At 42.5% G+C, this 129,201-nt stretch overlaps 2 protein-coding genes and 1 pseudogene across 5 annotated transcripts; all 3 read left to right on the top strand.

Annotated features, from left to right (window-relative positions):
* The first annotated feature begins 9,462 nt into the window (after positions 1-9,462).
* Positions 9,463-66,338, top strand: LOC129150729 (nuclear body protein SP140-like protein). The gene is made up of 13 exons (XM_054723310.1): positions 9,463-9,558; positions 26,995-27,127; positions 28,376-28,544; positions 33,849-33,932; positions 40,818-40,871; positions 49,706-49,810; positions 51,134-51,168; positions 53,413-53,454; positions 63,223-63,338; positions 64,018-64,126; positions 64,448-64,525; positions 64,741-64,872; positions 65,913-66,338. The coding sequence occupies exons 1-13, from the start codon at positions 9,527-9,529 to the stop codon at positions 65,979-65,981; spliced, it is 1,158 nt and encodes a 385-aa protein (XP_054579285.1). The 5' UTR covers positions 9,463-9,526; the 3' UTR covers positions 65,982-66,338.
* A 7,503-nt stretch (positions 66,339-73,841) lies between these two features.
* Positions 73,842-121,889, top strand: LOC114229209 (nuclear body protein SP140-like protein). Of its 4 annotated transcripts, none has more exons than XM_054723306.1 (13): positions 73,890-74,030; positions 85,531-85,663; positions 86,967-87,135; positions 94,706-94,789; positions 98,182-98,235; positions 103,769-103,873; positions 107,883-108,025; positions 109,143-109,184; positions 117,679-117,794; positions 118,475-118,583; positions 118,891-118,968; positions 120,279-120,410; positions 121,454-121,889. In XM_054723306.1, exons 1-13 carry the CDS (start codon positions 73,999-74,001, stop codon positions 121,520-121,522), a joined length of 1,266 nt encoding a protein of 421 aa, XP_054579281.1. In that variant the 5' UTR covers positions 73,890-73,998; the 3' UTR covers positions 121,523-121,889. The 4 variants fall into 4 exon arrangements, with proteins under 4 accessions (XP_054579284.1, XP_054579283.1, XP_054579281.1 ...); XM_054723307.1 differs by having other exon boundaries at positions 73,891-74,030; positions 85,515-85,663; XM_054723308.1 differs by lacking the exon at positions 98,182-98,235 and having other exon boundaries at positions 73,856-74,030.
* Positions 121,890-125,189: 3,300 nt separating this feature from the next.
* LOC103303197 (transcriptional coactivator YAP1-like) lies at positions 125,190-127,911 on the top strand (annotated as a pseudogene).
* Positions 127,912-129,201: the final 1,290 nt, after the last annotated feature.

Genomic DNA, 129,201 nt, shown 5'->3' with positions numbered 1-129,201 from the left:
GAGTACATGACAAGCCTATATATATCAATTACCACCTGCATCTGGAAGGTACACAATATGGAAGGCCTGGTGCAGGTCCTAAGTTTTTTGACAGACTTCTGCCAAGCCAGAGTGTCTTCGTTGGTTGAGCATCCTCCTGTGCAGAGAAAGATTTGCCTCATGGCACATACCTGGGTTAAGTGTTCGGTCCTGGGTCAGGACGTGTACGAGAGGCAAATGATAGATGTTTCTCTCTCATATCTATGTTTCTCTCTCTCCCCCTTCCTCTGTCTAAGTATGTGTTGGGTGAGGATTATATATTTTTAAAAAAATGATATAGCTTCAGAGAAGACTGAATTCTAAGCTCAAGTTGGCCTCATGTGCCCAATCCCTGATAAAGAAAACATTAAGCCCTGAAACTCAGAATGGGGCAATCTAAGTAGATGCATCTGAAAACTCTGAACTCTAGATCCTTCTGAACCAACTGTCCTGCAAAAGAGACCCCTGTCCCTGTTGGTAGACAGACCACCTCCTTACCTTCCCGCCCCCCCCCACCCCCGCCATTTGCCTGAACTAAGATTATGCAGAGTTCTCTCAGTATGACCAAGCTAGGGATAATCTAGATGAGCCTGCTAGCTGAATAGATAGTTTACTCCAACAGAACTTCAGGTCTGGCCAATATGTACTAACAGTCACAGCAAGATGAGTAATTTGTATAATGTGCAACAATATGTCATCAAAAGAGATTATAAATAGATGATCAGATGGTTGAAATAGGCATCCCCATCCCTATTTTATATTATAACATAGTTTTTCCAGGATTCACTCCCACAAACAACCACTGACCCATGCTGGCCAGCCAGTCCTGCTCCTTTAGAAAGCTCACCCAGAGAACCCAGATAGCCATGGTAACAAGCCTATAGTTCAGGTGATCCATGGAAACAGGTCTGTAACTCTATCTGTAGTGCCAACAGCCCTATCCAATTGACTAATACAGCCTATGCCCTCACCCATTCAGGCAGCCTAGCCAGTGAGCCCACACAATCATGAAGCATAGCCTGTAGCTTCACCCAATGAGGGAGCCTGGAGGTGACTCTGCCCAACATGGGACAGTCTCTATCCCCATCCAATGCAGTATGCCACTGGAGGCCCCTCTCAATCAGAAAATTTGGCCAATAACCATGTCCAACATCAGAGAACAGCCAGAAAGTTAACTTATTGTAAAGCCCACCCTGTAGCACAGCCAACTTCAGGGAACAACCATTGGCATCACCAGATCTCAGATCACAATCTAAGGCCTACTATGCATGTGAAGCCCTTACAGTATTCCCAACTGAGCATTAAGTATAGCCACAGACACCATCAGGCTAGGAAACACAACTTGAAACTCTACCTAACGAGAAGCTATTGCAGAGCCCAGCCTGTAACCCTGACTAATTACAGAGTCCAACCAGTGGCACCACCATACCACAAAACACAGCCTGAAACCTCACTCCACAAGAGGTGATTGCAAAGCTCAGCAAGTGCACCCATTAAGCCCCAGAGTACAGCCAGCAGTTGTGCCTGATCAGGGAGCCCAACCTGCAAGTCCACCAAACCACAGAGCTCAGCCATCATCCAAGCACCAACTTCAGAGCACAGTCACTAGACTTCCCAACTGAGACCCTGATGACATGCCCCATCTTCCATGGATACTACCAGCTGTCCTGTATGGTGTTCCAACCTTAGCTGACTGATGAAGGCATTTTCCTGGTGAAGTGAACCTGTACAGTCTGTGAGAGGGGATTGCTTACTTATATGCACTGATACCAACACAAGGAATCAAGGATCATGAATATTCGGGTAAACATTGCACTACAAAAAAAACCAAAAAACTAATAAACTCTAATAACTACCCTTAAAGAAATTGGGATATATGAGTTGTCTGACAAAAAATTTAGAATAATCCTCTTAAAGAAATTCAATAAAATATAAGGACCCATAGACAGACAACTAAAAAAATGAACCAAATTAGAAGTTTAACCAAAAAGAGAAACTATAAAAAGAAACCAGTCCAACCAACAATTCCTGGTCAGGTCACATGCCTGGGTTAGGGGCTCATTCTCTAGTGGGGAAAAAGGGGGTACAGTAGGCAGCCAATCAATGATTCTCTCTCATCATTGATGTTTCTATCTCTATCTCCCTTTCCCTTCCTCTCTGAAATCAATAAAAATATATATTTAAGTCTTAAAAATAAATAAATAAATAAATAAATAAATAAATAAATAAATAAATAAATAAATAAATAAAACATGTTAAGTGATAGGGAACAAATTTATTGAAATCCATAAGAATCGCTATTCTGGAATCATTAATTTAGGCAGAAGTCCTTTGTGCATCCTTCTCCCGAGTGTATCCTACTGAGTCTCTCTGTGCAGGGACAATTTAACTGATCCTTTTCCCATGGTGGAGCCTCCTTATGACATCCCACTCCTGTTTCACAACCACTGAGTCTTCACAAAGCTACAGGAGCCACCTCCACTGCTTCTGTTCTGTTCAGCAACTCTGAGATCCCATCCATGGATCCTCCACTCAACAGGAGCACCCACTTACAAGCCAAAAGAAGCCAAGGCCACTGCCCAATAGGCACCTCCTGTGTGCTGAGTGGAGATAATCAGAATGCGCTAAGTGCACGACTTTTCTTGTTACATATGCATCACTTGACCATCCTAAGATTCAGGACATTCACCAACCGGGCATCCGTGAACCACCGTTGGTCTGTGAGGTACAAAAGGTTGGGGACCGCTGGTTTAATGAAACCTTTGGAGCAGCAGTCATCAACCAGTGGTCCACAGACCACTCGTGGCCCATGAGGTGCGCAAGGGTCACCATGATTAGTAATGGATGACAAGGGAACTTGCAGAAATATTAGGAGTGGGGCTTCACTGTTCATTCAATGGCTTCCTTCACTGGTACATCCCAGCTTCTTGAGGTGCCCAGTCCAGCTAACACTCCGGGACACACTGGGAGACACCAGGTCAAGGTAACTCCCAAGAAATATTCTTTCCCCCTTCCTGAGGGCAGGACTGACACCTACAGCCTTCCTTTTTTTCTTATGAGGCAAGTCTGATGTGGAAATGCCTGGTCCCAGTGAAGGCAGCAAGATTCCACCAGGAGTCCCAGGATTAAATGTCATGAACCCTGTAAAAGGTCAACCTGATTTTTTAGTCAAGCCGTTGGGCATCTGAGTCAATAAGAGTTGGGTGAGGCTAAGGCATTGAGGTTCAGATCCTCCAGGAGGCAGAGAGCCCTAATGGTGGAGGAAGGTGAAGACAATCCCCCAGGGAGACAGGGGTTGGGGCGTGGCAGATATTAAACCCCAAAACTTCCTTGAAATCTCACATTTTCTTTTCATCATTCACTCTATGTCATTCATTTTTAAACTTGTTTAATAATTTTAACTGCTCCACATAGCTCACCATCTAGTAAAATCAACATGCCTGGGAGGGATGTCAGGGTGATTCTTTTGTGTGCACCATAGGAATGCCAGTCTCAAGCCAAGGAGGAGTAGGTTTGAGTAGTTTTGTCTCCAGGAAGGTGAAGAAGGCAAGGTCACTGTGGAGCTTCAGGACAGAATGAACCTCTCTGGGAAACAGAGGGGCTCTGAAAGGTGGGGGGGGGGCACAGTTTCAGGACCCCCCTCAATTTTAAACCCAGATTTATCTGTCCAGGTAATAAGCTGGATTTTGTGCTCATGAACTGTCAAATATCAAAATTATCTCAAAATCATATCCATACATCATCTCACCTTTATTAAGATAGAAATAATGGTGCTTCTATTGCTAATTTAGAGGATTTAGAACTTGAGAGAACAGGGATAACATGTTCCCCCTTCATCCATTACTAATCATGGTGACCCCTTTGGACCTCATGGACCACCAGTAGTCTAAAAATCTTGAGAGATAAGGGATTGTTAGTTTTGGTTTCTCTAAACAGGCAACCAGACCCAGTTCTAAGGAGACAGTAATACCATGCACGACCAATAGAGGCAAGTGCAGACGTGGCTGGAGTCAAGTCTGGGAGGAAAGGGCTACCCAACTGATGGTAATGGGGACTCTTAGATGATAAAATGAGAAATATGATGGCAGTAACAAGCTCCTTCCTTTCCAAACCATGTGTCTGAGGCTGGGTGGTCATGAGAGAGAGGCATTATGTGGTTTCAGGGGGTTTCAGGGAGTGTGCTGCTGTCCAGCAGTAACCAGAGTATCACAAAAATCAGTCCTTGATCCCTTCTGGATACAGGTCACTTACTTCCCCTGAGGTGGAGCCCAGGGCTCCAAATGATGGGCTCTGGTGATGTTGGCGACTTGGGTTGGGACAGGCCATATGGCCCTGAGCCAGCCTCCTTCCTCTTTGGCCTGCAGAGGGGTGATTCTCATGCATAGCCCCAGACCTTCTGAATGTGGCCTAGATAGGATTACTATGCTCCCCTATAGTCTCCTTCTATTCTTCTGCATGCCTTAACCTCACTCCTTAACCTCTTCTTCTCCTGCCCAGATGTCTCTTTCCAACCCCTTTTCCAAGGATTCACTACCTTCTCTGTAGAGATAATCACATTTCCCCTCCAACAACCCATCTGAATTCTTTATTTTCCTTGTTTTATTTTTATTTTTTTATTTTTTTTTATTTTTTATTTTTTTTTAAATATATTTTATTGATTTTTTACAGAGAGGAAGAGAGAGGGATAGAGAGCTAGAAACATCGATGAGAGAGAAACATCGATCAGCTGCCTCCTGCACACCCCCTACTGGGGATGTGCCCGCAACCAAGGTACATGCCCTTGACCGGAATCGAACCTGGGACCCTTGAGTCCACAGGCCGACGCTCTATCCACTGAGCCAAACCGGTTTCGGCTTTATTTTTTTTTTATTGATTAAGGTATTACATGTGTCCATATCCCTCTTTTGCCCCCCCCACCCCACTCCCATACATGCCCTCACCCACCAGAGTCTTTTGTCCATTTATTATGCTTATATGCATGCATATAGATCCTTTGCTTGATCTCTTCCTCCCTCCCCCCTCCCCAGCCTTCCCACTGTAATTTGACAGTCTGTTCGATGCTTCTCTGCCTCTGTACCAATCTTTTTGTTCACCGGGTTATAATGTTCTTTATTATCCATAAATGAGTACGATCATGTGGTGTTTCTCTTTCACTGATTAGCTTATTTCACTTAGCATAATGCTCTCCAGTTCCATCCATGCTGCTGCAAATGGTAAGAACTCCTTTTTTAAAGCACCGTAGTATTCCATTGTGTAGATGTACCATTGTTTTCTAATCCACTCATCTGCTGACGTGCACTTAGGCTGTTTCCAAATCTTAGCTATTATAAATTGTGATGCTATGAACATAGGGATGCATATGTCCTTTCTGATTGGTGTTTCTAGTTTCTTGGGATATATTCCTAGAAGTGGAATCACTGGGTCAAATGGGAGTTCCATTTTTAGTTTTTTGAGGAAAATCCATACTGTTCTCCACAGTGGCTGCACCAGTCTGCATTCCCACCAGCAGTGCACGAGGGTTCCTTTTTCTCCGAATCCTCACCAGCACTTGTCATTTGTTGATTTGTTGATGATAGCCATTCTGACAGATGTGAGATGTTACCTCATTATTGTTTTGATTTGCACCTCTTGGATGATTAGTGATTTAGAGCATGTTTTCATATGTCTCTTGGCCTTACTTATGTCCTCTTTAAAAAATATTTATTTAGGTCCGTTGCCCATTTTTAATTGGGTTTTTATCTTCCTTTTGTTAAGTTGTATGAGTTCCCTGTAAATGTTGGAGATTAAACCCTTATCAGAGATAACAATGGCAAATATGTTCTCCCATACAGTGGGCTTTCTTATTGTTTTGTTGATGATTTCTTTTGCTGTGCAGAAGCTTTTTACTTTGATGTAGTCCCATTCGTTTATTTTCTCTTTAGATTCAATTGCCCTAGGAGCAGTATCATTGAAGAAATTGCTTGGGCATATGTCCAAGATTTTGCTGTCTGTGGATTCCTCTAATATTTTTATGGTTTCCCGTCTTACATTGAAGTCCTTTATCCATTTTGAATTTATTTTTGTGTATGGTGTAAGTTGGTGGTCCAGTTTCATTTTTTGGCATGTATCTGTTCAATTTTCCCAACACCACTTATGTAAGACACTGTAGATTGCTTTGGGTAGAATGGACATTTTAATGATGTTGATTCTACCAATCCATGAACATAGTATGTTCTTCCATCTGTTTATGTCTTCCTCTATCTCTTTTTTCAGTGTGCTGTAGTTTTCTGAGTGGAGGTCTTTTACCTCCTTACTTAAGTTTATTCCTAGGTATCTTAATTTTTTTGGTGCGATGGTAAATGGGATTGTTTTCTTAGTCTCTCTTTCTGTAAGTTCACTATTGGTGTGCAGAAATGCCATAGATTTCTTGGCGTTAATTTTGTATCCTGCTACATTGCCAATTTCATTTGTTAAGTCTAATAATCTTTTGATGGAGTCTTTAGGGTTTTCTATGTACAGTATCATGTCATCTGCGAATAATGACAATTTTACTTCTTTTCCAATTTGGAAGCCCTTTATTTCTTCTTCTTATCTGATTGCTGTGGCTAGAACTTCCAGTATTATGTCAAAAAGGAGTGGTGAAAGCAGGCATCTCTGTCATGTTCCTTTTCTTAGTGGAAATGGTTTTAGTTTTTGCCCATTGAGTATGATGTTGGCTGTAGGTTTGTCCTATAAGGCTTTTATTATGTTGAGGTATGATCCCTCTATTCCCACTTTGCTGAACGTTTTTATCAGAAAAGGGTGTTGGATTTTGTCAAATGCCTTTTCTGCATCAATTGATATGATTATGTTATTTTTGTCTCTCAATTTGTTTATGTGATGTACCACATTTATTGATTTGTGGATTTTGTACCAGCCTTGCATTCCTGGAATAAATCCCACTTGGTCATGGTGTATGAACTTGCTAATGGAATGTTGCATCCGGTTTTCTAGAATTTTGATGAGGATTTTGGCATCTCTGTTCATCAGCGATATTGGCCTGTAATTCTTCTTCTTTGTGGTTTCTTTATCTGGTTTTGGGATTAGGGTAATGCTGGCTTCATAGAAAGAGTTTGGAAGTGTGCCTTCCTCTTGAATTTTTTGGAATAGTCTGAGAAAGATTGGTTTAAGTTCTTCTTTGAATGCTCGGTAAAACTCCCCTGTGAAGCCATCTGGTCCAGGGCTTTTGTTTGCTGGAAGCTTTTTGATTACTGTTTCAATTTCATCAGTAGTTATAAGCCTATTCAGGTTTTTTTTAATCTTCCTGATTCAGTTTTGGAAGCTTGTATTGTTCTAGGAATGTGTCCATTTCATCAAGGTTGTCCAGTTTGTTGGAGTAGATTTTTTCTTAGTATTTTTTCATAATCGTTTGTATTTCTGTGGGATCAGTTGTTACTTCACCTCTTTCATTTCTGATTTTGTTTATTTGGGCCCTCTTTGTTTCTTGGTGAGCCTGGCTAGAGGTTCATCAATCTTTTCTATCCTTTCAAAGAACCAGCTCTTGGTTTTATTGATCTTGTGTATTGTTTTGTTGTTTTTTGGTCTCTATGTCATTTATTTATGCTCTGATCTTTATTATCTCCTTTCTTCTGGTTACTGTGAGCTTTTCTTGTTGCTCTTTCTAGTTCTTTAAGTTGCAAGGTGAGATAATTTATTACCATTTTTTCATGTTTTTTGAGGTAGGCCTGTAGAGCTATGAACTTCCCTCTCAGGACTGATTTCCCGGTGTCCCATAGATTTTGGATTGTTGTGTTTTCATTGTCATTTGTTTTCAGGATGCTTTTAATTTCTTCTTTGATCTCTTTGTTAACCCAATCATTGCTTAATAGCATGCTATTTAGCCTCCAAGTGTTTGGGTTTTTTTCATTGTTTTTATTGTAGTTGATTTCTAGTTTTATGCCATTATGATCTGAGAAGATGCTTCTTATGATTTCTATCTTCTTGACTTTGAAGAGACTTTGCCTGTGTCCTAATATGTGGTCTATCTTTGAAAATGTTCCATGTGCACTGGGAAAGAATGTATATTCTGTAGTTTTGGGGTGAAATGTTCTGAAGATATCAATTAAGTCCATCTGATCTAGTGAGTCATTTAGGATTGCTGTTTCTTTGCTGATTTTTTGATTAGAGGATTTGTCCAGCGGTGTCAATGGGGTATTAAAGTCCCCTACTATGACTGTATTGTATTGATCTCTCCATTTGATATTTTTAGAAGTTGTTTTATATATTTGGCTGCTCCTGTATTGGGTGAATATATGTTTACCAGAGTTATATCTTGTTGTTGAATTGTTCCTTTTAGTATTATGTAGTGGTCTTCATTATTTCCTGTTATGGCCTTTACTATGAGGTCTATTTTATCAGATATAAGTATCACAACCCCAGCTTTTTTCTCCTTTCCATTTGCCTGTAAAATATTTTTCCATCCCTTCACGCTCAGTCTGTGTGAATCCTTTGGTCTGAGATGGGTCTCTTGCAGAGAGCAAATATATGGGTCATGCTTTCTTATCCATTCAGCTACCTTGTGTCTTTTGATTGGTGCATTTAATCCATTTATGTTTAATTTTATTATTGATAAGTACTTGTTTGTTGTCATTTTTGTTCTTATTGTTTATGTTTCTTCTTGCCTTTCTGTTTTTTTCTTTTTATAGCAGTCCCTTTAGCATATCTTGCATTGCTGGCTTAGTAGTAAAAAACTCTCAGCCTCAGAGTCTCCCCAGGAAGGAGGGAGGGAAGGGGGGCCAGGGGTCCTGCTGACTGATTGGCTACCTCCCAAAAAGGGACATTGGTGTGGAGCCTGAATGCTCCCACTTGGGTCCCAGGTGTCCCTCCTCTCCATTTCTGCATCCGCAGAGGTGCCACGTCTTCATCCTCTGGGCCAGTGGCTGCTGATGCTGTTCCCTCCGATTCCTCCTGCCCCTAAATTCTTGGGTCCAGGACTCTCTGCCTGCTCTTTGAAACAAACCCTGTCCCCACAGGGTCTCCCAGGCTGGAGACTCAGCCCACTAGTGTGGTCTGAATGGAAGCTCCTCCTGGTAAAGCTAAGGAAGCCAGTCCCCTGGGTGTTTTCTCTGCCCCCTATCCCTTTTCAGTCACTACCTTTCCTGCTCTCCAGGTTTCCAGGCACTGTAGCTAGGCTATTTTCCTGTTTTTGGAGTCAGTGCTCAATCAAAAAAACTCCTGGGGGCTGGCCCTGGCCCTGCCCCTCCCCTTCGGTTCTCCTCTCCTTGCCTCCTGGTCCTGACTGTCCCTTTTTGTACTCAATTCCTACTGCCACAATTCCTGATGGCTGAGAACTACTGTGGGGTTGCAGAAGGAGAGAGACATATCTGAAAACACTCAGAAAGTTAGTTTCACTTCTAATTTCCCTGTTTGGGAGGAGCTCTCCCTGGGTGATTGATTGTACACACTTCCTGCTCAGGGCTGGGCAGCCACACTAGACGCAGGCTGGGGACACAGGAGAGCTCCAGGCCCAGAAAGGGCCCAGGACAAGACGATGGCCAGTGAGGGCACAGACCTCAGCACCAGGTCAGTCTCTGTCTCCCTTCCTTTAACTTTCTGTCTGGCTGTGCTGCTGCTCTAGTGTGTGTCATTAGACACTCGTCTAAACCTTGACCTCATCCTGCTTTACAAGAACACTGGTGAGGATTTAATGAAATGCAGGAATACTAGTGAAGGAATCAGATCTTTAAACTGCAAAGGGACAGCTTCTGGTGTGAGTGCAACTGCCACAACTCACAGGACTCTTGTCTTATAGCTACTGCTCAGCTGTGGGCCATCTGGACTCGGCTGTCCTTTCTGATGCAATTTTTTATTTCCTGATGACCTCTGAACCCTCTCGTTTCCCTCGGGACACCTCTGCCTTCAGGTTTTTTCAAACAGGGTACTTTAGAAAATACAAAATTCTGGGTGCCTTGGTCTCATACCTGAGCTAAGGATGGGTCAGTGCCAGGCCTATTCCCATCTCTGGCTGGGACTCTGGACTCTCCCTCCAGGGATCTTGATCTAAGGAAGTAAAAGAAAAAGAAAGGGCCAAGACATGAAAGACTAGTGCAGGCTGAGTATTTTCATCTGTACTTTGAGTTTCTGCTCTATAATGCATTATACCTCTGACAAGGAAAAGGCCAGAAATCCTATCTTTTTCTTTTGTAATGTGTTAGAAATAACATTACTTAATATGTTTAACTTTTTTAATACCAAAGAATTACATTTTTCCTCTTGTTCATAAAGTTTCAGATAACATGCAAGTGTGTAGAGGGAAAAGTCCCTTCATTTCCACCCACCCACTCTCAGTCCTGGTCCTGTTGAGTGTTGTGGGGACATATCTCTTTCTCTGCATTTACACATATAACTAACTGATTTTCCTAAATACATAATTTGTGTCTTGTTTTAAACAAATGGGATTTTATTGCATTTTGCATTGTCAGATATTTTAGTTATTTTCAATTATTTTATTAGAGATCTTTTCACTTTAATAAATATACTGATCTTCCTCATTCTTTTTTTAAATATATTTTTACTAGTGGCCTGGTGCACAAAATTCGTGCACGGGGTGCAGGCGGTATCCCTCAGCCCGGCCTGCACCCTCTCCAATCTGGGACCCCTCAAAGGATGTCCTACTGCCCGTTTACAGGGATCAGGCCTAAACCAGCAATTGGACATTCCTCTCACAATCCATGACTGCTGGCTCCTAACCGCTCACCTGCCTGCCTGCCTGCCTGCCTGATTGCCCCTAATCACTCTGCCTGCCTGATTGCCCCTAATCATTCTGCCTGTCTGCCGCTCGCCCCCTACTGCCCCCTGCCACCAGCCTGCTCACCCCCAAATGCCCTCCCTGCCAGCCTAATCACCCCCAACAGCTCCCTGTGCCAGCATGCTCACCTGCAACGGCCCCTCATGCCAGCCTGCTCACCCCCAACTCCCTCCCATGCTGGCCTGCTCGCTTCCACCTTCCCTCCCCACTGGCCTGCTCACCCCAAACTTCCCCCCTGTTGGCCTGCTCACTCCAATCTGCCCCCTCCCCACTCTCCTGATCACCTCCAACTGACCTCCACTGATGGCCTGCTTGCCCCCAACTGGACCCCTGCTGGTCTGCTTATCCCCAACAGCCCCGCCCCCCACCAGCCTGATCACCCACAACTGCCTTCTTATCCTGGCCTGATTACTCACAATTGCCCTTCCTCTTGGCCTCTAACCGCCTCTACCTCAGCCTGCTACCATAGCTTTGTCCAGAAGAACATCTGGAAGGTCTCCTGGAAGGTCTCCCAGTGTAATTAGCATATTACCCTTTTATTAGTATAGATAGAGGCCTGGTGCATGGGTGGGGGCCGGCTGGTTTGCCCTGAAGGGTCAGGGTGGGGATTCCCTTCAGGCTTGGAGCAGCCTGGGCTAGGGGCCTGTGGTAGTTTTCAGGCTGGCCATGCCCCCATGGGGTGAGGGTTCCCGCTGGGGGTGCATTGCCAGCCTGGGTGAGGACCTGAGGGCTGTTTTTTGGTCCCTGCTGGGGTGGTCAAGCCCCTTTCAGAGTGGGGGTCCCCACTGAGTGCCTGGTCAGCCTGGGTGAGGAGCTGATGGCTGTGTGCAGGCTGGCCACAACCCCTTCAGGGTGGGGGGTCCTGCTGAGGTGCCTGGTCACCCTGGGTGAGGGGCTGATGGTTGTTTGCAGGCTGGCCAAACCCCTTTCAGGGTGGGGGTCCCTGCTGGGGTGCTTGGCCAGCCTGGGTGGCTTCAGGGTGGAGGGTCCTGCTGGGGTGCTTAGCCAGCCTGGGTGAGGGGCTGAAGGATGTTTGCAGGCTGGCCATGCCCCTCGATGCCCCAAGTTCCCAGCCCCTCCTTTTTTTCTTTTTTTCTTTTTATCTTTTTTTTCTTTTTTTCAGCACCTCCTTAAGCGGAGGCTAGGGCCGGCTGGAAGCAGGTATCTGAGATTTATTTATCTTCTATAATTAAAACATTGTAGCCTTGAGCAGAGGCCAGGGCCAGCCAGGGCGGACCGGAAACTTAGCTTCCTCCATCATCGGGGGCAGCCCAAACCTCCTGCTCGCTCCAGCTCCATGGCTGCTGCCATCTTAGTTGGGTTAATTTTCATACTCACTCTAATTGGCTGGTGGGCATAGCGGAGGTACGGTCAATTTACATATTTCTCTTTTATTAGATAGGATTGATATCAGAGCAGAAGGAAGAGGGAGAGAGAGATAGAAACATCAATGATGAGAGAGAAACATTGATCTACTGCCTCATGCATATGCCCCACACTGGGGATCGAGAACACAACCCAGATATGTGCCCTGACTGGCAATCAAATTGTGACCTCCTGGTACATAGGTCAATGCTCAACCACTGAGCCATACAAGATGGGCTCCTTTATTCATTTTTACAGCTGTATACTGCTCCATGAAATCAATATACCATAATTTTTAAACTATTCTCTTCCATTGACAGACACTTAGGTCATTTCAACAAGCTATGATAACAACAATTATATATTTCTCTCTTTTATGCATTTACATAAGTTTGTCTAATGTGAATAACCAAAAAATCAACTTGTTGAGACAAAGAGTACTAATACTTACTTGTTTACAGATTCTGCTAAGTTACCCTCTAAGTAACTGAACCAATATATTCTCCTAACAGTACTGAATGAGATGAATCATCTGTCAATGTGCATTTTCACATAGGTGCTAGATACAGAGATTTGTATTGCTACTTTTCATTTTTTGATTACATGAGAGGAGGAACAGTGTTTTGTGTTTATTGACCATTTAAATTGCCACTTGGGTGAGATGATGCATTATTTCTTGCCAATGCTATCAGTTGAGATGATTGTCATTTATTTGATAAGGGAGAATTTGCTAAATATTCTGAAAGTTACAAGTTTACTTGCCTTTTCTTTTTCTTTGTTTTTGGTGACTTCTATCTTATTAAAGCTTGAAATTTAAATTACAGATTTATTATACTACTAGAGACCTGGTGCACAAAATTTGTGCACTGGAGGTTTGTTCCTCAGCCCAGCCTGCACCATCTCCAATCTGGGACCCACCAGAATATGTCTGACTGCTGGTTTAGGCCAAATCCCTGTAGTTGGACATCCCTCTCACAATCCGGGACTGCTAGCTCCTAACCATTCGCCTGCCTGACTGCCTGATTGTCCCTAACCGCTTGGGCATACTAGCCTGATTGCCCCCTAACTGCTCCTCTGCCAGCCTGATTGACACCTAACGGCTCCCCTGCCACACAATCACCCTCAACTGCCCTCACCTGCCATCCCGATCACCCCCAACTGCCCTCCCGTGCCAGATTGGTCAACCCCAACTGCCCTCCTCTGCAGACCCGATCGCCCCAACTGCCCTCCCCTGACCAACCATGTGCCCCCAACTGACCTCTCCTGCTGGCCATCTTGTGGCAGCCATCTTGTGATGACATGGGGGTGGCCATCTTATAATGACGTGGGGGCAGCCTTCTTGTGATGGCATGAGGACACTGCGTGAGGGCACGACACCACCACCTAGGCTTTTATTATATAGGATTGATTTTATAAGATAGATATAACCTGGTTATTATCTATAACTAAGGGCCCAGTGCACAAAGTCATGCACTTTGAAAGGAACTATGGGCCGCAAGGCTTCAGGGGGCACAGGGCCGGGTCTCAGCCCATCCTCCTCACCCCCGCCTGGGCCCTCCCACCACGGTGCTGGGTCACCTGTCTGCCAGCAGCCCTGTTCTCACCACCACCACTCCCTCACACTGACGGCGCTGACCCCACTCACACCCGCAGACAGCAAAGAGTGATTGGGGCCTGCACAAGTAACTGGTGCAAGCAGGGCCAGCACTATCAGCAGGTGCAAGCGACGCTGCTGCCCCAATCACCCCTCAGGAGCAGGGTGAGTTGGAGAAGCCCTCAGGGGTGATGGGGGCTGGCAGCCACCACTCGCACCCACTGATGGCACCCAGAGATTGGGGCTGATGCCAGGTGCCAGCAGCAGGGGCAAGCGTGGCTCCAGTACCTGCAGCAAGTGCAAGTGCCCGGCTGGACTGTAGCACATGAGAGAAAAGAATTTTCAGTAACCACCAGAGGCTTATCCCAATGACAGCAACTGGTGCCCTGCCTTGGTCTGGAGTCCCGCTCACCTGCTCCACCATCCTGCCACCTCTACCAATGCCCACCATGTTCCATGCTCTGCATCCTACTGCCAATGTCTGCCATGTTCCACGTGCACCCCCTGGTGGTCAGCACAAGTCATAGTGACCTGTTCATCAGTTGTTTGGTTGTTCTGCCATTCGGTCTATTTGCATATTAGAGTTTTACATATATATAGGTAATAAAAGCATAATATGCTAATTAGACCAGATGACATAACGGACGAAGCCGGGGCTGTGAGGGAAGCCCACGTCCTGGGAGCCTGCCAGCTGGAGGGAAGCCTGGGTCCCAGGTGCCAGAGGGAAGCCTGTGCCAGCAGCAGGGGAAGAAAGGCCTACTCTTGCATGAATTTTGTGCATCAGGTATTTAGTGAATAAATAAGAGTGATGAGGAAAGTTACTGGTGAATGCCATATACACCATCTTTAACCACAGTTTTCATGTTCTTAAGGGGGCAGGTTCAGTTCTACCCTTACTTCAGGGGAATATTTTTCTCTATTATCTTCAAAAATATATTGGTTTCTTTTTGATCATGGGGGAAAACTATTCTTCCATTGGTGCGATATTAGCCTTCACAGTTTTATCTGTCCCTAATGAATCATCTCTAGCTTTTGAGTTTCTGTTCATTATGGTTGTCTCAAACCTGGTTCTTCTATGAAAATTGTTTTATTTTTAGTCGTTTTTCATGTTTTGTTAATCCCAATTAAAAGTTGATTGTGTTTATTTTTGAGGGAATGCTTTAATTTTCTCAACAGCTCTGCAAGTCTGACTATAAACCACGTGTAATTATATCAGCCCATCAGCACACTGTTGCTTTATTTTTTTAGGTGTTTGTGTGATGTTAAGTGTCTTGGGAACATTGTGCTCATTGGGTTATTCCTCCACATTGACCCTGTCTGCATATTGGTGTACACTTTCTTTCTCTCATGCCGGATTTGGTTTTAAACCCATTTCTCATGCTTATCCTGTGCAGCTCTCCTTGCTCCCCCAGTTTTCACTGACTTCACTGGAATGAAATGTTTCTTCACATTTCATGTCTGACTTTCTTGGCATCTGATGTACAGTTTGAAGGTGTCTTTTGTGTACGGGCAAATGGTGCAATAACACAAGTTTTTGTTTTCTCTCACCTGCACTGCTGGGATTTCCAGGACCTCGGGTCAGGGGGGAGGGGGTGCGGGGCGGGGGGCGGGCTGTGTAGCCTTGGCCATGGAAAAAGCCCCATATTTCCCAAAGAGGTGGGTGATGGGAGCCCAGGCCTGGGGGATCCCAGTGCTGCCTTCTGTAACCAAAAGCTGCCACCAGTGCTGTGCAATCTGAGGTGTCCCAGCTGCCTCCACCAGGTTCCACTGCAATGGGTGGGGGTGTGAGGGTAGGGTGGGTTTGTGTCTGTGTCTTTATTCTTTTCCTAGTAATGGTAACTGCCAGAACTTGGCTGCCACATCTCTGCATCTCTGCTCCTGTCACTGGGGTTAGCTATAGAGTGCTCTGGCCACTCAGGCCAGAAGGAGGGTTTTGCTTCTCAGACCATCCAAGCTGCTGAGCGTGTGCACTGTGTCTTGACACCCTGGTGCTGTTGCGAGCTCTGGGAGGGTGAGGGGAAGTGGGTATGCACATCTGTGGCTTTGTTATCTGGCTGGTAATGGCAGCTTGTGTACTGCAGCTGCCACACCTTTGTGTTTAATCTCCAGCACTATCAATGGCTAACCATGTGTATGCTGGCCACAGACAGGAAATGTTGCTTCTGCTCCTCAGACCCTGGGCTGCTGAGTACATGCACTGCAACTCCAGTCTTCATCTGTTACCATGTCTTCTGGGCCTTACCAAGTTCCTGGCTGCATCTGCTACTCCTTTCTGTCCTACTCCCAGTCCTGCCTGCTCTGCTGGTTCCAATACACCCTCCTTCACATGTCTCAAAGTGTGGGTCTCACAGATGTATTTGTGTGTTGATCAGGGAGTCCTTTGTGGAATTAGAGTTGTCCAACTTGTTGCAACTTTAAGGGGAGAAACCAAGTAGTTTACCTCATTCTGCCATGATGCTGACCCCATTCACATTTAGTGTTTTAAATAATATGACATTTATAATTTATTTCCTGTTTTAACTTTTAAAAATCCATACTATTTTCCTTAGATTTTTCTCTCTAAAAATTCAAGCTATGTTTTATTCTTTTGATTTTTGTACTGTTTTATAAGGTATTAAAAATTTCACTCAACCAGTGTTACTTTTAAATTCTGAAATTCATTTTCATCAATATTTCTGTAATTTTTAGCATTTAATTTAAAACTATATCATCCTAGGTTTTCATATCTCAAATATATCATTTAACTTGAGTTTTCCTTTATCACACAGTTCAACACTTTAAGTTGATTAATGGCCTTTGAATCTTTATGCCAAAGTAGTTACTCTTATTCTAAAAAATAAAATGCTTCTTTTTCTAGAATAATTTTCTGCATTAAAATCCTGTACATAGTTTCTTATGCACAAACCTAAGGTTTTCATTATATTGATGCTATTGTAAATGGTATTGTTTTATTTAATATCTAATCCCAATTTTTCAATGGTGGTGTATACAAAAAAAATCTAACATTTGAATATTACCTTGCATCCTGGCTATATTTACTTATTAGTCTTAGGAGATTTTTTTCAGTCAATCCTTTAAGATTTTCTACATAGGCAATCATGTCATCTGCAAGCATAGTTATTGATCCTTCCCAAACTTTACACTTTTAATTTCTTTTCTTTTTTTTTAACTTACTATGCCTCACTACAATGTTGAATATGATTTTTAAAAGGGGATACCTCTGATCTTAGGGGGAAAGTGCAGGTTCTTAACAGTAAGTATAGTATCAGCTATAGGTTATTGGTGGACGTTTTCTCTCAAGTTGAAAAAAGTTCCTCACTATTTCTAGTTTTTACATGAGTGGGTGTATGATTTTGTCTAATAAATTTTCTATACCAATTGATATCATCATTTTATTTTTCTTCTTTAGCCTCTGCATATAGTGGATTACATTGATTGATTTGGAATATTGAACCATCCTTACATGTCTGGAATAAATTCCACTTGGTCATGGGTATAATATTTTATACATTGATGGATGCAATTTACTAATATTTTGTTGAAGTTTTTTTGCATCAGTACTTATGATAATTATTGGTTTGTAGCTTGCCTTTATCTGCTATGGTGTTATTGTATTGCTGGATTATGTCTGAGGACATACTCTTCATGACTTAAGAAGTGTTCCCTCTGCTTGTATTTTCTGAACAAGATTTTGGAGAACTGGCATAATTTCTTCCTCAAATGCTTGTAGAAATCACCATTGAAAACACCAGGACCTGGTATTTTGTTCACAGTTATGAATTACTTATTCACGTGTTTTTCAAAGGAGTAGAAGCCTATTCAAATTATCTGTTTCTCCTTGTGTGAGTTTTGGTACTTTGTATATTTCAAAGATTTGGCCTATACTATTTGTTATCAAATTGGTTGGCATAGATTTGTTCATAGATTTCATTATCTTTTTAATGTCATGAGATTAGTTGTGATGATCCTACTTTCACTTCCAATATTGGTAATTGTGTCTTTTCTCTTTTTTTATTAGCCTGTATAAAAGCCTATGGATTTTATTAATCTTTTCCAAGAACCAGTTTTAGGTTTTGTGTGTTTGTCTCTATTGTTTTCCTAGTTTCCTTTTACTTGTTTCTTTCTAATTAACTTTTATTTCATTTCTTATATTTAATTTTAAATTGTTCTTTTTGTGATCTTGTATTTCTAGTTTTTTAAGTTGGAAACTTAGATTTTTATTTTAGATCTTCCTTCTTTTCTAATATATGCATACTAGAGGCCTGGCGCATGAGATTCATGCATGGGGGGAGGGGTGTCCCTCAGCCCGGCCTGCACCCTCTCCATCTGGGACCCTTCAAGGGATGTCCAACTGCCCTCTCACAATCTAGGACTGCTAGCTCTCAACCACTTGCCTGCCTGCCTGCCTGAGTGCCTCTAACTGCTTCTGCTCTCCAGACTGATCACTCCCTACCACTCCCCTGCCAGCCTGATCAATGCCTAACTGCTCCCCTAGCAGCCCAATTGCACCCAATTGCCCTACCCTGCAGGCCTGGTCACCCCAAACTGCCCTCCCCTGAAGGCCTGGTTCCCCCCCCCCCAACTGTCCTCCCTTGCAGGCCTGGTCCCTCACAACTGCCCATCCCACCTGGCCTGATCACCCACAACTGCCCTCCCCAGCCAGCCATCTTGTGGTGGCCATCTTGTGTCCACATGGGCGGTCATCTTTGAACACATAGAGGGGGCCATCTTGTGTGTTGGAGTGATCGTCAATTTGCATATTACTCTTTTATTAGATAGGATAAAGAATATATTTCTCACTAATCACTGCTTTTCCTGCATCACCAAATTTTGATGAAATGCATATTCATTTTAATTTAGTTCAAATAACTTTAAAAAGATCCTTGAGGTTTTTGTTTCACTCATCTTACTTAGAAATATATTTTTCACTCACTAAATATTTAAGAAGTTTCAATTATAGCTCTCTGTAATTAATTATTATTTTAATTTCCTTATTGTCTGAGGACATATTCTTCATGATTGCTATTCTTTTTTTGTTATTTCTTATTTTTTCTTTATTGATTAAAGTATTACAGCCCAAACCGGTTTGGCTCAGTGGATAGAGCGTCGGTCTGTGGACTGAAAGGTCCCAGGTTCGATTCCGGTCAAGGGCATGTACATTGGTTGCGGGCACATCCCCGGTGGGGGGTGTGCAGGAGGCAGCTGGTCGATGTATCTCTCTCATCGATGTTTCTAGCTCTCTATCCCTCTCCCTTTCTCTCTGTGAAAAATCAATAAAATATATTTTAAAAAAAAGTATTACATATGTGTTCTTATCCCCCCCATTGCCCCCCACCCCCCAATCATGCCATCACCCCCCCTGGTGTCTGTGTTCATTGGTTAGGCTTATAAGCATACATACAAGTCCTTTGGTTGATCTCTCCCCCTTACTCCCACCCTCTCCTACCTTCCCTGTGAGTTTTGACAATTTGATCAAAGCTTCTCTGTCTTGGATCTATTTTTTGTTTGTTTGTTTTTTCATCATTTTATGTTGTTCATTATATTCCACAAATGAGTGAGATCATGTGAAATTTATCTTTCTCAGACTGGCTTATTTCGCTTACCATAATGCTCTCCAGTTCCATCCATGCTGTTGCAAATGGTAAGGATTTTTTCTTTTTACTACAGCGTAGTATTCCATTGTGTGGATGTACCACAGTTTTGTAATCTGCTGGTGACGATATTGCTTCAGCATATGACATTTTGCTGCCTATTGATTCCTCTAATATTTTTATGGTTTCCCATCTTATGGTTATGTCCTTTATCCATTTTGAGTTTCTTTTTGTGTATGGTGTAAGTTGGTGGTCTAGTTTCTTTTCTTTTCTTTCTTTTTTTTTTTTTTTTGCATGTATCTGTCCAATTTTCCCAACACCATTTATTAAAGAGACTGTCTTGAGTCCATTGTATGCTCTTGCTCCTTTGTCAAATATTAGTTGAGCATAGTGCTTTGGGTAGATTTCTGGGTACTCTATTATATTCTATTGGTCTATATGTCTGTTCTTGAACCACTACCAGGCAGTTTTGAGAACAGTGGCTTTGTAATACAGCTTGATATTTGGTATTGAGATCCATCCTATTTTGTTCTTCTTTCTCAGGATTGCTGCAGCTATTTGTGGTCTTTTTTTATTCCAGAGGAATTTTTGGAGGGTTCTTTCTAGGTCTGTGAAATATGCTGTTGGTATTTTAATAGGGAGTGCATTGAATCTATAGATTGCTTGGGGTAGTATGGACATTTTAATGATGTTGATTCAACCAATCCATGAACACAGTAGGTTCTATCTGTTTATGTCTTCCTCTATCTCTTTTTTCAGTGTCTTGTAGTTTTTCAAGTTTGGATCTTTTACCTCCTTAGTTAAGTTTATTCCTAGGTATCATACTTTTTTTGGTGCTATGGCAAATGGGATTGTTTTTTAATCTCTCTTTCTGTAAATTCACTATTGGTGTATAAAAATGCCAGAGATTTCTTGGCATTAATTTTGTATCCTGCTACATTGCTGAATTCATTTATTAAGTCTAATAATTTTTGATGGAGTCTTTAGGGTTTTCTATGCATAGTATCATGTCATCTTTGAATAATGTCAGTTTTATGTCTTCCTTTCCAATTTGGATACCTTTTATTTCTTCTTCATGTCTAATTGCTATGGCTAGCACTTCCAGGACTATGTCGAACAGGAGTGGTGAAAGTGGGCATCGCTGTCTTGTTCCTGTTCTTAGATGAAATGGTTTTAGTTTTTGCCCAGTGAGTATGATGTTGGCTATAGGTTTGTCATATAAGGCTTTTCTTATGTTCAGGTATGATCCCTCTATTCCCATTTTGCTAAGGGTTTTTATCAAGAAATGTTATTGGATTTTGTCAAATGTTTTTCTGCATCAATTGATATGACTATGTGATTTTTATCTCTGTTTGTTTATGTGATGAATCACGTTTATTCATTTGCAGATATTGTGTCATCCTTGCATCTCTGGGATAAATCCTACTTGGTCATGGTGTATGATCTTTCTGATGTACCACTGGATCCGATTTGCTAGAATTTTGTTTAGGATTTTGGCATCTATGTTCATGAGGGATATTGGCCTATAATTCTCTTTCATTGTGTTGTCTTTATCTGGTTTTGGTATTAGGGTGATGCTGACTTCATAGAATGAGCTTGGAAGTGTTCCTTCCTCTAATTGGAATAGTCTGAGGAGGATACATTTAGTTCTTCTTTGAATGTTTGGTAAAACTTCCCTGTAAAGACGGCTGGCCCCAGGCTTTTGTTTGCCAGAAGCTTTTTGATGACTGCTTCAATTTCCTCCATAGTTATCGGCCTATTGAGATTTTTAAATTCTTCATAATTGAGTTTTGGAAGGTTGTATTTTTCTAGAATATGTCCATTTCCTCTAAGTTGTCTAGTCTGTTGGAATAGAGTTGTTCATAGTATTTTTTTAACAATCCTTTGTATTTCTGTGGGGTCTGCTGTTATTTTGTCTCTTTCATTTCTGATTTTGTTTATTTGGGTCCTCTCTCTTTGCTTCTTGCTGAGCCTGCTAGAGGTTCATCAATCTTGTTTATCCTCTCAAAGAACCAGTTCTTGATTTCATTGATCTTTTGTATTGTTTTGCTGCTGCTGCTGCTGCTGCTGCTGTTGTTGTTGTTGTTTTGGTCTCTATGTCATTTATTTCTTCTTGCATCTTTATTATCTCCTGCCTTCTGCTCATGCTTGGCTTTCTTGTTGCTCTCTTTATAATTCTTTAAGTTGTAGAGTTAGATGATTCATTACCATTTTTTTCTTGTTTTTTGAGGTAGGCCTGCAGAGATATAAACTTCCCTCTCAGGATTGCTTTCACTGTGTCCCATAGGTTTTGAATTGTTGTATTTTCATTGTCATTTATTTCCAGGATGTTTTTAATTTTTTCTTTGATTTCTTTTGGTAACCCAACCATTGTTTAATAGCATGCTCTTCAGCTTCCAAGCATTTGATTTTTTTTTACTGTTTTTATTGTAGTTTATGTCTAATATTATGCCATTGTGGTCTGAGAAGATGCTTGATATAATTTCAATCCTCTTGAATGTAGAGAGACTTTGCCTGTGACCCAATATGTTGTCTATCTTTGAAAATGTTCCATGTGCACTTGAGAAGAACATATATTCTGTGGCTTTGGGTGAAATGTTCTGACTATGTCAATAAGTCCATCTGATCCAGTGAGTCATTTAGAATTGCTGTTTCTTTGCTGATCTGATTTTTTTGTCTAGAGGTTTTATCCAATGGTGTCAGTAGGGTAATAAAGTACCCTACTATGATTGTATTATTGTCCATATCTCCCTTGATATCTTCCAGGAGTTGTTTTTGTTTGTTTGTTTTTAATGTATTTGGGTGTTCCTGCATTGGGTGCATATATGTTTACCAGGGTTATATCCTCTTGTTGTATTGATCCCTTTAGTATTTTGAAGTGTCCTTCCTTATCTCTTGTTATGGCCTTTACTTTGAGGCCTATTATTTTGTCATATATAAGTATTGCTACCCAGTGTTTTGTTTTGTTTTCATTTCCATTTGCCTGAATGATATTTTTCCATCCCTTCACTTTCAGTCTGTGTGAGTCCCTTGTTCTGAGGTGGATCTCTTGTGGACAGCATATATATGGATCATGTTTTGTTTTGTTTTTATCCATTAAGCCACTCAATGTATTTTGATTGGAGCATTTAGTCCATTTACATTTAAAGTTATTATTGATAGGTACTTATTTGTAGCCATTTTTATTTTTTTGTGCATGTGTGCCTTCTTCCCTTTTTATTTCTTCTTTTTACACCAGTCCCTTTAGCATTTCTTGCATTACTGGCTTGTGGCTTGGTAATAATTAAGCTCCCTTGACCTTTTTTTTTTTTTGTCTGTGAAGTTCCTTATTTTCCCTTCAAATTGAATGATAGCCTTGCTGGAAAGAGTATTACTGGATTTAGTCCCTTGCTTTGCATCACTTTGTAAATTTCCTTCCATTCCTTTCTGGCCTGATGTGTTTCTATTGAGAAATCATTTGATAATCAATGAGAGATCCCTCGTACATAACTTTCTGTCTCTCTCATGCAGCCTTTAAGAGTCTCTCTTTGTCCTAAACATTTGCCATTGTAATTATGATGTGTCTTGGTGTGGGTCTTTTCGGATTCAAAAAACTACTAGACTAATAAATGAATTTGACAATGTAGCAGGATACAAAATTAACACCCAGAAATCTATGGCCTTTTTATTTTATTTATTTTTTTACCTTTTATTTTATTTTTTATTTTTTAAATTTTATTGCTTAAGGTATTACAAATAGTAGTACATATGTCTCTTTTTTCTCCCATTTACCTCCCCCAGGCCTCCCCTACCCCCCAGCACTAGCCCTTGTCCGCCTTCCCCCAGTGTCTTGCGTCTGTTGGTTGTGCTTATATGCATGCATACAAGTCCTTTGATTGATCTCTTACCACCCCCCAAACCTCCCCTACCTTCCTGCTGAAGTTTGACAGTCTGTTCGATGTTTCTTTGCCTCTGACTATGTTTTTTCAACAGTTTGCAGTGTTCTTTATTATCCATATATGAGTGAGATCATGTGGTATTTATCTTTCACTGACTGTCTTATTTCACTTAGCATAATGCTCTCCAGATCAATCCATGCTGTTGCAAATGGTAAGAATTCCTTCTTTTTTATAGCAGCATAGTATTCCATTGTGTAGATGTACCACAGTTTTCTAATCCATTCATCTACTGATGGGCATTTAGGCTGTTTCCAAATACTAGCTATTGTAAATTGTGCAGCTATGAACATAGGGGTACATATATCCTTTCTTATTGGTGTTTCTGTTTTCTTGAGATATATTCCTAGACGTGGTATTACTGGGTCAAATGGGAGTTCCATTTTTAATATTTTGAGGAAACGCCATGCTGTTTTCCACAGTGGCTGCACCAGTCTGCATTCCCACCAGCAGTGCACAAGGGTTCCTTTTTCTCTGCATCCTCTCTAGCACTTGTCGTTTGTTGATTTGTTGATGATAGCTGTTTTGATAGGTGTGAGATGGTACCTCATTGTTGTTTTGATTTGCATCTCTCAGGTGATTAGTGACTTTGAGCATGTTTTCATATGTCTCTTGGCTTTCTGAATGTCCTCTTTCAAAAAGTGTCTATTTAGTTCCTTTGCCCATTTTTTTTATTGGATTGTTTATATTCCTTTTGTTAAGTTGTATGAGTTCCTTGTACATATTGAAAATTAAACCCTTATCAGAGATAACATTGGAAAATATGTTCTCTCATGCAGTGGACTTTCTTGTTGTTTTGTTGGTGGTTTCTTTTGCTGTGCAGAAGCTTTTTATTTTGATGCAGTCCCATTTGTTTATTTTCTCTTTAGTTTCCATTGTCCAAGGAGCTGTATAGGTAAAGATATTGCTACGAAAAATGTCTGTTATTTTGTTACCTATTGCTTCTTTTAAGATTTTTATGGTTTCCCAAGTTATGTTTAAGTCCCTTATCCATTTTGAGTTTATTTTTGTGTATGGTGTCACATGATCGTACTCATATGTGGAATCTAAGTAACAAAATAAGCTGATGAACAGAGTGGATCCAGAGACTTGAAGCATGGAACAGAGTGCAGAATCTCAGAGGGAATGCGGAGGAGGGTGGGTGGGTGGGAGATAATCAAACAAAGACCTTGTATGCATATATACATAACCCATGGACATAGACAATATGGTGATGAAGGCCTGGGGCAGGAGGGGGCGCAGGGGCTGGCTGGAGGAGGTCAATGGTGGGAAGGGAACACATGTAATCTTTTGGGGAAAAATGTTTGGGAAAAAAAGATGGTTAAGAAAATGAAAGGCAAGCCACAGACTGAAAAAAATATATTCACAATACATATATTAAACTAAATATTTCTATCTGCAAGATAAAACTAACTCCTACATATCAATAAGTAAAAGACAACCCAATAATATTAAAGGTTCAAAGACCTGAACAAGCACTTGACAAAAGGAGGAATATGAATTTCTAATAAGAATATGAAATTGTGTTCAATATCATAAGTCATTAAATAAATACAAATTAAAACTATAACAAATCTCAGAGGGAAGGTAGGGGAGGGTGGGAGGGGATGAGTAAGAGATCAACCAAAGGACTTGTATGCATGCATATAAGCATAACCAATGGACACAGAGTGCTGGGGGGCAGGAGCAGTTGTGGATAGGTCAATGGGGGAGTAAGGAGACATATATAATAATTTCAACCATAAAGAATGTAATATATATATATATATATATATATATATATATATATATACTGTATATCCTATATAATAAAAGGCTAATATGCAAATCCACTGGTCGCTATGATGTGCACTGACCACTAGGGGTGCAGGAGCTGCCCCTGGTGGTTAGTGCGCTCCCACAAGGGGAGCACTGCTCAGCCAGAAGCTGGGCTCATAGCTGGTGAGCACAGTGGCAGCAGTGGAAACCTCTTCAGCCTCTGCTGCAGCAATAAGGATGTCTGACTGCCAGCTTAGGCCCACTCTCTGAGGGCCTAAGCTGTCAGTTGAATATCCCCTGAGGGTTCCCGGACTGCGAGAGGACACAGGCCAGGCTGAGGGACACCCCCCACCCAGAGTGCATGAGTTTCGTGCACAAGGCCTCTCGTATATAGATATTGTATGAGATACCACATCACACACTAGAATGGTTACATTAGAACGGCTATTTCTAACAGATTTTTAAAAACAATTTGCTTCCAAAACTGTAAATCACACTCCTACACAATCAGCCAGCAATTACACTCCTGGTTATTTACTCAAAGGAAATGAAAACATGCTACAGAAATATTTATACCATTGTTTCATTTTCCTCTGTGGGTGGCCTGTTTAGTCCATCTCACTTTTGTACAAATTAAAATTGTTTCATAAAAATTCCAAATCTGTTAGGACACAATAATTTTACAATGGCTTTGATCATGACAGACTGGAATTTTTCAATATTACATACTAGAGGCCCAGTGCATGAAATTTGTGCACTGGAGGGAGGTGTGTCCCTCAGCCCAACCTGCACCTTCTCCAATCTGGGACCCGTCAGGGAATGTCCAACTGCCTGTTTAGGCCTGATCCCAAGACAGGCAGTCAGACATCCCTTTCACAATCCAGGACTCCTGGCTCCCAACTGCTTGCTTGCCTGCCTGATCACCCCGTAACCACTCCCCCCCTGCCACCCTGATCAACGCCTAACTACTCCCATGACAGGCTGATCATCCCCAACTGCCTTCCCCTGGCAACCAGGTCACCCCCAAATACCCTCCCCTGCATATTCCCTCTTTATTAGATAGGGTTTTTTTCTTTAACATATTGGACAGCCCTAACTGGTTTGGCTCAGTGGATGGAGCATTGGCCGGATCCCCTCCCAGCAGTGGCAGCATCAGCTGGGGTCTCAGATTCATCAAGAAACAAAGAGACCCAGCCAGTGCCTCAAGGGTCCCAGGTTTGATTCCAGTTGAGGGCATGTACCTTGATTGGGGCCACATACCCACTGGGTAGTGTGCAGGAGGCAGCTGATCGATGTCTCTCTCATAGATGTTTCTAGTTCTCTATCCCTTTCCCTCCCTCTCTATAAAAAATCAGTAAAATATATATATTTTTAAAAAAGAAACATTTAAGATTCCTCCATATCTGCCTGGCTGGTGTTACTCAGTGGTTGAGACCCCAGGCTGCCGTCACTAGGAGGGGATCACACTGTGGGGGGGGGGGTGCCCCTGCCAGGTTGAGACCCCAGCCCAGGCTGCCACCCCTGGGAGGGGATCCGGCCATGGGAAGTGAATTTTTTTTTGTTGTTTTTTATAAAGAGTCAGGAGGGCCTCTGGGCAGCATTCCACCAGGCTGCTTACACTGCAACCTCTCTGAGGCAGCCCTTCCTGAGACTGAGGGATGCAGGTGGGGCTGAGAGGACTGGGCGCTGCCATCTTGTGGTTATGGTTGCCACCATTTTGTCACAGAGTGATGGATAATTTATATATTACTCTTTTATTAGATAGGATGTTTTAATAACCCTTTATGCTTCATTTTATTACAGCTTTGTCTATTGCTTCAGTTCTATTTGTTCTAATCTCTACTAAGGGACACTTATTTTATATGTGTTGGTTCTTCACCACCTATCCTTCATTTATAAAATGTTACAGCTTCCATAAGCATATAAAAATCTTGATGACCATTTTCTCATAGTGTCCTTTCTCTCTAGGAAGTCTGCAGAAAACATTGCACTCTGCCACTTCAAAAGACAGAAAGTCGCAATTTCAAATATAATAATAACATCATTTCCTTTCCTTGAACTTCTCCGTGACTATGGATTCATCAACAATGAACTGTATGAAGTAGGTAAAGTTTATTATGTCACAATCTGGTAAACTAGTGCCAAACTAAATTATACTTTGATATCCTGGAATCAAACATCAGAACACAACTGGCAACTGAGGAGTTGCCTATGAGTGGGTACCCTCTCAAGTACTGCTGTAAGTGTTCTTATAAGGTCAGAAGGGAGAAGAGAAGCAGGCACTGCTGGAGACAGTTCTGCTCCTAACTGAAGGAACAGTGCTCCGTGGTGCCCCCTATAATGGGGTGAATAGCACTGGAGGTAAGTTGGATGTGAGGTGGGTGTGTACATAGATTTATAATGCCTTGTAGGAATTATATACACAATATAGTATAAACTGGAAATTAAAAGTAATTTTAATGAATGGATGAATAAGTTGAATGATTTCATTTAACAAAATAATAATTGACATAGCATTTCATTTCAATGAACACCAACTGAAATACTTAGATCTGAAAACATTAAAATCCATGGAGAATCAATGTATTATTAGGACAAATTTAAAAGTAGATTCTTGCTATTATTTTAACAACAGTTTTCAGTTTCCTTTCTATTTTTCTCTTTTCTTTTGGTATTTCTGGAGTCTTGGAATTTAGGTTAATTTTAACAAAAGTTCACAGGAGCTTCCAGGCCAAGTCAGTCCTGGGAAGGGGCTGTCCAGTCCACAGAATAGCAGATCATCGCCTGCTAAGTCTATTCCTAAAACACTTAGCCATGCTCTGAAAGGGCTATAAATCACTTAGCTTTAACCCAATTTGTTCTTCATAATTGCTTCTTATTCCATCTAATGGAAATGAGTGTGAGGAAATCAAATTCACATAAGGGAATTTTCAGGGAGATTGATTGAGTTGTTTAACTACTAGTCATAAAACTATAGAGAAATTCTAAAATTGTAAATGAGGCCCTAACTGGCTTGGCTCAGTGGATAGAGCATTGGCCTGTGAACCTAAGAGTCCCTGGTCTAATTCTGGTCAAGGGCACAAGTCCGGGTTGTGGTCTTGATCCCCAGCAGGTTGAGGGCAGGAGGCAGTCGATCAATGATTCTCTCCCATCATTGTTGTTTTATCTCTCTCTACTGCTCCATTCCTCTCTGAAATTAATAAAAATATATTAAAAAATAAAATAAAACTGTACATGAGAAGATAACTATGTTGGAACATTGTAATACATTAACAATAAAATCATTTCCTAAGGCTCTTTTGTAACTAGGAAATCTGTATTTATATTTTCCTAATTCATTATTTTTTAGAAGTCTAAGAAATCTTTTGAAACATCGGTTTCTCAAAAAGAAGTCATATACCATGTGCTCAGTGAGGTGGAGAAGACATTTAACCTGTCCCTTCTGAAAGCATTGTTCAGTAAGGACATCATGGAAACCTACCCTGGTTTAAAGGATATTTATGAAACCTTCAAAAAAGGTAATTAGGGCCCTGGCTGCTTTTTCCAAGTGGTTAGAGCTTTGGCCTGAAGACTTAAGCATCATGGGTTGATACCTGGTCAAGGGCACCTACTTTGATTGCTGGTTCGATCTCAGTAGGGTTCATGCGGGAAGAAACAAGTCAAAATGTCTCTTTTACATCTCTCTCACTCTTTCTTCACCTGATCTCTCCCACTTTCTCTCTCTCTCTCTCTCTCTAAAGATCAATGGAAAAAATATGCTCAGGTGAGGATTTTAAAAAGAAGGTAATTAGGTTTATTACCTACTTTTTTATGTCCAGGGCCAATTTTTCCCCACAGGAATATATTGAGTGTACCAGGTGTCAGACACAGTGCAGGGCAATGGCAATGTTGCAGTTAAGAAAACAAATATATCATGAGCTACTCAAAGCTTATGATATAATGGCTATAGTACAACCACCCACCTACAGATCTGTGTAACTAGGTATCTGGACTCTCAGGACAACCGAAGCCACGTGGATTCAGATTTTCTTAGAAGGACAAATGACAGGAAACACAACATCCCAAAAGGCCTGCATCAGTTGCCTTCTTCTTTGTGACACTTAGCAGGGGACCTGATAGTAGTCCACCAAGTTAACTATAACCCACCTCAAGTTACATCTTAGTTACAAGATCCACCCTGATTTAGCCACAACATGCCCAGGGGATTCAATATTTCATGTAACAATTCTGCAGTCATAACTTTCAGAGACCCCACCAGGGACCGCTGAATTACAAGTCAACACATTGGAGGAAGAAAAAAAATGGCTTATAGTTCACCTCTAGTCCCTCCCAGGCCACATGCAATTTATCTACCTACAGTCACTGGTCACTTTGAACACTAAGCTCAGTGTTGGCCTACTAACAGAGACAAGAGGCCACCTTCATCAGATTTTCAGAATAATGAGCAAGAAATTAACTCAGGGCAAATTTGTTCTTAAAGAAGGAGAAATGGTTTTATTAACTCATTCTCCACAACAGGTGTGATAAACAATCAAATAATCACAAAACCAATTGCTCTGCCAGAGAAATGTTTGGATACTCTACAACACTACTGGTTTGAGTCTCTACTTCTTTCCTGAAAAGGCATGAATTTATACTTTTATATGGATTCGTAGTACAGAAGATGTCTTCCAATAATTTTTGTTTGACTTGCCTGGAAAAATTTTTATTCTATATATTTTTGGTCTCAAAAAGATCTCCAAATAATGATGGAGAATTCAAAACAAAAAGGATATGAACTGAGAAATGCAGATGATAGTGGAACAAGCATAGAGAGGTAAATGATCCATGTGTCTGTTGAACAAGGACAAATTAAATTAATCTCAGAGTGAAAAGAAGACTATGCGAGTTGATTCAAAAAGGATAGGCATGTAGATCCAAGATAGCAGCATAGGTAAATGCTGGTACTCCTTGCCTGCCAACAACCACATCAAAATTACAACTAAAATACAGAACAACCATCATTCAGAACTGTCTGAAATCTAATGGAAGTCATACAATTACAGAATTAAAGAAGAAACCACATTGAGACTGGTAGGAGGGGCAGAGACACGGCAGGGTCTGGCCTGATACCCACATGTGGCGTTCTTTTAATCAGAGGGTATATCTCAGCTGTGGAGGCTTCCCATGAGGCACAAGAGGTCCCAGCCCCACACCATACCACCATTCCAGGGTTTCAGAACTGTGAAGAGAAGCCCCCATAACTTCTGGCAGTAAAAACCAGTGGGGATTATGGCTGAGTGACACAAAAGCTACTGGAGACCCCAGAAGTTCCTCTGAAAGGACCAGGACACAGACTTAGTTGGACACATTTCCTCTAAGCTCCAGCACTGGGGCAATATCTGAGGAGGCAGGGAGACAGGAACATATGGGGAGGAACTGGATTGTCTGGCATTGTAGCAAAAACTTGGGGACAGCTTTCTCCCAGACAGTGGTGTTTTAAAGGGTCATTGTTTCTATGCTGAGACCTCCCCTGTTGCAGAGCTCACTGGCAGCCATATCTGAGTTTACATCAGCTGGCTCCCACTGTTCACTCCACCCTAATGATTCCCTAAGACCCCCGCCCCCTCCCTATCCAATTTGCAGCCCCACTAAGCTGTTTGCAGTGGCTTTTTCATATGAATGGTCTCTCCTGTCTCAGGCATCAGACTTTCCTAAAATCTTTCAAATAATAGCAGCTGGGATCAGCATGCCCCATACCTATCATAAGAGTTCCTAGACAGGTGGGCCTCACCTGGACACAAGTAGCAGCCATCTGCAGATTTCTTTATAGTTCCTGATGAATGGCCCCAGGGAGTGGCTGACTTTTTACCTCCCAAGAGTCCCTAGAGTCAGTGCACCTGGTGGACACCTTCACACCATACCAGATTACAATGCTACCCATCCAAAAGCAACACACTTAACCCGTTGCACTCGCTTGCTTTTTTCTCGATTCCTTTATTCTAATGCTAACGGTGTGGAGTCACACTCGACATCCAAGTGCAAAAGGTTAAGGGGCAGACACAGTAAGCATCAAAGCCCCACTGAAGCAAGTCCTGCTCCATAGAGGTCCCTCCCTGCACAGTAGCTCTTCCACTGTAGTCACAGCAGGTCCTCACAAACAATTGGCATGGGAGTTAATTCCTCCCACTGACTCCAACTACAACAAGACTGTGCACATAGCCCACACAAGAACACACCTAGAATACCCAGATCAAGTAACTGGGGAGGGTAAGCCACTTGGCCTTATAGGATACCTACTACATAAGGCCATCTACCAATTCCCTGAAACATAGGAACTCTACCTAAATACATAGAAACAAACACAGGGAAGCAGCTAAAATGTGGAGACAAAGAAACATGTCACAAATGAAAGGACAGAATAAATCTCCAGAAAAAGAACTAAATGAAATGGAAGCAAGCAAACTACTAGATACAGAGTTCAAAACAATGGTTATAAGGTTTATCAAGGATCTTCATGAGAGCTTCAAGAAACTTAGTGAGATTTCCAAGGATTTTAGTGAGAATTTTAAGAACCTTAGTGAGAAAAATGACCAGTCAGAAATTAAACATACACTTACTGAAATAAATAATAATTTTGAAGGATTCAGCAGTAGAGTAGAGAATTCTGAGAATGAAATCAATAATTTGGAACATGAGGAAGCAAAAAACACCCAAACAGAAGAGCAAAAAGAAAAAAGAATCCAAAAATGTGAAGATAGTGTAAGGAGCTGCTGAGACAGCTTCAAGTGTACCAACATTCACATTATGGGGTTACCAGAAGGAGAAAAGAGAGAGCAAGATATTGAAAACCTATTTGAAGAATAATTACAGCAAATGTCTCCTACCTGGTGAAAGAAATCGCTTTACAAGTCAAGGAAGTGCAGAGAGTCCCAAACAAGAGGAATCCAGCCTGGCCAACAGGGCTCAGTGGTGGAGTGTTGACCTATGAACAGGAGGTCACAGTTCAATTCCCAGTTAGGCCACATGCCAGGGTTGCAGGCTTGATACCCAGTGTGGGTCATGCAGCAGGCAACCCATCAATGATTCTCTCTCATCATTAATGTTTCTACCTCTCTTTCCCACTCCCGTCTTCACTGAAATAAATTTTTAAAAATTTTAAAATATTTTAAATTTTAAAAAAGGAATCCAAAGAGGCCCACACCATATCATAATTAAAATGCCAAAGGTTAAAAACAAAGAGAGAATCTTAAAAGCAGCAAGAGAAATGGAGTAAGGAAGAAGAAGAAGAGGAAGAGGAAGAAGAAGAAGAAGAAAGAAAAAGAAGAAGAAGCAGAAGGAAGAGGAGGAGGAGGCGGAGGAGGAGGAGAAGGAGAAGGAGAAGGAGATCAACAATATGAACAATAAAATGGCAATAAATAGACATCTATCAACAATTGAATCTAAAAAATCAGAATAAATAAGCAAGGAATCTAATGAGAACAAAATAAACAGATGAATAAAATAGAACCAGAGGCATGGAAACATGAAACAGACTAATGAATCTCAGAGGGGAAGGAGATTAACTAAACAACACATGCATATATGCATTTCCTATGAATACAAACAATAGGGTGATGAAGGGCTTGGGTGGGGCAGGAATCAGGTGGAGGAGGCAATGGAGGAACATCTATACTACTCTCAACAATAATTTTTTTTAAAAGGATAAGTATGAAAAAAAAGATTTTGGAAGGTCTGGCTTCGAAAGCTAAGGAATTTGATGTTATTTATTACACAGTAAAAAGATAGTACAGACTTATAGCATTTGTAAGTAAAGTTTATTGCCTAGAACCGTGGTAGGCAAACTCTGGCTCATGAGCCACATGCAGCTCTTTGGCCCCTTGAGTGTGGCTCTTCCACAAAATACCACGGCCTGGGCGAGTCTATTTTGAAGAAGTGGTGTTAGAAGAAGTTTAAGTTTAAAAAATTTGGCTCTCAAAAGATATTTCAATCATTGTACTCTTGATATTTGGCTCTGTTGACTAATGAGTTTGCTGAACACTGGCCTAGGAGATACCCCTGCCATCAGCCCTGAGGCATACAGGCTCACTGCTTCCCTAGGTCTGTTCCCCCGACCTTCTGCAGAGACCTACCCTAAGGATTTTTGATGTATTAACTTCCTTCATATGTTTGCTGGGTTACCTACATGCAGGATCCCTTGTTCTCCCCTCTTTGGCAACCTCCCAGGTCCTTGGCCCAATGCCACAATATTCAGTCCCTGCTTACAGCTTCAGGGAGTATCTTTCCTTAGTCCTGGAATCTGGGTGCCCCTGGATCACCTGTATCCTCTGATTTGTCTCTTTGGGAAGCACTCATCCTCCCTGACTCAGTTAAGCCAAAACCTTCTCTTGTCCAGCCACATTTTTAAACTATTGTGTTTTTTCCGCTTTATACAAGTAAACCTATCTAGGATCTTTGTTTTCTTCCCAAGGAAATCCCTGTTTTTCCTTTCAGTTACAACAGTTCAGCAAACACATTTCAAAATAAATAGTACATTATTTATTTTTATATATGCTATCCTGGACAGCTGAAATTTTTTGCTTGAGTAACAAGCTAACAATGTTGCCACAACTCCTTTATCCTGAGATCTGAGTGGCTCCTTTATGTGTTAGAATCATAAGCAACCCCTCTGTTGAGTATTCTCTTTTCTGTCCCAGGGATGAAGTGTAAACTTTACCTACAGGATGGGGACCCACTGAGCACTGAGTGGAACAAGGGGTGGAAATTCCTAAACGTGTAATTTGAGATGATGACACCACTCCAAAGAGATCTCTAATTGTCTTCTTCTTATGCCCTCTCTTCAGTGATACCAAACATAGAACTGTTCCTAAGAAATGATGGAGAAGAAAATGAGAAGAGGCGTGATATCCAAGAGAGCCTTGAACAAGGTGATTGCAAACAGATAGAAACTGATTCTCCTCTGCTAAGAGGAAAGGAGAATGGGAAGTGGGCCTGAGTTCTGAGTGGAATTTGGGAATCAAGGAAGACCTGTTGAGGAGCATGGAGAAGGCAGGGAGGGGTGTTAGTATGAGAGTCTGACCAGAGACTGATCCTGGAGGAGGAGCTCTGACAAGATACCATTGACCCAATAACCAGACAGAGGAACAGAATTGAGCCTGCAACCCCGGCATGTAACCTGACTGAGAATTGAACTATTGATCTCCTAGTTCATAGGTCGATACTATACCACTGTTTTATCAGTGCAAATGTTTGAGGCATAAGATATGCACTGCAGTTTTTCTGGAATGGAAGCTCCAACTCCCATTTTAAAATGACTCCATCCTATATAATAAAAGGCTAATATGCAAATTGTCCCCTCAAACAGGAGTTCAACCAGGAGTTTGACTACGTGACAGGGCCAGCCAGCCAACCACCCATTGCTCCTCCCCACAACTGGCTTCACCCCTGATTGGCACCACCCCTGATTGGCCACTCCCACCCCAATCGTGGGCGAGGGTGGGGGCAGGGCTGGCCAGACCCTACCCATGCACTAATTCGTGCACCAGACCTCTAGCCTATATCATAAAAGGCCCGTTTTCATCACACCATAACATGGAACAACCAATGACCAGACACCAGGAGGTGCACACGGGTGGGCAGGGCTATGAGCACTGCGAGGTGGTGAGCGGGTGGGCAGGGTGCACACGGGTGGAAGGGGGCTGCGAGCTTGTGCATGTTTTTACTTTTCCTGTCAGATTTGCTGAGATATAATTTATATACAATAGATTTCATCACTTTAAGGGTTTAATTGAATATGTTTTAACACATGTGGATAGTCATGTAAACCAACATGATCATGACATAGAACATTTCTATCATCCACAAATATCCACTTATGTCACTCGTTGAACCCCCTGGTCTTGCAACAGTGGATCTGTTTTTATCACTGTATTTTTCTCCCTAGAATTTCATATAAATGAATTGATACAATATATAGTTTACTTATGTCTGTTCTTGTTTTACTAAGCATAATGCTGTTGAGACACACTGATATTGCTCTGTGTATCTGCAATTACTCCATTTCTATTGCTGAGAAATATCCCTTGTATGAATAAGCAGTTGATTTATCTATTCACCTGTTCATTGCCATTGAGCTATTGCCAGTTTGAACAAACAAAAAACTATGAGGAAAATGTTCATACAAATATTTGGGTGGACATATTTTTTAATTTTCTTGGATAAATACCTAAAAGAAGTACTACTAAGCCATATTAATTGAACATAAGTACATGTTTGATGCTGTGTGAATCTGTCAAAGTATTTTTCAAAGTGGTTGTACCCTTTTATATTTCCATTAGAAATGTTTGAAAGTTCCATTGCTCTGCATACTCACCAGTAGTTGGTATTGTTAGTTTTTGTTTTTTTAATTGTAGCTATTTTGTAGGCATGTAATGGCTTTCCTTATTATTCTAATTTGCATTTCCCTAATAATTAATGGTACTGAGCATCTTTTCATTTACTTGCCATTATCCACAGATCCCATTTGGTGAAGTATCTATTGAAATTGTTTACCATTATTTAAGTGAGCTATCTCTCTGAAAAAGCTGAACTTTTCATTTTGTTGGCACTATCTTTGGAAGAACAAAATTTTTAATATTTGATGAAGTCTAATTTAACAATTTTTTCCTTTTACAATCTGTGATTTGTGGTTCTATTTAAGAAATCTTTGCCTAATTTGAGATTCTGTGTTCTTCAAGAAATTTGAGCTAGTGGTCTCTCACCTGTTGGGTCTCTTACACAGGACCATGGATGCCATGTGCCTCCCAAGCCGACCCTCTCCCATCATCTCTGGGGCAGCAGGCCTAGAGATGCTCTAACAACACTATAGAAGTCATTATTATGTAGCTTGCAATGGAGTGTATTATTTAAGAAAGGATGTTCTAAATTAGTAATGCATTTTCAAAAAAGAAAAAAAATCTTTCAGAATGATTTTGAAAGCACCATTATACTTTTATCAAATCACAATTAGTAAAAAAAAAAAAGTTAGTATTTAAGAATATAAAATATCCAACATGCATCAATCTATATTCTTACCAGTTCATCTACCAGGGCAGCTGGTTGAAATAGGAAGAGTGAGAGGAAAAATGGTGATGAGTAATGAATAGAGAAGAGATTAAGAGTGTGTTTGTGTGTGCAGGCTGTGTGGGTGGGAGGAGGAAGAAATGATGTTATAACCCAAACTAGAGGCCAAGTGCATGAATTTGTACACTAAGGGCAGGGGCGGAGGGAGGGGGGGGTCCCTCAGCCTGGCCTGCACCCTCTGGCAGTCTCGGACCCCTCAGGGGATGGGGATTGGGCTTAGGCCAGCAGTCAGACATCCCTCCCACAGTCCAGGGTTCTCCCAGTCCAGGACCACTCAATCTTTACCACCTGCCTGCAGCGGACCCACCACTGGTGAACCTGGCTCCTGGCTGAGTGGCGATCTCCCCGTGGGAGTGCACTGACCACCAGCAGGCAGCTTCTGCATTGAACGTCTTCTCCCTGGTGGTCAGTGCACATCATAGCAACTGGTCATTCTGCCATTCCGTCAATTTTCATATTAGGGTTTTATTATATAGGATAATGCAAAATAAACCAATAATAAATGTGTTGAAAAGTCTGACTCAGCTGACCAGCACAGGCAAGGGAAAAGCTATGCCTCATGCCCTTTCCCCAAGAGGAAGCTTCAAGAAACGGTGGATGTGGCACAAAACATGCATCAGGGTCTATGTTAAAATTATGGGAATTAATATTTAAATCATCTTTACATAAAATACTTTGCTTAGAAAAATAGCACTAAATGAAAAATCCAAGCTGCACTGAAAAAATCTGTATCTATTCATATACTAGTGAGGTTGGTGGGAACAGAGTAGTATGAATAGATTAAATAAAAAATGAACAGAGGAGACTCACCATGGAGAAGGGGTACACTGGTCCTGGATGGTTTATTCAGGGATTTATTCCTTATGGGTAGGAATAATTCCCTGCCCTCTCCTCTGCCCTCTATCTCTGGCCACAGGCCCCTGCAGACTTTCTTGCCAGCTCCCTCGTTATTGCTTACTGCTAAGCTCCTAACCTGGGTGACACCAGCAAGAGAGTGGAGAGGGGCAGTAACACAGAAGCATGGTATTTCCCCATCACTGTCTTGAGCAGCAATTCTTGCAATAGCTACATCTCCCATAACTCTACATCCCACAAAGCAGGCTGGCCATGGTCCAGCTTCTACCTCCCCAGTGACTTGGCACATGAGCTCATCCTTGGTCTCTCCCTCCCATACCTTCTTGTTGACTATTCTTCTATTTGGAGTTGTCAGCTCTTCCACCAGCTGCATAACTAATCTCCTTGATTAAATTCCTTATGCCTCAACAGCGTAGAGAGCTTTGTATTTTCCTGTTAGACCCTTATTGATGCAAGGGGCAAACAAATTATCTATGAATCAAAACTTGGTCGAGGTACAGCCCTACCTGAACATGGACTCTCAGAGCACTGCTGTGAAACACAACGGATAAATGTGAATGAAGCAGGTACAACCACTGACAATAATGCACTAGAAAGTCGACAAGGAAGTGAACAATGTGCCCAAGAGTCTGAGCAGGAAGTTAAGATTGAGTGCCTGGGTTTGATGAGTGGTGAAGGGGAACTGGCAGATGGAGGGATTGGTGTGTATAAAGTCATTAGGGCAGAACTTTGATAATGATTGGAATGATTAAATGGAGAAACTGAAAAAAAATGACTAGAAGAAGCATTCACAGGTCACAGACATTATTAAGAAACAGAATAAAATAAAAGAAAGTAGGAAACAACAGAGAATGAATAAACTGAAAAATTAGGTGGAACAAAAAGGCCATGTCTTAGGGGGAGGCAGGGAGAAGTTGAGACATAAGAAAGGAGGAGCTCACTCTCCTGCCCTACACACAACTGAGAAACCATAAAAAGATGCTGTACATATAAAATTAGTTATGTAATAAGCACTCATACAAAGTAATAACCACCCTTTTTATCTTGCCATGTGTTCTTGGAGGTTTAGGTAGAAGTTCTTTCTGAAAGATAAAAAGATCTGTAGGAAGAAGAGTGGTTTTCTCTTTTCTTAGGAGACTTAGGTCACATTTGAGCAACAAGAGCATCAGAACAGAGGAAGGCTTTCCTGTCATGTTTCTTTAAGGGAAAATATCTGTAGTCCCTTGAGGTTTCTCAGATGAAGTCTCAAAGGCCTTAGTGATGATTTAAAAAACGTTGAGCAACCACTATTAGAGTAGCATCTTTATAACACTGAGCCACAGGCAGTCACATGAAAATATTAAACAACTATGTGGTATCAGTGGGCATTCTATGTAATTATTTTGCTTATATCTACATTTTATCTAGTTTAATTTTTATTTTATCAGAAATGTTTTATCCAAGTATAATAGGAGGTATTAGCAATAGAGCAAATCCCACCTTGTTCAGGAAAGATTTGGTCAAGAGCAATTCTGTTGTCCAATGTAACGCATGCAAGGAAATTTAAACATTTTTCTGGTTGTCTGTCGTTGGGGTGGTCATTGCAATTCCTACTCAAGGGGAAAAATTATTCTATCAAATCTTTATTTGGTCTGATATCACTAAGCATTCAACATCCTTGACTATATGTGTAACCAGTTTTATGTTTTGACCTATGAAGTAGGTTTAAAGATGATCCCCAATATTATCTTTCCAGTAAGAAATTAAGGATATAAGGAAACATTAATTGTTATTGTGAGTGCTTGGCCTCTTATATTATTTGTGAGGTAAGAAGGAGCTAAATAAGGAAAAAAAGAAATATGAGTGTGTAGACTATACAGACCTGGCTCAGAATATTGGGTTAGTTGTCCACAATAGATGTCATCTGCTTTACTTTTTAGTAATTTTAAATTTAATTCTTCTGTTGATTCAATTGTCCAGGTAAGTACTGAACTGTTGAAATGAATCTTTTTTAAAATGAATATTTTTGAAGTTGATGCATCTTTGTAGGAAATATTTTTTTAAATATTTTTATTGATTCTAAAGAGAAATGAAGAAGGATAGAGAGATAGAAGCATCAACGATGAGAGAGAGTCATTGATCGGCTGCCTGCTGCATGCCCCACACTGGAGATTAAGCCCACAATCCAGGCATGCGCCCCAGCCAGAAATTGACCTCCTGGTGTATAGGTCTACTCTTAACCACTCAGCCAAGCTTATTGGCCTGTAGAAAACATTTTTGTAAAATAATCAGAATCAAAGAATAACTGTACATGACATTTAGAAATACCTGGAAATAACAAGTGTTTCTGCATCATTTGTTCATCATAAGGTGTGCCAAGAGGCCAAGAGGCAGGAACTGAAAGTAGCCAAACATCTGACATAATGGGCAAAGCTAACCAAGGTCTTGGGGTGGAGGTGATTTAGCAGTTACCAGAAATGATTGGCATGTCAGTGATGGGTGATCAAGAATCAAGAATATCAGGCAGCTCACCAGCTGGGAGTGGGTCAATGATGAAGGTGAGAGTCACAGGACTGGGGCAGCAGAATGTCAGAAGTCTGAAATGAGAGCTCCGTTTTCTGTTGCACTTGACTCTGAGCACACTGACAAAAAATGAGTCCAGTTCATGGCAGAATCCCATTCTTTTTGCTTGGCCTGATTCTTTTGGGACTAGCAGGAAAGCAAGATATCATTATAAAGTCATGATTAACATGGCCCTGTTGATTGTCACGGAAGATGTAGTAGAAATACACTCCTAAAATGGAAGTATCTAGCTTCCTACATCACTGAATTCATCATTAATAATAATCACTGTAATAATAAAAATTAATAAAGTCTTGATTTTGTACAGTGATATCCATCTCTAACACACCCATATTCTGTGGAACCGATGAAAGCCAAGTATTCTTTGCTTCTCAATAATACTGTCACTTTGTCACAATCGTAGCGAGGCCTCTAAAGACAACTGATTCTACCACTAAACTGTTAGGAAAAACATCAAATCAACTATTCTTAACCCAGCACATTTTTAAAAAATATATTTTTTACTGATTTCAGAAAGGAAGCGAGAGAGAGATAGAAGGATCAATAATGAGAGAATCATGGATTGGCTGCCTCCTGCACGCCCCTTACTGGGGATCAGCCTGCAACTCAGGCATGCAACCTGCCTATTACATATGTCAACACTCAAACATTAAGCCACACCAGCCAGGCAACCCAGCACATACTTTTTATGTGTGTCTGTGCTCTAGCATGTCACAGGTTTATGCAGTGATGTCATACAAACTTTTGCACAAACCTCCTCATAAAAACCTTAAGGATATGAGACCTGGTCCTACCTCTGTGTACAAAGGTGTTCAAGAGTATTTTCAAAATGTTATTGAGAAATAAAGGAAGACCCGTGGCCAATTCTGAAGACCTACTTCTCAATGTAGCATGTTTGTGGTTACTTTAGAAGAAAGAAACAACCAATCAAACACCTTTATAAACTCAAGATTTCTGCAGTATGAACCATCCTAAAATTTGTAACTTTTTTAAATCCTCACTGGAGGATATTTCTTCCATTGATATTTAGAGAGAGTGAAAGGTACTGAGTAAGTGGGGGAGAGAGAGAGAAAAAAAGAAACATTGCCATCAACTAGTTGTCTCCCCCACTTGCCCCAAATGGGTTCCAGATGGAACTTGCAACCGAGGTACCTTGACCAGGAATTGAACCAGCGATTCTTTGGTCAGGGGTTGCCGCCTTAACCACGGCAAGGGCAAATTTGTAAATTTTATTTAATCATTTCCATTTTCTCACCACCACCTGTTTGTTATAGGTACTGTGGATTTTGGAAACAACTCCATTTCAGGAAAAACCAAGAAGAGAAGAAGTAAGAATAAGATTTTATTTGCTTTTGATGTGACAAATAATTTTATAATGCCAGTATGTTATTATCTTTATTGTTATTTACAATGTTGTGGTGGGTAGAACAATGGCTCCTAAAAGATATCCATGTCTTAATTCTTGAAACCTGTAGTCTGTTCTCTTACATGGCAAGTGGACTTTGCAGATTTAATTAAACTGGGACTTAAAATGGGGGAGATTATCCTGGATTACCAGGGTGGCCCTAATATACTCCCCTAGTCCTTAAAAAAATGGAGAATCTTTCTTTGGTGTGGAGAGAGGAAGAAGAAGAGTCAGAGAGACACAATATTGTGGCTCTGAAGATGGAAGAAGGGTCCCAGCTGGTTTATCCCAGTGGATAGAGTGTCAGCCTGCAGATTAAGGGCCCAGTTCAATTCCAGTCAAAAGCACATGCCCAGGTTATTGGCTCAATCACAAGTGGAGGGCATGCAAGAGGCATCCAATCAATGACTCTCTCTCATCATTGATGTTTCTATCTCTCTCACCCTCTCCCTTCCACTCTGAAATCAATAAAAAGATTTTTTTTAAAGATGGAGGAAGGGAATAGGGAATGTGGGTGATCTTAAGAATCTGTAATTCACACAGCATTCACCTCCTTGTGTATGATGTGAGATAGTAATTATAAGAAATTACCTCAACACTTTTTTTTTCATGAATTGAAATGCCCTTTCATGTGACTTTCCATGTACACATGGACCTGTGAATAGAATTCTACTGTTATAGTTTCTGTTGAAAAAAAAAAAAAGATACATTGAGAAGAAATAGAAAAGACAAAGATTTCAGTAATTCAGTGATATTGAACCTCTGTGTTTAGAATCTAATCAAGATTTGCTCCTAAAACCTCCTAATTCCTTTGGGAATTTGAAAGTACAATGAATTTAAAGATTATTTCCAGTAGAATTAAGACATTTTTAAAGGAGAATGACCTATACATTTATTCATCACCTTTTTTGTTCTTCAACAAAATTTCATAGTTTTCTTTCTATACATTGTGCATGTTTTTAATTTTCCTGTCATGCTGAGATATAATTTATATACAGTAGATTTCATCACTTTAAAGGTTTAATTGAATGTTTTAACCCACGTGGATAGTCATTTAAAACACCATGATCATGACATAGAACATTTCCATCATCCACAAATATCCACTTGTGTCCCTCTTTGCACACCCTGATCTTGAAATAGTAGATCTGTTTTTATCACTGTATTTTTCTCCCTGTAATTTCATATACATGAATTTATATAATATATAGTTTATTTATGTCTGTTCTTTTCTCACTAAGCATAATGCTGTTGAGACATGTTGATATTACTGTGTGTATCAGCAGTTACTCCATTTCTATTGCTGAGAAGTTGATTTATCTATTCATCTGTTTGTAGGCATTGAGCTATTTTCAGTTTGAAAAAAAAATGATGAGGAGCATGTTCATACAAATATTTTGGTTGACATAATTTTAATTGTTAAGTTTTCTTGGATAAATACCTAAAAGAAGTACTAGTAAGTCATATTAATTGAACAAAAGTGCATGTTCGATGCTTTGTGAATCTGTCAAAGTATTTTTCAAAGTGGTTATACCCTTTCATATATCCACTAGAGGCCCGGTGTACGAAATTCGTGCATGGATGTGTGTGTCCCTCAGCTCAACCTGCACCCTCTCCAAACTAGGACCTCTCGGGGGATATTCAACTGTTGGGCCTATACAGGCAGTCAGACATCCCTCTCACAATTCTGGACTGCTGGCTCCCAACTGCTCACCTGCCTGCCTGATTTCCCCTAACCACTTTTGCCTGCCAGCATGATCATCCCCTAACCACTCCCCTGCCAGCCTGATCAATGCCTAACTGATCTCTTGCTGGCCTGATCATCCCCAACTGCCCTCCCCTGACAGCCCAGTCACCTCCAAATGCCCTCCCCTGCATATTCCCTCTTTATTAGATAGGGTTTTATCTTTAACATATTGGACAGCCCTAACTGGTTTGGCTCAGTGGATGGAGCAATGGCCTGCAGACTCAAGGGTCCCAGGTTCGATTCCAGTCAAAGCCATGTACCTTGCTTGGGGGCACATACCCAGTGGGGACTGTGCAGAAGGCAGCTGATTGATATTTCTCTCTCATAGATGTTTCTAGCTCTTTATCCCTTTCCTTTCCTCTCTGTAAAACATCAATAAAATATATATAAAAAAAGAAACATTTAAGATTCCTCCACATCTGCCTGGCTTGTGTGACTCAGTGGCTGAGAACCCAGGCTGGGCTGGGAGGGGATCACTGCATGGGTCTGCGCGCTTCTGCCAGCCTGAGACCCCAGGCTGGGGGAGCGGCCTGATCACCGTGTGGGTGCCCACGCCGCTGCTGGCCTGAGACCCCAGACTGGGGGCGTGGACCCAAACCTCCATTTGGTTCTCGCATTCCCAAGTGGCTGCAGGTGGGGCGGGAAGATCCCCGCATCACCATAGCCGCTTGGCCCTGCACTCATAGGTTCTGAGTGACCAGCGGTCATTCTGGGACCCCTGCTGCTCAGGGTGTACTGGCCTACAGGCTAGGAGCAGCCTGGGTCCTGAGGATGTTCTGGGACCCAGGCCAATCAGCCTTGTGTATGCAAATTACCTGCCATCTTTGTTGGGTTAATTTGCATACTCACTCTGATTGGCTGGTGGGCGTGGTTTGGCTGGTGGGCGTGGCTTGGGCGTAGCAAAGGTGTGGTCAGTTTGCATATTACTCTTTTATTAGGTAGGACTAGAAATGTTTGAAAGTTTCAGTTTCTCTGCATACTTACCAGTACTAGGTATTGTTACTTTTATTCTTTTATAATTGCAGCTATTCTTAGCAGGCATATAATGATTTTTCTTGTAATTCTAATCTGCATTTCCCTAATAATTAATGGTACTGAGCATCTTTTTATTTGCCATTATCCACATATCCCACTTGGTGAAGTATCTATTGAAATCTTTTACCCTTATCTAAGTGAGCCATCTAATTTTTTTTTTTAGGTGAAAGAGCTGTTTATATGTCCTGGATTCAAATCATTTGTTGGTTATGTCTTATAGTCTGAAAAAGCTGACCTTTTCATTTTCTTGGCACTATCTTTGGAAGAACAAAATTTTTAATGTTTGATGAAGTCTAATTTAACAATTTTTTCCTTTTATAATCTGTGATATGGGGTTCTATTTAAGAAATCTTTACCTAATTTGAGATCCTGTTTTCTTCAAGAAGTTTTATGGTTTAGTGTTTACATTCAGCTCTATGATCCAGTTTAAGTTAATTTTTGCATATGCTGTTAGGTAAGAACTTTTTTTTTCTGGCATAGGGATATTCTATTGTCCCTGCAGCATTTTTTGAGAAGACTGTCCTTTCTACATTGAATTAGTTTGCTTTCACATCCATTTGAAAATGAATTAGGCCTATGACTTTGAGTGTATTTCTGAAATTCTTTTTCTGTTCTATTTACCTATATGTCTACTATTATGTCAGGATCTTGATTACTGTAACTTTAGAATGAGTCCTAAAGTCAGGTAGAAGGCATACAATTGGTTTCTCTTTTTCAAAATGCTTTTAGCTCTCTTAGGCCCTGTGCATTTGGAAGCTTCTTCTATCTTTAATTTTAGTCACTTTTTTAAAATTAGTTTCAGAGAGGAAGGGAGAGGGTGAGAGAGATAGAAACATCAATGATGAGAGAGAATCACTGATTGGCTGCCTACTGCACACACCCTACTGAGGATGGAGTCCAAAACCCAGGCACATGCTCTTGACTGAAATTGAACCTGGGACCCTTCAGTTCCCAGGCCAATGCTCTATCCACTGAGCCAAACTGGCTGGGGCCATTTAGCCACTTTTAAGATCACATCACTTGCCAAGGTGCCTGCTGAGCTCCACCATGTGCCTATGTTCTAGACCAGCCAAAAGATAAATAGAAAAAAGCAAAATATATCTTCCTGCAGAATGCTATCCCTTTTGTGTGAAGCTTTCCTAGAGTTTCCCTCATCCCACAACAATAGTTTGCTCTCATCTTACTCAACAAATCTTAAGCTGGTGGACCTGCCAACTATTAGGGAAGTTATGAACTACGGTGTTTTGTCTGGACTCTGACATCTCTGAGAATGCAGATGTTCTGTTAGTAAATTAAGAATTAAAATGGGTATCTGGAACATGACTTGAAGAATTTATTTCAGTAACTCTTTAAAATGTGTCAAAAGTTTCTTTGGAACCTGTGACCAATATTTGTAAATGTTCTAGGTCACTTTAAAATATGTACATTTGAACTCCTTTCTGGGTTCCGGCTTCTCCCTTTATATGTGCTCTTTATCAAGCACACTGTTTAAAATTACTGGATCAGTGGTAAATTAGGTTGTATTTGTTCCATAATGTTGTATAGAGATGTATTGAGTTTTCCAACTGATTGTATTTGCCAACTCCTCCATGTCCTGTTGTTTTACATTAAAATTTTGACACCATTTGTGATTGTTCTAACTTAGGTACCTTCTTATTTTATAGTTCCCCTTTATTCTTATTAATGCTTTTGCCTTCAAATATTTTTTCAGGATGCTAATATTGCTACATTAACTTCTTTAGTTTTTACCCCTTTTCAAAGTCCCCCCGCCATGCAGCTTTGTTTTATGTCTCTTGTAAAGATACAGCTTTTTGGAATTTCCTCAGATAATCCTCACCTTTTAATAATTATGTTTTATATGGTACTTTCATTATGATCCCTAATACATGTGGGCTTATACATCTATATTATTGCTAACCATTATTTTTGTGTGTTTCTGTGTCTCTTTTCTGAATGATTAAGATAGAATTCTATATTCTACCTTTTTTATCCACTGGCTTGGAAACTGGAGGTAAATTTTCTATAATTTTTTTTAACCATGCCTTAATCTCAACAGATGACAAAATCTTATCATGGATTCCTTCAAATCCAACATCCCATCTCTATCATTTAGCTATTGTATATTAATATTTTGTTACTAATTTTCTTCTCATTATAAATTTTGAAACATGATCATTTACTTAAATTTGTTACCATTTTATGCACACATCATTGTTTCTTTCTTTGGTTTCAACTTTGGTCTAGCTAAATAAATCCCTGGTTCTTTAGTGAGGTTGTATAAGTGTTATATGTGCAAATTTGCCTTTATTTTGAAATAATTTTTTATTGATTTTTCTATAGAGAGAGGAAGATAGATAGATGATAGATAGATGGATAGATAGATAGATGATAGATGATAGATAGATAGATAGATAGATAGATAGATAGATAGATAGATAGAAATTCACGTGGAAGAGAAACATCGAAATATCGATCATTTGCCTCTTGTATGGGCTCCAACTGACCAGGGACCAAACCAGCAACATAGTTATTTGCCCTGACCAGGAATCAAACACACAGCCTTTCTGTGCAAGGGACAGCACTCCAACCAACTAAGCCACACCAAACAGAAAGAATTTTTTGCCAAGATTAAAAATTCTAGGTCAATGTTTAGTTCTCTTCAATATACTAATACTAGAGGCCCAGTGCATGAAATTCATGCACAGGAGGAGGGAGACCCATCAGGATGCTAATTAGCAGCCTGCACCCTCTACTATCTGGGACCCCTCAGGATATGTCCGACTGCCAGTTTAAACCCAATCCCACAGGGATCTCACAAGGATCAGGCCTAAACCTGTCGGACATCCCTCTAGCAATCTGGGACCGGTGGCTCCTAACAGCTCACCTTTTTGCCTGCCTGATCGCCCCTAACCACTCTTCCTGCCAGCCTCATTGACCTCAACAATCCCCACTTCCAGCCTGATCACCCCTAACTGCCCCTCAACGAGGCTGCTTGCCCCCAACTGCCCCCCTGCCAGCCTGCTCCACCCCAACTCCCCCCACTGCTGACCTGCTCACCCCCAACTGACCCCCTTGCTGGCCGGATCAACCCCAATTGTCTCCCCTGCTGGCCTGATCACCCCCAACTGCTCCACTTGGTATCCTGATCTTCCCCAAATGTCCCCTTCACCCCCTCAGCATGATCATGCTTCACAACCTCTGCCTTGGCCCCACCACCATGGCTTTGTCCTGAATGCTGTCCAGAAGGTCCCCCAGTCTAATTAGCATATTACCCTTTTATTAGTGTAGATCAGTGGTCAGCAAATTCATTAGTCAATAGAGCCAAATATCAACAGTACAACGATTGAAATTTCTTTTGAGAGGCGAAAACCGACTTCTGCGCATGGGCCACGAAGTTTCAATCACACTGTACGTGTGCACACACACGTGGTATTTTGTGGAAGAGCCACACTTAAGAGGCCAAAGAGCTGCATGTGGCTCGCGAGCCGCAGTTTCCAAACACTGGTATAGATGATTACTGCATTGTCTTCTAGACTCTATTGTGTTGCTGATGAATATTCTCCTTGTATTTTAATTGGCATTTTTTTTATTAATAAGCTATTTTTCTTGCCAAAATATCCTTTTCCAACTTATGAGTTATGAAAACTTTAAGGCTACTGAAAACTCAAATAATTTTACAGTAAACATAGACTCAAAATTAGCATGTATTGTGCTTGCTTTTTCTCATTCCTGTCCATCTAACCATTTCCCTATTCATCCACTAACCATCCTCAACTTTAAAACATTTTAAAGTTGCAGACAATAATACACTTCCCCCAAACACTTTAGCATACATATCAATAACTAGATTCAATATTTGTTTGTAATTCTTTTTCCTCTGAGGTAATATTTACAATGAGATGTATAAATACTAAATACATCATTCTATGGATTCTGATTAAAATGTTCACCTATAAAATCCTAATCATTATCAAGAGCCAGAATATGTCCATCTAGAACTTAAACAGCTCTCCTCTGTGGAGGACACTTTACTATCCTGGGATAATTAAGAGGGAGATGCTTTCTATTTTATACTGGTCCGAAAACAAATTTGCCCTCTGCATTGGGGAGCTACATTAACTTGAGCTTCCAAAACTCTTTCCTATTCACACATCCTTGAAAAGATACTCTGGGGCATGTGAAATTCCATGGAGAATTGCGTCCCAACAAATTCACCTCTCAAAGCACATCTGGCTATTTCCCTGTGAGGACACCACTCCACCAGCCAAGATGAACCTGACCATTGAAGTCTAATAGCATATTCATTCAAATTGTTTCCTTGGATTTAATAAATATTATAAACCACATTTTTAGGTCTCCTACAACCACCTCTATGGTGCAAGTCACCATGGTTGCATGAGGGAGGCAAGTGAGAGCCTGACTTTCACAGAAGAATAGCGATCCTGAGGGCACACATGGTGATCCTGAAAAAGAGGCATTTATAAAATGTTCAGGTTCCTAAGGGGAATATATCAGCCATGAGTAGGGTGGGTCCCTGATCACCTGTAAGCTTAAAGTTTTCAGCGATGTTCACTGTTTGAGGAAATGGGGCAAGACAGTCCATCCAAACTGTTCTATTTCTCCATGATGTCTCCTGCAACCCTTCATCCAATGACTGAGAATCAGTGAGGGGACCATGTCCAAAAATGTTCTGCCTGGGAGATGCTGATGCTGGCAGTAGCCCCTGATTCATCAAATCTAATGGGGAATGGCACACTCAGCATCTACACATGTGGTAAAGAGCTAGACAAGAGTGATTTCCTTCAGGACAGTCTTGAAAGGCAAATATGGTTAATGCTCTTCCACCTCCCACAACTCCTAGGTGTTTCCTCCTCAGGTGCCTGGGTCTTTTGCTCTTCCTTCACTCACAAAAATTTTGTGGGGGAAAAAGAAAAATTATATTATATACCATTCCATTGGCTGCAACTTTATCTCTTCATCTTTCATTCCAATAATCTCCTATTGTCACTCACGTTTTTTATCCAGAAGGATCAGATAACAAGCAGGGCAAAGACATTTCCAAAAAATATAACCAAAATTATATCCAAAATCTCTAGGCTTCTGAAGAGTGGGGAAGAACAATGCATCCTCACCAGCAATGGTCAGAACAGAATCCAGATTCTTACAATTGGTCTATATAATGCCATTAATTCCCCACCACTTGTGTCCTGATCACAATGCAGGAAGGAGCTATCCCTTTCGGCCTCGATTGGGGATAGCTTCCTTCAGTGACAAAAGACCCATAATAGAGAAGTGTGTGGACAGGAGGAGACGAGGTCATAGAGTTAGATGATCAGAGCATTGGGTGTAGCTTTTTATAAAGGACACAACTATTGTCAGACTGTAATGGTCCGACCAGTCATGCAATTTGCAGATTGTTCTTGACCTTCCTCCGCTCCTCTTTTAGCTTTGAGAAAGTTGATGTGGGCGACAAATGAGGCAAAGTAGAGAATACAAATAGTAGGTAGACACTATCTTAGGGTTAACTCATCATTATTCTTTCCCTGAGTCAGAGCTCAAATGGGGAGATACAAGTATAGTCTCTGATTTTGTCTCCAACTACCTAACTGCACTGGAAGAGCATAGATGGAGATCTTCCTTCAGATCATGACAGCAGCTGTATGTTTCATTGTCATGGAAGAATCGGGGGTGGGTGGGGGGGTGTGACTGCATTGAAAGGTACTATAATTTTATAGAATCCTGAAGTCTCTGCTCAGGCATTCTGATTGTGTGAGATTTGAGAGGTGAGATGAAGGTAGGCATTCTGTTGTTATGCATCAAAAAGGCCACTGACAGAAAGACTTTGAAACTCTGGAGATTTGTGGGATAAAGTTTCCTAAGTACTCCTATGTCTTTATAGAAACAAGCTCAACATGGGAGGAAGTTGTACTTGTGCAGTTGTAAAATGAGACATAATGAAGAACCTTCTATTTCAGGAACAACAATGCACACAGATGACACTGTGAATTTTAATGCTGAAATACTTCCTGTGACCTGTGGGAAGATGATGGGCATGTTAATTAAGAGAAAATTACAACGAGGTAAGTTTCAAGGTCTACTTTCACCTATAACCCCTCCATGAAAGAATCACAAAAAGTAATGGAATTACCCAGGTAAATTACCCATTGTTTAAGGAATTGGGGACCCAGTTTTGTCTTGAGAAGAGATAGGGATCCCTAAGATGAAATTTTTACCCTTTAAGAAATGGTGCATATTAAGTGCTTACTTTCAAGAAACCAAAGAGAAGTTCAGAAACATCAGTCTGTGGGTGGAAAATATTGCATACTTTACTTTTAATCAGTCTCCACCTTCATATCCTTTACCCCTTCTGGAAATCATCAACAAGACAGGGTATTTGTTATAGTGAGAAGTTCACAAAATTTAGAATCAGAAAACCTGAGCCCCAGCCTCAGCTCTGCCAAGAGTGACTGAGTAAAGAATGGGACTTTTCTGAGCCTGAAACTTCTCATATAATCAATGGATAATAATTAAAAACCTGCCTCCTGGTGTGACTTTGAGACAATGTACATAATGACTGTAAAATAGTTTGTGATTTGAACATTATAAAGCTTTCCAATAATTGCCTATTATGATGAACTTCATATCAGATTAGTCTTAATGTGGGTATGTGAAAAATAATATAAATATTTCATCAAAACTAATTTTAAACAGCTTTACTGACATGTAACTCCCATATATAAATCACCATTTAATTTTTGGAATTCACTGTTGAGCTTTTTGTTTCTGTTTTGTTTAATCACAAGATAATAAAACCATCATTATAATCTAATTTTAGAACAGTTTTGTCCTCCACTAAAAGAAACACCATATCTCTCAGTAGTCCATACCCACTCCCACCTCACCCTACCATCCAGCCCTATGCAACCACTCATCTATTTTATGATCTATAAACTGGCCTATTCTAAATATTTCATATCAATTGACTCATATAACATGTGCCTTTCTATGACTGGTTTTCACTCAGCATGTTTTCAAGGTTCATACATATATATTCTGCATTATACTTTATTCTTTTTTATTGTCAAATAATATAATAGTCCATGGTGTGGAGACACAGTAATGCATTTATCTATCAGTTTAGGTTTTCCCACCCTTTCACTATTATGAATAATGCTGTTTTGAATAAAGATTTTGGTGAACCTAGTTTTTTAATTCTTTTCACTATATATTGTGGAGTAGAATTGCAGGATTATATGGCAATTCTATGTTGAACTTATTGAAAAAAAATCAAAACTATTCGCCACAGTATGGTACCAGTTTATATTCCCACCAGTAAAATCTGAGGGCTCTCATTTCTCTGTATTCTCACCAACAGTTGTTATTGTTTGTCTTTTTCATTACAGCTATCCTAGAGGACATGATGTGGTATCTCAATAAGGTTTTTATTTCCTTTTCTCTAATGAATAATGTTGTTAAGTATATAACTATATTTTATCCTATATAATAAAAGCCTAGGTGGTGTCACATGTGACATCATCACAAGATGGCCACCACAAGATGGCTGTCTTCACATTGTCACAACATGGCCACAACAAGATGGCCACCACAAAATGGCTGGCAGGGGAGGACAGTTGTGGGTGATCAGGCTGGCAGGGGAGGACAGTTGGGGGTGACCAGGCCTGCGGGGGATGGCAGTTGGGTACAACCAGGCCTGCAAGGGAGGGCAGTTGGGTGCAATCAGGCTGGCAGGGGAGGGCAGTTAGGGGTGATCAGGCTGGCAAGGGAGCAGTTAGGCATCAATCAGGCCATCAGGGGAGTGGTTAGGTGGTGATCAGGCTGGCAGGCAGAAGTGGTTAAGGGCAATCAGTCAGGCAGGCTGGCAATCAGTTAGGAGCCAGCAGTCCAGGATTGTGAGAGGGATGTCTGACTGCCCACAGGGATCAGGCCTAAACTGGCAGTCAGACAACCCCTAAGGGGCCCCAGATTAGAGAGGATGCCGGTCAGGCTGAGGGACACCCCACCATGCACAAATTTTGTGCACTGGGCCTATAGTCTATATATAAGTAAAATTTTCCACTGAATAATATTTCACAATTATTTTAAAGTCAGTTATCCATGATTTCATGTGAGAAAAATATCTGCTCAATAATGGCATTGAACTGGAAAAAATTATTGTAATACAGGGCACAGATGTTGTCTTAGTGTCATTGTGAGCAACAGGGAAGGGCCCCCACTTGAGATTTCACTCCAAAGTAGATCTCCTTACAAGAGACTTACAGGTTTGGGGATTCTCAAGTATGAAAGGTGAGGCCAGACTCTTCTGCTAGTGATCTTGACCCCAAATCGGGTGGCTGCAGATCCAGAATCTAAGCTCTGAGGACAAGGAGTTTTCAGGATCAACTTATCCCGGTCTTACAGGAGCCACAGTGAAGTGTATAAGGACAGAGGATGGAAATTGGTTCACCCCAAAGGAATTTGAAGTGGAAGGAGGCTATGAAAAATCAAGTAACTGGAAGAACAGTGTGTGCTGCGGTGGGAGACCCCTAAAATGGCTGATAGAGGTATTCCAATGACGGGGCAGGAGATCTGACTTTCCTTGTACTTGAAGAAAAGGTCACTATTTTCTCACCAAATATATGTTGAGTCATGGTTAGATCCCTGAGGTCCCCTGACTTTATCCTTGTCCTGAAGGGAGGTCCCCACACTCTTAAGTCAGTACAAGGCAGCACATTGATGTGAAAGAGGCTTGGTTGGGGTAGGTGCAGGAGCCTGGAGGAGGGAAAGGTCATTCTGACTCAGGTGCTTGCAGACAACTTTAGCCACTGAAAGAAAGGAGACCGTCTACAGTCAAACAAGTGGTCAGAAGGCACTCCAGAGAAAGAATGGTGTGAAACCCAGAACCATGACTAACATGGCTCCAAGGGTTGAGGTAGATGGATTGCGTGTGATAAGGCATAATCCATCAATTGGGATTTTTTGGAGGAATTTAATGCCAAGCTAAAGATTTTAAACTCATAGCATAGACAATGCAGAACCAGGGAAGTCTCCTGAGGTGTGAAATGACATATTTAAAACAGTATCTCAGACAACATGGGCCCAGAAATGACTTCACTGTCTTTCAGCCCTAGACACTTATAGTGAACCTACAGTGCCCCTCTCTGAATATTCTCTGACTGACCTGCCTTGTCATCCCTTCCCTGGGCCCCTGACACCACTATTAAGGCCCTTCTCACAGTTTTATACTTATCCTTTTATACAACCCTTTGCTCTCCTAGATCCCGCTAGGGTTTATACATCTTTGTGTACCCAACATTGTGTAAAGTACCTGACACCCCATAGCTATGGGACATGTGTGTGTCAGTTGATCAACCCTGGTGTGAGGAAGTACTTAAGTGGCACCAGTGGCAATGAAAAGGAAGTGAAACTGTCAAAAAGATTGTAAAGGAAATGAAAACTTAAGTAAATAAGAACACAAAAGAAAAGGGAAAAATTCTAAGTAGGATTTTCCAGCTACTATTGATGAATTCTAGAAGAACAGCTGAGGAGAGGAAATGGTTTCTCATATAGACATCTTGGTTTGAGCTGACAGTGGAACATCCAAGTAGAAATATTTGGGAAGAGGTTGAAATGCACAAAACATAAACACAGGCTAACCATACCCTTGTATCTTTTAATCTTTCAGAATGAATATCTACCTCAACCTCCACATGACAGGAAGAGAAAGGTGCTTATTACTTTATACAAGTTCTTTTCTTTAATCTTTATTGTTGAAAGTATTACATAGGTCTCCTTTTGCCCCCCATTAACCTCTTCCAGCCTGCTCCCGTCCCCCCAACCCCACCCACCCCCAGGCTCTCACCACCAATTGTCTGTCTCCACGGACAATTGTATATGCATACAAGTCCATTGGTTGATCTCTTCCCACCCACCCTCCCCTGCCTTCCCTCTAAGGTTCAACAGTCTGTTCATGCTTCTATGTCTTGGGGGTCTATTTTTGTTCATCAGTTTATTTGGTTCATTAGATTCCACATGTAAGTGAGAGCATGTGATACTTCTCTTTCTCTGACTGGCTTATTTCTCTGAGCATAATATTCTCCAGGTCCATCCATGTTGGTGCAAATGGTAAGAGTTCTTTCTTTTTTATTGCCACATAGTATTCCATTGTGTAAATGTACCACCATTTTGTATTCACTCATCTGCTGATGGGCACTTAGGTTGTTTCCAAATCTTTATTTTTATATGTGAATTTTTTATTTATTGTTTAAAGTATTACATATGTCTCCTTTTCCCCCCAATTGACCCCCCCTCCACTGCCACTCCCAAGGGCAAGCCCCCACTGCCCCAGTGTCTGTGTCCATTGGTTATGCTAATATGCATGCATACAAGTCCTTTGGTTGATCTCTAAATCCCCTTCCCTTGCCTTTTCTCTGAGGTTGGATGGTCTGTTCAGTGCTACATTGTCTCTGGATCTATTTATGTTCATAAGTTTATGCTGATCATTGTATTCCACATATGAGTGAGATGATGTGATACTCATCTTTTTCTGACTGCCTTATTTTGCTTAGCATAATACTCTCCAGTTCCATCCATGCTTTTACAAATGGTAAAATTTCCTTCTTTTTTATGGCAGAATAGTATTCTATTATGTCGATAGAGCACAGTTTTTTAATCCACTCATCTGCAATGGGCACTTAGGCTGTTTCCATATCTTAGCTATTGTGAATTCTGCTCCTAGAACATAGGGATGTGTGTATTCTTTCTGATGAGTTCTTCAGGTTTCTTAGGATATATTCCTAGAAGTGGGATCACTAGGTCAAATGGGAGTTCCATTTTTAATTTTTCTAAGAAACTCCATACTGTTTTCCAGAATGGCTACACAGTCTTCATTCCCACCAGCAGTGTACTAGGGTTCCCTTTGCTCCACAACCTTGCCAATACTTGTCATTTGTTGATTTATTCATGATAACTATTCTGACAGGTGTGAGGTGATATCTCATTGTCATTTTGATTTGCATCTCTTAGAAGATTAGTGATTTTGAGCATTTTTCTATATATCCACTTTGGAGAAGTGTCTATTTAGGTCATTTGACATTTTTAACTGGATTGTAGGCTTCCTTTTGATAAGTTGTATGAATTCTCTATAAGTTTTGGAGATTAACCCCTTATTGGATGTATCATTTGCAAATGTGTTCTCCCATGTAGTGTTATTTTGTTGATGATTTCTTTTGTAGTACTGAAGCTTTTTATTTTAATATAGATCAATGGAATAGATCAGAAATCAACCGAAGCCACTATGCTCAGTAATATTTGACAAAGGAGGCAAGAGTGTACAATGGATCAGAAACAGTTTCTTCAATAAATGTTGTTGGGAAAATTGAACAGGTACATGCAAAAAAATGAAACTAGCCCACCAACTTACACTATACACAAGAATAAATTCAAAATGGATAAAAGACTTAAATCCAAGTCATCCTACCTAATAATAGACAAATATGCAAATTGACCATACCTCCCCTACACCCAAGCCACGCCCACCAGCCAATCAGGGTGAGTATGCAAATAAACCGAACCAAGATGGCTACAGCCACCGAGAGCAAGGTTTCCCAGGCAACAGAGGGAAACAAGCTTTCCACCTGCCCTTGACAGGCCTAAGCCTCCACTCAAGCTACAAAGTTTCAATTATAGAAGGTAAACAAATTCAAACAGAACGGCGGCAGCCACGGAGCTGGAGAGACCAGGCCAGGGTTGCCCGCGGTAACGGAGAAAGCAAAGCTTTCTGCACACCCTGGCTGGGCTCAGGCCTCTGCTTAAGGCTACAAAGTTTCAATTATAGAAGGTGAATTAACTCAAACAGAAATGGCTGCCGGTGGAGCATGCAGGAGGCTTGGCTCCGCTCCAGGCTACAAAGTTTCAATTGTATAAGGTAAATAAATTCCAGATACCAGTGCCTCTGCTTGGGTCGCCAGGGGGTGTGGCTGGCCTGCAAACCACCACAGGCCCCTTGCTCAGGCTGCCCCATGCCCCAAGGGAACCCCCACCCTCATCTGGGACACCCTTCAGGGCAAACCAGCTGGCCCCCACTCCTGCACCAGGCCTCTATCCTATCTAATAAAAGAGTAATATGCAGATTGACCACCACTCCATCACACAATATGTCTGCCCCCATGTGGTCAAAGATCCTACCCCCATGTGGACACAAGATGGCCACCACAAGATGGCCATCAGGGGAGGGAAGTTGGGAGGCACCCAGCCTGCAAGGGAGGGCAGTTGGAGGCGATCAACCCTGCAGGGGAGGGCAGTTAGGGGTGACCAGGTCGGCAGAGGAGGGAAGTTGGGGGCAAACAGGCTGGCAGGGGAGCAATTAGGCATCAATCAGGCTGGCCGCAGAGTGGTTAAGGGGTGATCAGGCTGGCAGGCAGAAGCGGTTAGGGACAATCAGGAAGGCAGGCAGGCAAGCAGTTGGGAGCCAGCAGTCCTGGATTGTGAGAGTGATAACCAACTGCATTCGGACATCCCTCAAGGGGTCCCAGATTGGAGAGGGTACAGGCTGGGCTGAGGGACACCCCCCCCCCTCTGTGCACGAATTTCGTGCACCCTGCCTCTAGTAAAACCATAAAAGTCTTAGAAGAAACGATCAGCAACAAACCTTCAGACAAGTCTCATAGCAATATGTTTACCGATACATCTCCTAGGACAATGAAAACTAAGGGTAAAATATACAAGTTCTTATTACATAACTAAATATATACCAGAGGCCTGGTGCACAAAATTGGTGCATGTGGGAGGGGGGTTTGTGTCCCTCAGCCCAGTCTCTCCAATCTGGGACACCATGAGGGATGTCCGACTGCCCGATTAGGCATGATCCTGGTGGGATCAAGCCTGAAGGGGCAGTCGGACATCCCTCTCACAATCCAGGACTACTGGCTCCCAAATGCTTCCATGCCTGCCTGCCTACCTGCCTGATTGCCCCTAATTGCTTCTGACTAATCAGAAGCAATCAAGCCCTAATCAAGCCCTAACAACTCCCCTGCCAGCCTGACCTAACTGCTCCCCTGATGGCCCCATTGCCCCTAACTGCCCTTCGCTGCCAACCTGATCACCACTAACTGCCCTCTCTTGCCAGCCTGGTCACCCCTAATTGTCCTCCCCTCCAGGCCTGGTCGACCCCAATAGCCCTCCACTGCTGGCCCAGTCACCATTAACTGCCCTCCCCTGCCAGTCTGGTCACTCCTTACTGCCCTCCCCTGATGCCTTGGTTGCCCCTAACTGTCCTCCCCTTCAGGCCTGGTCACCCCCAACTGCCCTTCCATGCAGGCCTGGTCACCCCTAACTGCTCTCCCCTGCAGGCCCGGTCGCCCCCAACAGCCCTCCCCTGCCAGCTTGGTTGCCCCTAACTGCCCTCTTCTGCTGGCCTGGTCACCCGCAACTGCCCTCCCCTGCAAGCCTGGTCACCCCCAACTGCCCTCCCCTACAGGCCTGGTCACCCCCAACTGCCCTCCATTGCCAGCCTGATCACCCCTATTGGCCCACTCGCCCCTAACTGCCCACCCCTGCAGCCTGGTCGCCTCTACCTGACCTCCCCTACTGGCCTGGTCACCCCCAATTGCCCTTCCCTTCTGGCCTGGTCACCCCTAACTGCCATCCTTTGCCATTATGGTCATCCTTAACTGCCCTCCTGTGCAGGCCTGGTCCCCTCAGATCTGCCTGGTTGCCCCTAACTTCCCTCCCTTGCCGTTCTGGTTACCCCTAACTGCCCTCCCCTGACGACTCAGTCACCCTTAACTGCTTTCCCCTGCAGGCCTGATCACCCACAACTGCCCTCCTCTATCGGCCATCTTGTGGTGGCAGTCTTGTATCCATATGGGGGCAGCCATCTTTGACCACATTGGGGCAAACATCTTGTATGTTGGAGTGATGGTCAGTTTGCATACTACCTCTTTATTATATAGGATAGTATATCATCTATTTATAGTTTCTCAGTTGTGTAATTAACATTGTTGCCTCTTCCCCTAGCTCCTCCTTTCATTTTATTTAATTAATTTATTTATTTTGTATGTGCTTTCAGATTTGTTCCATTGAATTTTAGGTTAAATGCAAGGTCATCTTTGAATGGTAAACCATTTGAGATGAGGATAATAAAGAGCCATCAAAATGGATCTCAAAGCTGAATTTTAGCTATAGATGCAGAAATTGTCAGGGTGTCCAATTTATAAAAGCAGACATAATTATGGAATATATAAAAATATTTCTTAGTAATGTCAGAGGCTCATCTTTACCTCAGACCAGATTTTTTTAATAACTTTAATAAAATCCGATGAAGCAAAATTTGATCACCATCATCCAGATGAACCAGGTTTAGTACTGAGTCCATCTTGAGACATATATGAAAAAATACACTATTTCATGAGACAGACAACTAAAAGCATATTTCTTTTCTGCTTTTGTTTTACATCATCTTCCATTCTTCTATAAAATATACACACAGACTTACAGAATTCTCTCTCAGGCAGAAATTATTGGCAAATATTTCCTAAGGATGGTGCTGTTAGGAGGGAGTTTTTGTGTCTTACATGAGGGGCTGACCTGGAGAATTCCTTACTTTGATACCAACCCTTTGGCTCCACCTCAGGGTCTGTGCAGGCCTCCTGAGTATCTATGAAAGTGACTTCTCCCTCTATGGACAAAGACTATGGAGGCAACAAACAAAATACATAATGTGAGGTGTAGCTTCAGGACAAAGTGGTAGTTTTTTCAAGATTGAGTATGAATGAGAACTTAAGAAGAAGGGGGAGGTGAAAAGTGCCATTCTCATATATTTCAGGTAGAAATGGCCACCCAAAACTTCCATAGAATGTACATTAGGTTACATATAGCTGTCTAGGCCTTTAGATTATCTGATGTTCTAGGACTTTTGTCCTACCAGTCCTTGGCACATTATACCCTTTGGGTTTACTGAAGATAAATTATTCTTTTACTTATTCAGTGACTACTTTAAACAGTAGTGTCTCTACCATTATCTACGTGTCTAGAGTTACTCAATTTTGAGTACCTAAAAGAGCTAGCAACTTCCAACCCACAGCACTGTGCAGCAGCAAGGTTCTGTTGCCCCTATATTTTGTGTCTCCTTGATGAAGAATTGAAGTGACCCAAAATGTCAGATCTCATGACTCATTACTACCTCAGTGGATCCTCTGTGCCTCCCAGAACTCCTCTTGCTGATGGAGTCCTGGTTTCTCAAAACTTTAGTGTCACACTTGGCACCACATGACAGCTTCCTGTCTCTTGATGAGGGCCACTCATCCTATCTGGTGACAACTACTGTCTTGTCAAATTATCTGAAATACTCAGCCAGAACTATTATTGGTTTTATGTTAGTATTTGATAAGGAGATAGCAAGTAATCACTTTTCCTAAGTGAAATAATACTCATTTATATACTCATTCAATATGCAATTATTTAATGCATTAAAAAATGCCCAATATTCATTACAGAAGATTGAAATAATATCCCTGACATCAAGAATTATTTCAACTTCATTGTTTACCTTGGAGAAATAATTAACGGGGAGCAAGGTATTCCAGGCTCTCCAGAGAGGCAGGCAGTGACATGACCATTTCTCGGGTCATTTTTCAGTGGATCACCCTTGTCTATGACCTCTCTGACCTGGGTGGAGATAAAAGCTGAGGCTGCCTGAAGGTAATGAAGCCAAGTCATTCTATTGGGTAAACAAGAGCAATGTAAGTGTTGTACCCAATAGTGAGTTTCCTCTGAAAAGTTAGCCAGGTGCCATCTTGGGATTTGGATGAAAGGGAAATGAGGGTGAACTTCCGGAAGTTGAATTGGAGTACAGAGGAGCTTGGAATCATCTTTACTTTAGAGTGGTGCCCTAGAAGAGTTACTGGAGGTGGTGGAGCTCATGTCATACTACCCATGATCAAGACTCCATGGGGAGGAAAAGGCAATTGTTCTAACAAGAGTACCCTCCCTCTTCTTAATAATCTTTCCTAGGAAAGATATTACAGGCCAATTCAGCATGGGCTTATATTACCTCATGCATTAATAACCACATGTGTGAAACTAAATCTCAACTCAGGTTCCACACTTTGCACTCTAGAATCACCTGAAGATCTTTGGAAAATAACATTGTCTGATCCCACTCTAGATAAACTTTTGATTTAGTCATTCTGAGTTATGACTTGGACATTAGAATTGTTAAAGTGTCTCTAGATTATCTTGACACACAAGTTACTCCTTCTATGACTTAAGGAGAATACCAACGCCTGTGCCTCAAACCAGACCAATGGATTCAGCATCTATGATGTTGGGACCAGACATTTAGTGTTTTATATACTCTCCTCAGACAATGCAAATGTGCAGCCAAGCTAACACACAAAGAGCCAAAGGGAAAAGGCCCTAGACTTGATTACAGATAGGGATGCAAGATTCTTATGCACTGGTTACATTTGTTATTTCCTTGTTCTTCTGGGAAGAGGGTCACCAATTTCTGGAGAACAATGATAGCAGTCTGTGAGCCCCTACAGTGAGGAGAAGGAAAATGGCCCCAGGCCTCCATGTTAGAACTGGTCTCAGTCTCCATTAAATATGTGATTCAGGATTGTCTGGAACACTGAATGGAAACTGTTGGCAAGATGTTCCCTGAGCTTTGCACTTTCTCATATATGCCATTTTTAAAAGCAAAAGAAATGACCAGACTCCTGATTCTCCCCAGATAAGAATATTCACCCTAAATCCAGGGTGACTTTTTATCTTTTATAACTTTCTGCATGAAGAGAAACAACATAGCTGTGTTGTACATTACTGTGCCCATTTACTTCAAGATGGACATTTGTGACCTTTGTGTGTTGCTAACCAAGATATAATAAAGACTTTGAAAAACAGACCACTTTTCTCTATGTATTAAGGTGGAACCATTCATTAGAGTCTCAGTATCCCTGTACAGAGACAATGGAACTAACAAAAGAAGCTTAACAGTTACTGTGAAGAGGAATGGGCATAGTAGGATTTGGAATATAAGTGACAGTATAGACCCAGAATGGAGTCTCAGGTTTGTGGTCAAAGGTGAATGTTTTATGAAATGGAAGCACCGGGAAAGAACATGTAGTGGGTGTGGGGATAGGATAATACATTCTTTTGCCTGGATGAGTTTGGGGTGTGCTTTAAGGCCCAGGAGGAGATGCTGGGTGAGCATAGGGATGTGCACAAATGCAGAAGACAGACTGGACATTTGGGAGCTGGGACATGGCAATGTAACTGCACCTTTGAGAGTGATTTGATCATCTGGGGCCCATCAAATGGCCAAAGAATCAAAACCTAAGGGATTCTGTCTAAATGTTAAGAGAGGAGAGGACAAAAAAAGAAACAGATACAGCAGTGAGTCTAATTGACTAAACCCAGGAGAGCGATGGCACCGACCCCATGTGCTTGGAGAAAGGAGAAATGGTCATGGCAAAGAAAGGTGGACACTGTCATCCCTGCCTCCTCCTGCTCCTCAATGAATCACTTTCCCTCCAACCAGCATTCATCAATGGGTGGGCCAGTCCCCAAGCCAGTCTCATTTGTACACCTGAGTTGGTCACAAGAGGGTAGGAATTTCTCCAATAGACAATGGGATAGACAGGATGTTTCTATCTATAGAGCAACCCAGAATCCTCTGGATTCTCTCAGAAGGCAGAACCAGGAAAGCAACCAGGAACAAATATAGTTCCTGATAGTTCCTGATTCATATGTAAATGCTGATTCTCATTTAAAAGAAAGAATAGAGGGGTTTTCTGGTTTAATCACCTCCTTTTCACCCCATTGATGAGGGAGTGATGTCTACCACATAGTTTGGGGGACAGCAAGTAATGGCATCTGTCAGTGGACAGATGGATTGACAGATGTTTATTAGTCACATATACTCCTAAACAAAGGAAGTAGGATAGTGCCAGCCATGCAGGCCTCACCAAGGTTTCCCCCAGGAATAGAGGGAACAACCAGGGGCTGTGGAGGGTGGGGTATCCCCTGGATTCATTGGGATGTTATGGCATGCTTGTTTAAATAATTCCATGGCTGACAGGGAACTGAAACCTGTTATTCCAGGCTGAGCAGGGTTACCTGTGGCTCCTTGACAAGGAGCATTGTTTAGCTGTGGGACCTTATCCAGGAGAGCAGATTCGGGAGGGGAACTTGCAGATAGGCTGTGCAAGGCCTTCTCAATTTTACCAAATGTCACAGCAGCACATAATATTGAACTTTAATGTTAGTCCTTACACTGCATTTTCTTGATTAGGAAAGGGCTCAGTCACAGGTCAGCTATTTCTCATGAATACATGTTTGTACATAACACAGTGTATCTTCATATCTGCTCTATAAATTTGGTTGGGTTCAATGAGTAGAAGTTACGCCACAGGATTGGAATGGAAATACTGTCAAATTTTATCTTCTTCAAATGAAATTAAACATGGTTAAAGGCCACATATTGAGACTGGTGAGAAATCTAGTATCAGTTGTTTAAGGGGGTCCCTCCATATTGTGTTTATAGAACAAAGCAATTGCCACTCTCTCTGGCCATTCAGTGATGGAGCCTCCACGCTTTACATGCCATGCTGAGTCATGGGGCATCTTCCCAGGGTTCTAGTGCCAAAGAGCTCTATCCTCCCTGACAAGACCTGGTCATCTGTGCCTGTGGGCTTTCTAATTCAAAGACACTGACACAGGTCCAGGGGCCCTCCAGGTACAGAATCCACAGTCTAGGAACCCCTGTCAGGCTCTTCAACTCATGGGGAGCCTTCAGTCAAGAAAACAGGATGTAATACTGTCTTAGAAGTTTATTCCATCTTACCAATTTTTCAATAAACCACCTTTCCTTGCGTCATTTTAGTCATTGTGGTTTAGGCAAATCATTTTCTTCCAGAACCTTGTTTTAGTTGCAAAGTAATACAATGGTTCACATTTCTATAAAAATCATGCTCTTCTTTTGTAGCTAGTCTTTCTGTGTTAGAGACTCTGGTTTGTTTGGGTTTTTCGTTTGTTGGTTTGTTTTTATATTATATTTTATTGATTTTTTACAGAGAGAAAGGGAGAGGGATAGAGATGTAGAAACATCAATGAGAGAAAAACATCGATCAGCTGCCTCCTGCACACCTTCTACTAGAGATGTGCCCACAACCAAGGTACATGCCCTTGACCGGAATCGAACCTGGGACCCTTCAGTCCACAGGCTGATACTCTATACACTAAGCCAAACGGGTTAGGGCAGAGACACTATGGTTTTTATAGAAACACCTTTTCTGGTCATACAGGCCACTCTTCCTGAACTTCACCACAACCAAGAATTCTTTTTCTGAACCTCCCCTCCATGCAGCTGGTTCACAGCTCAGGGGGAAGCACATAACTGTCCATGCAGGTTCCCACAAAGGCAATGAGTTCCAGATTCCCACAGCACTGGTCTTCAGGGTCTCACGGGGGATACAGACATTGTTTTACCTTCTAGCCGGAAAACGCAGAGAAATGCAAGATCTGTGGGGATGAAGGAAAGCTCTTCAAATGCAGTTTTTGTCTCATCTTCTTTCATGAGTACTGTCACATCCCACCTGTGGAACCTGAGAGGTTTGTGAGATGCACACCCTTCTCCTTCTATGGACCTTCTTCCTGCCATGCACACTCCCAATGCAAAGTCTTTTTTTTGTCCTGATGAGGAAAGAGCAGGGTCAGAGGTTCAGTGTCCAATGATATGATGCAGGAGCTGTTTAAAGATACTGTCAACAGGAGGGTAATATTCTCCTCTCTCCCCTGGGAGGTTGAGACTGGTGGCTGGGTCCTTTGTCTACTACATACCACTACTGTCCTTCCAAGAACTTTCCCACCTTGGACTCCTGTACACAGGAGCGCAAGTGCCAGTTATTTGTGTTCTATGCTTCAGAAAAGGCAGCAAACAAGGACATTTTTCCTCATTTTGCCATGTTCTCAACAGGCTAATAGAGACACAAGGCCTCCCGAGGTTAAGGCCCAATCTCTGACACTCAGGCTTGGTGGAGCTCTTGTGCTCCCAGCATCTCAGAAAGGGAAAGGGGAGCCCATCACTCACCCAGACACCCTCTTCCACCCAATAGTCCCCTGCTATTACTCTAGGGACCAAGGTTATCACATGAGAGTCCTGGAGATTCTGGGAGGTGACCCTTTATACCCTGGCTGTGCCCATCATCCATTCCTGAAAGGAGAGCAGTGGCAGCTGTGGGAATGGAGGTGTTTCTAGGCTTGCCTTGCTCACTTATATCTGACATCTCAGGAAGGATTGGATATGTACCTTCTGCATAACAGAAGTGTCTTCAGGAAGTCAGCAGCATGCCAGCTATTCTGAGGTCCTAGCGAGACGGATGGGACCCAAAGAGAAGTTGGTGAGTTGGATTTGACCCAAAACATCTCCTTTCTACTCACATGAGAAGTCAAACAGTCATGGGTGAGGGCAAGGGTTTCCAAGGGTGCCTGCTCTTCTGACCATGCCTCAACCACTCTGAAAATTCACCAGAACCTTTTTGCAGAAAAAAAAGAAGAAGAAGTAGAAAAAAAAATGCTCAGCTATTAAATGTTACTGTCCAAGAGCAATCCCTGTTTGGGGAAAGTTCCAGAAGTCTACTGTGATCATGCATCTGTCTGGGCATGCATATGGGCTCATTCTCGCCAAGCTGCTTTTAATTCACAATCTCCTTCTTTTGCAGAATTGTGTGTTCCTCCTCCTAAAGCTCTATTATCATTTAGAGAACAACATTTTTCGGAGTATTCCACATGAACATTATGTGAGTAACAAAAACAAACCATGATTACAAGCTTCTGTAATGTTACCCCACCTTGACATGGTCACTGTGGAATCTGTGATATGAAGCCCATGGGAGGGAGAGCATGTGAGATGTCTTTCCATTTACCTTGTATTTCCTCTAGATTTTATGAAAATCCACAGAATGTAGACATTGAACTTTGTCAGTAATGCTCCTATTGGTATATTTTTCACCAGGTTCAAAAGGCTTCTCAATGCCTAGAGACACTTAGGACATTGGATGAAATCAAGAATAAACTAAATGGAGGATGTTATACCAAAGTGAAGGGGTTTGTGCTTGGCATGAACAAAATCTTTCAGGATCCTAAGGTAAGTGGCTCTCCCTACATACGTTTCATTTTCTACACATTGAGTCACGCTGCCTGCATTTCCTGATACTGCAAGATTTTAGAGTTTCCCTCATCCTATGACAAGCCTATACAAGCAAGGATTCAGGGAGTGGCTGGGTTTTTTAATTGAGGATTTAAGCTCACCAGAGAGAGCAACAGTGAATAAGGAGTTGTCCCTGCAACCAAACTCCAGGCCCCTGAGAGCTCATTCCTCTCCTCAAAGGTGACAGGTGCCCATTGAGAACAGTGGTGCCCTCCCTGTTCCAAACCTGAGGAGAAAATTGCTTCCTAAAGTCATGTTATCCTTTTTATTTCTCCCCAAATATATTCAATCAGTCCTCTCAGAGGCCCCAAACTGCAGATTTCTTTGCATGTAAATGAACCATATAACATATTACCAGAGGGGAATAAAATTGACAATGTAAAAGGAAGATCATTGATTGTACATCTGCAATATTTGATTATCACTAAGGCCTTAGATTACTTTTCTAACTTTCACTAAAAGAAACAAACCAAAGCCAATGACTAAGAATCATCCGTGTAGTAATGATCTCCCATTTCTGTCTAGACAACAAGGCTTAATCATGCTCTTAGGAAACAAAAGATACTCTTAGATGCTTAAGATTTTTGTTTTGTTTTGGTTTGGTTTTGTTGTTTTGTTTGTTTTTAAATATATTTTTATTGATTTCAAAGAGAAACGGAGAGGGAGAGAGAGATAGAAACATCAATAATGAAAAAGAATCATTGATCAGCTGCCTCCTTCATGATCCACACTGGGGATAATGCCCACAACCCGGGCATGTGCCCTGACCAGAAATATACCCTGACCTCATGGTTCATAGGTGGACGCTCAACCACAGACCCATACTGGCGGGCTTAGCTGCTTGAGTTTTTAAACTTAACCTACTTAATGTAACTTAGGTGTTTTAAAATAAGACTTCTGATCATTTTCCATTGCACATTGTCTAATGACATTGATGTTGTCGTTATTTTTGTCTGCGTGTGTGTTTTTTCCCCCAGCACGATGACTCACTTCAAACAGAAAAGGAATTTAAGAAGAATTTCAAAGAAGTCTTTTCTATTCAGTAAACAAATCAGAAGAGTTCACTGTGGTGGATGCTGTTGATACCCTGGAAAATCCCGCTTTCAGGCAGATTTCTCATCCCCCAGCTGCTATGAGCATTGACTGCTTATGCCATCTCTTCCCAATGTATCACTATGGGCCAAATGTAGACAGATTCACTCAAAGGTTAAATCTCTTTGTGATGGGGGTTGGTTCCCAGCACTAAGGTTGAACCAACCATGTGGAGTGATTCGTGTTCCTGTGCTCCCCATAGCTGAGCTAGTCTCCAGCTATGACCACCTCCTTGCTTAGCATTTCCCAGCACAGTGTCCTGCTTCCCTCATCCCTCCTCCTCCTGAGAAAATTCTCACAATAAATCACTGACTAAAGAGACTTTGTCTTAGGCTTTGCTTTGGAAACCCAACTTCACATTATGATCTAGCAAGCCATACCTAAGCTTGGAGTTCTGAGCTGGATCACTGTCTAGCCAGCTGGCAAGAGGTGGAATACTGATAGTTCATGAGGAACTAAAACAGTGCAGTTGCAAAACACATTCACCTGTATAAATGAGATATAGGGGAAGCAGTATTGAGGCAATTGTCTAACATTTACAAAGAAATAGTAACTATAAGAACTGTGTGAGCAGATGGCTATTTCTTTTTTTAAAACTATTTTATATATGCTTTTATTCGTTTCAGAGAAAGGAAAGTAGAGGAAGAGAAATAAAGAAACATCAATGATGAGAGAGAATCATAGATTGACTGCCTCCTACAAACCTCCTACTGGGGATTGACCTGTAATCCAGGCATATGCCCTGAACAGGAATTGAACCATGGCTCCATGCTCAACCAGAGCCACATCAGCCTGGCTAGGTGGCTATTTCTGAGCTCATTTAAAGTGTTAAAAAGAGTACAAGACAAGCATATATATATATATATCAATTACCACCTGCATCTGGAAGGTACACAATATGGAAGACCTGGTGCAGGTCCTAATTTTAAGGGTGACAGACTTCTGCCAAGCCAGAGAGTCTCAGTTGGTTGAGCATCCTCCTGTGCAGAGAAAGGTTTGCCTCATGGCATATACCTGACTTATGTGTTCGGTCCTGGGTCAGGACATGTACAAGAGGCAACTGATAGATGTTTCTCTCTCATATTTATGTTTCTCTCTCTGTCTCTGTCTAAGCATGTACTTGGGTGAAGATTATATATTTTAAAAAAAAAGAATGATAGAACTTCAGTGAAGACTGAATTCTAAGCTCAGGTTGGCCTCATGTGCCAATCCCTGATAAAGAAAACATCAAGCCCTGAAACTCAGAATGGGGCTTTCTAAGTAGATGCATCTGAAAACTCTGAACTCTAGATCCTTCTGAACCCACTGTCCTGCAAAAGAGACCCCTGTCCCTGTTGGTAGACAGACCACTTCCTTACCCTCCCCCCCCCCCCATCTGCCTGAACTAAGATTATGCAGAGTTCTCTCAGTATGACCAAGCTAGTGATAATCTAGATGAGCCTGCTAGCTGAAGAGATAGATTACTCCAACAGAACTTCAGGTCTGGCCAACATGTACTAACTGTCACAGCAAGATGAGTAATTTCTATAATGTGCAACAATATGTCATCAAGAGATTATAAATAGATGATCAGATGGTTGAAATAGGCATCCCCATCCCTATTTTATATTATAACATAGTTTTTCCAGGATTCACTCCCACAAACAACTACTGACCCATGCTGGCCAGCCAGTCCTGCTCCTTTAGAAAGCTCACCCAGAGAACCCAGATAGCCATGGTAACAAGCCTATAGTTCAGGTGATCCATGGAAACAGATCTGTAACTCTATCTGTAGTGCCAATGGCCCTATCCAATTACTAATACAGCCTATGCCCTCACCCATTCAGGCAGCCTAGCCAGTGAGCCCACACAATCATGAAGCATAGCCTGTAGCTTCACCCAATGAGGGAGCCTGGAGGTGACTCTGCCCAACATGGGACAGTCTCTATCCCCATCCAATGCAGTATGCCACTGGAGGCCCCTCTCAATCAGAAAATTTGGCCAATAACCATGTCCAACATCAGAGAACAGCCAGAAAGTTAACTTATTGTGAAGCCCACCCTGTAGCACAGCCAACTTCAGGGAACAACCATTGGCATCACCAGATCTCAGATCACAATCTAAGGCCTACTATGCGTGTGAAGCCCTTACAGTAGCCCCAACTGAGCATTAAGTGTAGCCAGAGACACCATCAGGCTAGGGAACACAGCTTGAAACTCTATCCAACCAGAAGCTATTGCAGAGCCCAGCCTGTAACCCTGACAAATTACAGAGTCCAACCAGTGGCACCACCATACCACAAAACACAGCCTGAAACCTCACTCCACAAGAGGTGATCGCAAAGCTCAGCAAGTGCACCCATCAAGCCCCAGAGTACAGCCAGCAGTTGTGCCTGATCAGGGAGCCCAACCTGCAAGTCCACCAAACCACAGAGCTCAGCCATCATCCAAGCACCAACCTCAGAGCACAGTCACTAGCCTTCCCCACTGAGACCCTGATGACATGCCCCATCTTCCCATGGATGCTACCAGCTCTCCTGTATGGTATTCCAACCTTAGCTGACTGATGAAGGCATTTTCCTGGTGAAGTGAACCTGTACAGTCTGTGAGAGGAGATTGCTTACTTATATGCACTGATACCAACACAAGGAATCAAGGATCATAAATATTCAGGTAAACATTGCACTACAAGAAAAAAAAAAAAAAAAACTCTAATAACTACCCTTAAAGAAATTGGGATATATAAGTTGTCTGACAAAAAAATTTAGAATAATCCTCTTAAAGAAGTTCAGTGAACTATAAGGACCCATAGACAGACAACTAAAAAAAAAAAAAAAATGAACCAAATGAGAAGTTTAACCAAAAAGAGAAACTATAAAAAGAAACCAGTCCAACCAGCAATTCCTGGTCAGGGCACATGCCTGGGTTAGGGGCTCATTCTCTAGTACTGGGGGGCGGGGGCGGGAGAGGTACAGTAGGCAGCCAATCAATGATTCTCTCTCATCATTGATGTTTCTATCTCTATCTCCCTTTCCCTTCCTCTCTGAAATCAATAAAAATATTTTTTTAAGTCTTAAAAATAAATAAATAAATAAATAAATAAATAAATAAATAAATAAAACATGTTAAGTGATAGGGAACAAATTTATTGAAATCAATAAGAATCGCTAATCTGGAATCATTAATTTAGGAAGCAGTCCTTTGTGCATCCTTCTCCCGAGTGTATCCCACTGATTCTCTCTGTGAAGGGACAATTTAACTGATCCTTTTCCCATGGTGGAGCCTCCTTATGGCATCCCACTCCTGTCTCACAACCACTGAGTCTTCACGAAGCTGCAGGGGCCACCTCCCCTGCTTCTGTTCTGTTCAGCAACTCTGAGGTCCCATCCATGGATCCTCCACTCAACAGGAGCACCCACTTACAAGCCAAAAGAAGCAAAGGCCGCTGCCAGTGGGCACCTCCTGTGTGCTGAGTGGAGATAATCAGAATGAGCTAAGTGCACGACTTTTCTTGTTACATATGCATCACTTGACCATCCTAAGATTCAGGACATTCACCAACCGGGCATCCGTGAACCACTGGTGGTCTGTGAGATCCAAAAGGTTGGGTACCACTGGTTTAAAGAAACCTTTGGAGCAGCAGTCATCAACCAGTGGTCCACAGACCACTCGTGGCCCATGAGGTACGAAAGGGTCACCATGATTAGTAATGGATGACGAGGGAACTTGCAGAAATATTAGGAGTGGGGCTTCACTGTTCATTCAATGGCTTCCTTGGCTGGTACATCCCAGCTTCTTGTGGTGCCCAGTCCAGCTAACACTCCGGGACACACTGGGAGACCACAGGTCAAGGTAATTCCCAAGAAACATTCCTCCCCCTTTCCTGAGGGCAGGACTGACACCTGCAGCCTTCCTTTTTTCTTATGAGGCAAGTCTGATGTGGAAATGCCTGGTCCCAGTGAAGGCAGCAAGATTCCACCAGGAGTCCCAGGATTAAATGTGATGAACCCTGTAAAAGATCAACCTGATTTTTTAGTCAAGCCATTGGACATCTGAGTCAATAAGAGTTGGGTGAGGCTAAGACATTGAGGTTCAGATCCTCCAGGAGGCAGAGAACCCTAATGGTGGAGGAAGGTGAAGACAATCCCCCAGGGAGACAGGGGTTGGGGCGTGGCAGATATTAAACCCCAAAACTTCCTTGAAATCTCACATTTTCTTTTCATCATTCACTCTATGTCATTCATTTTTTAACTTGTTTGATAATTTTAATTGCTCCACATTGCTCACCATCTAGTAAAATCAGCATGCCTGGGAGGGATGTCAGGGTGATTCTTTTGTGTGCACCCTAGGAATGCCAGTCTCAAGCCAAGGAGGAGTAGGTTTGAGTAGTTCTGTCTCCAGGAATGAGAAGAAGGCAAGGTCACTATGGAGCTTCAGTACAGAATGAACCTCTCTGGGAAACAAAGGGTCTTTGAGGGGGTGGGAGAGGCCACAGTTTCAGGACCCCCTTCAATTTTAAATTAGACTTCTCTGTCCAGGTCATAGCTGGTTTTTGTGCTCATGAACTGCCAAATATCAACATTATCTTAAAATCAAATCCATACATCATCTCACCTTTATTTAGATAGAAATAATGGTGTTTGATTGTTAATTTAGAGGATTTAGAACTTGAGAGAACAGGGATAACATGTTCCCCCTTCATCCATTACTAATCATGGTGACCCCTTTGGACCTCATGGACCACCAGTAGTCTAAAAATCTTGAGAGATAAGGGATTGTTAGTTTTGGTTTCTCTAAACAGGCATCCAGAAGTTCTAAGGAGGCAGTAATACCATGCAGGACCAATAGAGGCAATTGCAGACGTGGCTGGAGTCAAGTCTGGGAGGAAAGGGCTACCCAACTGATGGTAATGGGGACTCTTAGATGATAAAATGAGAAATTTGATGGCAGTAACAACCTCCTTCCTTTCCACACCATGTGTCTGAGGCTGGGTGGTCATGAGAGAGAGGCATTATGTGGTTTCAGGGGTTTTCAGGGAGTGTGCTGCTGTCCAGAGGTAACCAGGGTATCACGAAAATCAGTCCTTGTTCCCTTCTGGATACAGGTCACTTACTTCCCCTGAGGTGGAGCCCAGGGCTCCAAATGATGGGTTCTGGTGATGTTGGTGACTTGGGTTTGGACAGGCCATGTGGCCCTGAGCCAACCTCCTTCCTCTTTAGTCTGCAGAGGGGAGTTTTTCATGCATAGCCCTAGACCTTCTAGAATGTGGCCTAGATAGGATTACTGTGCTCCCCTATAGTCTCCTTCTTCTCTTCTGAATGTCTTAACCTCACTCCTTAACCTCTTCTTTCTCTGCCCAGATATCTCTTCCAAACAACTTTTCCAAGGATTCACTACCTTCTCTGTAGAGATAATCACATTTCCCGTCCAACAACCCATCTGAATTCTTTATTTTCCTTGTTTTATTTTTATTTTTTTATTGATTAAGGAATTACATGTGTCCATATCCCCCTTTTGCCCCCCCACTCCACTCCCATACATGCCCTCACCCCCCAGTGTCTTTCGTCCATTGATTATGCTTATATGCATGCATACAGATCCTTCAGTTGATCTCTTCCTCCCTCCCCCCTCCCCAGCCTTCCCACTGTAATTTGAAAGTCTGTTCGATGCTTCTCTGCCTCTGTATCTATCTTTTTGTTCACCAGGTTATAATGTTCTTTATTATCCATAAATGAGTGCGATCATATGGTGTTTCTCTTTCACTGACTAGCTTATTTTGCTTAGCATAATGCTCTCCAGTTCCATCCATGCTGCTGCAAATGGTAAGAACTACTTTTTTAAAGCACCGTAGTATTGCATTGTGTAGATGTACCATTGTTTTCTAATCCACTCATCTGCTGACATGCACTTAGGCTGTTTCCAAATCTTAGCTATTGTAAATTGTGATGCTATGAACATAGGGGTGCATATATCCTTTCTAATTGGTATTTCTAATTTCTTGGGATATATTCCTAGAAGTGGAATCACTGGGTCAAATGGGAGTTCCATTTTTAGTTTTTTGAGGAAATTCCATACTGTTCTCCACAGTGGCTGCACCAGTCTGCATTCCCACCAGCAGTGCACGAGGGTTCCTTTTTCTCCGAATCCTCACCAGCACTTGTCGTGCCTGCCCATTGCAAATGTGTGACTGTGGTGGTGCATTTGCTGGTGCAGAGCTCTGACGCACTCTGAGGGGCCCTGGCATTGAAGTTACACAGCTGGGGTGTCTGTGGGCAGTTATTCAGGAAGAGGAAATTCAGAATTTCTACTGTGGGGCAGCATGCCCAGCACGGGCTCCCAGTGGCTCCCAGGAGCTCCCTACTGAGTGGTGTGCCCTGGATGCCTGCATGCTGGAAACGCAAGAATGTGGTGTCCGGAGTTCTGCCATTGGGGACGGGGGAAGTTGTACTTACTACTGCTGGAGCAGTGCCCCTTTGATGGTGGAGGTCTCAGGGTCCACAGGACTGCGGGTAGGGCAGCAGGATTTTGGCTGTAGTGGCTACTGGGTCACTGGCAGTGTCTGGGTGGTGGTGCTGATGAGTTCCTAGAAAAGACCACTCTCCCCATCTGGATTCTTACCAGCTTTGTAGGAAGACTCAGGAGTCCACAGCTGTACCCTCACTGAACCCAGTCACTAAGATTCTAATAAGTGGGAGAAGGGGGCTCCACAGCATCCCAGTCCCTAAAAGCTCAAATATTTCCATTGAGTGCCATCAAGTCTACACAACCATGCAATTGCCAGAGGTATGACTGCCCACCGCTTTACCCATCTAGGGCACATTTGGACAAGAACTCAAGGAGCAAGACTCCTTTCAAGGTGTTCATGCTCTCCCCACCCTTCCCAAAAATGCATGCCTTTCCACCTGAATTCCAAACCAACAGACAGACAAAAGCATGAGACAGATGGGGAGCTAAATACCAGCTTTCTTCCTCATAAAAGCTGGGGACATGGTTTGGATGTGTGTCAAAAAATAATTCCTCAATCTGAACCCCAGAACTGGGCTTATCCACAAGGCCCAAGGCTGTTCCAATCAACCACACACATTACCCACACCCCAGCCTGCTGTCCCTGTGCACTGGAGCTCAGAGCCCTGGCCCCTCCAGTGGGATGAGCCCAGGGAGACGCACCAAGGAGCAGACTCACCTTCACAGAACTCCCAGCCTCAGAGTCTCCCCAGGAAGAAGGGAGGGCAGGGGGACCAGGGGTCCTGCTGACTGATGGGCTACCTCCCAGAAAGGGACATTGGTGTGGAGCCTGAATGCTCCCACTTGGGTCCCAGGTGTCCCTCCTCTCCATTTCTGCATCGGCAGAGGTGCCAGGTCTTCATCCTCTGGGCCAGTGGCTGCTGATGCTGTTCCCTCCAATTCCTCCTGCCCTTAAATTCTCGGGTCCAGGACTCTCTGCCTGCTCTTTGAAACAAACCCTGTCCCCACAGGGTCTCCCAGGCTGGAGACTCAGCCCACTAGTGTGGTCTGAATGGAAGCTCCTCCTGGTCAAGCTAAGGAAGCCAGTCCCCTGGGTGTGTTCTCTGCCCCCTATCCCTTTTCAGTCACTACCTCTCCTGTTCCCCAGGTTTCCAGGTACTGTAGCTAGGCTATTTTCCTGTTTTTGGAGTCAGTGCTCAATCAAGAAAACGCCTGGGGGCTGGCCATGCCTCTGCCTTTCCCCTTGCTTTCTCCTCCCCTTGCCTCCTGGTCCTGACTCTCCCTTTTTGTCCTCCATTCCTGCTGCCACATGTCCTGATGGCTGAGTACTACTGTGGGGCTGCAGAAGGAGGGAGACATGTCTAAAAATACTCAGAAAGTTAGTTTCACTTCTAATTTCCCCGTTTGGGTGGAGCTCTCCCTGGGTGATTGATTGTACATACTTCCTGCTCAGGGCTGGGCAGCCACACTAGACGCAGGCTGGGGACACAGGAGAGCTCCAGGCCCAGAAAGGGCCCAGGACAAGACGATGGCCAGTGAGGGCACAGACCTCAGCACCAGGTCAGTCTCTGTTTCCCTTCCTTTAACTTTCTGTCTGGCTGTGCTGCTGCTCTAGTGTGTGTCATTAGACACTCGTCTAAACCTTGACCTCATCCTGCTTTACAAGAACACTGGTGAGGATTTAATGAAATGCAGGAATACTAGTGAAGGAATTAGATCTTTAAACTGCAAAGGGACAGCTGCTGGTGTGAGTGCAGCTGCCACAACTCACAGGACTCTTGTCTTACAGCTACTGCTCAGCTGTGGGCCATCTGGACTCGGCTGTCCTTTCTGATGCAATTTGTTATTTCCTGATGACCTCTGAACCCTCTCGTTTCCCTCAGGACCCCTCTGCCTTCAGGTTTTTTCAAACAGGGTACTTTAGAAAATACAAAATTCTGGGTGCCTTGGTCTCATACCTGAGCTAAGGATGGGTCAGTGCCAGGCCTATTCCCATCTCTGGCTGGGGCTCTGGACTCTCCCTCCAGGGATCTTGATCTAAGGGAGTAAAAGAAAAAGAAAGGGCCAAGACATGAAAGACTAGTGTAGACTGAATATTTTCATCTGTACTTTGAGTTTCTGCTCTATAATGCATTATACCTCTGACAAGGAAAAGGCCAGAAATCCTATCTTTTTCTTTTGTAATGTGTTAGAAATAACATTACTTAATATGTTTAATTTTTTTAATACCAAAGAATTACATTTTTCCTCTTGTTCATAAAGTTTCAGGTAACATGCAAGTGGGTAGAGGGGAAAATCCCCTTCATTGCCACCCACCCACTCTCAGTCCTGGTCCTGTTGAGTGTTGTGGGGACATATGTCTTTCTCTGCATTCACACATACAACTAACTGATTTTCCTAAATACATAATTTGTGTCTTGTTTTTAAACAAATGGTACTTTATTGCATTTTTGCATTGTCAGATAGTTTAGTTATTTTCAATTATTTTATTAGGGATCTTTTCACTTTAATAAATATACTGATCTCCCTCATTCTATTTTCAAATATATTTTTACTAGTGGCCTGGTGCACAAAATTCGTGCACAGGGGACGGGGGGGGGAGGAGGGTGCAGGGGGTATCCCTCAGCCTGGCCTGCACCCTCTCCAATCTGAGACCCCTCAAAGGATGTCCTACTGCCAGTTTACCGGGATCGGGCCTAAACTGGCAGTCGGACATCCCTCTTGCAATCTGGGATTGCTGGCTCTTATCCACTCATCTGCCTGCCTGCTTGCCTGATTGCCCCTAATCACTCTGCCTGCCTGCCGCTCAACACCAACTGGCCTCCGCCACCAGCCTGCTCACCCCCAAATGTCCCCTGCCAGCCTGATCACCCCCAACTGCCCCCCTTGCCAGCATTCTCGCCCCCAAATGCCCCCGTGCTAGCCTGCTCACCCCCAACTCCCTTCCATGCTGGCCTGCTCAAACCCACCTCCCCTCCCCACTGGCCTGCTCGCCCCCAACAGCCCCCGTGGCTATGAGGGAAGCCCACGTCCTGAGAGCCTGCCAGCTGGAGGGAAGCCTGGGTCTCAGGTGCCAGAGGGAAGCCTGTGCCAGCAGCAGGGGAAGAAAGGCCTACTCTTGCATGAATTTTGTGCATCAGGCATTTAGTGAATAAATAAGAGTGATGAGGGAAGTTACTGGTGAATGCCATATACACCATCTTTAACCACAGTTTTCATGTTCATAAGGTTGCAGGTTCAGTTCTACCCTTACTTCAGGGGAATATTTTTCTCTATTATCTTCAAAAATATATTGGTTTCTTTTTTATCATGGGGCAAAACTATTCTTCCATTGATGCGATATTAGCCTTCACAGTTTTATCTGTCCCTAATGAATCCTCTCTAGCTTTTTTTTTTAAAATATATTTTATTGATATTTTACAGAGAGGAAGGAAGAGGGAGAGAGAGTTAGAAACATCGATGAGAGAGAAAATCGATCAGCTGCCTCCTGCACACCCCCCACTGGGGATGTGCCCGCAACCAAGGTACATGCCCTTGACCGGAATCGAACCCGGGACCCTTCAGTCCACAGGCCAATGCTCTATCCACTGAGCCAAACCGGTTTCGGCCATCTCTAGCTTTTGACTTTCTGTTCATTATGGTTGTCTCTAACCTAGTTCTTCTATGAAAATTGTTTCATTTTTAGTAGTTTTTCATGTTTTGTTAATCCCAATTAAAAGTTGTTTTTATTTTTGAGGGAATGCTTTAATTTTCTCAACAGCTCTGCAAGTCTGACTATAAACCACGTGTAATTATATCAGCCCATCAGCACACTTGCTTTATTTTTTTAGGTGTTTGTGTCATGTTAAGTGTCTTGGGAACATCGTGCTCACCCCCTGGGTTATTCCTCCACATTGACCCTGTCTGCGTGTTGGTGTACACTTTCTTTCTCTCATGCCGGCTTTGGTTTTACAACCCATTTCTCATGCTTATCCTGTGCAGCTCTCCTTGCTCCCGCAGTTTGCACTGTCTTCATTGGAGTGAAATATTTTTTTCACATTTCATGTCTGACTTTCTTGGCATCTGATGTACAGTTTGAAGGTGTCTTTTGTGTACGGGCAAATGGTGCAATAACACAAGTTTTTGTTTTCTCTCACCTGCACTGCTGGGATTTCCGGGACCTGGGGGGGGGGGGGTGAACTGGGGCGGGGGGGGGGGGTTGTGTAGCCTTGGCCATGGAAAACGCCCCATATTCCCCAAAGAGGTGGGTGTCCCCTCTATGACTTAGTCATGTTGGTCTCAGAGCACTACCCCATGGTGGGATGTAGTGGGTGATGGGAGCCCAGGCCTGGGGGATCCCGGTGCTGCCTCCTGTAACCAGAGGCTGCCACCAGTGCTGTGCAATCTGAGGTGTCCCAGCTGCCTCCACCAGGTTCCACTACAATGGGTGGGGGTGTGAGGGTAGGGTGGGTTTGTGTCTGTGCCTTTATTCTTTTCCTAGTAATAGTGACTGCCAGAACTTGGCTGCCACATCTCTGCATCTCTGCTCCTGTCACTGGGGTTAGCTATAGAGTGCTCTGGCCACTCAGGCCAGAAGGAGGGTTTTGCTTCTCAGACCATCCAAGCTGCTGAGCGTGTGCACTGTGTCTTGACACCCTGGTGTTGTTGCGAGCTCTGGGAGGGTGAGGGGAAGTGGGTATGCACATCTGTGGCTTTGTTATCTGGCTGGTAATGGCAGCTTGTGTACTGCAGCTGCCACACCTTTGTGTTTAATCTCCAGCACTGTCAATGGCTAACCATGTGTATGCTGGCCACAGACAGGAAATGTTGCTTCTGCTCCTCAAGCCCTGGGCTGCTGAGTACATGCACTGCAACTCCAGTCTTCATCTGTTACCATGTCTTCTGGGGCCTTACCAAGTTCCTGGCTGCATCTGCTACTCCTTTCTGTCCTACTCCCAGTCCTGCCTGCTCTGCTGGTTCCAATACACCCTCCTTCACATGTCTCAAAGTGTGGGTCTCACAGATGTATTTGTGTGTTGATCAGGGAGTCCTTTGTGGAATTAGAGTTGTCCAACTTGTTGCAACTTTAAGGGGAGAAACCAAGTAGTTTACCTCATTCTGCCATGATGCTGACCCCATTCACATTTAGTGTTTTAAATAATATGACATTTATAATTTATTTCCTGTTTTAACTTTTAAAAATCCATACTATTTTCCTTAGATTTTTCTCTCTAAAAATTCAAGCTATGTTTTATTCTTTTGATTTTTGTACTGTTTTATAAGGTATAATAGGGTCTGATTTCACTCAACCAGTGTTACTTTTAAATTCTGAAATTCATTTTCATCAATATTTCTGTAATTTTTAGCATTTAATTTAAAACTATATCATCCTAGGTTTTCATATCTCAAATATATCATTTAACTTGAGTTTTCCTTTATCACACAGTTCAACACTTTAGGTTGATTAATGGCCTTTGAATCTTTATGCCAAAGTAGTTACTCTGATTCTAAAAAATAAAATGCTTCTTTTTCTAGAATAATTTTCTGCATTAAAATCCTGTACATAGTTTCTTATGTACAAACCTAAGGTTTTCATTATATTGATGCTATTGTAAATGGTATTGTTTTATTTAATATCTAATCCCAATTTTTCAATGGTGGTGTATACAAAAAAAATCTAACATTTGAATATTACCTTGCATCCTGGCTATATTTACTTATTAGTCTTAGGAGATTTTTTTCAGTCAATCCTTTAAGATTTTCTACATAGGCAATCATGTCATCTGCAAGCATAGTTATTGATCCTTCCCAAACTTTACACTTTTAATTTCTTTTCTTTTTTTTTTTTAACTTACTATGCCTCGCTACAATGTTGAATATGATTTTTAAAAGGGGATACCTCTGATCTTAGGGGGAAAGTGCAGGTTCTTAACAGTAAGTATAGTATCAGCTATAGGTTATTGGTGGACGTTTTCTCTCAAGTTGAAAAAAGTTCCTCACTATTTCTAGTTTTTACATGAGTGGGTGTATGATTTTGTCTAGTAAATTTTCTATATCAATTGATATCATCATTTTATTTTTCTTCTTTAGCCTCTGCATATAGTGGATTACATTGATTGATTTGGAATATTGAACCATCCTTACATGTCTGGAATAAATTCCACGTGGTCATGGGTATAATATTTTATACATTGATGGATGCAATTTACTAATATTTTGTTGAAGTTTTTTGCATCAATACTTATGAGAATTATTGGTTTGTAGCTTGCCTTTATCTGCTATGGTGTTACTGTATTGCTGGATTATGTCTGAGGACATACTCTTCATGACTTAAGAAGTGTTCCCTCTGCTTGTATTTTCTGAACAAGATTTTGGAGAACTGGCATAATTTCTTCCTCAAATGCTTGTAAAAATCACCATTGAAAGCACCAGGACCTGATACTTTGTTCAAAGTTCTGAATTACTTATACACGGTTTTTTCAAAGGAGTAGAAGCCTGTTCAAATTATCTATTTCTCTTTGTGTGAATTTTGGTACTTTGTATATTTCAAAGATTTGGCCTATACTATTTGTTATCAAATTGGTTGGCATAGATTTGTTCATAGATTTCATTATCTTTTTAATGTCATGAGATTAGTTGTAATGATCCTACTTCCAATATTGGTAATTGTGTCTTTTCTCTTTTTTTATTAGCCTGTATAAAAGCCTATGGATTTTATTAATCTTTTCCAAGAACCAGTTTTAGGTTTTGTGTATTTTTATCTATTGTTTTTCTAGTTTCATTTCACTTATTTTTTTCTAATTAATTTTTATTTTATTTCCTTTCTTCTATTTTAGTTTTAAATTGTTCATTTTGTGATCTTATATTTCTACTTTTTTAAGTTGGAAACTTAGATTTTTTATTTTAGATCTTCCTTCTTTTCTAATATATGCATACTAGAGGCCCGGTGCATGAGATTCATGCACAGGGGGAGGGGTGTCCCTCAGCCCAGCCTGCACTTTTTCCATCTGGGACCCCTCAAGGGATGTCCAACTGCCCTCTCAGAATCCAGGACTGCTGGCTCTCAACCACTTGCCTGCCTGCCTGCCTGAGTGCCCCTAACTGCTTCTGCCTGCCAGCCTGATTACTCCCAACCACTCCCCTGCCAGCCTGATCGATGCCTAACTGCTCTCCTACCAGCCCAATTGCTCCCAATTGCCCTCCCCTGCAGGCCTGGTCACCCCCAACTGCCCTCCCCTACAGGCCTGGTCACCCCCAACTGCCTTCCATTTCAGGCCTGGTCCCCCCAACTGTCCTCCCTTGTAGTCCTGGTCTCCCCCCAACTGCCCTCCCCTGCTAGCCTGTTCTCCCACAACTTCTCTCCCTTGCAGGCCTGGTCCCTCCCAACTGCCCTCCCCAGCTAGCCTGATCACCCACAACTGCCCTCCCCTGCCAGCTATCTTGTGGTGGCCATCTTGTGTCCACATGGGGCAGCCAATTTTGACCACATAGGGGCGGCCATCTTGAGTGTTGCCCCCAATTGTCCTCCCCTGCAGGCCTGGTCCCCCCAACTACCCTTCCCTGTAGGCCTGGTTCCCCCCAACTGCCCTCCCTTGCAGGCCTGGTCCCTCCCAACTGCCCTCCCCTGCTGTCCAGATCTCCCACAACTGCTCTCCTCTGCCAGCCATCTTGTGGTGGCCATCTTATGTCCACATGGGGTGGCCATCTTTGACCACATAGGGGTGGCCATCATGTGTGTTGGAGTAGTGGTCAATTTGCATGTTACTCTTTTATTAGATAGGATAATATATTTAGTGGGAAATAGAATATATTTCCCACTAATCACTGCTTTTTCTGCAAATTTTGATGAAATGCACATTCATTTTAATTTAGTTCAAATAACTTTAAAAAGTTCTCTTGAGGTTTTTGTTTCACTCATCTTATTTAGAAATATATTTTTCACTCATTAAATATTTAAGAAGTTTCAATTATAGCTCTCTGTAATTAATTATTATTTTAATTCCCTTATTGTCAGAGGACATATTCTTCATGATTGCTATTCTTTTTTTTGTTATTTCTTATTTTTTCTTTAATGATTAAGGTATTACATATGTGTTCTTATCCCCCCATTGCTCCCCCCACCCCCACTCATGCCATCACCCTCCTGGTGTCTGTGTCCATTGGTTAGGCTTATAAGCATGCATACAAGTCTTTTGGTTGATCTCTCCACCTTACCCTCACCCTCCCCTACCTTCCTTGTGAGGTTTGACAATCTGATCGATGCTTCTCTGATTCTGGATCTGTTTTTTGTTTGTTTGTTTTTTCATCATTTTATGTTGTTCATTATATTCCACAAATGAGTGAGATCATGTGATATTTATCTTTCTCACTCTGGCTTATTTCGCTTACCATAATGCTGTCCAGTTCCATCCATGCTGTTGCAAATGGTAAGAATTCCTTCTTTTTACCATAGCATAGTATACCATTGTGTGGATGTGCCACAGTTTTGTAATCCACTCATCTGCTGGTGAAGATATTGCTTCATCATAGGACATTTTGCTGCCTATTGATTCCTCTAATATTTTTATGGTTTCCTGTCTTATGGTTAGGTCCTTTATCCATTTTGAGTTCAGTTTTGTGCATGGTGTAAGTTGGTGGTCTAGTTTCTTTTCTTTTTTGTTTTTTTGTTTTTTGCATGTATCTGTCCAATTTTCCCAACACCGTTTATTGCAGAGACTGTCTTGACTCCATTGTATGTTCATGCCTCCTTTGTCAAATATTAATTGAGCATAGTGGTTTGGGTCGATATCTGGATTCTCTATTCTATTCCATTGGTCTATATGTCTGTTGCTGTGCCAGTACCAGGCTGTTTTGAGAACAGTGGCTTTGTAATACAGCTTGAAATCTGGTATTGAGATCACTCCTACTTTATTCTTCTTTCTCAGGATTGCTGTGGCTATTCAGGGTCTTTTTTTATTCCAAATGAAATTTTGGAGAGTTTTTTCGAGGTCTCTGAAATATGCCGTTGGTATTTTAATGGGGAGTACATTGAATCTGTAGATTGCTTTGGGTAGTATGGACATTTTAATGATGTTGATTCTACCAATCCATGAACATGGTATGTTCTTCCATCTGTTTCTTTCTTCCTCTATCTCTTTTTTCAGTGTCCTGTAGTTTTCTGTGTAGAGGTCTTTTACCTCCTTAGTTAAGTTTATTCCTAAGTATCTTAATTTTTTTGGTGCGATGTAAATGGGTTTGCTTTTTTAGTCTCTCCTTCTGTAAGTTTACTATTGGTGTATAGAAATGCCATAGATTTATTGGCATTAATTTTGTATCCTGCTACCTTGCTGAATTCATTTATTAAGTCTAGTAGGTTTTTTTTTATGGAGTCTTTCAGGGTTTTTATATACAATATCATGTCATACGTAAATAAGGACAGCTTTACTTCTTCTTTTCCAACTTGGATGCATTTTATTTCTTCTTCTTGTCTAATTGCAATGGCTAATACATCCAGTACTATGTCGAACACAGCTGGGCCTCATCTGGGCACCTCCAAAACCAAACAAAGAAGGGGAATCTACAGATCTCTCTGTAGCTCCTGCTGGCTGGCCTCAGGCAGAGGCTAAATTAGCACCTCCTTGGAGATGCAAGAGCCAGTGAAAGAGGGGTCAGAGTAGGACCATCCAGATTACAACTTCTCAGATCCATAAGGGACACACTCAGGTTGGCAGACTCAATGAGCACCAAAGCCCCACTGAAGCAAGTGTTGCCTCATAAGGGTGCCTCCAGCACAGATGTTCTCACATCATACACATGGCTGATCCTCACAGCCAATTTACCTGGAGGTCAACTCCCCCCAGTGATACCAACAACAATCAAGGCTTAACTACAACTAGACTGTGCACACAGCCCACAAATGGATACACCAAGAGTGTTCAACTCAGGTAACTGGGGAGGCTGAGCCACTGGGCCCCTCCTAGGACACCTAGCATACAAAGCCACTCTATCAACCCAGTGAAGCAGCCAAAATGCGAAGACAAAGAAAAAGGTCACAAATGAAATAAATGGAGGAAAGAAAACGACTGGATATAGAGTTCAAAACCACAGTTATAAGGTTTTTCAAGAATTTTCTAGAAAAGGCCGATAAATTTAGCAAGACCCTCAAGGATATGAAAAAGGACCAACTAGAAATTAAGCAAACACTGACTGAAATAAAAAATATTATACAGAGATCCAACAGTAGACTAGAGGATCACAAGAATCAAGGAAAAGATTTGAAATACAAACAAGCAAAAAACACCCACCCGTAAAAGGAAAAAGAAAAAAGAATCCAAAATTATGAAGATAGTGTAAGGAGCCTTTGGGACAACTTCAAGCATACCAACATCAGAATTATGGGGGTACCAGAAGAAGGGAGAGAGCAAGATATTGAAAACCTATTTGAAGAAATAATGACTGAAAACTTTCCCACCTGGTAAAAGAAATAGACTTACAAGTCCAGGAAGCACACAGAACCCCAAACTAAAGGAATCTAAAGAGGACCACACCAAGACACATCATAATTAAAATGCCAAGGGCAAAAGACAAAGAGAGAATATTGAAAGCAGCAAGAGAAAAACATTTAGTTACCTACAAGGGAGCACCCATACTATTGTCAGCTGATTTCTCAATAGAAACTATGCAGGCCAGATGGGAGTGGCAAGAAATATTCAAAATGATGAATAGCAAGAACTTACAACCAAGATTACTCTACCCAGCAAATATATCATTGAGAATTGAAGGTCAGATAAAGAACTTCACAGATTAGAAAAAGCTAAAGGAGTTCATCAACACCAAACCAGTATTATATGAAATGCTGAAGGGTATTCTTTCAGAAAAGGAAGAAGAAGAAAAAGGTAAAGATAAAAATTATGAACAACAAATACATATCTATCAACAAGTGAATCTAAAAATCAAGTGAATGAAAAATCTGATGAACAAAATAAACTGGTGAATATAATAGAATTGGGGGCATAGAAAGGGAGTGGACTGACAATTCTCTGTGGGAAAGGGGTGTGGGGGGTGCGGGAAGAGACTGTACAAAAATTGTACACCTATGGATGAGGACAGTGGGGGTTGGGGTAAGGGCAGAGGACAGTGTGGGAAATGGGTGGAGGGAAGCTATGGGGCGGGGGAAGGAACAAATGAAATAATCTGAAAAATAAAGATTTATTGAAATGAAAAAAAAAAAAGCCGCCGCTATTATATTGGCCAAAAAAAAATAAAGGAAGCTTATGAGTCTTCATGATTTTCAGGCATACAAAATGTCTACTAAAACATTATTATCAGAGCAATAAAAATGATGAACCAAGAAGCAGAATTACCGACTCAGGTTTACAACTACTTTCACAGAAACAGCAGCCACTTCTGAAATTCAGATGCCTAAAAAGATTAATTACATACAATAATAGCACAGATAGATAGATATTAACACAAAGCAGATATACCAGGAAAAACGATTGATATTCTTGTGAAATTTCAGTTTATGACTTACCATATCATTTTTAAAGTACATCTTACCATTTATGTACAAGCTTTGTAAATCAAGATGGCATTTCCCTTAACTGCTGTAGGTCAAAAAGGAAGCACCTTGTTTTTATCTTTTTGAGATTTATTTTCTCTTAGTTGTTAATTAAGAGGCATTTCAAGCTTATATTTCATCATTAATCCATTGTTTCATTTTCCTCTATGGGTGGCCTGTTTAGTCCATCTCACTTTTGTACAAATTAAAATTGTTTCATAAAAATTCCAGATCTGTTAGGAAACAATAATTTTACAATGGCTTTGATCATGACAGACTGGAATTTTTCAATATTACATACTAGAGGCTTGGTGCACGAAATTTGTGCACTCAGCCCAACCTGCACCCTCTCCAATCTGGAACCCCTTGGGGGATGTTTGGCTGCCTGTTTAGGTCTGATCCCAAAACAGGCAGTCAAACATCCCTTTCACAACCCAGGACTGCTGGCTCCCAACTGCTTGCCTGCCTGCCTGATTGCCCCTAACTGCTTCTGCCTGCCAGCCTGATCACCCCCTAACCACTCCCCTGCCAGCCTGATCACAGCCTAACTGCTCCCATGACAGCCCGATCATCCCCAACTGCCCTCCCCTGACAACCCAGTCACCCCCAAATGCCGTCCCCTGCATATTCCCTCTTTATTAGATAGAGTTTTTTCTTGAACATATTGGACAGCCCTAACTGGTTTGGCTCAGTGGATGGAGCATCAGCCTGCAGACTCAAGGGTCCCAGGTTCGATTCTAGTCAAGGGCATGTACCTTGGTTGGGGGCACATACCCAGTGGGGAGTGTGCAGGAAGCAGCTGATCGATGTTTCTCTCTCATAGATGTTTCTAGCTCTCTATCCCTTTCCCTTCCTCTCTGTAAGAAATCAATAAAATATATATATTTTAAAAAGAAACATTTAAGATTCCTCCATATCTGCCTGGCTGTTGTGACTCAGTGCTTGAGACCCCAGGCTGCCACCACTGGAAAGGAATCACGCTGTGGGAGAGCATGCACCTGGCAGGCTGAGGCCCCAGCCCAGGCTGCTGCCACTGGTAGGGGATCGCGCTGTGGGGGTGCACACGCCTCCGAGGCTGAACCCCAGCCCAGGCTGCCACCACTGGGAGGGGAACCGGCCATGGGGAGTGAATTTTTTTTATATATATAAAGGGTCAGGAGGGCCTCTGGGCAGCATTCCACCAGGCTGCTTACTCTGCAGCCTGTCAGAAGCAGCCCTCCCTGAGACTGGGGGACTCTGGCAGGGCTGAGAGGACTGGGCACTGCCATCTTGTGGTTATGGGTGCCACCATTTTGTCGTGGAGTGATGGTTAATTTGCAAATTACTCTTTTATTAGATAGGATGTTTTAATAAGCCTTTATGCTTCGTTTTATTACAGCTTTACCTATTGCTTCAGTTCTATTTGTTCTAATCTCTTCTAAGGACACTTATTTTATATGTGTTGGTTCTTCACCACCTATCCTTCATTTATAAAATGTTACAGCTTCTACAAGCATATCAAAATATTGATGACCATTTTATCATAGTGTCCTTTCCCCCTAGGATGTCTGCAGAAAACATTGCACTCTGCCACTTCAAAAAACAGAAAGTTGCAATTTCAAATATAATAAAAGCATCATTTCCTTTCCTTGAACTTCTCCGTGACTGTGGATTCATCGACAATAAACTATATAAAGTAGGTAAAGTTTATTATGTCACAATCTGGTAAACTAGTGCCAAACTAAGTTATACTTTGATATCCTGGAATCAAACATCAGAACACAACTGGCAACTGAAGAGTTGCCTATGAGTGGGTACCCTCTCAAGTACTGCTGTAAGTGTTCTTATAAGGTCAGAAGGGAGAAGAGAAGCAGGCACTGCTGGAGACAGTTCTGCTCCTAACTGAAGGAACAGTGCTCCATGGTGCTCCCTATAATGGGGTGAATAGCACTGGAGGTAAGCTGGATGTGAAGTGGGTGTGCTACATAGATTTATAATGCCTTGTAGGAATTATATACACAATATAGTATAAACTGGAAATTAAAAGTAATTTTAGTGAATGCATGAATAAGTTGAATGATTTCATTTAATGAAATAATAATTGACACAGAATTTAATCTCAATGAATACCAACTTAAATACTTAGATCTGAGAACATTAAAATCCACAGAGAATCAATGTCTTGTTAGGACAAATTTAAAAGTAGATTCTTGCTATTCTTTTAACAACAGTATTCAATTTCCTTTCTATTTTTTTTCTTTTCTTTTGGTATTTCTGAAGTGTTGGAATTTAGGTTAATTTTAGCAAAAGATGTAGGTGGAGATAGAGAGATGCACGTCTTCACTTTCCCTATGCATAAGTTTTTTTTATGGCAAAGTTCACAGGAGCTTCCAGGCCAAGTCAGTCCTGGGGAAGGGACAAGGGCTATCCAGTCCATAGAACAGCAGCTCACTGCCTGCTAAGTCTATTTCTAAAACTCTTAGCCAGGCTTTGAAAGGGCTACAAATCACTTAACTTTAACCCAATTTGTTCTTCATAATTGCTTCTTATTCCATCTAATGGAAATGAGGGTGAGGAAATCAGATTCACATAAGGGAATTTTCAAGGAAGATGGACTGAGTTGTTTAACTACTAGTCATAAAACTATAAAGAAATTCTAAAACTGTACATAAGGCTTGGATTAGTGGATAGAGCATTGGCCTGTGGACCTAAGAGTCCCTGGTCTAATTCTGGTCAAGGGCACATGTCCGGGTTGTGGTCTTGATCCCCAGTAGGTGGCGTGCAGGAGGCAGTCGATCAATGAATGTCTCTATCTCTCTCTACTGCTCCATTCCTCTCTGAAATTAATGAAAATACATTAAAAAATAAAATAAAACTGTACATGAGAAGATAATTATGTTTGGAAAATTATAATGCATTAAAAATAAAATCACTTTCTAAGGCTCTTTTGTAACTAGGAAATCTGTATTTATATTTTCCTAATTCATTATTTTTTTAAGAAATCTAAGAAATGTTTTGAAACATCCAGTTCTCAAAATGAAGTCATATACAATGTTCTCGGTGAAGTGGAGAAGACATTTAACCTGTCCCTTCTGAAAGCATTGTTCAGCAAGGACATCATGGAAACCTACCCTGGTTTAAAGGATATTTATGAAACCTTCAAAAAAGGTAATTAGGGTCCTGGCTTCTTTTTCCAAGTGGTTAGAGCTTTGGCCTGAAGACTTAAGCATCATGGGTTGATACCTGGTCAAGGGCACCTACCTCAATTGCTGGTTCGATCCCAGTAGGGGTTCATGCAGGAAGAAACCAGTCAAAATGTCTCTTTTATATGTCTCTCACTCTTTCTTCACCTCATCTCTCCCTTCCTCTATCTATCTATCTATCTATCTATCTATCTATCTATCTATCTCAAGATCAATGGAAAAAAAATATGCTCAGGTGAGGATTTTAAAAAGAAGGTAATTAGGTTTATTACCTACTTTTTTATGTCCAGGGCCAATTTTTCCCCACAGGAATATATTGAGTATACCAGGTGTCAGACACAGTGCAGGGCAATGGGGATATTACAGTTAAGAAAACAAATATACCATGAGCCACTCAAAGCTTATGATATAATGGCTACAGTACAACCACCCACCTACAGATCTGTGTAATTAGGTATCTTAACTCTCAGGACAACCAAAACCACGTGGATTCAGATTTTCTTAGAAGGACAAATGACAGGAAACACAACATCCCAAAAGGCCTGCATCAGTTGCCTTCTTCTTTGTGACACTTAGCAGGGGACCTCATAGTAGTCCACCAAGTTAACTATAACCCACCTCAAGTTATATCTTAGTTACAAGATCCACCCTGATTTAGCCACAACATGCCCAGGGGATTCAATATCTCATGTAACAATTCTGTAGTCATAACTTTCAGAGACCCCACCAGGGACCACTGAATTACAAGAGTCAACACATTGGAGGAAGAAAAAAAAAAAGGCTTATAGTTCACATCTAGTCCCTCCCAGGCCACATGCAATTTATCTACCTACAGTCACTGGTCACTTTAAACACTAAGCTCAGTGTTGGCCTACTAACAGAGACAAGAGGCCACCTTCATCAGATTTCCAGAATATTGAGCTAGAAAATTAACTCAGGGCAAATTTGTTCTTAAAGAAGGAGAAATGGTTTTATTAACTCATTCTCCACAACAGGTGTGATAAACAATCAAATAATCACAAAACCCATTGCTCTGCCAGAGAAATGTTTGGATACTCTACAACACTACTGGTTTGAGTCTCTACTTCTTTCCTGAAAAGGCATTAATTTATACTTTTATATGGATTCATAGTACAGAAGATGTCTTCCAATAATTTTTGTTTGACTTGCCTGGAAAAATTTTTATTCGATATATTTTGGTCTCAAAAAGATCTCCAAATAATGATGGAGAATTCAAAACAAAAATTATATGAACTGAGAAATGCAGATGATAGTGGAACAAGCATAGAGAGGTAAATGATCCATGTGTCTGTTGAACAAGGACAAATTAAATTAATCTCAGAGTGAAAAGAAGACTATGCGAGTTGATTCAAAAAGGATAGGCATGTAGATCCAAGATGGCAGCATAGGTAAATGCTGGTACTCCTTGCCTCCCACAACCACATTAAAATTACAACTAAAATATAGAACAACCATCATTCAGAACTGCCTGAAATCTATGAAGGTCATACAACTACAGAATTAAAGAAGAAAGCACATTGAGACTGGTAGGAGCAGAGACACAGAATGGGGCTGGCCTGACACCCACATGTGGCATTCTTTTAATCAAAGAGTATATCTCAGCTGTGGAAGCTTCCCACGAGGCACAAGAGGTCCCAGCCCCACACCATCACACCATCCCAGGGTTTCAGAACTGTGAAGAGAAGCCCCCATAAATTCTGGCAGTAAAAACCAGTGGGGATTGTGGCTGAGTGACACAAAGGCTGCTGGAGAGCCCAGAAGTTCCTCTTACTTGGACACAGACTTACTTGGACACATTCCCTCTGAGCTCCAACACTGGGGCAATAGCTGAGGGGGCAGGGAGTACAGGAACATATGGGGAGGAACTGGATTGTCTGGCATTGGAACAAAAACTTGGGGGCAGCTTTCTCCCAGATGGTGATGCCCTAAAGGGTCATTGTTTCTATGCTGAGACCTCCCTTGTTGCAGAGCTCACAGACAGCCATATCTGAGTTTACATCAGCTGGCTCCCACTGTTAGCTCCACTCTAATGATTTCCTAAGACTCTTGCCCCCTCCCCATCCAATTTGCAGCCCCACTATGCTGTTTGCAGTGGCTTTTTCATATGAATGGTCTCTCCTGTCTCAGGCATCAGACTTTCCTAAAATCTTTCAAATAATAGCATCTGGGATCATCATGCCCCATACCTATCAATAAGAGTTCCAAGACAGCTTGGCCTCACCTGGACACAAGTAGCAGCCATCTGAAGATTTCTCTATAGTTCCTGATGAATGGCCCCAGGGGGTGGCTGACTTTGTACTTCCAAGGAGGCCCTAGAGACTGTGTAACTAGGTATCTTGACTCTCAGGACAACCGAAGCCACGTAAATTCAGATTTTCTTAGAAGGACAAATGACAGGAAACACAACATCCCAAAAGACCTGCATCAGTGCACCTGGTAGACAGCTTTAGATCATACCAGATTACAATGCTACCCATCCAAAAACAACACACTTAAGGGGCAGACACAGTAAGCACCAAAGCCCCACTGAAGCATGTCCTGCTCCATAGAGGTCTCTCCATAAACAGTAGCTCTTCCACTGTAGTCAAAGCAGGTCCTCACAACCAATTGGCATGGGAGTTAATTCCTCCCACTGACTCCAACTACAAGACTGTGCACACAACCCACACAAGAACACACCTAGAGTGCCCAGCTCAAGTGACTGGGAAGGCTAAGCCACTGGGCCTTACAGGATACCTACTACATAAGGCCATCTACCAATTCCAGGAAACATAGGAACGCTACCTAAATACATAGAAACAAACACAGGGAAGCAGCTAAAATGTGGAGACAAAGAAACATGTCACAAATGAAAGGACAGATAAAATCTCCAGAAAAAGAACTAAATGAAATGGAAGCAAGCAAACTACTAGATAGAGAGTTCAAAACAATGGTTATAAGATTTATCAAGGATCTTCATGAGAGCTTCAACAAACTTAGTGAGATTTCCAAGGATCTTAGTGAGAATTTTAAGAACTTTAGTGAGAAAAATGACCAGTCAGAAATTAAACATACACTTACTGAAATAGATAATAATTTTGAAGGATTCAGCAGTAGAGTAGAGAATTCTGAGAATGAAATCAATAATTTGGAACATGAGGAAGCAAAAAACACCCAAACAGAAGAGCAAAAAGAAAAAAGAATCCAAAAATGTGAAGATAGTGTAAGGAGCTGCTGAGACAGCTTCAAGTGTACCAACATTCACATTATGAGGTTACCAGAAGGAGAAAAGAGAGAGCAAGATATTGAAAACCTATTTGAAGAATAATTACAGCAAATGTCTCCTACCTGGTGAAAGAAATCCCCTTACAAGTCCAGGAAGTACAGAGAGTCCCAAACAAGAGGAATGCAGCATGGCCAACAGGGCTCAGTGGTGGAGTGTTGACCTATGAACCAGGAGGTCACAGTTCAATCCCCAGTCAGGGCACATGCCAGGGTTGCAGGCTTGATACCCAGTATGGGGCATGTAGCAGACAACCCATCAATGATTCTCTCTCATCATTAAAGTTTCTACCTCTCTTTCCCTCTCCCGTCTTCTCTGAAATAAATTTTTAAAAATTTTTAAATGTTTTAAATTTTTAAAAAAGGAATCCCAAGAGGCCCACACAATATCATAATTAAAATGCCAAAGGTTAAAAAAAATAGAGGAGGAGAAACCAAGATGGCGGTATAAGGTAAACACCTATACTGCTGCCGTACACAGCAATTTTAAAACTGCAACTGGAAGACAGAACGGACATTGTCTGGAACCACCGGAAAGCTGGCTGAGTGGAAATTCTACAACTAGAAGGAAAGAGAAAAGGATACAGACTCAGAGGAGCTTGGAGGTGCAGAGACCTGTGAGCGTAGAAAGGGCGGGTGGCTGAATACGTGGCTGGCTTACTCGCAGCTCGTGGAGAGGGCAGGCAGCAAACGCACAGCTAGCTTTCTCATTCAGGAGGAAAACAAAATCTCCTGACTTCACTGAAATCCAGCTCCAGGTGAGACTTTGGGTACCAGACTCATTTGGGGAGAAACTGGACTGTCTGGAAGTGGGCAAAACTCGAGAGCAGCCTTCTCTCAGAGGTGCATGCAGCCATTGCCGCAGGAACACTGAGACACAGAGCCCTCGTAGGGCGGGGCTGATGGGAAACCAAGGCTGTCTGCTCCACCCTGAGACTCCACCCCATCCAAGCTGAGCACAGAAGCCCTCCCAGCAGAGACACTGCTCATCCTCACAGCTAATTGGGCTGGAGGTCAACTCCCCCCAGTGATACCAACAACAATCAAGGCTTAACTACAACAAAACTGCACACACAGCCCACAAAGGGCTGCACCAAGAGTGTCCACCTCAGGTAACTGGGAAGGCTGAGCTACTGGGCCTTGCTAGGACACCTAGCACACAAAGCAACTCCATCAACTCAGGGAAGCAGCTAAATACAGAGACAAAGGAGCAGGCCAGAATGAAGGAAATGGAGGAAATCAAAAGACTGGATATAGAGTTCAAAACTACAGTTATAAGGTTTTTCAAGAATTTTCTAGAAAAGCCTGATAAATTTAACGAGACCCTCGAGGATATGAAAAAGGATCAACTAGAAATTAAGCAAACACTGACTGAAATAAAAAATATTATACAGAGACCTAAAAGCAGACTAGAGGACTGCAAGAATCAAGTCCAAGATTTGGAATACCAAGAAGCAAAAAACACTCCTCCGGAAAAGCAAAAATAAAAAAGAATCCAAAAATGTGAAGATAGTGTAAGAATCTTCTGGGACAACTTCAAGCGTACCAACATCAGAATTATGGGGGTGTCAGAAGAAGAGAAAGAGCAATATACTCAAAACCTATTTGAAGAAATAGTGACAGAAAACTTCCCCCACCTGGTGAGAGAAATAGACTTATAAGTCCAGGAAGCACACAGAACCCAAAACAAAAGGAATCCAAAGAGGACCACACCAAGATACATCATAATTAAAATGCCAAGAGCAAAAGACAAAGAGAGAATATTAAACGCAGCAAGAGAAAAACAGTTAGTTACCTACAAGGGAGTACCCATGGGACTGTCAGCTGATTTCTCAACAGAAACTATGCAGGCCAGATGGGAATGGCAAGAAATATTCAGAGTGATGAACAGCAAGAAACTACAACCAAGATTACTCTACCCAGCAAAGCTATCATTCAGAATTGAAGGTCAGATAAAGAGCTTCACAGATCAGATAAGAAAAAGCTAAAGGATTTCATCACCGCCAAACCAGAATTATATGAAATGCTGAAAGGTATTCTTTAAGAAGAGGAAGAAGAAGAAAAGATAAAAATAAAAATTATGAACAACAAATATGTATCTATCAACAATTGAATCTAAAAACCAAGGGAATAAAAAACCTGATAAACAGTATTAACTGGTGAATATAATAGAATCAGGCTCATAGAAAGGGAGTGGACTGACAATTCTTGGGGGAAAAGGGGATTGGGAGTGCGGGAAGAGACTGAACAAAAACTTGTACACCTATGGATGAGGAAAGTGGGAGGGGGGTTAAGGGCAGAGAGTGGGGTAGGAATCTGGTGGAGGGGAGCTATGCGGGGAGGGGAAAGAGGAACAATTTTAATAATCTGAATAATAAAGATTTATTAAATTTTAAAAAACAAAGAGAATCTTAAAAGCAGCCAGAGAAAATCAATAAGGAAGGAGGAGGAGAAGGAGAAGGAGAAGGAGAAGGAGAAGGAGAAGGAGAAGGAGAAGGAGAAGGAGAGGGAGAAGAAGAAGAAGAAGAAGAAGAAGAAGAAGGAAGGAGGAGGAGGAGGAGGAGGAGGAGGAGGAGGAGGAGGAGGAGGAGGAGGAGGAGAAGAGAAGAAGGAGAAGGAGGAGAAGAGAAAGAGAAGGAGAAGGAGAAGAAGAAAGGAGAAGAAGAAGAAGAAGAGAAAGAGGAGGAGGAGAAAGAGCAGGAGAAGGAGGAGGAGGAAGAGGAGGAGAAGGAGGAGAAGGAAGGGGAGGAGGAGAAGGAGGAGGAGAAGAGATCAACAATATGAACAATAAAATGGCAATAAATAGACATCTATCAACAATTGAATCTAAAAATCAGAATAAATAAGCAAGGAATCTAATGAACAAAATAAACAGATGAATAAAATAGAACCAGAGGCATGGAAACATGGAACAGACTGATGAATCTCAGAGGGGAAGGAGAGGGAGGGGGTGGAAAGAGATTAACTAAAGAAAACATGTATATATGCATTTCCTATGAACACAAACAATAGGGTGATGAAGGGCTTGGGTGGGACAGGAATCAGGTAGAGGAGGCAATGGAGGAACATCTATACTACTCTCAACAATTTTTTTTTTAAAGGATAAGTATGAAAAAAAATATTTTGGAAGGTCTGGCTTCTAAAGCTAAGAAATCTGATGTTATTTACTACACAGTAAAAAGATAGTACAGATTTATAGCATTTGTAAGTAAAGTTTATTGCCTAGAACTGTGGTCGGCAAATTGCAGCTTGCGAGCCACATGCAGCTCTTTGGCCCCTTGAGTGTGGCTCTTCCACAAAATACCACGGCCTGGGCGAGTCTATTTTGAAGAAGTGGTGTTAGAAGAAGTTTAAGTTTAAAAAATTTGGCTCTCAAAAGATATTTCAATCGTTGTACTCTTGATATTTGGTTCTGTTGACTAATGAGTTTGCTGAACACTGGCCTAGGAAATACCCCTGCCATCAGCCCTGAGGCATACAGGCTCACTGCTTCCCTAGGTCTGTTCCCCCGACCTTCTGCAGAGATCTACCCTAAGGATTTTTGGTGTATTAACTTCCTTCATATGTTTGCTGGGTTACCTACATGCAGGATCACTGGGCTGGTCCCCTGTTCTCCCCTCTTTGGCAGCCTCCCAAGTCCTTGGCCCAATGCCACAATATTCAGTCCCTGCTTGCAGCTTCAGGGAATATCCTTCCTTTGTCCTGGAATCTGGGTGCCCCTGGATCACCTGTGTCCTCTGATTTGTCTCTTTGGGAAGCACTCATCCTCCCTGACTCAGTTAAGCCAAAACCTTCTCTTGTCCAGCCACATTTTTAAACTATTGTGTTTTTTCCGCTTTATACAAGTAAACCTATCTAGGATCTTTGTTTTCTTCCCAAGGAAATCCCTGTTTTTCCTTTCAGTTACAACAGTTCAGCAAACACATTTCAAAATAAATAGTACATTATTTATTTTTATATATGCTATCCTGGACAGCTGAAATTTTTTGCTTGAGTAACAAGCTAACAATGTTGCCACAACTCCTTTATCCTGATATCTGAGTGGCTCCTTAATGTGTTAGAAGCGTAAGCAACCCCTCTGTTGAGTATTCTCTTTTCTATCCCAGGGATGAAGGGTGAACTTTACCAACAGGATGGGGACCCACTGAGCACTGAGTGGAACAAGGGGTGGAAATTCCTAAACGTGTAATTTGCGATGATGACACCACTCCAAAGAGATCTCTAATTGTCTTCTTCTTATGCCCTCTCTTCAGAGATACCAAACATAGAACTGTTCCTAAGAAATGATGGAGAAGAAAATGAGAAGAGGCGTGATATCCAAGAGAGTCTTGAACAAGGTGATTGCAAACAGATAGAAACTGATTTTCCTCTGCTAAGAGGAAAGGAGAATGGGAAGTGGGCCTGAGTTCTGAGTGGTGTTTGGGAATCAGGAAAGACCTGTTGAGGAGCATGGAGAAGGCAGGGAGGGCTGTTAGTATGAGAGTCTAACCAGAGACTGATCCTGGAGGAGGAGCTCTGACAAGATACCATTGGCCCAATAACCAAACAGAGAAACAGGATTGAGCCTGCAACCCCGGCATGTACCCTGACTGAGAATTGAACCATTGATCTCCTAGTTCATAGGTTGATATACTATACCACTGTTATCAGTGCAAATGTTTGAGGCATAAGATATGCAGTGCAGTTTTTCTGGAATGGCAGCTCCAACTCCATTTCAAAATGACAGCACCCTATGTAATAAAAGGCTAATATGCAAAGTGTCCCCTCGAACAGGAGTTCAACCGGGAGTTTGACTAGGGGGCAGGTCCAGCCAGCCAATCACCCACAGCCCCTCCCCCTGGTTGGCACCACCCCTGATCAGCCACCCCCACCCCAATTATGGGCGGGGTTGGGGCCAGGGCCTGCCGTACCCTACCCATGCCCAAATTCATGCACCAGGCCTCTAGTCTATATCATATAAGGCCTGTTTTCAATCCACCATATCGTGGACCAACCAACGACCAGACACATCAGGAGGTGCACACGGGTGGGCAGGGCTATGAGCACTGAGGGGTGGTGAGCAGGTGGGCAGGGTGCACACTGGTGGATGGGGCTGCGAGCTTGTGCATGTTTTTACTTTTCCTGTCAGATTTGGTCAAGAGCAATTCTGTTGTCTAAAGTAATGCATACAAGGAAATTTAAACATTTTTCTGGTTGTCTGTCGTTGGGGTGGTCATTGCAATTCCTACTCAAGGGGAAAAAGTATTCTTTCAAATCTTTATTTGGTCTGATATCACCAGGCATTCAACATCCTTGACTATATGTGTAACCAGTTTTATGTTTTGACCTATGAAGTAGGTTTAAAGATGATGCCCAATGTTATCTTCCCAGTCAGAAAATAAGGATAAAAGGAAACATTAACTGTTATTGTGAGTGCTTGGCCTCTTATATTATTTGTGAGGTAAGAAGGAACTAAATAAGGAAAAAGGGAAATATGAGGGTGTAGACCAGTGATGGGCAACCTTTTGAGCTTGGTGTGTCAAACTTCGCCAAAAAACTGAGCATAACTCAGGTAGTGTGTCACTTTGAGGAAAAAACTAACTCCAAGACTCTAGTCGCAAATGTTTTCATCCTCAGGAGCAGCAAATGTTTCATCCTCGGCATGCGGCCGCGTGTCATCAGAAATGGCTACGCGTGTCAGTGTTGACACGCGTGTCATAGGTTTGCCATCACTGGTGTAGACTATACAGACCTGGCCCAGAATATTGGGTTAGTTGTCCACAATAGATGTCATCTGCTTTACTTTCTAGGAATTTTAAATTTAATTCTTCTGTTGGTTCAATAGTCCAGGTAAGTACTGAACTGTTGAAATGAATCTTTTTTTAAATGAATATTTTTGAAGTTGAAGCATCTTTTAGGAAATATTTTTTAATATTTTTATTGATTCTACAGAGAAATGAAGAAGGATAGAGAGATAGAAGCATAGTGATTAAAGCGAGTCATTGATCGGCAGCCTGCTGCATGCCCCTCACTGGAGATCAACCCCACAACCCAGGCATGCGCCCCAGCCAGGAATCGACCTCCTGGTTTATAGGTCTACTCTTAACCACTGAGCCAAGCTGACTGGGCTGTAGAAAACATTTTTGTAAAATAATCAGAATCAAAGAATAACTAGCTGTACATGACATTTAGAAATACCTGGAAATGACAAGTGTGTCTGCATCATTTGTTCATCATAAGGTGTGCCAAGAGGCCAAGAGGCCAAGAGGCAAGAACTGAAAGTAGCCAAGCATCTGACATAATGGGCAAAGCTAACCAAGGTCTTGGGGTGGAGGTGATTTAGCAATTACCATAGATGATTGGTATGTCAGTGATGGGTGATCAAGAATCAAGAATATCAGGCAGCTCACCAGCTGGAAGTGGGTCAGTTATGAAGGTGAGAGTCACAGGACTGGGGCAGCAGAATGTCAGAAGTCTGAAATGAGAGCTCCATTTTCTGTTGCACTTGACTCTGAGCACACTGACAAAAAATGAGTCCAGTTCATGGCAGAATCCCATTCTTTTTGCTTGGCCTGATTCTTTTGGGACTAGCAGGAAAGCAAGATATCATTATAAAGTCATGATTAACATGCCCCTGTTGATTGTCGCGGAAGATGTAGTAGAAATACACTCCTAAAATGGAAGTATCTAGCTTCCTACATCACTGAATTCATCATTAATAATAATCAGTGTAATAATAAAAATTAATAAAGTCTTGATTTTGTACAGTGATATCCATCCCTAACACACCCATATTCTGTGGAACCCATGAAAGCCAAGTATTCTTTGCTTCTCAATAATAGTGTCATTTTGTCACAATCTTAGCGAGGCCTCAAATGACAACGGATTCTACCACTAAACTGTTAGCAAAAACATCAAATCAACTATTCTGAACCCAGCACATTTTTTAAAAATATTTTTTTTACTGATTTCAGAAAGGAAGGGAGAGAGAGATAGCATCAATGATGAAAGAATCATGGATTGGCTGCTTCCTGCACGCCCCTTACTGGGGATCAGCCTACAACCCAGGCATGCAACCTGACCTACAATTGAACTATTACCTATGTCAACACTCAAACATTAAGCCACACCAGCCAGGCAACCCAGCACATACTTATTGTGTGTGTCTGTGCCCTAGCATGTCACAATTTATACAGTGATGTCATACAAACTTTTGCACAAACCTCCTCATAAAAATCTTAAGGATATGAGACCTGGTCCTATCTCTGAGTACAAAGGTGTTTAAGAGTATTTTTCAAAATGTTATTGAGAAATAAAGGAAGAACCGTGGCCAATTCTGAAGACCTACTTCTCAATGTAGTAGGTTTGTGGTTACTTTAGAAGAAAGAAACAATCAATCAAACACCTTTATAAACTCAAGCTTTCTGCAGTATGAACCATCCTAAAATTTGTAACTTTTTTTTATATCCTCACTGGAGGATATTTCTTCCATTGATCTTTAGAGAGAGTGAAAGGTAATGGGGGTGGGGAGAGAGACAGAAAAAAAAAGAAACATTGCCTTCAACTAGTTGCCTTCCCACTTGCCCCAACTGGGGTCCAGGATGGAACCTGCAACCGAGGTACATGCTCTTGACCAGGAATTGAGCCAGTGATCCTTTGGTCAGGGGATGATGCCTTAACCATGACAAGGGCAAATTTGTAAATTTTATTTAATCATTTCTATTTTCTCACCACCACCTCTTTGTTGTAGGTACTGTGGATTTTGGAAACAACTCCATTTCAGGAAAAACCAAGAAGAGAAAAAGTAAGAATAAGATTTTATTTGCTTTTGAAGTGAGAAATAATTTTATAATGCCAGTATTTTATTATCTTTATTGTTATTTACAATGTTGTGGTAGGTAGAACAATGGCTCCTCAAAGATATCCATGTCTTAATTCCTGAAACCTGTAATCTGTTCTCTTACATGGCAAGTGGACTTTGCAGGTTTAATTAAACTGGGACTTAAAATGGGGGAGATTATCCTGGATTACCAGGGTGGCTCAAACATATTTTCCTAGTCCTTAAAAAAAATGGAGAATCTTTCTTTGGTGTGGAGAGAGGAAGAAGAAGAGTCAGAGAGACACAATATTGTGGCTCTGAAGATGGAAGAAGGGTCCCAGCTGGTTTATCCCAGTGGATAGAGCGTCAGCCTGCAGATTAAGGGCCCAGTTCAATTCCAGTCAAAAGCACATGCTCAGGTTATTGGCTCGATCACAAGTGGGGGACGTGCAAGAGGCATCCAATCAATGACTCTCTCTCATCATTGGTGTTTCTATCTCTCTCACTCTCCCTTCCTCTCTGAAATCAGTAAAATATTTTTTTTAAAGATGGAGGAAGGGAATAGGGAATGTGGGTGATCTTAAGAATCTGTAATTCACACAGCATTCACCTCCTTGTGTATGATGTGAGATAGTAATTATAAGAAATTACCTCAACACTTTTTTTTTTCATGAATTGAAATGCCCTTTCATGTGACTTTTCCCCTATGAAGCTTTGTTTTGTGTCTCTTGTAAAGGCACAGTTTTTTAAATTTTCTCAGATAATCCTCACCTTTTAATAGTTATGTTTTATTTGGTACTTTCATTGTGATCCCTGATATATGTGGACTTATACATCTATATTATTGCTAGCCGTTATTTTTGTGTGTTTCTGTGTCTCTTTTCTACTTCTGAATGATTGAGATAGAATTCTATATTCTACCTTTTTTCTCCACTGGTTTGGAAACTAAAGGTAAATTTTCTATAATTTCTTTAACCATGCCTCAATCTCAACAGATGACAAAAATCTTATCATGGATTCCCTCAAATTCAACATCCCATCTCTATCCTTTAGCTATTGTATATTAATATTTTGTTACTAATTTTCTTCTCATTATAAATTTTGAAACATAATCATTTACTTAAACTTTTTATCATTTTATTCACTCACCATTGTTTTTTTCTTTGGTTTCAACTTTGGTCTAGCTGAATAAATCCTTGGTTCTTTTAGTGAGGGTGTCTAAGTGTCATATGTGCAAATTTGCCTTTATTTTGAAAGAATTTTTTAATTGATTTTTCTATAGAGGAAGGGATATAGATAGATGATAGATAGATAGATAGATAGATGATGATAGATAGATAGATAGATAGATAGATAGATAGATAGATAGATAGATAGATAATAGATAGAAATTCATGTGGAAGAGAAACATCGAAATATCGATCATTTGCCTATTGTATGGGCTCCAAATGACCAGGGACCAAACCAGCAACATAGTTACGTGCCCTGACCAGGAATCAAATACACAGCCTTTCTGTGCAAGGGTCAGCACTCCAACAACTGAGCCACACTGTACAGAAAGAATTTTTTTGCCAAGATTAAAAATTCTAGGTCAATGTTTAGTTCTCTTCAATATACTAATACTAGAGGCCCGGTGCATGAAATGCGTGCATGAGAGGAGGGGGACCCTTCAGGATGCCAATTAGCAGCCTGCACCCTCTCCTATCTGGGACCCCTCAGGCGATGTCTGACTGCCAGTTTAAGCCCAATCACACGGGGATCCCACAAGAATCAGGCCTAAACCAGCAATCGGACATCCCTTAGCAATCTGGGACCGCTGGCTTCTAACCACTCACCTGCCTGCCTGCCTGATTGCCCCTAACCACTCTGCCTTCCAGCCTCATTGCCCCCCAACTGTCCCCACTTCCAGCCTGATCACCCCTAACTGCCCCCTAATGAGCCTGCTCATCCCCAATTGATACCCCTGCCAACCTGCTTGTCCCCAGCTGCCCCTGTGTTGGCCTACTCTCCCCCAACTGCCCCCACTGCAGGCCCAATCACCCCCAACTGCCCTCCCCTGCTCACCTGATTGTCCCCAACTTCTCCCCCTGCCTGTCTGATCGCCCCCAACTGCCCCCACCAGCCTGCTTGCCCCCAACTGCCCCACCTGCTGGCCTGATCACCCCCAATTGCCCCACTTGGTATCCTGATCTCCCCAAATGTTCCCATAGACTCATAATTAGAATTAAATGAGATAATGCACATGGATAATTAAGTGAGACAATGGCACAGTGCTGAAACCCTAGCCAGTCGCCCTCGCTCAGTGACTTTAGCACGGTCCCTTTTGCTCTCTGAGCCTTACCCTCCCCCACTGTAAAGCTCCCAGGAGCCTTTGTCGTAGTGGCTGGTAGATCAGCCCCTCAACTGCCTGCATCTTATTCAAACAGCTTTGGGGGTGCTGTTTCCTATACCCTGTCTCTTCATTCTCTCCAGGGCTCTTTTATCAGAAGAACAAGATCTGTTCTTAAAAAAAAAAAAAAAGCCATCTGTCTTATAGAAAAGCAAGCTGCCTGACCTCCCCTCTGCCCGCGGGTGTTGGGGTTTGTTAACAGCCAGGAGCCATGTGCAGGGCTCACGGGGTGGGGGTGGGGGCATCTGTGGCGCATGGGCCACAAAGTTTCAATCACACTGTACATGCATGCCTACAGGTGGTATTTTGTGGAAGAGCCACACTCAAGATCATCCCACCGGGTGATCACCCCTCACCACCTCTACCTTGGCCCCACTACCATGGCTATATCCGGAATGATGTCTAGAAGGTCTTCCAGTCTAAGTAGCATTTTACCCTTTTATTAGTATAGATAAGTGGTCAGCAAACTCATTAGTCAACAGAGTCAAATATCAACAGTATGATTGAAATTTCTTTTGAGAGCCAAAAAACCGACTTCTGCGCATGGGCCACAAAGTTTCAATCACACTGTACATGCGTGCCTACAGGTGGTATTTTGTGGAAGAGCCACACTCAAGAGGCCAAAGAGCTGAATGTGGCTTGTTAGCTGCAGTTTGCCCACCACTGGTATAGATGATTACTGAATTGTCTTCTAGACTCTATTGTGTTGCTGATGAATATTCTTCTTCTATTTTAACTGTCATTTTTTGGTTAATAAGCTATTTTTCTTGCCAAAATATCCTTTTCCAACTTTTGAGTTATGGAAAATTTAAGACTACTGAAAACTTGAATAATTTTACAGCAAACATAGACTCACAATTAGCATGTAATGTGCTTGCTTGATCTCATTTCTATCCATCTACCCATTTCCTTATTCATCCACTAACCATCCACAACTTTAAAACATTTTAAAGTTGCAGACAATAATACACTTCCCCCAAACACGTTAGCATACATATCATTAACTAGATTCAATATTTGTTTGTAATTCTTTTTCTTCTGAGGTAATATTTACAATGAGATGTATAAATATTAAATATATCATTCCATGGATTCTGATTAAAATGTTCACCTATAAAATCCTAATCATTATCAAGAGACAGAATATGACCATCACCCTAGAACTTAAACAGCTCTCCTCTGTGGAGAACACTTTACTATCCTGGGATAATTAAGAGGGAGATGCTTTCTATTTTATACTGGTCCGAAAACAAATTTGCCCTCTGCATTGGGGAGCTACATTAACTTGAGCTTCCAAAACTCTTTCCTATTCACACATCCTTGAAAAGATACTCTGGGGCATGTGAAATTCCATGGAGAATTGCGTCCCAACAAATTCACCTCTCAAAGCACATCTGGCTATTTCCCTGTGAGGACACCACTCCACCAGCCAAGATGAACCTGACCCCTGGAGTCTAGTAGCATATTCATTCAAATTTTTTCCTTCAGAATTTAACAAATTTGCTAAACCACATTTTTAGATCTCCTACGACCACCTCTATGGTGCAAGTCACCATGGTTGCATGAGGGAGGCAAGTGAGTGCGTGACTTTCACACAAAAAATGCGATCCTGAAGGCACACATGGTGATCCTGAAAAAGATTCATTTATAAATTGTTCAGGTTCCTAAGGGGAATATATCAGCCATGAGTAGGGTTGGGTCCCTGATCACCTGTAACCTTAAAGTTTTCAGCTCTGTTCATTGTTGATGGGTTTTTCAGGAGATGGGGCAAGACAGTCCATCCAAACCGCTCTATTTCTCCATGCTGGCTCCTGCAACCCTTCATCCAATGACTGAGAATCAGTGAGGGGACCATGTCCAGAAATGTTCTGCCTGGGAAATGTTGATGCTGGCAGCAGCCCCTGATTCATCACATCTGATGGGGCATGGCAGACTCGGCTTCTACACATGTGGTTTAAGAGCTAGACAAGAGTGATTTCCTTTAGGACAGTCTTGAAAGACAAATATGGTGAATGCTCTTCCACCTCCCATACCTCCTAGGTGTTTCCTCCTCATGTGCCTGGGTCTTTTGCTCTTCCTTCACTCCCAAAAATATTGGGGGGGGGGGGGGAAATATGTACCATTCCATTGGCTATAACTTCATCTCTTCATCTTTCATTCTAATAATCTCCTATTGTCACTCACATTTTTTATCCAGAAGGGTCAGATAACAAGCAGGGCAAAGACATTTCCAAAAAATACAACCAAAATTATATCCAAAATCTCTAGGCTTCTGAAGAGTGGGGAAGAACAATGCATCCTCACCAGCAATGGTCAGAACAGAATCCAGATTCTTACAATTGGTCTATATAATGCCATTAATTCTCCACCACTTGTGTCCTGATCACAATGCAGGAAGGAGCTATCCCTTTCGGCCTCGATTGGGGATAGCTTCCTTCAGTGACAAAAGACCCATAATAGAGAAGTGTGTGGACAGGAGGAGACGAGGTCATAGAGTTAGATGATCAGAGTATTGGGTGTAGCTTTTTATAAAGGACACAACTGTTGTCAGACTGTAATGGTCCGACCAGTCATGCAATTTGCAGATTGTTCTTGACCTTCCTCCACTCCTCTTTTAGCTTTGAGAAAGTTGATGTGGGCGACAAAGGAGGCAAAGTAGAGAATACAAACAGTAGGTAGACACTATCTTAGGGTTAACTCATCATTATTCTTTCCCTGAGTCAGAGCTCAAATGGGGAGATACAAGTATAGTCTCTGATTTTGTCTCCGACTACCTAACTGCACTGGAAGAGCATAGATGGAGATCTTCCTTCAGATCATGACAGCAGCTGTATGTTTCATTGTCATGGAAGAATCAGGGGAGGGGGTGACTGCATTGAGAGGTAATATAGTTTTATAGAAGCCTGATGTCTCTGCTCAGGCATTCTGATTGTGTGAGATTTGAGAGGTGAGATGAAGGTAGGCATTCTGTTGTTATGCATCAAAAAGGCCACTGACAGAAAGACTTTGAAACTCTGGAGATTTTTGGATAAAGTACTCCTATGTCTTTATAGAAACAAGCTCAACATGGGAGGAAGTTGTACTTGTGCAGTTGTAAAATGAGACATAATGAAGAACCTTCTATTTCAGGAACAACAATGCACACAGATGACACTGTGAATTTTAATGCTGAAATACTTCCTGTGACCTGTGGGAAGATGATGGGCATGTTAATTAAGAGAAAATTGCAACGAGGTAAGTTTCAAGGTCTACTTTCACCTATAACCCCTCCATGAAAGAATCACAAAAAGTAATGGAATTACCCAGGTAAATTACCCATTGTTTAAGGAATTGGGGACCCAGTTTTATCTTGAGAAGAGGTAGGGATCCCTAAGATGAAATTTTTACACTTTAAGAAATGGTGAATATTAAGTGCTCACTCTCACATGGATGCCCAAGGAACCAAAGAGAAGTTCAGAAACATCAGTCTGTGGGGGAAAATATTGCATACTTTACTTTTAATCAGCCTCACCTTCATATCCTTTACCCCTTCTGGAAATCAAACAAGACAGGGTGTTTGTTATGGTGAGAAGTTCACAAAATTTAGAATCAGAAAACCTGAGCCCCAGCCTCAGCTCTGCCAAGAGTGACTGAGTAAAGAATGGGACTTTTCTGAGCCTGAAACTTCTCATATAATCAATGGATAATAATTAAAAACCTGCCTCCTGGTGTGACTTTGAGACAATGTACATAATGACTGTAAAATAGTTTGTGATTTGAACATTATAAAGCTTTCCAATAATTGTCTATTATGGTGAACTTCATATCAGATTAGTCTTAATGTGGGTATGTGAAAAATAATATAAGTGTTTCATCAAAACTAATTTTAAACAGCTTTACTGAGATGTAACTCTCATATACAAATCACCATTTAAAGTATAGAATACACTGTTGAGCTTTTTGTTTCTATTTTTTTTTAATCACAAGATTATAAAACCATCATTATAATCTAATTTTAGAACAGTTTTGTCCTCCACTAAAAGAAACACCATATCTCTCAGTAGTCCATACCCACTCCCACCTCACCCTACCATCCAGCCCTATGCAACCACTCATCTATTTTATGATCTATAAACTGGACTTTTCTAAATATTTCATATCAATGGACTCATATAACATGTGCCTTTCTGTGACAGGTTTTCAACTCAGCATAATGTTTTCCAGTCATGCATTATACTTTATTCTTTTTTATTGTCAAATAATATAATCGTCCACGGTGTGGAGACACAGTAATGCATTTATATATCAGTTTGGGTTTTCTCACCCTTTCACTATTATAAATAATGCTGTTTTGAATAAAGATTTTGGTGAACCTAGCGTTTTAATTCTTTTCACTATATACTGTGGAGTAGAATTGCAGGATTATATGGCAATTCTATATTGAACTTAATGAAAAAAAAATCAAAACTATTCGCCACAGTATGGGAATAATTATATTCCCACCAGTAAAATCTGAGGCCTCTCATTCTGAGGGCAAAACTATTCGCCACAGTATGGGAATACTTGTATTCCCACCAGTAAATCTGAGGGTTCTCATTTCTCTGCATCCTCAGCAACAGTTGTTTTTGTCTTTTTCATTACGGCTATCCTAGAGGACCTGATGTGGTATCTCAATAAGGTTTTTATTTCCTTTTCTCTAATGAATAATGTTGTTAAGTATATGACTATATTTTATCCTATATAATAAAAGCCTAGGTGGTGTCACATGTGACATCATCACAAGATGGCCACCACAATATGGCTGCCCTCACATTGTCACAACATGGCCACAACAAGATGGCCACCACAAGATGGCTGGCAGGGGAGGGCAGTTGTGGGTGATCAGGCCGGCAGGGAGGACAGTTGGGGGTGACCAGGCCTGCAGGGGAGGGCAGTTGGGTGCAACCAGGCTGACAGGGGAGGACAGTTGGGGGCTGACAAGGGAGCAGTTAAGCATCAATCTGGCTTGCAGGGGAGTGGTTAGGGGGTGATCAGGCTGGCAGGCAGAAGTGGTTAAGGGCAATCAGTCAGGCAGGCTGGCAATCAGTTAGGAGCCAGCAGTCCAGGATTATGAGATGGATGTCCGAGTGCCCACAGGGATCAGGCCTAAATAGGCAGTTGGACATCCCCCAAGGGGTCCCAGATTAGAGAGGGTGCCAGCCAGGCTGAGGGACACCCCCCCACTTGCACAAATTTAGTGCACTGGGCCTCTAGTCTATCTACACTAATAAAAGAGAAAGATGCAAATTGATTGCACCTTCGCTATGCCCACAGCCAATCAGAGTGAACAAGATGGCGGTTAATTTGCATATGCGGGCGCTGAGTGGACTGGGTTCCATAAACATCCTCTGGACCCAGGCCGCTCCAAGATTGTAGGCCCGCTCTTAGATCTGCTCCCAACCCTAGCCCAGGCTGTGGGCCTGTGAGGCGACCACGCCCTCTGGCGCAATCTGCTCCCAGCAGTGACACAGATCATTGGCCTGTCGGCTGGGAGGCGCCTGCACCCCTCTCAGCACATTCTGCTCCCAGCCATGGCCAGGACTGTAGGCCTGTCAGCTAGGAGATTCCCATGCCCCTCTCAGCATGTTCTGCTTTCAGCCACGGCCATGGCTGTGGGCCTGGGAGGCAGCCGCGCCTCCCGGTGGGATCCACTCCCAGCTGTGTTCAGGGCTGAGGCCTGTCGCCTGGGAGATGCCTGCGCCCCTCTCAGCATGATCCGCTCCCGCGATCCGCTCCCAGCTGTGGCTCTGGCTGTAGGCCTGTTGGCTGGGAGGCGTCTGTGCCCCTCTAGGCACATTCCGCTTTCACCTGCTGCCAGCTTCTTCCCAACCTGCAAAACTCCAGCTTGATTCCCCTATAAAGGGAAGAGAATAGGACAGGACGTTCCCGGGAAATGGTGACAACAGGTTGCATGTGTGGACTGTGCTGGAACTGTGTCCACGGCACTGTGGGAACACTGAGGAAGGAGCAAGCAGATCTGGCTGCAAGGATGGGGAGAGGGCCACAGAGACTTGGCCAGCCCTCAAAGGGCCCAGTAGAACTTTCATAGGAAGAGAGGACTGAGATTATTAAGAGGAGAAAGGCATCTTGGAAGAAGTATTTCTAGCAGAAGGGAAAAAAAATGGGCCAAAAGTTTGTGGGAAAATGGATAAGTACAGTGTTAGTAGACCTCTAAGTGAAAAAGCCTTCCATCTTGACACCTACATTACTTAACAGAATTGGCTCCAATTGACTTTGCCCTTTCAAAATAATTTTTGGAGGGAAAGATGGGCAGTTGATTACATGTCTATTGTTTATAAAAGAAAAGGAAACGTTTAGAAAATATGAAAAAGTATGAAATCACCTATAAACCTTCTACTTATTCAAATATAAGCTCAACAACCACATGATATCACCTTTCCAAGGTCTCATGAAATTCCTGTTTAAGGAGTTTATTTTATGACACCTTTAGTTTGGGTTTACATTTTTACTGGTTTGTCAAGACCACAGCAGGTACACTGTCCAATATGTTAAAGAAAAAACCCTATCTAATAAAGAAGGAATATGCAGGGGAGGGCAGTTGGGGGTGACTGGGCTGTCAGAGGAGGGCAGTTGGGGATGATGAAGCCGGCAGGGGAACAGTTAGGCGTAAATCAGGCTGGCAAGGGAGTGGTTAGGGGTAATCAGGCAACCAGGCAAGCAGATGGGAGCCAGCAGTCCCAAATTATGAAAGGGATGTCCGACTGCCTGTTTAGGCCCAAACCCTGTGGGCAGTCGGACATCTCCCAAAGGGTCCCAGATTGCAGAGGGTGCAGGTTGGGCTGAGGGACACACCTCCCCCCAGTGCATGAATTTCGTGCACCAGGGCCTCTAGTATATAAATAAACTTTTCAACTAAATAATATTTCACAATTATTTTAAAGTCAGTTATCCCACGATTTCACGTAAGAAAAATAACTGCTCAATAATGCCATTGAACTGGAAGAAAATTATTGTAATACAGGGCACAGATGTTGTCTTAGTGTCATTGTGAGCAACAGGGAAGGGCCCCCACTTGAGATTTCACTCCAAAGTAGGAGATCTCCTTATAAGAGACTTACAGGCTGGGTTTGGGGATTCTCAAGTATGAAAGGTGAGGCCAGACTCTTCTGCTAGTGATCTTGACCCCAAATTGGGTGGCTGCAGATCCAGAATCTGAGCTCTGAGGACAAGGAGGTTTCAGGATCAACTTATCCCGGTCTTACAGGAGCCACAGTGAAGTGTATAAGGACAGAGGATGGAAATTGGTTCACCCCAAAGGAATTTGAAGTGGAAGGAGGCTATGAAAAATCAAGTCACTGGAGGATGAGCGTGTGCTGCGGTGGGAGACCCCTAAAATGGCTGATAGAGGTATTCCAATGACGGGTCAGAAGATCTGACTTTCCTTGTACTTGAAAAAAAGGTCACTATTTTCTCACCAAATATATGTTGAGTCATGGTTAGATCCCTGAGGTCCCCTGATTTATCCTTGTCGTGGAGGGAGGTCCCCACACTCTTAAGTCAGTACAAGGCAGCACATTGATGTGAAAGAGGCTTGGTTGGGGTAGGTGCAGGAGCCTGGAGGAGGGAAAGGTCATTCTGACTCAGGTGCTTGCAGACATCTTTAGCCACTAAAAGAAAGGAGATTGTCTACAGTCAAACAAGTGGTCAGAAGGCACTCCAGAGAAAGAATGGTGTGAAACCCAGAACCATGACTAACATGGCTCCATGGGTTGAGGTAGATGGATTGCGTGTGATAAGGCATAATCCATCAATTGGGATTTTTTGGAGGAATTTAATGCCAGGCTAAAGATTTTAAACTCAGAATAGACAATGCAGAACCAGGGAAGTCTCCTGAGGTGTGAAATGACATATTTAAAACAGTATCTCAGACAACATGGGCCCAGAAATGACTTCACTGTCTTTCAGCCCTAGACACTTATAGTGAACCTACAGTGCCCCTCTCTGAATATTCTCTGACGGACCTGCCTTGTCATCCCTTCCCTGGGCCCCCTGACCACACTATTAAGACCCTTCTCACAGTTTTATACTTATCATTTCATGCAACCCCTTGCTTTCCTAGATCCCGCTAGGGTTTATACATCTTTGTGTGCCCAACATTGTGCAGAGTACCTGACACCCCATAGCTGTGGGACATGTGTGTGTCAGTTGATCAGCCCTGGTGTGAGGAAGTACTTAAGTGGCACAAGTGGGAATGAAAAGGAAGTGAAAGCTGTCAAAAAAAGATTGTGAAGGAAATGAAAACTTAATAAGAACACAAAAGAAAAGGGAAAAATTCTATGGAGGATTTTCCAGCTACTATTGATGAATTCTAGAAGAACAGCTGAGGAGAGGAAATGGTTTCTCATTTAGACATCTTGATTTGAGCTGACATTGAAACATCCAAGGAGAAATATTTGGGAGGAGGTTGCAATGCACAAAACATAAACACAGGTTAACCACACCCTTCTATCTTTTACTCTTTCAGAATGCACATCTACCTGAACCTCCACGTGACAGAGAGAAAAAGGTGGTTATTACTTTATATAAGTTCTTTTCTTTAATCTTCATTGTTGAAAGTATTACATAGGTCTCCTTTTGCACACACACCCCCGCCCATTAACCTCTCCCAGCCTGCTCCCATCCCCCCAACACCACCCACCCCCAGGCTCTCACCACCAATTGTCTGTCTCCACAGATAATTGTATATGCATACAAGTCCACTGGTTGATCTCTTCCCACCCACCTTCCCCTGCCTTCCCTCTAAGGTTCAACAGTCTGTTCATGCTTTTATGTCTTGGGGGTCTATTTTTGTTCATCAATTTATTTGGTTGATTAGATTCCACATGTAAATGAGAGCATGTGATATTTATCTTTCTCTGACTGGCTTATTTCTCTGAGCATAATATTGTCCAGGTCCATCCATGTTGTTGCAAATGGTAAGAGTTCTTTCTTTTTTATTGTCACATAGTATTCCATTGTATAAATGTACCACCATTTTGTATTCACTCATCTGTTGATGGGCACTTAGGTTGTTTCCAAATCTTTATTTTATATGATAATTTCATATGTGAATTTTTTATTTATTGTTTAAAGTATTACATATGTCTCCTTTTCCCCCAATTGACTCCCCCTCCCCTGCCTCCCCCGAGGGCAAGTCCCCCCCGCCCAAGTGTCTGTGTCCATTGGTTATGCTAATATGCATACATACAAGTCCTTTGGTTGATCTCTAAATCCCCCTCACCTGCCTTTTCTCTGAGGTTGGATGGTCTGTTCAGTGCTACATTGTCTCTGGATCTATTTATGTTCATAAGTTTATGCTGATCATTATTTTCCACATATGAGTGAGATGATGTAATACTCACCTTTCTCCGACTGGCTTATTTTGCTTAGCATAACACTCTCCAGTTCTATCCATGCTGTTGCAAATGGTAAAATTTCCTTCTTTTTTATTGCAGAATAGTATTCTATTGTGTAGATGTAGCACAGCTTTTGAATTCACTCATCTGCAATGGGCACTTAGGCTGTTTCCAAATCTTAGCTATTGTGAATTGTGCTGTTATGAACATAGGGATATGTGTATTCTTTCTGATGAGTTCTTCAGGTTTTTTAGGATATATTCCTAGAAGTGGGATCACTAGGTCAAATGGGAGTTTCATTTTTAATTTTTTAAGAAACTCCATACTGTTTTTCATAATGGCTGCACCAGTCTTCATTCCCACCAGCAGTGTACTAGGGTTCCCTTTACTCCACAACCTTGCCAATACTTGTCATTTGTTGATTTATTCATGATAGCCTTTCTGACAGGTGTGAGGTGATATCTCATTGTCATTTTGACTTGCATCTCTTAGATGACTAGTGACTTTGAGCATTTTTCTATATGTCCACTTTGGAGAAGTATCTATTTAGGTCATTTCACATTTTTAACTGGATTGTTTGGCTTCCTTTTGTTAAGTTGTATGAGTTCTCTATATATTTTGGAGATTAACCCCTTATTGGATGTAGCATTTGCAAATGTGTTCTCCCATGTAGTGTTATTTTGTTGATGGTTTGTGTTTTTTGTTTTTGTTTTTTTGTAGTACTAAAGCTTTTTATTTTAATGTAGATCAATGGAATATATCAGAAATCAACCCAAGCCACTATGCTCAGTAATATTTGACAAAGGAGGCAAGAGCGTATAATGGAGCAGAAATAGTTTCTTCAATAAATGTTGTTGGGAAAATTGGACAGTTACATGCAAAAAAATGAAACTAGCCCACCAACTTACACTATACACAAGAATAAATTCAAAATGGATAAAAGACTTAAATGTAAGATGTAAAACCATAAAAGTCTTAGAAGAAACAATTGGCAACAAACTTCAGACATCTCTCATAGCAATATGTTTACCGATACATCTCCTAGGACAATGAAAACTAAGGATAAAATATACAAGTTCTTATTACATAACTAAATATACACCAGAGGCCCGGTGCACAAAATTTGTGCATGGGGGAGGGGGTTTGTGTCCCTCAGCCTCTCCAATCTGGGACACCTCAAGGGATGTCTGATTGCCCGTTTAAGCATGATCCTGGTGGGATCAAGCCTGAAGGGGCAGTCAGACATCCCTCTCACAATCCAGGACTACTGGCTCCCAAATGCTTGCCTGCCTTCCTGCCTGCCTGGCCTGTCTGCCTGCCTGATTGCCCCTAATTGCTTCTGCCTTCCAGCCTAATCAAACCCTAACCACTCCCCTGCCAAACTGATTGATGCCTAACTGCTCCCCTGCCAGCCCCATTGACCCTAACTGCCCTTCGCTATCTTCCCGGTCACATTACTGCCCTCCCCTGCTGGCTTGGTCACCTCTAACTATCCTCCCCTTCAGGCCAGGTAGTCCCCAACTGCCCTTCCATGAAGGCCTGGTCAACCCTAACTGCTCTCCACTGCAAGCCTGGTCCCGCCCAACTGCCCTCCCCTGCTGGCCTGGTCACCCCTAACTGCCCTCCCTTGCTAGCCCAGTTGCCCCTAACTGCCCTCTTCTACTAGCCTTGTCACCCACAACTGCCCTCCCCCTGTAGGCCTGGTCACCCCTAACTGCGCTCCCTTGCTGTTCTGGTCACCCCTAACTTCCCTCCCCTGCTGGCCCAGTCACAGCTAACTGCCCTCCCCTGCTGGCCTGGTTTCCCCCAACTGCCCTTCCTTCTGGCCTGATCACCCCTAACCGCCCTCCTTTGCCATTCTGGTCATCCTTAACTGCCCTCCCCTGCAGGCCTGGTCCCCCCCATCTGCCCTGTTGCCCCTAACTGTCCTCCCTTGCCATTCTGGTCACCCCTAACTGCCCTCCCCTGACAACTCAGTCACCCCTAACTGCTTTCCCCTGCAGACCTGAGCGCCCACAACTGCCCTCCCCTATCGGCCATCTTGTGTCCATATGGGGGCAGCCATCTTTGACTACATGGGGGCAACCATCTTGTGTTGGAGTGATGGTCAATTTGCATACTACCTCTTTATTACATAGGATGGTATATCATCTTTTTTATGGTTTCTCAGTTGTTTAATTAACATTTTTGCCTCTTCCCCTAGCTTCTCCCTTCATTTTATTTAATTAATTTATTTATTTTGTATGTGCTTTCATATTTGTTCCATTGAATTTTAGGTTAAATGCAAGGTCATCTTTGAATGGTAAACCATTTGAGATGAGGATAAGAAAGAGCCATCAAAATGGACCTCAAAGCTGAATTTTAGCTATAGATGCAGAAATTGTCAGGGTGTCCAACTTATAAAAGCAGACATAATTATGGAATATATAAAAATATTTCTTAGTAATGTCAGAGGCTCACCTTTACCTCAGACCAGATTTTTTAAATAACTTTAATAAAATCTGATGCAGGAAAATTTATCACCATCATCCAGATGAACCAGGTTTAGTACTGAGTCCATCTTGAGACATATATGAAAAAATACACTATTTCATGAGATAGGCAACTAAAAGCATATTTCTTTTATGCTTTTGTTTTATATCATCTTCCATTCTTCTATAAAACATACACACAGACATACAGAATTCTCTCTCAGGCAGAAATTATTGGCAAATATTTCCTAAGGATGGTGCTGTTAGGAGGGAGTTTTTGTGTCTTACATGAGGGGCTGACCTAGAGAATTCCTTACTTTGATACCAAACCTTTGGCTCCACCTCAGGGTCTGTGCAGGCCTCCTGAGTATCTGTGAAAGTGATTTCTCCCTCTATGGACAAAGACTATGTAGGCAACAAACAAAATACATAATGTGAGGTGTGGCTTCAGGACAAAGTGGTAGTTTTTTCAATATTGAGTATGAATGAGAACTTAAGAAGAAGGGGGAGGTGAAAAGTGCCATTCTCCTATACTTCAGGTAGAAATGGCCACCCAAGACTTTCATAGAATGTACATTAGGTTACATATAGCTGTCTAGGCCTTTAGATTATCTGATGTTCTAGGACTTTTGACCTACCAGTCCTTGGCACATTATACCCATTGGGTTTACTGAAGATAAATTATTCTTTTACTTATTCAGTGACTACTTTAAACAGTAGTGTCTCTACCATTCTCTACGTGTCTAGAGTTACTCAATTTTGAGTACCTAAAAGAGCTAGCAACTTCCAACCCACAGCACTTTGCAGCAGCAAGGTTCTATTGCCCCTATATTTTGTCTCCTTGATGAAGAATTGAAGTGACCCAAAATGTCAGATCTCGTGATTCATTACTACCTCAGTGGATCCTCTGTGCCTCCCAGAACTCCTCTTGCTGATGGAGTCCTGGTTTCTCAAAACTTTAGTGTCACACTTGGCACCACATGACAGCTTCCTGACTCATGATGAGGGTCACTCATCCTTTCTGGTGACAGCTACTGTCTTGTCAAATTACCTGAAATACTCAGCCAGAGTATTATTGGTTTTATGTAAGTATTTGCTAAAGAGATAGCAGGTAATCACTTTTCCTAAGTGAAATAATACTCATTTATATACTCATTCAATATGCAATTATTTAATGCATTAAAAAATGCCCAATGTTCATTACAGAAGATTGAAATAATATCCCTGACCTCAAGAATTGTTTCAACTTCATTGTTTACCATGGAGAAATAATTAATGGGGAGCAGGGTATTCCAGGCTCTCCAGAGGCAGGCAGTGACATGACCATTTCTCGGATCATTTTTCAGTGGCTCACCCTTGTCTATGACCTCTCTGACCTGGGTGGAGATAAAAGCTGAGGCTGCCTGAAGGTAATGAAGCCAAGTCATTCTATTGGGTAAATAAGAGCAATGTAAGTGTTGTACCCAATAGTGAGTTTCCTCTGAAAAGTTAGCCAGGTGCCATCTTGAGATTTGGATGAAAGGGAAATGAGGGTAAAGTTCTGGAAGTTGAATTGGAGTATAGAGGAGTTTGGAATCATCTTAACTTTAGAGTGGTGCCCTAGAAGAGTTACTGGAGGTGGTGGAGTTCATGTCACACTACCCATGATCAAGACTCCATGAGGAGGAAAAGGCAATTGTTCTAACAAGAGTACCCTCACTCTACTTAATAATCTTTCCTAGGATAGATATTACAGGCCAATTCATCATTGGCTTATAATATCCTCATGCATTAATAACCACATGTGTGAAACTAAATCTCAACTCAGGTTCCACACTTTGCACTCTAGAATCACCTGAAGATCTTTGGAAAATAACATTGTCTGATCCCACTCTAGATAAACTTTTGATTTAGTCATTCTGAGTTATGACTTGGACATTAGAATTGTTAAAGTGTCTCCAGATGATCTTGACACACAAGTTACTCCTTCTATGACTTAAGGAGAATACCAACGCCTGTGCCTCAAACCAGACCAATGGATTCAGCATCCATGATGTTGGGACCAGACATTTAGTGTTTTATATACTCTCCTCAGACAATTCGAATGTGCAGCCAAGCTAACACACAAAGAGCCAAAGGGAAAAGGCCCTAGACTTGATTACAGATAGGGATGCAACATTCTTATGCACTGGTTACATTTGTTATTTCCTTGTTCTTCTGGGAAGAGGGTCACCAATTTCTGGAGAACAATGATAGCAGTCTGTGAGCCCCTACAGTGAGGAGAAGGAAAATGGCCCCAGGCCTCCATGTTAGAACTGGTCTCAGTCTCCATTAAGGATGTGATTCAGGATTGTCTGGAACACTGGATGGGAGCTGTTGGCAAGATATTCCCTGAGCTTTGCACTTCCTCATATATGCCATTTTTAAAAGCAAAAGAAATGACCAGACTCCTGATTCTCCCCAGATAAGAATTTTCACCCTAAAGCCAGGGTGACTTTTCATCTTTTATTACTTTCTGCATGAAGAGAAACAACCTAGCTGTGTTGCACATTACTGTGCCCATTTACTTCAAGATGGACATTTGTGATCTTTGTGTGCTGCTAACCGAGATATAACACAGACTTTGAGAAACAGACCACTTTTCTCTATGTATTAAGGTGGAACGATTCATTAGAGTCTCAGTATCCCTGTACAGAGACAATGGAACTAACAAAAGAAGCTTAACAGTTACTGTGAAGAGGAGTGGGCATAGTAGGATTTGGAATATAAGTGACAGTATAGACCCAGAATGGAGTCTCAGGTTTGTGGTCAAAGGTGAATGTTTTATAAAATGGAAGCACCAGGAAAGAACATGTAGTGGGTATGGGGACAGGATAATACATTGTTTTGCCTGCATAAGTTTGGGATGTGCTTTAAGGGCCCAACAGGAGATGCTGGGTGAGCATAGGGATGTGCACAAATGCAGAAGACAGGATGGACATCAGGGAACTGGAGACATAGTGATGTAACTGCAGCTTTGAGAGTGATTTGATCATCTGGGGCCAATCAAATGGCCAAAGATCAAAACCTACGTGATTCTGTCTAAATGTTAAGAGAGGAGAGGACAAAAAAAGAAACAGATACAGCAGTGAGTCTAATTGACTAAACCCAGGAGAGCGATGGTCATGGCAAAGAAAGAAATGGTCATGGCAAAGAAAGGTGGACACTGTCATCCCTGCCTCCTCCTGCTCCTCAATGAATCACTTTCCCTCCAACCAGCACTCATCAATGGATGGGCCAGTCCCCAAGCCAGTCTCATTTCTGTCACCTGAGTTGGTCACAAGAGGGTAGGAATTTCTCCAATAGACAACGGGATAGACAGGATGTTTCTATCTATAGAGCAATCCAGAATCTTCTGGATTCTCTCAGAAGGCAGAACCAGAAAAGCAACCAGGAACAAATATAGTTCCTGATAGTTCCTGATTCATATGTAAATGCTGATTCTCATTTAAAAGAAAGAATAGAGGGGTTTTCTGGTTTAATCACCTACTTTTCACCCCATTGATGAGGGAGTGATGTCTACCACATAGTTTGGGGGACAGCAAGTAATGGCATCTGTCAGTGGACAGATGGATTGACAGATGTTTATTAGTCACATATACTCCTAAACAAAGGAAGTAGGGTAGTGCCAGCCATGCAGGCCTCACCAAGGTTTCCCTCAGGAATAGAGGGAATAACCAGGGGCTGTGGAGAGTGGGATATCCCCTGGATTCCCTGGGAGGTTATGGCATGCTTGTTTAAATAATTCCATGGCTGACAGGGAACTGAAACCTGTTATTCCAGGCTGAGCAGGGTTACCTGTGGCTCCTTGACAAGGAGCATTGTTTAGCTGCAGGACCTTATCCAGGAGAGCAGATTCGGGAGGGGAACTTGCAGATAGGCTGTGCAAGGCCTTCTCAAATTTACCAAATGTCACAGCAGCACATAATATTGAACTTTAATGTTAGTCCTTACACTGCATTTTCTTGATTAGGAAAGGGCTCAGTCACAGGTCAGCTATTTCTCATGAATACATGTTTGTACATAACACAGTGTATCTTCATATCTGCTCTATAAATTTGGTTGGGTTCAATGAGTAGAAGTTACGCCACAGGATTGGAATGGAAATACTGTCAAATTTTATCTTCTTCAAATGAAATTAAACATGGTTAAAGGCCACATATTGAGACTGGTGAGAAATCTAGTATCAGTTGTTTAAGGGGGTCCCTCCATATTGTGTTTATAGAACAAAGCAATTGCCACTCTCTCTGGCCATTAAGTAATGGAGCTTCCACACCTTACATGCCATGCTGAGTCATGGGGCATCTTCCCAGGATTCTAGTGCCAAAGAGCTCTATCCTCCCTGACAAGACCTGGTCATCTGTGCCTGTGGGCTTTCTAATTCAAAGACACTGACACAGGTCCAGGGGCCCTCCAGGTACAGAATCCACAGTCTAGGAACCCCTGTCAGGCTCTTCAACTCATGGGGAGCCTTCAGTCAAGAAAACAGGATGTAATACTGTCTTAGAAGTTTATTCCATCTTACCAATTTTTCAATAAACCACCTTTCCTTGCGTCATTTTAGTCATTGTGGTTTAGGCAAATCATTTTCTTCCAGAACCTTGTTTTAGTTGCAAAGTAATACAATGGTTCACATTTTTATAAAAATCATGCTCTTCTTTTGTAGCTAGTCTTTCTGTGTTAGAGACTCTGGTTTGTTTGGGTTTTTCGTTTGTTGGTTTGTTTTTATATTATATTTTATTGATTTTTTACAGAGAGAAAGGGAGAGGGATAGAGATGTAGAAACATCAATGAGAGGAAAACATCGATCAGCTGCCTCCTGCACACCTTCTACTAGAGATATGCCCACAACCAAGGAACATGCCCTTGACCAGAATCGAACCTGGGACCCTTCAGTCCACAGGTTGATACTCTATACACTAAGCCAAACCGGTTAGGGCAGAGAGACTCTGGTTTTTATAGAAAAACCTTTTCTGGTCATACAGGGCACTCTTCCTGAACTTCACCACAACCAAGAATTCTTTTTCTGAACCTCCCCTCCATGCAGCTGGTTCACAGCTCAGGGGGAAGCACATAACTGTCCATGCAGGTTCCCACAAAGGCAATGAGTTCCAGATTCCCACAGCGCTGGTCTTCAGGGTCTCACTGGGGATACAGACATTGTTTTACCTTCTAGCCGGAAAACGCAGAGAAATGCAAGATCTGTGGGGATGAAGGAAAGCTCTTCAAATGCAGTTTTTGTCTCATCTTCTTTCATGAGTACTGTCACATCCCACCTGTGGAACCTGAGAGGTTTGTGAGATGCACACCCTTCTTCTATGGACCTTCTTCCTGCCATGCACACTCCCAATGCAAAATTCTCCTTTTTGTCCTGATGGGAAAAGAGCAGGGTCAGAGGTACAGTGTCCAACGATATGATGCAAGAGCTGTTTAAAGATACTGTCAACAGGAGGGTAATATTCTCCTCTCTCCCCTGGGAGGTTGAGACTGGTGGCTGGGTCCTTTGTCTACTACATACCACTACTGTCCTTCCAAGAACTTTCCCACCTTGGACTCCTGTACACAGGAGCGCAAGTGCCAGTTTTTTGTGTTCTGTGCTTATTCAGAACAGGCAGCAAACAAGGACATTTTTCCTCATTTTGCCATGTTCTCAACAGGCTAATAGAGACACAAGGCCTCCCGAGGTTAAGGCCCAATCTCTGACACTCAGGCTTGGTGGAGCTCTTGTGCTCCCAGCATCTCAGAAAGGGAAAGGGGAGCCCATCACTCACTCAGACACCCTCTTCCACCCAATAGTCCCCTGCTATTACTCTAGGGACCAAGGTTATCACATGAGAGTCCTGGAGATTCTGGGAGGTGTCCCTTCATTCCCTGGCTGTGCCCATCAGCCATTCCTGAAAGGAGAGCAGTGGCAGCTGTGGGAACGGAGGTGTTTCTAGGCTTGCCTTGCTCACTTATATCTGACATCTCAGGAAGGATTGGATATGTACCTTCTGCATAACAGAAGTGTCTTCAGGAAGTCAGCAGCATGCCAGCTATTCTGAGGTCCTGGCAAGACGGATGGGGCCCAAAGAGAAGTCGGTGAGTTGGATTTGACCCAAAACATCTCCTTTCTACTCACATGAGAAGTCAGTCATGGGTGAGGGCAAGGGTTTCCAAGGGTGCCTGCTCTTCTGACCATGCCTCAACCACTCTGAAAATTCACCAGAACCTGTTTGCAGAAAGAAAAAGAAGGGAAAAAAACTCAGCTATTACATGTTACTGTCCAAGAGCAATCCCTGTTTGGGGAAAGTTCCAGAAATCTACTGTGATCAAGCATCTGTCTGGGCATGAATATGGGCTCATTCTCATCAAGCTGCTTTTCATTCACAATCTCCTTCTTTTGCAGAATTGTGTGTTCCTCCTCCTAAAGCTCTACTGTCATTTAGAGGGCAACATTTTTCGGAATATTCCACATGAACATTATGTGAGTAACAAAAACAAACCATGAATACAAGCTTCTGTAATGTTACCCCACCTTGACATGCTCACTGTGGAATCTATTCTAATAATAGACAAATATGCAAATTGACCATACCTCTGACACACCCACAAGCCACGCCCACCATCCAATCAGAGCGAGTATGCAAATTAACCCAAACCAAGATGGCTACAGCCACAGAGAGCAAGGTTTCCTAGGTAACAGAGGAAGCCTAAGCTTCCACTCAAGCTACAAAGTTTCAATTATAGAAGGTAAACAAATTCAAACAAATGGCGGCAGAATGGAGCTTGAGAGAGCAGGCCAGGGTTGCCGCCGGCAACAGGGGAAGCAAAGCTTTCCACACACCCTGGCCAGGCCCACCAGCTTAAGGCAACAAAGTTTCAATTATAACCCCAACACAAATGGCTTCGGGCCTCGGAGGGAACCCCAGGCTTGGCTCTGCTCCAGGCTACAAAGTTTCAGTTGTAGAAGGAAAATAAATTCCAGATACCAGGGCCTCTGCTTGGGTTGCCAGGGGGCGTGGCCGGCCTGCAAACCACCACAGGCCCCTCGCTCAGGCCGCACCATGCCCCCAGGGTACCCCACCCTGATCAGGGACACCCTTCAGGGCAAACCAGCTGGTCCCCACCCCTGTACCAGGCCTCTATCCTATATAATAAAAGAGTACTATGCAGATTGATCATCACTGCAACACACAATATAGCTGCCCCCATGTGGTCAAAGATCCTGCCCCCATGTGGACACAGGATGGCCACCACAAGATGGCCCGCAGGAGAGGGCAGTTGGGAGCCACCTGACCTGCAAGGGAGGGCAGTTGAGAGGGACCAAGCCTGCAAGGGAGGGCAGTTGGAGGTGATCAACCCTGCAAAAGAGGGCAGTTAGCGGTGACCAGGCCGGCAGAAGAGGGAAGTTGGGGGCAAACAGGCTGGCAGCAGAGTGGTTAGGGGGTGAACAGGCTGGCAGGCAGAAGAGGTTAGGGGCAATCAGGAAGGCAGGCAGGCAAGCAGTTGGGAGCTAGCAGTCCTGGATTGTGAGAGGGATGTCCGACGGGCAGTCGGACATCCCTTGAGGGATCCCACATTGGAGAGGGTACAGGCTGAGCTGAGGGACAACCCCCCTCCGTGCACGAATTTCGTGCACCGGGGCCTCTAGTCTGTGATATGAAGCCCATGGGAGGGAGAGCATGTGAGATGTCTTTCCATTTACCTTGTATTTCCTCTAGATTTTATGAAAATCCACAGAATGTAGACATTGAACTTTGTCAGTAATGCTCCTATTGGTATATTTTTCACCAGGTTCAAAAGGCTTCTCAATGCCTAGAGACACTTAGGACATTGGATGAAATCAAGAATAAACTAAATGGAGGATGTTATACCAAAGTGAAGGGGTTTGTGCTTGGCATGAACAACATCTTTCAGGATCCTAAGGTAAGTGGCTCTCCCTACATACGTTTCATTTTCTACACATTGAGACAAGCTGCCTGCATTTCCTAATACTGCAAGATTTTAGAGTTTCCCTCATCCTATGACAAGCTTATACAAGCAAGGATTCAGGGAGTGGCTGGGTTTTTTAATTGAGTATTTAAGCTCACCAGAGAGAGCAACAGTGAATAAGGAGTTGTCCCTGCAACCAGACTCCAGGGACCTGAGAGTTCATTCCTCTCCTCAAAGGTGACAGGTGCCAATTGAGAACAGTGGTGCCCTCCCTGTTCCAAACCTGAGGAGAAAATTGCTTCCTAAAGTCATGTTATCCTTTTTATTTCTCCCCAAATATACTCAATCAGACCTTTCCAAGGCCCCAAACTGCAGATTCCTTTACATGTAAATGAACCATATAACATATCACTAGAAGGGAATAGAATTGACAATGTAAAAGGAAGATCATTGATTGTACATCTGCAATATTTGATTATCACTAAGGCCTTAGATTACTTTTCTAACTTTCACTAAAAGTAACAAACCAAAGCCAATGACTAAGAATCATCCGTGTAGTAATGATCTCCCATTTCTGTCTAGACAAAAAGGCTTAATTGTGCTCTTAGGAAATAAAAGGTACTCTTAGATGCTTAAGATTTTTGTTTTGGTTTGGTTTGGTTTTGTTGTTATTATTTGTTTTTAAATATATTTTTATTGATTTCAAAGAGAAACTGAGAGGGAGAGAGAGATAGAAACATCAATAATGGAAAAGAATCATTGATCAGCTGCCTCCTTCATGACCCACACTAGGGATAATGCCCACAACCTGGGCATGTGCCCTGACCAGAAATAAACCATGTTCTCATGGTTCATAGGTGGACGCTCAACCACAGACCCATACTGGCGGGCTTAGCTGCTTGAGTTTTTAAACTTAACCTACTTAATGTAACTTAGGTGTTTAAAATAAGACTTCTGATCATTTTCCATTGCACATTGTCTAATGACACTGATGTTGTCATTATTTTTGTCTCTGTGTGTGTGTGTGTTTTTCCCAGCGCTATGGCTCAGTTCTAACAGAAGAAGAATTCAAGAAGTATTTCAAAGACGTCTTTGTTATTCAGTAAACAAATCAGAAGAGTTCACTGGTAGTGGATGCTGTTGATACCCTGGAAAATCCCGCTTTCAGGCAGATTTCTCATCCCCCAGCTGCTATGAGCATTGGCTGCTCATGCCATCTCTCCCCAGTGTATCACTATGGGCCAAATGTAGACAGATTCACTCAACGGTTAAATCTCTTTGTGATGGGTGTTGGTTCCCAGCACTAAGGTTGAACCAACCATGTGGAGTGATTCGTGTTCCTGTGCCCCCATAGCTGAGCTAGTCTCCAGCTATGACCACATCCTTGCTTTGCATTTCCCAGCACAGTGACCTGCTTCCCTTATCCCTCCTCCTCCTGAGAAAATTCTCACAATAAATCACTGACTAAAGAGACTTTGTCTTAGGCTTTGCTTTCAGCGAAACCAACATCACATTATGATCTAGCAAGCCATACCTAAGCTTGGAGTTCTGAGCTGGATCACTGTCTAGCCAGCTGGCAAGAGGTGGAATACTGATAGTCCATGAGGAACTAAAACAGTGCAGTTGCAAAACACATTCACCTGTATAAATGAGATATAGGGGAAGCAGTACTGAAGCAATTGTCTAACATTTACAAAGAAATAGTAACTATAAGAACTGTGTGAACAGATGGCTATTTCTTTTTCTAAAACTATTTTACATATGTTTTTATTAACTTCAGAGGGAGGAGAGGAGAGGGAGAGAGATATAGAAACATCAATGATGAGAGAGAATCATATATTGGCTGCCTCCTGTAAACCCCCTACTGGGGATTGAGTCTATAACCCAGGCATATACCCTGAACAGGAATTGAAACATGGCCCCATGCTCAACTATTTCTAAGCTCATTTAAAGTGTTGAAAAGAGTACATGACAAGCTTATATATATTAACTACCACCTGCGTCTGGAAGGTACACAATATGGAAGGCCTGGTGCAGGTCCTAACTTTAAGATGACAGACTTCTGCAAAGCCAGAGTGTCTCAGTTGGTTGAGCATCCTCCTGTGCAGAGAAAGGTTTGCCTCATGGCACATACCTGGGTTATGTGTTCGGTCCTGGGTCCTGGGTTATGTGTACCAGATGCAATTGATAGATGTTTCTCTCTCATATCTATGTTCCTCTCTCTGCCTCTCTCTCTCCCACTTCCTCTGTCTAAGCATGTGCTTGGGTGTGGATTATATATTTTAAAAAAGTAAAGAATGATAGAACTCCAGAGAAGACTGAATTCTAAGCTCAGGTTGGCCTCTTGTGCCCAATCCCTGATAAAGAAATCATCAAGCCCTGATACTCAGAATGGGGCTTTCTAAGTAGATGCATCTGAAAACTCTGAACTCTAGATCCTTCTGAACCCACTGTCCTGAAAAAAAGACCCCTGTCCCTGTTGGTAGACAGACCACTGCCCTACCCCACCCCTATTTTGCCTGAACTAAGATTATGCAGAGTTCTCTCAGCATGACCAAACTAGGAATAAACTAGATGAGCCTGCTAGCTGAAGAGATCCTTTATCCAACAGAGCTTCAGGTCTGGACAACATGTATTGTCACAGCAGATGAGTAATTTTGTAATGGGCAACAATATGTCATCAAAAGAGATTATAAATAGACTAGTGGTCCAGTGCACAAAATTCATGCACATTAAAAGGGGATTAATTAGAGGAAATAATTTAATATTGCTATTTGCCCTTTCTCCATAATAGAAGTGTCAGAGATGAAAGAAAATTAGTAAAATGTATATGAAAACCTTCCTCCTGTCAGAGTCTGGGGCACACCACGGGACCCAGAGTCAAGTCCCCTCCCACCCACATGAGCCTCAAAATCATGTGAGACCCAGACCTGGCCATCCCCCTCCCCCTACCCACATTGGGCTAGATCCAGACCCGGCCGGTCCCACCCTTGTCAAGCCCCACTGGGCAGGGGATGTAGCCTCAGGTCCAGGATGGGGGGGCGTGCCCTGAGATCCCTCAGCACAGACTTGGGCAGGGGGGCATGCCTTGAGGTCCCCTATAAAGCCCCGCCAGATGGGGGGCATGGCCTGAGGTCCCCCCGTCAAGCCCTGCCAGGCAGGGAGGCGCAGCCTAGGTTCCCCGGCCCAGCACCAGGAGGGGGTCACTGCCTCACGTCCCCCATCAAGCCCCTTCAGCAGGGGGGTTACAGCCTCAGGTCCCCTGTCAAGCCCTGCTGAGCGGAGGGGGGAGCAGCCTGGGGTGGGGGATGCACCCTGAGGTCCCCACCCTGGTGCCGGGGTGGGGAGCATGGCCTGAAGTCCCCTGTCAAGACCCACCTGGTGGGGGGCATGGCCTGAGGTCCCCCAGCCTGGCGCTGGGGCAGAGGGAGCAGCCTGAGGTCCCCTAGCCCAGCACCAGGATGGTAAGCACACCTTGAGGTCCCCATCAAGCCCCGCCAGGTGGGGGACACAGCCTGAGATCCCCTGTCAAGCCCCACGGGGAAGGGGAGGGCATAGCCTCTGGTTCCTGCTGATTGCTCATTAAGACTCCTATGGAAAATTGGCCTCAGATGTGGGTGCAGCCATCTTTGTGATGGAGTGATGGTCAATTAGCATATTCCCTCTTTATTATATAGGATGATCAGATGGTTGAAATAGGCATCCCTTGTCCCTATTTTATATTCTAACAGTTTTTTCAGGATTCACTCCCACACACAACCACTGAGCCATGCCGGCCAGCCAGTCCTGGTCCTTTAGAAAGCTCATCCAGAGAACCTAGATAGCCATGACAACCTAGAACCTAGACAAGCCTATAGTTCAGGTGATCCATAGAACCAGATCTATAACTCTATCCAGCAGGAGAGCCCCACCAATGGCCCTATCCAATTGACTAATACAGCCTATGCCCTCACCCATTCAGGCAGCCTAGCCAGTGAGCCCACACAATCATGAAGCATAGCCTGTAGCTTCACCCAATGAGGGAGCCTGGAGGTGACTCTGCCCAACATGGGACAGTCTCTATCCCCATCCAATGCAGTATGCCACTGGAGGCCCCTCTCAATCAGAAAACTTGGCCAATAACCATGTCCAACATCAGAGAACAGCCAGAAAGTTAACTTATTGTGAAGCCCACCTTGTAGCACAGCCAACTTCAGGGAACAACCATTGGCATCACCAGATCTCAGATCACAATCTAAGGCCTACTATGCGTGTGAAGCCCTTACAGTAGCCCCAACTGAGCATTAAGTGTAGCCACAGACACCATCAGGCTAGGGAACACAGCTTGAAACTCTACCCAACAAGGAGCTATTGCAGAGCCCAGCCTGTAACCCTGACAAATTACAGAGTCCAACCAGTGGCACCACCATACCACAAAACACAGCCTGAAACCTCACTCCACAAGAGGTGATCGCAAAGCTCAGCAAGTGCACCCATCAAGCCCCAGAGTACAGCCAGCAGTTGTGCCTGATCAGGGAGCCCAACCTGCAAGTCCACCAAACCACAGAGCTCAGCCATCATCCAAGCACCAACCTCAGAGCACAGTCACTAGCCTTCCCCACTGAGACCCTGATGACATGCCCCATCTTCCATGGATACTACCAGCTGTCCTGTATGGTATTCCAACCTTAGCTGACTGATGAAGCCATTTTCCTGGTGAAGTGAACCTGTACAGTCTGTGAGAGGAGATTGCTTACTTATATGCACTGATACCAACACAAGGAATCAAGGATCATGAATATTCGGGTAAACATTGCACTACAAAAAAAAAAAAAAAAACAAAAAACAAACTCTAATAACTACCCTTAAAGAAATTGGGATATATAAGTTGTCTGACAAAAAATTTAGAATAATCCTCTTAAAGAAGTTCAGTGAACTATAAGGACCCATAGACAGACAACTAAAAAAAAAATGAACCAAATGAGAAATTTAACCAAAAAGAGAAACTATAAAAAGAAACCAGTCCAACCAGCAATTCTTGGTCAGGGCACATGCCTGAGTTGGGGGCTCATTCCCTATTGGGGGGAGGGGGGGTGCAGTAGGCAGCCAATCAATGATTCTCTCTCATCATTGATGTTTCTGTCTCTATGTCCCTCTCCCTTCCTCTTTGAAATCAATAAAAATATTTTTAAAGTCATAAATAAATAAATAAATAAATAGGACGTGTTAAGTGATAGGGAACAAATTTATAGAAATCCATAAGAATCGCTATTCTGGAATCACTAATTTAGGCAGAAGTCCTTTGTGCATCCTTCTCCCGAGTGTATCCCACTGAGTCTCTCTGTGAAGGGACAGTTTAACTGATCCTTTTCCCATGGTGGAGCCTCCTTATGGCATCCCACTCCTGTCTCACAACCACTGAGTCTTCACGAAGCTGCAGGGGCCACCTCCCCTGCTTCTGTTCTGTTCAGCAACTCTGAGGTCCCATCCATGGATCCTCCACTCAACAGGAGCACCCACTTACAAGCCAAAAGAAGCAAAGGCCGCTGCCAGTGGGCACCTCCTGTGTGCTGAGTGGAGATAATCAGAATGAGCTAAGCCTGAGGTGCAGCCGCCAGACCAGTGAAGTGGGGGCCCGGGCGGGTAGCCCTGAGAGCAGGAGAGCGTGGCTCCGCCGCCCAGTGCAGCCCGCCCACAGCCAGCGCCGCTTCTCTGGGCCCGTTGAGTCGGGACGCTGGGCGGAGCCGTCGCCCGCCTGGTTGGGGTGCGTGTCGGGGAAGCAGGAACCATGGAACCCCGGGCAGCAACCGCAGCCTCAGCAGCTGCCCGCGCAGTCCCCGCAGGGGCAGGGCCCGTGGTCCTGGCCGGGGCAGCCGGCACCCCAGGGGTCCCAGGCGGCACCGCAGGTCCTCTCCCCCCTTCCCCCCTCCCCCCGCCCCGCCTCCGCCGGACACCAGATCGTGCATGTCCGAGGGGACTCGGAGACCGACCTGGAGGCCTTCATGAACCCCAAGACGGCCAACGTGCCCCAGGCTGTGCCCATGAGGCTCCCGAAGCTGCTGGACTCCTTCTTCAAGCCGCTAGAGCCCAAGTCCCGCTCCCAACAGACCAGTACTGATGCAGGCACTGCAGGAGCCCTGACTCCGCAATATGTTCGAGCTCATTCCTCTCCAGCTTCACTGCAGCTGGGAGCTGTGTCTCCTGGGACACTGACCCCCACAGGAGTTGTCTCTGGCCCAGCAGCTACCCCCACTGCTCAACACCTTCGACAGTCTTCTTTTGAAATTCCTGATGATGTACCTCTGCCAGCAGGCTGGGAGATGGCGAAGACATCTTCTGGTCAGAGATACTTCTTAAATCACATGGATCAGACAACGTGGCAGGATCCCAGGAAGGCTATGCTCACCCAGATAAAGGTTGCAGCCCCCACAAGTCCACCAGTGCAGCAGAATATGATGAACTCGGCCTCAGGTACTCTTCCTGATGGATGGGAACAAGCCATGACTCAGGATGGAGAAATTTACTATATAAACCATAAGAACAAGACCACCTCTTGGCTAGACCAAGGCTTGACCCTCGTTTTGCCATGAACCAGAGAATCAGTCAAAGTGCTCCAGTGAAAGAGCCACCACCCCTGGCTCCCCAGAGCCCTCAGGGAGGAGTCCTGGATGGCAGCAACAGATGTGGCTGCAGCAACTGCAGATGGAGAAAGAGAGTCTGCGACTGAAGCAGCAAGAACTGCCTCGGCAGGTGAGGCCACAGGAATTAGCTCTCCGGAGCCAGTTACCAACACTGGAGCCAGATGGTGGGACTCGGAATCCAGAGTCTTCTCCTGGGATGTCTCAGGAATTGAGAACAATGACGACCAATAGCTCAGATCCCTGTCTGAACAGTGGCACCTATCACTCGAGATGAGAGTACAGACAGTGGACTGAGCATGAGCAGCTACAGTGTCCCTCAAACCCCAGATGACTTCTTGAACAGTGTTGATGAAATGGATACAGGTGATACTATCAACCAAAGCACGCTGCCCTCACAGCAGAATCGTTTTCCAACTACCTTGAAGCCATTCCTGGGACAAATGTGGACCTTGGAACACTGGAGGGAGATGGAATGGACATAGAAGGAGAGGAATTGATGCCAAGTCTGCAGGAAGCTCTTGAGTTCTGACATCCTTAATGACATGGAGTCCGTTTTGGCTGCCACCAAGCTAGATAAAGAAAGCTTCCTTACATGGTTATAGAGCCCTCAGGTAGACTGAATTCTAAATCTGTGAAGGATCTAAGGAGATAAGACACACATACCAGAAATTTCCAAATAAGCCAGTTGCGATCTGCTGGCTAATACAGAAAAAGATGAACAAACGTCCAGCAAGATTCTTTCATCCACTATTTTTCTCTTCCTTGTCCATTGCTGCTGTTACTATATTGCTGACCTCTTTCATAGTTGGCCCTAAAGAATAAAAAAGAAGCCACAAAACTTTTTGTTTCTTTTGCTATTATAACTACTGTTTGTTTTGGGGGCTAGGGGAAGTGACCCTGTTTGGATGATGGATGCTATTCCTTTTGCCCAGTTAGATGTTCACCAATTATTTTAACTAAATAGACAGACCTGGAAGTCAGATGCTTCATGTAACCACATTTAGTTTGTTTAAGCAATTATTTCTTCAGCTGCTTTTGGCCTGTGGAAAAACATGGCTTACTGGTCTGATAAACCAAATATGTTCTGTCTGATATTAAGTACTTAATGATGATTTGGAGAGATAGCGGAAACCTGTTTTGCTTTAAGTGGGTTTTGTTTTGTGTTGTTTTGTTTTTCCTCCTAGTGCTATATCAATAGTCACTTAGTGACTTTGATTTGATTTTAGGAGCTTATAAGGCATGAGACAATTTCCATAGAAATATATTAATTATTGCCACATACTCTAGTATATGTTTTGATGTGTTTTATTGTGGGTTCGTTTTGTTTTGGTTGATTGGGTTTTTGTTTTTGTGGTGTGTTTTTTTTTTTTTTCCGGAACCAAGGCAAATGACCATAGTAGTGAATCTGTTTATAGTTGTAGCTGGGATGGTTATTATAGTTTCTTTGGTAAAATCTACATTCCCTGATTTTTTACATTTTTATTTAAATCTTGATTATCTGTTCTCTCTCTCTCTCTCTCTCTCTCTCTCTATATATATATATATATATACACACACACACACACATACATATATACATACACCCTGACACACTTATAATTTTATGTGATAGTGTGATAGCAGAATGTATTTTTTTTTAGGTTTCCCTACTTTCCAATTTATTTTAAAGTGGTAGTTTTAAATATATGCATTTAGAATACATGACTGATAGTTTATATTTCACAGGTAGTTTAAATCTGGTTGGGGCAGTCTACAGATGTTTGAGGAAGTTTCATGTTCTAGAAAGGCTGTTGTTGTGGATAATGCCTTAAGGATAATGCCCTTCGGGCACACAATGAAATTATCTGATGAATTTGAAAGTAGCAAACAGGAAATGGCTATATTTTCCCCTTCTTACTCCCTTGGACTAATTTTAAGTATTGATGGGCAATCACCGAGTAGGTTCATAATGCACATGACAAAAGTAAGCTTTATGTGGTCATGCACCTGTCTGTAGTTTTGGAAGTTTCACCTTAGTTTTGGAAGTAAATTCTAGTTATTTTAGTTGATTATTAACTACATTGAAATATTGCCTATAAGACTATTCATATAAGACTTGCTCCTACTTCTGTATACTGAGAATTGACCCTGGGCAGTATAATAATGTACGGTCATGCGTTAGCTGA

Source organism: Eptesicus fuscus, chromosome 11 (genome assembly GCF_027574615.1).
Source record: "Eptesicus fuscus isolate TK198812 chromosome 11, DD_ASM_mEF_20220401, whole genome shotgun sequence".
Lineage (NCBI taxonomy): Eukaryota > Metazoa > Chordata > Mammalia > Chiroptera > Vespertilionidae > Eptesicus > Eptesicus fuscus.
Note: the sequence above shows the minus strand (reverse complement) of the source record. Positions and strands in the feature narration are given on the sequence as shown.

Excerpts from the sequence above, each read along its gene's own strand:
- LOC129150729 (XM_054723310.1), top strand. The coding sequence starts at position 9,527 with ATGGCCAGTGAGGGCACAGACCTCAGCACCAG. Across the intron at positions 9,559-26,994 it reads GGCACAGACCTCAGCACCAG|GAAGTCTGCAGAAAACATTG; the intron begins GTCAGTCTCTGT and ends CTTTCTCTCTAG. Across the intron at positions 53,455-63,222 it reads CACATGACAGGAAGAGAAAG|CCGGAAAACGCAGAGAAATG; the intron begins GTGCTTATTACT and ends TTTACCTTCTAG.
- LOC114229209 (XM_054723306.1), top strand. The coding sequence starts at position 73,999 with ATGGCCAGTGAGGGCACAGACCTCAGCACCAG. Across the intron at positions 98,236-103,768 it reads AAAAACCAAGAAGAGAAAAA|GAACAACAATGCACACAGAT; the intron begins GTAAGAATAAGA and ends CTTCTATTTCAG. Across the intron at positions 120,411-121,453 it reads ACATCTTTCAGGATCCTAAG|CGCTATGGCTCAGTTCTAAC; the intron begins GTAAGTGGCTCT and ends TGTTTTTCCCAG.